The sequence below is a fragment of the Oreochromis aureus genome, linkage group 16, assembly GCF_013358895.1.
Source record: "Oreochromis aureus strain Israel breed Guangdong linkage group 16, ZZ_aureus, whole genome shotgun sequence".
In the NCBI taxonomy this organism is placed as follows: Eukaryota; Metazoa; Chordata; class Actinopteri; order Cichliformes; family Cichlidae; genus Oreochromis; species Oreochromis aureus.
In genome coordinates this window covers 29,828,148-29,950,043 of record NC_052957.1, presented here as the reverse complement: position 1 = coordinate 29,950,043, position 121,896 = coordinate 29,828,148, and the positions used below count along the sequence as shown (strand labels likewise).

Genomic DNA, 121,896 nt, shown 5'->3' with positions numbered 1-121,896 from the left:
TTTTATACAGGCAGTGATCAACGGATGTTGCAGGTGTGCCAGCGAGAAGCCAGACTGGTTAGAGAGCACGCCCTCCTGGAGGACATCACACAGCTGGAAAGACCTGTCTGTATTCACACATGCTCACAAAAAATGGGTAAAAGGGGGAGAGAAAGAGAAGACGAGAAAGAGGAACAAAATGAAGAAGAAGAAAGGAGAAGGATAGTCCTGTTAGAGGAGGATAAAAGGGGGAAATCTAGGAGCTGACAGGCACTGATTGACAGCCCAGCTGTAATAAATATCTACTCCCTTTTCAGAGCACAATCAGGTGAGGAGAGTGTGAATCATGCAGAACCCAGATGTTCAGAGGCTACCTTCTGGTCCTGAACACAGGTACTTTCACGCAACAGAGCACAAAAGCAATGTTGGAGGGGAGTGAAACTTGTCCATTACAAGTCATGGTTGTACATAAGGCATTGTAAAAGGTACCTTTTAAAGTGAGCTGAATGGTTCCCAGCATTCCTGGGTTTTAGTCAGACTTCTAAACAGAGATCAGTCCAGAAAAGCAAAACTGCAGAGAGCACAAAAGCCTGTGTGTGTATTTACTGCAACATCACAAATCATGCTCATGACTTTTTTTTGTTAAACTTCCTACTAGTATTAGATATTTAACACAAGGTATTAAAATCTAGGTCGATATGTAATCATTGATGTCACTCATGTATCTGAAATGAATTTAAAAAATATCTGAATTGTCTGAGTCATGTCTCATAACTAATGTGTTCCTGTACAATCTAACAGGTCCAATCGTACACATAAGTGGATCTGTATGGCAGACTTTTGTTGTAATGAAGGATTCCTTCTCTGTGCTCCACCTGTGCTTTCAGATGTATCCAGAGAACAGCTGCCTTTCCTCCAAGACCCCACAGAGTGCCCATCAATTTCTAACAGAAGAGTTTGCCCTGATGTCACAACATCGGTTTTCCTTAAGCTCTCTCTCTTTGATCTAAACTGCCATGTTGCTCCCAGAAACAAACACTTGAATAATACCTGCATTTTTATATTGGATTATGTTGGTTAGTATGTTACCCACTACCTCAAGAGGTGTGCTCATTTTTGATCACCTAATTTGCACTGCTTATGGTGGATGTCTTGCATTCATACATTTATGGATTTTTTAAAATTTTAGCATCCCAATAGCAGTGTGCTTGTGGCCTCTGTAATATGTACACGGCTGAAAAAAATGTGGACAGTTTAAACACAGCCTTTCTGTAGATTACAAAGCACTATGAGCTGCTTCCAGATATGAATCTACTTTTTAGATGAATGCCTAATGTGTTTGGAAATGTGAGATTGCTTGTAATGTATTTATATGAGTTAGACTACAGTCTCCTCAGTGCTCCTGCTTAATATGAAGCTTTGTGTCTTCATTTAGAGTAGACTAGAGGATGGAAACCTGCAGTAAATCTGTAATTGACTACAGATATGCATTTCAGGCTTTAGCACTCTTGGCTCAGCATTAATTTTTTTGATGAGTTGACGTCATCCATTGACCAATTGAAATTGTGAATGCTTTGCTTTACTTGTGACTATGAGCTGAGTGTTCAAACACCAGCACAGATGGCAGCAAACTAAAATGCATCTGTTCAAATGTATCTGCACTTTCCGCCAGCCAACCAAATCATGTTGTGAAAATATTGGGCAATATTGGCAGCCATCAAAAATCTTCTCGTATAATTCTGGGTGGATGTTTGACCATTTTTCTTGTCAGAGTTCCTTTAAATTGCTTTGTTTCCTGTCATTTACCCAGCTTTTCAGTGTAGTCCACATATTTTCAACATGGTTAAAATCAGGGCTTTGGGAAAGCCTTTCAAGAAGCCTATGTCTGTGAAGGTTCTCAGTCATCCAGGTCATCGTAGTCTAAGGAGCTTGGAAAGAAAAGCGTCTGGACTTCATTAAGTTTCCTTGAAGATGTTTCACCTCTCATCTGAGAAGCTTCTTTAGTTCTAAGAGCAATTGGTGGAGAGTCCCAGATTTTAAGCCCTATGGAAGTGTCCCCAAGAGGGTCATGGACCCCCTATTGATCCTCTACCTAATCACACGAGCCAAGGTGTGAAAAAGGGTGTGGGTCACAATCAGCCATGGTTTCGGGTGAACCCATTGTGAAGCCTAGCCCCACCCTATCATGTGATTCCCTGAGGTCAAATGGCCCAGGATGTGAGTGGGAGTTAAGGCGTCTGGGAAGGGATTTCAAAACTGGATTATAGATGGCAGATAGTTGGTGTCGTAAACCACCACCTCTGTTTAAAGATGGTCGCTCACAGTGGACATACATCGCTTCTTTCACTGCTCTTTCAAACCATTTGTCTTCTTTGTCCAAAATGTGAACACTGGCATCCTCGAAAGAGTGACCTTTGTTCTTTAGGTGCTTTTCTTTCCAAGTCCTTAGACCTTTCCAGAAGCCTAATGTTAGCCTGCTTTATCCACTTCAAACATAGTTTTGATGTGTGTTTGGGATAACCGTCCTGTTTGAAAACTGAGCTGTGTCAAGCTTCAACCGTCTAGCTGTAGATTTGAGGGTAAGTTGAATCATTTGTAAGTACTCATTATTTCATCCACTTTATGCAGTACTATTAGCAGCAAAACAGCCCTAGAGGCTTGATGCTATGATGATTGACAGCTGGCAAAATGGCCATAAAGCTCAATCTTTGTCTCATGTGACCAAAATTTTTCTCCAGAAGGCATTTAGCTTGTCCATGTAAACGGTTGGAGCAGGTCCTTCTTTGTTGGTTGGCACCTTCTCAATTCATAAAAATGTAAAACACCACCTGGACAATGATGCTGGTGTTCCAGTGGTTTCCAGGCTTGAGTCCTGGTGGTTCCTGGGTTGATCCTGAATAATTCTCTCATCTGAGGGTGACAACTGAGGTCTTCTCCCAAACCTTGGCAGTGTGGTGGCGACATATCTAAATAATTTGAACTTATATACAGTTGTTTAAACTGATGCTCCTGGAATCTGCAGTTGTTTAGAAATGACCCAAAAAGCTCTGACCTCAACCCTATTGAGAATGTGTGTTCTACACTTAAAAGCCCGCTCTGCGCCAGGAAGTAAACTCATTTAAATGAAGTCTACTAATTTTGCCAAGAGGAATGGTCAAATAGCCAGGCAAGGTTGTTGATGGCTACAGCAAGTTTGACCAGTTGCACCTATATATATTTGTTTTTTTTAATATATATATGTATAAAACACCCAGCACGCCCCTGCGGGCGGTTTATCCTTCAAGCTCGGGTCCCCTACCAGAGGCCTGGGAGCTTGAGGGTCCTGCGCAGTATCTTAGCTGTTCCCAGGACTGCGCTCTTCTGGACAGAGATCTCCGATGTTGTTCCCGGGATCTGCTGGAGCCACTCGCCTAGCTTGGGAGTCACCGCACCTAGTGCTCCGATTACCACGGGGACCACCGTTACCTTCACCCTCCACATCCTCTCGAGCTCTGGATAGCGTAGTGGTTAGACTGCACACCTTTGGAGCAGAGGATCACAAGTTCGATTCCTGCCTGGGGCGTCTGTATCCAGTAAGGGTCCTAAAGCTAGACCCCCTATGCTAAGCGAGCCTACCACAGACATGAGCGAGAAAAATATATATATATATATATATGTATGTATGTGTATATATGTGAGAGAGAGGGCTTTGGCATATTGCTGAATATGGTAATGCTAGTAAAGCCATTTGAAGTGAAGTGAATTGAGAGAGATGCAGGTTTAACTTGAGTGAGAGAAACACAGAGAGAGTGTGAGAGAGGAGGGAGAACAGGACTTCGAGATTCAGCAATAAGAAGAGGAAAGAGAAAGCGGCACAATAAATAGAAGAGAGAACGCTTGAGAAAGCGAGAGAGGGAGCATACCAATATGGTATGCGGGGGAGAGACCCTGGGTAAAAAGGGAGAGAGAGCGAGAGCAGGAGATCCCAGTGAGAGAGCTGCAGAGAGAGAGGGAGGGAGAGAGAGGCTGCATGTGAGAAGCAGCGTGAGCGAGTAGAAGCAGAATAGCATTCAGCTCCTGTTCACCACAGAAGACGACTCAACAACTTAACGACACTCTCCTGGAAAGCTGAAAACACACGGAGCCTCTTCAGTCTGCTGATGGGAGAGAGAAAAGAAGTTTGCTTTCCTCCTCCTTTTCCTTCTGCTTCTTTTTTAGTTTTTTCCTTTTTGGAAAGTGACAAGATGTGGAAATGTGCAGAGTGAATGATCAAGGTCTGTGAAGGAAGGAGATCTGTGTTTATTCATGAAGGATTTGAAGAGTGACTGACATTTTCCACTGAGGGCTTATGCAAGCACAAGGAGGAAAAATGTAAGGAATATTTAATTCTCTGGAGGTCTGACATTGTTCTTAGTTACAGCGAACAAAGAATACTTTCTTACTATGAGTCAAGAAATGCAAGTGAAGGAAGGAAGGAGACTGGAAAGTTAGTGACACATACTCACACATGTCAGATATCATCATGTTCATCATCCATGTCTGTCGGCTGCCGACGCACTCTCACAGGTGCAGGGATGAGTTGAGACGAGAGAGCGAGGACGCTTGAAGATTTCCACACACATTAGGAAACACACACGTGCAGCATAATGACATCTGTGCAGGAGTGTCAGTTAGGATAAACAAACTCTGAACATTCACACGTCAGTCAGGGTTTGTGTCAAACTGATAACACCAGTATTCCAAGGCTGGAGGTTTTTTTTATTTGTTTGTCTCCTTAAAGATCATACATTAAAGACTGAAAAGAAACAAAGTTACTGAATAACTGCTTCAACCAGGCAATGAAATTCTGATTTGTAACATTCCCGACTTCACATGGACCTGATATTTTTAACATGAACACAGCCTTGACTTCAAACTCTAAACAGGAGAAACCTGCAACTGCCATCGCACCAGCTTTGAGTGGATTCTATAATAAGAAGAGAAGTTATTTTTTTCTAAATCACTGAAGATATGGGAGTCAAAACAACTCCGTTCTGTTTGGGATATTTTGGGCAACGGAATACTTTTGTTTCTTTGTTTTCACAGAGCCAGATGACGGACTGTGGGCACAGGGAGGTTATTAACCAAGCGAGATATCATTTTTAAGCGTTCGGCATTGTCCTGTGAGATCAAACAGCTGCTCTTCTGGTTGCGCTGAATTCAGCAGAATGCTATTTTTGTTTCCCCGTTGTGGAGATGATTTGTTGATCCTCTGACAGTCAATTCAGGGATTTTTCTTCTTTTTTTTATTTGACATGATGGAGCAAAGAAGTGGTAAACCATATTGAATTACAGGTTAATTGCTAGAGTGATGAACGGTGTTGTATTTATAATATTCAGAGCAACGGGAATGGAAAACAAGTGAGCGATGAACAGACTTTCCTCTTTTCTCCGCCACTCTGACCCACTTTCCAGGCAGCGGTCCTGAGCATTTATCGAGCTGACACCATGAACCTGCATGGTGGCAATGTGTCACAGTTGATCTCTAACACTGTCACAGCCGTTACCACTCTGGGGTCTAACCCCTGGCCTCCACACGAGGAAGGTGGCCTCCAAAGTGGCAATGCCACGAACCTGGGCTGCCAGAGGAACAATGTGGTTCATAATGGCAATGACGCACAGCTGGGGAACTGGTCTCACCATAACGTGGCGGGAGTCTACGGGTCTCAGTGCCCTCCCTTGGAGCAGCTGATGCAGAAAAACTGGGCAGCCCTGCTGATTTTAGTGGTCATCGCTGTCACGGTCATGGGCAACATCCTGGTGATCCTGGCCGTCTCCCTGGAGAAGAAGCTGCAGAACGCCACAAACTATTTCTTGATGTCACTGGCAGTAGCTGACATGCTTCTCGGCATCTTGGTCATGCCGGTTTCCATGGTGACCATTCTCTATGGTAAGCATTGAGTGACACTCATATTGGGCTTCATTAAGTTGACATTTGGTGTGTTGCTGACTCGAGTCCAGCAGGCACAGTGCTTTGTTGTTGTTGGTGTGGGTTTTTTTCTCCTCAAATGAATGAATGGTTACATGACTAATGACTAAACAAACTCCACCTGCCTGCATGTGTAAGGCTTTGTTAAACTGCAAATCATTTCTGAGACATTGGTGAGAAAAGGAAGTGAAGAAATCATATTAAATCTGATGTTTTTCTTTGCATTTTGAAAAACGTATGTTTGCTTTTTAGAGAACTGCTCTTGAAAATATGTCTTATGAGGCAATCCCAGTCTGTGCATGTTAGAATTCATGCATGGCTGTAGCTTGAGGACAGATGGAGAGCAGCAGTGATGGAGGTGTTCGGTGCTGTTGTTGTGAGTGAAGTGTTTACTCCAAGTGCTACTTCAGCATGACAAGAAAGGGGCACACAGAGGTGGTGCAGAGACCAAGTTACTGCAGTCCTTGAAATCACTGTTGCACAAAAATACGGCAGCATGCAAAAGTTTGGACGTCTTCAGATTTCTGTTGCTGTGATGAACAGAGGGTGAAGTGGTCTTTAAAAGGCATAAAGTTATAGATAAATACTTTCTTTTCAACATTTTTAGAAAAAAAGGGAGAGTGACAGTAAATACGAGGAATGTGATTCAGAAGTTTGGGAGACTCTTTAAGAGAAATGACCTACTATTACCAAGTTGTGTCAGATTTGTTTGTTGTGCTTGGTCACACAGTAGGCATCAGGAAAGTATTGCAGTTTTCAAATCTAACGGATCCCCATTTTCCAAGAGAATGCTATAAGAACAAAGCAACAAGTAGCTGGTCTAAGGAGCTTGGAAAGAAAAGTGTCTGGACTTCTTTAAGTTTCTTGAGACGTTTCACCTCTCATCCAAGAAGCTTCTTGAACTGAAGAAGCTTCTTGGATGAGAGGTGAAACTGCTTGCAGTTCTAATCCTTCCATTTAAGTGCAAAAGATGTTTAGGTGTCACACATGCACAAATATGACCTTCATGGAGGAGGCATCAGAGAAAAAAATACTTTGTTCATCACCATCAGAAATTTCCATGCATTTTGAAAACAAATATTGTGGACTAATATAGTTAAAACAGAACTTATTGAAGGCAATGAGAAAAAATGTGGGAGAAAAATGATGCAGAATTGTTAAATATAGGGCTGATCAGTCACACTCATATATCTGTTCCAACCAGTAACACTATGAGCGAGCAAGAATGAATTTCATTAAATATCAGTGAACAGTAAAATAAATAATAAATAAAAGCAAAGATTAAATTAAAATGTTTTCTATAATCCATAGGTGGAAGCTGAAGGTTTTACTATGGCCCTCATAGTCACCCTGATCAAAATATCAAAAATCTTTTACTTCAAGACAGCTGCACATGCAAAGCAGCCAAGAATTTTCAAAGAACTACAAACCTTTTGCACAAAGGAAGAAAAGGCAAAAATCCTCCCAAACAAGAACTGAACAAATCTTAGCTGCTACAAAAGCTGCGATAATTACTGAAGGGTGAGCTTCTAAGTTCCCAAAGCTTTTCTTCAGACTCCTTTACTCATTTGCTACTTTAAATCTGTTCTGGAAACAGAAAGTTGTTTTTTCTTTAAATCAGGTATAACATTATGATCACTGACAGGTGCAGTAGATAACACTTATTATCTCTTCACCATGGCACCTGTTAGTGGCTGAGATATATTACAGAGCAAGTGAACATTGATGGTGAGGGATGATGTGTTAGAAGCAGGAGAAATGGGCCACATTGTGATAGTTAGATGACTGGGTCAGAGCATCTTCAAAACTGCAGCTCTTGTGGGGGGTTCCTGGTCTGCAGTGGTCCAAGGAAGGAACAGTGATAACCAGTGGGTCATGGCCTGCTAAGGCTCAGTGATGCACACTAACTGGTCTGCATTGCTGCAGAACAGTCAGGGTGCCCATGCTGACACTTGTCCACCACAATGGAGAGCATCAGAACTGGACCATGAAGGAATGGAAAAAGGTGGGTCTGATGAATCACGTTTTCCTTTATATTATGTGGATGGCTGGGTGCATGCGCATCACTTATTTGGAGGACACCTGGCACCATTATGTACTATGGGAGGAAAGGAAGCAGGTGGAGGCAGTGTGAGGCTTTGGGCAATGCTCTACTGGGAAACTTTGGGTTCTGCCATCCGTGTGGATGTTATTTGACATCCACCACCATCCATTTGAGATCTCAAATCTAATTTAAGCATCTGTGGGATGTGCTTGACAAATAATTCCGATCCTTGGAAGCAACAACTCACAACTTTTTCAATGGAACAAGCAACATGGGGACCAACACAATATTAGGCAGGTGGTTATAATTTTGTGCCTGAACAATGTATATATTACCAGCAATCACATAAAGCCATAGTATTGTTAGGTCACATTTAGTTCAATTTAATTCAGTTCAGTTTTATTAATATAGCACCAAATCACTGTGGCACAGCCAAATAAAGATGTCGAGATGTGAAATGACCACAGGGAAACTCACAGTGGATGCATGCCTGTTGTTTGCTCCCAGCTCCTATTGTCTCATAACCCAAAATGAGGTTATTCAGAATTCAGAGACTGCCATTTAGCACAGCCTCTGGGTGTCTCTGGAAGTGCCTTTAAAGAAAAATGGAGACCACATAAAGGATGAGAGAGGGATGATTATCACAAAAAAAGAAGTCCAATGACCCAATCAAACTTTCATATTTGGGGTGAGTAGAGATGGCCTCTCTCTCCATTGTATGTAAGCACTGCTGTCATTTCTGGTGGTTCAGGTGCTGCTGATTAATGCCGCAGGAAGCTGAGAGTTTCCTCTGCCCTCCTTCATTTTCTTTGTTGATTTGCCTCTCACTGTCCCACCATACTCAGATAACCTCACCAAGACATACACACATACACCCACCTTCCACCGTCCTTCACTGTTGCCCATTTCCTGCTGATCCATTCTCATCTTCCTTGAGCTTCCCTGTGTCTCTGTAAATGTCACGAGCTGCTGCTCACATAAGAAGCTTTAAGCCCTAAGTAGCAAATTCATTTGCATGAGAAGAAGTGCAGCAAATTAGTCAAAAGGAAGAGTGCTTCCAAAAGAACGACCTCCAGTGCCTATTACTCGCCTTCCCTGGTCTTTAATGAGAAGACAAAGGAACTCATTAGCCACACCGATGCAAAACAAACACACCAAAAGCAATTATTTTCTCATGTTGTTACACCGTCGCAGTGATTCTGATTTGTTTACTGATTCACTGAACAAACGCAGCTTTGTTTCAGGGTGAGAAGGCATAATGATGATATTACAAGTGATCTTATGAAATGTGATAGTGGCCATGAGTGGGATTGTAAGAGGTTATTATTGATGTCAAAAGGAAGATTATAGGCGAAATCAAGTGGCGCGGTTATGGATGGTTATTAACAAGGTCACAGATGAGTTTGTGCTGCTGAACTTGTCAAGATTATATTTGTAATGGGGTCAATAATGAGGCTAGGAGAGCCCACATTTTATGCATAATAATAAGTGAGATCACTGATAAAGCTGAACCAGTTGAGAGGCCCTTGGGCAAAAATTTATTGCGCAAGTGCCAAATTACCATTCCAGCCAAACCTCCTGTGCTGAGTCATAAAATTCTAACAGCTAAAACGGTGCAATTAATTAGAGAAAGTGTAGAAGTGAAAGAAGCCAGCTCAAGTTAAAAATGTGGGCTATTTAATTACTTTTGGCAAGTTAGACCTTTCATCAACTAATTGTGTTGCAGAAAACTCATCTAGCTAGCACCTGCTCCACCTGACTTTCAGTCTACAATCTGAGAAGTTTTCTATCCATACACTGGGATAAATTGCTAGCTATAATTTAATAAACTTGTTCATTTTGTTGGCACTCAATTAGAGTTTGGCTATGACTTGAATCACCTGATAACTCTCTTGGGAGAATCATCGGAGCATCATCTACCACAGTTAGCATAACTTGCCTGTTTTGCTTGTTCAAATGTTCACTAATTAAGCAATATGGAACAGGGTGCTGCACCAAAAACCAAGTTGTGATTACTTTGATTGCTAGCAAGTTGCAGCTGTGTTTACACGAAAGACATGAATTTCTCCTTGAATACTCTACATTTATTCTCTGAGATGTGCTAAAACTTGAATAAGTGGAATACAAATGGAGATGGAGAACATTCACCTATAAAGTTGCAGCAAGTGAACGGATCAGTTTCACTTTTCACAGCTTACTACCATTTGGCAGGTATTCAGGATCTTCCATGCAAACTATAGGTGACTGTGACAACCTGCCAGACACAAAAGTAATCGCAAGGAAGTTTTTGGTACAGCGATGTATACCTCATTACAACGCTAGCAACTGCCAGCAACCATTCACAACCCCTAGCGTACTGGTTGCGGACACTGTACTTTGCTCTAGTGACTGGTAGTTACCAAGATATCACTGACCAGTGTCTAGGGCTGTGCAAATGTGGCTTTAGCAATCACTTCATATTGACTTCCACCAACGATTTGTGGCCAACTGGGGAATAAAGTTACCAGGGTTCACCAATTGGTCCCTAGGCCCGTGTGACAGTGGCTTAGGATGGTAAGCATGGTAAATAGTATACTGGCCAAGTCAGCTACTATGAGACAGAAAATGACAACAATTAGACACTTCAGAACGATGCATAATAGCAATAAAAAGTCAACACGACTACAGAGAGATACGTCAAAAGACACACAAACAAAAGTGATTACAGAGGTGTAAAACCACTACAAAGAGACGTAACATGACAAGTACAAAGACACAAAACAGCAACATTCAAATTGCTAGAGCAGGGATAATGCAACCACAGAAGCATATGAGACAGAGCAAGCTGGAACGTAACTACAAAGAGACTAAAGGTAACTTTAAATCACTCTCCATTGTTTTATTTTTGTTTTTTAAATCCTGCTGTCCTGCTGCGTAGAGGAGTTTGGGCCTTTTTCTTGCCTGTGCTCAGGGACTCAGTCCATGGCAGCCTAGGCATGCTCACACTGTCACTGTATATGTGTTGAAACTCATAGCATGGTGTCTCACAGAGATGCCAGCATAGCTGTTATTTGCCTTGATTTTGGGAGAATCGGATGTACCCAACATGAAAATGCTTTGTCTTTAAAAAGGCCTCCGGAAGCTTTGTGGAGCAAAAATACGTTTCTTCACTTTTCACACTGTTTTGAAATTGCATTCCTTGAACGAGCCTTGCTGAAGCAGTCAGGTTTATTCTCTTCAAATTCCCTGTTATGTTACTCAGGCAGGAAGCATAGCCATATATCTTATTAGGGAGTATGTTAAACATGCCACGTGCATATCAGCTTACCAGCCAAATGCTAATACTTTGTGGTGTTGGCTGGTGTGCCTGTCTTGTCTGGCCATGTTGGCAAGTGGCCAGGTGATGATTTAGAGATCCAGTTCTGCTCTAAAAATCTATTTGGCTAAAACAAACACCCCAAGTGTCTTGGGAAATTGAGGATTAACATAACATTGTGGCTGTGTGAACACTGTGGACACAGAGCTTGTTTCTCATCCATTTTACATAAAACCACAGGGGGCAAATACAGTTCTTACTGTGCAGTGCTGGTTTGCTTCTCCCCTCTTCCATGCCTTGTTTTTGTCACGCGGTCCCTGGAGATGAGCTGTCAAAATATACTTGACAGACTGAAGTGCTCTCACACCTTATAAAACCCTCCTGACACTCCTCTTTAGTGCTTTAAAGAGCTTGAATAACTTGGGTTTCACTTGACTAGAATTTGCACCCATGATAGTTGAAGATGTACAGTCATACATCACCTAAAACAGAAAAATAACTGTTTCCTTTTAACAGATGTTTCCACCAAGTTTTAGAGATTTCTTTGGAGACATTCAGGGACTGTTTACTCTCCCTTCAGAGATTGACTGTGTTTTGTAATATAACTTTATTTCAAGGGGAAGGTGAAAGTGTGGTTTGTTAGACTGCATTGGAACTCTTTTGCTGTTCTTCACTACAAAAAGAAGCATTGGAAAACTTGCCATCGGAAAATGCCAATATTTCGAAGTGACCGAGTGTTAAAAGTTTAGGAAGCACAGAACTGGCAGCATCCTCGAGAGAGAAACTTGCCTAATTGGCAAGCCTGAACACTAGACAAGGAACTTATATAAATAGAAGTAGTTGTCATGTTATTCTTTGGCCATTGTGTTCAAAGGCCAGTTTGCTCAGTTAGCAGCAGTAAAGTGCAATTCCTCCGAGACCTAATGTGGGTTAGCTAGAAGTTACATTATTTTTTCACTTTGACATCACTTGGACTTGCAAAAAGAGCGTAACTAGTGTTGTTTGACCGCGTATACTTTAAGTAGGGACATTGCAGTCTGTCGTTATGTCCAGACTGAGATCTCTTGACAGCTACTGGATAGATTATAAAGATCTAAATACTAATCAGTGTGAGTTTCTAGCTGTTAATCTACAAACTGCATTCATTTCTCCAGCATGCTGCCATATACTTGAATTTTCATTCTGAGCTTATATTCATATTTCATTATGTTTTGAGACTGTGTGCAACTGCCAGGAATTTGAAAACATGATACAGAAAAAATGAGCAGTTACTAAGAAACACATGACGAATGAATACGAAACAACCTGATAATTAATGAATTCATATTAAGTGGTTCCTGAGCAACACAAAATTGCAGGGAACTACAGATAATGATGAGTTACCATGGCCCCAATTTTGAAATACTTTAACAATCATGAGGTAGCCTTACTTCTGTAAAACAAAGACAAAAAAGTCAGTTTTGTGTGGCACAAACCACAATCCCTCATTCATTAACTAACAGTTAAATTACTTGTTGTGAGTTCCCCAGAAAGAACTCAGTGGCTGTTTGCCATATTCAAGTAATGAAAGACTACATAGTAACTACCCTGTAGAGAAGGGAAACAAGGCTTTCCTGAAGAAACTAGGCCTTATGGGAAAGTTCTCAGAGGATTCACTAATTCATTCATTAAACAGCATTCAATGGCCGCTGTCATTACACAAATGCCTAACCGTTGGCTTTGCCGCTGACATTCAATAAGGGTGTCTTCATGCATTTTCATAATCATTATTAAGTGCCACCGACTTCATCTGCTGTGACATTCGTAAATAAAGGAAAAAGGACAGATGGCATCAGGAAGAAGATATAACATGAGAACAACGAAGGAAAAAGTTGCTAATACAGAAGGTGAATGGTTAGTAGGGAAATTAAATAATTACTTTTGGCTGAGTAAAACCAAAGCTTATCTGTAACATTACCTCACATGTAAAGCATTATTATAAAACATGTATTTGGACTGCAGTAAATAGATTACATACTGTGGTCCTGCCGTGGTAGTCAAAACACAAGTTCATTCAGAGGATTAGGATAGAGATATAACTGTGCAAGGCAGTTGCACATGAAGACCACATGAAGCATACCATCAGTCTGATATCATTAAGATTTGATTCATGAACAGTTTATTGAAAGTAAAGATTATGGTTTACATCTGAAGTCGTTTGTTTTTGGTGGTATGGCTCTGTTCTGGCACCTGAGCAAGCAGCAAGACCACAGATATGACATTCACTAAGTCAAATACAGCATGAACAGAGGAGCTGTGGTGAAGGTGGGTTCCAAAGTGGTTTGCAGATGTGCAGAAGCGTAGGCAACACAAATAGTGCATTCACTGAAGAGTATCAGCTGATGTGGGTTGGCACTGAGATCAGCTGATCTCCTGGGATTGTGGCTGAGTGTCACTATATAGAGTGCCAGAGATAAGGATAGGCTTGATTAGAGAAATTATGAGTTATTATTAGAAATTATTAATTATTAGTTATTAGTTGTATTGTACACTAAGGTAAAATCAAAATAATTATGAGCTTGCTAAGAGTTAAATTGGGCTGCAGCCCTGGATCAACCTCTCTTGCTGAACTTAAATCCACTCCTGATGGACTTTTAGAAAACTTAGTGTAACTTCTCCTGGTTCTAAATCCTGCAAAGGAGGAATTAGCCATACCATCTGTTCATCAGGAAAACTAATGAATGCAAATAAGAGGGAAATATCCAAGCATTTACTCTTGCCTTATGACCCCAATTCCAAAAAGAAGAGATTCAGTGTAATAAATAAAAACAGAATGCAATAATTTGCAGATCTCATTGACACATGTTTTATTTACTATAGAACAAAGACAATTAATAAAAAATTAAGAAAGAGGTAAAGAGAATATGTACTGAAGATCACGTTTACCAGCATGAGGATCCTGTTTTCTTTTAATATCAGTCTGTAAACATCTGGGGACTGAGGAGTGCAGCTGCTGGACTTCTGGGAGAGAAATGTTGTCCCGTTCTTATCCGACAGGATTCTAGCTGCTCAGCAGTCCTGGGTCGTATTTATCTGTGGATACATTTGACACTGTCTTGCTGCAATAGGCAAGGCTTTCCCTGAGGTACGATCTGGATGGGAGCACTTGCTCTAAAACCTGAATATACCTTTTATCAGATGTGTAAGCTGCCAGTTCTATAGGCACTGATGATGCACTGCCATACCATCAGAGATGCAGGCTGATAATAAGTTGGATATCCCTTCTCCTCTTTAGTCTGGAGGATGCACTCAGTTCAAGTTTTCCAAGTTCAATCATCCGACCACAGAACAGTTTTCCATTTTGCTTCAGTCCATTTTAAATGACCTTAGGCCCAGAGAGGAATGCAGGATTTCTGGATTATGTTCCGGTATGGCTTCTTCTTCAGAACTGTAACCTGCATTTGTGGACCGCACAGTGAACTGAGCCCACGCTGTGATTTCAATGACAGAATCATACCTGTTTTTAATCCAGTGCCTTCTGAGTGCCTAAAGATCACAGGTATCCAATACTGTTTTTTGGCTTTGTCAGGATTGGATGATATTATGTATGTGATATTCAAAGTTTTAGGATTTTATGTTGAGCAACATTATTCTGAAACTCTAGCTCTCTAAGTTGCTCTTTTTAATATCCAGTCGTGTTGCTCACATGTCGCCAGTGAATGTAATTATTTGCAAAATGTTTCATTTTAGCAATTCTTATTTTCCAGCCTTTTGTTGCTGCATGTTGTTCAAAATGAGCTAATATTTTTTTTATGAAATAGTGAAATGTCTCCTTTTAAACATCCGATATGCTTTCTAGGTTCCATTGTGAATAAAATCTGGGTTTATGAGATTTTCAAATGATTGCTTTCTCTGTATTCTTTGTCTTCATTTTTAAATCACATTTCCCAGATACTGTTTCCTACCTCATAATGAATCAGAATTTATGGAACAAACTGATCACCCCAGGGCAAGTACATATCATTCTTCACTCAGCCTGTGCTGACTGATATCAAAAGACGTTGTCTGTAGAAGCATGTGTGTTTAAGTGATTTAGGTGTATTCTGTTCAGTGTGGACTAACAAAGCTGTCCACACACTCAAACAACTTCTCAAATGGAAGCAGTGTCTCTTCGTAGCATAAAAGGCCAGCCTTCTTTCCAATTCAGTTGGTTAGTCAGTGCTTGTTGGTGCTAAAACACTAGTCACTGGTCATTTGGTCAATAGAGACAATAGTGAAAAACAGGCTCTGTGGGAACAGAATTTTCCAGCTTCAATGAATGCTTGCCAGGTTCTCCAGTTTGCCAACTTCTTCTCCTGCTCCTGTCTCAGTCCGACCTCTGCTGTCTAGATAATTTAATATCATATAGATTTTTTTTTTTTACATTTTAGCTTCAAATGCTCATTTTCTCCCTCTCATCCCTCCCTCACTCTGGGCTTTTGGGCTTGTTAGTGTCTTTCCTCTCGCAGTGCATCATTTGCTGCTTTTGGTTCCTGTGTTTCTGATTTGAAAAGTTCACCTCTTAGAAGGTGTCTGGTAGAAAGAAAAACAAGCACTTCTGTATCAAAGCCACTGGATTTTGCCCGCTTGTCTTGGATGGGCAGCTGTGTAGAATGAGATTTACTTAAAAGATTAGGCTGTGTTTCTCCTGTGGATTCCCCTGTGATTCTCTGCCAAACCAAGCACTGACTCCAGATCTTGTGCATGTTACATAATTCAATGATGGAAAAACTATAAAGCCAAAAAAGGGAATTCTTTTTTTATTTACTGTCTAGATTTATTAATAGAAGTTAACTCTGATTTATATCAAATGTCAGTAATATTTTTTTATTTATTTTTTGTTAATATGTATTAACCATTCCCACTCATGCTAACTATTAGGGGTGTTATTATATGCTAATTCTGATACAGCTCAATGTGCTGATTATGAAGGACAGGGAGGTAGCAATTCAAAAATAAAACCATGCTTAAGAATTACAAGTAAACATATAAATAAATAAATAAATAAATAAAAGGTTAGCTATAAAGCATTAAAATGCAAGTGAGAATGGAGCGTGAAATTCTCCGGGTAGATTTGCGTTCGCTGTAATGTGAGAAAGCTAGCAGAATGTTGAACAGGAAGCAGAGGCAAAGGCAAACCTTTGATCTTCTTTCCAATGCTCCCCTGTGTTCATGAACTTTGAGGAGCAAACTAAAAGAATGAGAGTGTGAATACAAGAAATGAATTTCTTCTTTAGGATGTCCAGGTTCAGCCTTCAAGACAAGGTGAAAAGCTCAAACATTAAGTTCAGAGTCAAGCTCGTGCTTCTTTAGATTGGAAGGATGCGGTTGGAGACCCAGGGGTAGATCCCGAATGGGATAAAAAGATTATGTAATTCATCCAGCCTGACAATTCCCAGGATCTCCAAGGAGGAGCTGCAAGATCTGGAATCTGGACTGGCTTTCTTTTCCGATAGCGACCCAATGTTTAGGTCTTAATTAAGTCCTAATGTGAAGCCTCGAGCTGCGCATTGACTGAGAAATCATGGGGTACTTCACACTGAAACAGTAGCAATGGTACTCTTGTGCTTTTTTTCTTTCTTTCTGACTCAAATGAATTCCAAAAAACATGTTTTGTAAAATAAGACTTAAAACTTGTGACTCAAATAATAAACTCATGAGCAAAGTATTGTCTGCAATCCCAGTGAAATGAAGCTGGTGTCCATTTTCGCAATGACTCTTTAAGGTCATATTGCGATCACAGGTATCGCCCCCTGTGTGCCATTAGAAAGAATGCAGGTTTAAAGTACTTCAGTTTCAGATTCGTAGGAATCCGTAGGAATACAGCTAGAAAACAGCTAGCTTAAAAACAGGCCTAAGTAAAGAATGAGCCTTTGATGCATAATATTTTGTAACATAGAATTTTCCTTTTTTCACTGCTACTGTGCTTAATAAAAGAACAAACACATTAATGAACCTAATGCAGGTTTTTTTTCTTGGCTATAAACCAGTTTACAGACTTTTTAGTCCATGCAGAATTGAATCATTTGACTGAACATTCACTCTTCTGCAGTAAATTGTAGCTCCCCACATTATCCTTTGTTCCTGTGTTTAAAAAACACAAACCTTATAAAAATTCACAGGTTTCCTAGAACCTTGAACTTAACCCTGTCCAGCTTCTCTAGGATGTACTAAAACACAGACCGTGAGCCAGACCTAATTGGATGTTACATTTAATAGCTACTGAAAAGGGTGTAACTGCATGTCTTTACAGCAGCAGCGTAGTGATAATATTGTGATTTCTAATGATTCCCATTCAGGGAAATTTATGGCTGTTGTCTTTCTTGCCTGTGTTTTCGGTCCTGACTGTGTGATTTTATTTCAGCAGCCTCCATGTTTTTGTTCAGTTCATTGTTTTATACTTCAGCAGAGTGAGTTCATGATTCATGTGGTAAACAGCCTTATCAAGCAACAGATGAAAATACAGCTGAAGTCATTACAGGCCGGGCTGTTTGTTCTTTCACCTCATCAGGTTTTGTACCATCTACTGAAATAACACTGCAAGAGCAGCTGGGTTCTACACCATCCCGGTCCCCACACATTCAGAATCAAATGGTCCCCAAGTGTAAAAATTGAGCAGTGTTATATTCTAAAAATTCTAAATCATAATAGAGGCCTCTAAAGGCTGCGTTGTTTATTACATTTGTGTAATGTGCAAGTGACATAAAGAACAACATTGTAATTATGAGACTTAAAATTTAAAAAATCACATTGGTCCACATTAATCTCCATGGGAAGTGTTGTGCTGCCCTCATAATCCATCATTTTATGCCAACCAAGGGACACTTTCAGCACTTTAGTGTTGAAAGGATTACTTGATTAACTGCTTAGTTGATTCACCATCTTCGTTTTACTCACTTTTTAGGCACAAATGCCCTAAAAATATGCTTATTCCAGCCTCTCATTATAAATATTTACTTTCGGTGCAACCAGGGTAGAAAAAGCTGAAAGTGGCTTTTTCTACCCTCACACAACCCTGAAGAGATTTGTGTCTCCTTCTGGGCTCAAACCTGGCACAAGTGTAAATCACTACACTACACTGAAAGTCCAAATACAAATAAAGTTAACAGTTACAACCAACATGATCATATCAACACATTATGCATTATACATAAAATTATAAAATATCCTTGCTATATAAAAAAAATCTGCTATGCAGATGATACCCAGCTTTATCTGTCCATGACGCTAGATGATACAAATCAATAGTTAAACTGCAGGATTGTCTTAAAGACAAAGTCCTGGACTTACTCTAATTTCCTGCTTCTAAATTCAGACAAAACTGAGGTTATTGCTCTCCACCCTAAATATCTTATAAAGATGGTGTCTAGCGATAATCTAAACATGTACTGGACAAAAGAACAAAATGGAATACAGGTGTACGAGAACAATGAGCAAGGGATAGATAAAGTAACATGCAAGACAGTGGTGACAAGGTAGCAAAAAGAATGGTTTGTTAGCGTGCAGGAACATGTCTCAATTTTACTGTGTGGCTAACTATCCACTAATCATGAGAGAGAGCACAATGAAAACATTTTGTAAAGCAAATCAATACATGAACATGGATTAAAGTTTACCAGTGGTTGTTATCCCAATGCCCAGTTATGTGTGTGCACTTACCAGTCTGTAAAAAGAAGCAGTTCCAATAACAATCTGCTGCCAAGGCGGGAAAGAGTGGAGTCTTAAGTGAGGCAGGTAAAAGGAAACTGTATTTGCTATATGTTGTTTCTGCTGCTTGCACAGTTACTTGGTGGACCTTGTGCCTGCTGAAGCTGCATACACAAGCCTAGGCTTCATGAATATATTTTGTAATAAATGCTAAATAACTGCTTTAACACACCACTTGTAGCCCTTGTAGTATTCATATCTCTACACTTTAAGACCATGCACAAACATTAGCCAAACATTTCAGAAGAGGCATTTAAAGAATAGTAGAAGAGATGCGCCAGTCTTTGTGAGAACAGGTGGTAGGTCAAAAGCAGAGCAGGCAGCAATATATGGACAGATATCTCTGAAAAGCCGTAATAATAATTCAGCTGCAAATGTCGTTATCATCACACAACTACAGTACTGATAACAACATGTAAGCACAGCATTTGTGAATTTCTCTTGTTGAGTAAACTTTTCTCTTTTGGTCAGATACCTGCAGATGAGCTGACTTAGATGTATGTAGCCTTCTTTTACAAAATTACAGTCTTGCAGGTGTGGCGGCGCAGGGGTGAGCCTTCAACATAAAGCATTCATGTAGAAAACTAATTCAAATGCCTTTTTTTAAGGAATTTCTCAAAAGCTATTAATATATAGCACTACAGCATCTTCCAGCATCCCTTTATGTCAACTTCTTAAATGCCGAGACCAAATAAAAACCAACTAAGAACAAAAGGTGGAAAAGGTTAAACAGATCAAACATGGCTGAGGAAATTCTGTTTTATGGTGCTCTGGGGTGCTTTCCTTTTAGAGATAAGGACTTCTGACAGGCTGTGGACACAGTTTGAGCTTTAATATCCTGAGCTCACATTTTACACTGTGAAGTAGGGCGGGTGTAACAAGACTTATGCAAGAGCTAAAAAGTCTTCAGACGCTGGTTTTGTGGTAGCATTGATGAGGCGTTGACCGCTCTACGCAAAAATACTCTCTAATTCCTCTCTTGATAGAAGTGGGGATAAGGAAGGGATGTAAGCAGAATGTGACTGAAAGTCAGCTGAGATACAACGTCCCATGTGGAAAATATCCTTTGTTGTGCTCATCCATTTGTGCTCAACTGCTCGAGATGGAGGAGATTTTTCTTTTTGTGTGTCTCTGAGCCGTAGAGCGAAGCACAAAGCAGCCGGAACAAAAACAGAGCAGCAGGCAAGCGTTCAAATCATCCAACATCCTCCTTCTCCTGTTCGCTCGCATGACCAGATGGAACAAAGTGAAACAGATGCAAACAAAAGGGCAGACCCATTATAAGGTTCTGCTTCCCAGATGTGAAACCACCAGGCAAAAGGTCAAGATGTGAAAAACAAAAACAAAAATATGATCATGGGTGGAGGGTAGTGAATAGGTTAACAGATAAATAGAGATACTGTATAGCAAGATGAGAGGAGAGGGGGCATGAGATGAATGCAGCCTCTGAAGTCATTTAGGGCAAATACAATGGCTGATATCTTATATAACACACTTTATTTACATAGAAAAGCCAGAGGCAAAATTCTGCCAAAAAAGATGAGATAACGTTTCATTGTCTGTTAACACGAGAATCTGCCGTGGATCATATGTTCCAACAATCACCAGAATAATGATGGTAGAATATAAAAGAAGCTCTAAAAATACTGTATAAGAACATAAGCCAAGTGAGCAGAGCAGTCTGCAAGTGCCATAAACAAAGTCACGAAGAAAGAGAGACAAGTATGTTTACAAAATTATCTCAATTTCAAATTTTATTCTACATGAAAAAAAATCTCCCCACCAAGCCAAATTTCTGAGATGAATTCAAATACAAAAAACCTCAATGATTTTATTATTGATAAAAATGTCAAAAAAGGTTTCAGGAAAAACAAACAAAAACACTGAAAACTTGTATAAAATGTTAAAATGCAAGAATAAAATGTCAATTCATCCCTCTCTAAAAATGTTGGGACAGAAGCAGCACAGGTTGGAAAAGTGAGTGATGCTAAAAAGAGAAAGCTAAAATAACATTTAACTAGTTAGTTTTACTGATTCAAAAAAAAAGCATCTTAGAAAGACAGAGTTTTTTCTGCAAAAACCCCCCCCAAAAATGCTAAAGAAAAAAGTGGAATAACATTAGAATAATGTTACTCAATAAAAATAGACATAATTCTGTCATTGAAATCACTGCATGGGCTCAGGAATACTTCACTATGAGCATAGTTTACTATGCTAGGCACAAATGCAGGTTAAACCTCTATCAAATGAAGAAAACACTACATGTAAACATGATACAGAATAAGCTCTCATTTATGTGTATGAGATGTGCAAATTGGGGTTGCACTGCAGGACTGACACAGAGAGACAGACAACTATTGACAATCACACGAGAAACAATTTGGAATCAATCAGGCCTAAGAAACAGGTCTTTGGGAGAAACCCGGAGTACCCAAAGAGAGGCGATGCAGGCACAGAGAGAACACGCAAACTCCACAAAGAAAGGTCCCGGCTGGCCGGCCGGTGGATTCACTGGCCAGCCACAGTGATTAGCACTGTCACATTCTTCCTGTGAGGTAACAATGTTATTTACCTCAAAAAATGCTAATTTTGTCAATATTGCAACATAACTGGAAGGGTCTTGTGAATTGATCCCAGTGTCTATACTACCTTTTAATTTCAATAATAATCTCTATAACAACAGATACTCAAAGAAAGGCACGTCTTTTAAAGTGGTGAACCAAACCTTACATTATTGCAACTTATTGCAAAATAATCAAGAGAGAAATCAAACACTCTTATTTCAGCTAGTCGATAGTTGTGGACATTCACTTCTAAACACTTTTCTCCTGAGTCCTGAGAGCAGCATATAATTAATGTTGAGTAATTAGGGCTTATGATGACACACTGAGTCAGAATGTTGTAATTTGGACTGAGCACGTTCGTTTCATTCTCAGGGGAGGAAAACTCACGTTTCTGTCCAAGTCCACTGAAGATGAAACTCATCAGCTGCCTTCTCACACGTGTAGCCATCTCAGTGCTGTTATGTCACATACCCGTTATAGAGTACATGTACTCTATAACGGGTAAGTGACACAATCTATAATCAGACACATATATGCATATGTGTCTGAGTTATGGCTGACCTTTAACTTAAATTTCTGTCTTGTTGTTGATTCTAATGAAATGTGAACATAACCAGTGTTGCACCTGCCATAGCTGCCCTCTTTACCTCTTCACCTTACTCTTCCTTTAAATAACTTCAAATTATATTTTGAACTTATATATTGAAACTATATTTTTACATTGTATTGTGAAAAAGCTCTGTCTCCAGCACAGACATAATTTCCTTCATTGACTTAAAAACATCTTTTCAGCTGTTATTGGTACCAAAGCTAAAGCCCCACTGTTCATTGTTAACAGTTTTTGTCATATGGTGCATGAGGGCTAAGCCAGCTGATGTAATGTGCATTAAATAAAAGAATTCACTGCTCACATCCACTGGAAACTGTTACTGCTTTCATGATATTGCATTAGACAATGTTGCATCTTGGAGCTTATAGATGTGTTAGCTGGTCTAAACTGTGGATGGAAAAATCCATTCACATAACAGTATCGATTCTTATTTTCTAAGATTCACTGCTTATAGAAAAAAACCCCACATTTTTGTAACACCTGAATATAGGCCTTGAGAAAATTACTGCTATATTGACTGGGATCAGCTTTGCTTTAGAGCACAAAGCCTCACAATTCAAACAATGAAACCGTTTAAAATAACCAGCACCACAACAACATCAAATATGGTCTCCTAAGAATGTGTCCAACACAAAAATCTACTGTTTAGTCTGTTGAGGTAAATATGTGGAATGTGGGTGATCTTGACCCAAAGAAAACTTTCATTGTGGCTCATGTTCACAATTAAACACAAACATGAGGAGCAACGGTATCTTCTGGACAACAGAGCAGCACAACACAGTGTTCATACTGTATATACGGGCGGCTGATTGGGGATAAGAAATGGAAACGTGAAAGTAATCATACACGGGTGAGGACAATCAGAGAAAAATGAAGGGAGACAGGAATTAAAAACAAAAACAAATCACATAAGGAAAGAAACTGTCAAAGTAAAGTAGGGAACAAACCAAAAAGGCAGATGATTAACAGGAAGAACATGATTAAAAGGAAGACCATAGTCTGGATTTGGTAACGTAATAATTAGCTTCATAAAGTTTTGAAAACTTTGTGCTCCGTTGACACAGATTAATGTCTGCATCCAACTTCAGAACATCTGACCACACTGAAGCAATTTGCAAGTATTTAGCTGATATCTGCTATCATTAAATATATCCACCATATAAACAGATTTCTTAATGGCAGCGCTGCATTTGGTCATAATTTGGTTGCATAATTTTGTAGCAAAATTACCAAATGCTAAGCAAACTACACAGAGGCTTTTCTATAGATGTGGATGTGTTTTACTAATCTAAGTATGATGTTACATGAAACTAGTGGTAATGCTATTATAATGCTATTATCAGCATGTTGGGTCCCTGCCTGATTGCTGGTCACATCAATGTGGGCAGAAACTCTGAGGCAAAACCAGAACATGCTAGAGGGATTATATCCCATCTGGCTTCAGTGTCCTGCGCAATGGGGGCAGGGGGCTTATCCTGATGTCACCCTGAGCTTGGCCTAGTTGGATGGATGGACTTGCCATTCTTTGTCAGAATAAGAAAATGAAAAGAATGAAACCTGGACACTTAGGGATCTGTGTCCCGAGGTTTCACAGGCCGACATCCACATTTGTGGAAATGAGATCACGCCTGAGAGATTTACTCAACTTCAGTCTCATCAGACGCTGCTTTTCAAAGTAGCCGTGTACCATGAGTTAAGCATTGAGAGTTTTAAATTTATTTTCTGTTATTATCAGGTCAATGAAACAGGATGTTTGAACGGTAATTATCCCTTTTTTGATTTACCTCTGTTTTCATGTGGTAGTGTTTAACTGTGTACATGTGCACTCTGTCTGATCTCACCATGTGCTCATTGCAAAAGCTTTTCATGTGCAAAACAGAGTCTGTCCCAGCTAATTAAATGTCTGTTTAATTCTTTACTCTTTTGCTCTGAACAGTTCGACAGAAAAGACAATTAAGATGCTGACAAAGTTCCCTGCAGCAACAGAAACACACGAACACAGATAAACTCAGACACACACAGGAAGGTGGTCGATGAGGATTAAATAAATCGCGGCAGGGGTCCTGTTGGTTTATTTACATGCTTTATCTTGTTAGCTCGCAAGCTAGTCACTAGCTAATTAACTGTGTGTTGACAGTAATAAAGCATGGCAAGGTGTGTTGTCAGAGCCCATTCATAAACGGAGATAATTTCCAACACGAGGGGAGTATTGAATGGGTCTACCTAGCAACTCCCCAAGGGGCCTAAACGTTTAGAGAAAAATGTCTTCAAACCAGTTTCACAAAAGCTCTTCAAAGAAGTCATATTTAATGTTTGCATAAAATGATGCAAAAAAAAGAAAAGAAATCATCAAGAGTGTTTTAATTTAAACTCTTCACAAAAATATGCGGCAGCAGCCCTGCTGTTTAAACTTTGCTAATATTTCATCCCTTCTAGTGGAATCTTCACTAATCGTTCAAGTAAAGCAGAGGTTAAGTCAAGTCAAATTTTATTTCTACAGCACAATTTTAAACAATGTCAGGTGCTAAACAAATAACTGTTCAGGTTGTACAGAGCTGTCAACAAATCAATAATACATACAATGCAAATAAAATAAATAAGACTGCATGCTAAAGACAGAGAAATCTGCCCAACTAAACCTGAGAGCAAGCATGCGACTGACACACTTAAGAACAAGTAATACAATTTTAAACTGGATCCTGAAGTGGACTGGAAGCCAGTATAAGGAGGTCAATATGGGTGCAATGAGACCATGCTGTTTCTTTCCTGTCAATAGGCGAGCTACTGCATTTTGAACAGTTTGCAGTCAACAAAGTAATGACTGATCAGAGCCAACATATACAGAGCTAATCTGTTTATCAAGAGTCACACCAAGGTTCCTTGTAACTGGATGATAGTAAGAGGCTAAGAGACCAATGACACTGTCATACCAATCTAACAGGCTAGGTTGCCCAAATAAAATTTCTGACTTGCTTTTGTTCACACTGAAGATGCTTATATCTACAATCATGACATCTCTAAGTACATCTCTAAGACAGTTCACCAGTACCTGAATAAAAACATGGATGCTGCTTTATCAGGGCAAATATATCTGTAGGTCATCCAAAAAAGCAATGAAAATAAAAAATGGACCTTAATGGAAGCATATATAAGGAAAAGAGAACAGGGCCCAAAAGAGAACCTTGAGGTACCCCACAACAAACAGATGACAAATACTACCCTAAATTCCCATCTGACAAATATGACTGGAACTAATTAAAAGCTGTACCTTTAATATCTACATTCAGTTCAAGCTGTGACAGAGACAAGCTCTGATCTATATTGTCAAATGCTGCAGTCAGGTCCAAGACCACGAGGACAGCAGAATTACTGGCAACAAAACTTAAAAGAAAGTCATTAAAGACTCTAGAAAGGATGGTTTCTGTGCTATGAGTTCAACCCCTGGTGTGCCACAGATGGCAACAACGAAACAAAAAAGGCACACATGCAAACAAACAAGAAGGACCACAGGCCTTTGTCACAGGCCATCGTCAGCTTGCGATAACTGTCTGACTTTCTCTTTCAGATTACCTGAAAACAATCACTATCGACATTCTTGGTTTACAGGGACAAACGTTAATCTCACGCTCTTTCTTTTCTCACTTTCTCACTTACACATATGACACAAGTCTATGTAAATGTATGTGAATCCGTTTTTTTAGACAGAACAGAAGTTACATGGCCACTGCAGCTGTGTGACTCATGGACGCAGGGATGAGGGCTGTGCGCACACGTCTCATGTCAATGCCGTTACCATGGGTGATTGTAAAGCCCATCATGTTGCTGAGTGGAAATGCAGGTTTTAGTCGTCAGACACACAAAGAAAGAACAAAAATATATTTTAAAAAACCCTTGATTGTAGCCCACACAAAAGACCTATCCATATACAACTGCAGGTTTGTGAGCAGCACATCAAAAATCACATAATCATGTGTTTACCATGATAGATACATTTCAAATTTATGTTTAACGTTATATTTCTTTAAGTAACAAGAACATGACTAATTTCTAGTAAACTTTTTTTTGTTTTCCAAAAACTGCTAGAATGTTTCAGGGTGCTTCACTTACTGACTGATTTTAAACAATATCTAAACATGGGGCCTTACAGTACTGCAGCAGTTTGGACTGTTTCACAGCAAGACATTTCTGGATTCAAGTCCACCGTCCAGCTGTGTGGAGTTTGCTTCTTCTTTTGTCAGCATGGACATGAACTCAGTCAGATTCCTCAGTCCAAAAACATGCATAGGGTAAATCGCTGATTCTAAATTGGCAGTAGGTGTGAATGTGAGCATGAATGGTTGTGTGTTTTTCTGTGATAGACTGGCATCTCTCCAGGTGGTATCATACTTTTTGGACTGGACTGGATAAGCACAAGACGTTACACGGATGGAATATGAACTTAAAATTCGACTGTAGTTGGAAACTCCAATAAAATTGCATTTCATACAGCATTCTGAATCGAGATCATTTTAAATTTTAATTCTGTTATTTATATGGTGCCAAATTACTACACGAGATACCTCAAGGCACTTTATATTGTAAGTCAACGATCAACAATCAAACAACGGAAATGGTGATTGTGGGGCACTTTGCATATTTTGACCAGCCCAAAAACAAAAGTCAGTTTTAAGCTATTATTTGGAGCTAGAGCTTATCTTTGCATCAGTATATTTAAACTCTGTAATGATAATCTAAGCATATACATTAATTAATAAGTGAAGGCTTAAAATGAATGTAGTTTTCTAAATGCTGTACCCTCCTTTAGACATGCTGCAGGTATTGCTGCTAGAAAGAGAGGGAGTACTGTTTCTGTCAACCTCAAATAAAATTCACAGAATTTTAATGGCAAATTTGAAGCTTTTTTTTAACAAAGGTAGGACTTTGGCTGTATTTAGACAACTTTTTGGGTTTTTTGTGGTGGTGGAGGGAGGGGGGGAGGTAAAAAGACAACATTTTCTATGTTTAGGCTTATTGAACAATTGGTTTGATAATGGGTATTTAGTAGCCCATGTTTGCTTTGGTTGCACTCAGAATAACGTGTGGTCACTTCTGAGTCATCGAGTCCCCGGTTCTTTTGAACACCAGAGTAATAAAGATACGTTGTTGAGCATCTTTAGACTTAAGCGACTTTGAAATTGTCTTTTGGCTCCTTTGTCAACACTCAACAAAGCCAGAGGAAACTGATGTGATTAGATGAGACAGCTCCTTGACAGACAAATGACTTGGCCTTTTATCAAGGCAGTATAATGTAATCAAAAGAGCAGATTATATGCTGTCAGAACGTCTCAGAGACTAGAACAAAGGTGTGGAAGCAAAAGAGAAAAGAAGTCCAGTTCATCAGAAGATTAGTGTGTGAATTAGCTGGTGAATCAACTTCCTTTCTCTCACACACCTGATTAACGGTCACAGAGTATCGCTGAGTTTGAGATCATTTAAAATTTAAGATTTGCAATGTACTGCTCAAGACTTCATATTTCAAATGAGTATTTTCTGACTTGGTACTCTAATGGTGAAAGTCTGCTACAGTATTTTACATTTCGTGCATGTTGTGAGAGAGGGGAACTCTTTAGTGTGACAAGATGAAACCACACGTGCATGTCGGCTCTGGTTTATATAGACTGCAAGGCCATTGATATAATGAGTTACTCTCTTGATCTTAATTTGAAATAATTTCACTTAATGTCAAAGATTTATTGTTTTTGCCTAAGGTTTCAGTGCGTGCTACCATAATGTTCCACTCTCCTGCTAAATGTGTACATTAAGGTCATTGTGGGAGGAAAACATTAATCACAGAAGCTCACAGCTCTCATTGTAGAGTTGCTACCAAGTCTTTGTTGTGGCTGCACTGACAGCTCACTGTTTACTGATTACAGTGATCAGAGCTGTTATTTGTGCAATTACATTAACACCGAGAGAGTGCGCAGTGAACTTTGAACACGAGAAGCTTGAACTTCAAATACGGAACGAAAAAAGGGGCAAAATACTAAATTGCAAGTGTTTGACACATGACTAATCGCTGTATGTAGCTTCCAAACACATCCACTGGAAATTATGTAGATAAAACACATATTCAAAGAGCTAGTTCATCAGTATAAGGACAGATCATTTGCCACTGCTCTTGTTTCGAAAACTGTAAACATGCTCTCTTTATCTTAAAGCTGTGTTTCCTGAATGATCATGATTAACAGAAGGAAAGAGAAAAACAAACAAGAAAACTAGATTTAAAAAAAATATATTTTGTGAAACTATGCAATGCAACGGCCTGGGATTCATGCTCCAGGTGAGGCTGCTGGATACTTTATGGTGTTTTGACAGAAATCTTTTGAACTGTACTTGGGGCAGACTGGAGCAGGAGATTGACGGAGGAATTTTTACAATCTCTACAGCACTTGTTGTCAAACATATGGCCCAAAAGCCACATCCAGCCCGTGATACAATTATATCCAGACTGTGAGATAATTTAATACGTCAATTATTAATGGCCCATTGGTATGTTGGAGTCAAATCTTCAGTCCTTCCAAGAATCCATGCAGGCAGGGGTGGGACTTTATTTTGATGGGCACACCATGCGGCCAATCACATGCAAAAGCAGACTGGGATCATACCATTAGGTCAAAGAAGGAAGGAGGGAGTGAGGGACTGAGTGAGGTCAAAACTCAGAACACTAGGTCAAAACTAGGACCATAACCAATGATATTGGAGACTGTAAAGCTGAGTGTGTGGAAATTATAAAATTAGGAGCTGGCTAAAGTGATACCTGTTTTTATTTTCAGCCATTTTCCATTGTGGAGGACAAAAGGTTTCTAACTTGTCCAGGCTTTAAACCTGATGTATGTTCTCCCTAGTAAGTAAGTGCACAAAAATAAGGCTTTTATGAAAACACTAAATACTGAAATTACACTTATATAACAATAATAATAATAATAATAATAATTATTATAATTATTATTATTATCATTATCATTATTATTATTATTATTATTATTAATCATTATTATTATTATTACCTTGTTTGATCTGCTGCTCACCACAAACAAGCGCAAGTAGAAATGTTGGACTTTTTACTGTGTTTTTACAGCTTTACATACTACTAATGATATGGTCGTTCACACTGCACAAAATAACTAAGCAAATGACAAAAAAGTTTCTGTTTTTCACTTTCTACTGTAGAAATTTCAGTTTTTTACTACTGCAGTCCTAATATAAAATTATTATAATTATATATATATAATTATATATGTATATTATAATTATAATTTAACTCCAAAGAGCTGTACTGACAGATTTCTTTCTTTGTCACTACAGTTTTTCTTTATGCGGTACAAAAACAGTTAAGTATGTAACTTCTTTACACTGACAGGAAGGGGAGTTTCACTGGTCTGGTATGTAAAATGAGTTTGACACCCCTGTTCTACAGTGATGCTATGGCAAAGAGAGAGCTGAGCAGTAAGTAAGTTGATCTGGGTAGTGATTGATAAAATAAGTCTTCAAGAACAAAAATGAGCTTCCTCCCAAGGGTGTCTTTGGTCAGCTTTAAAGATATGATGAGTTCAGTCATTCAGAAGGGCTTCAGAGTAGACACGCAGTCTTACACATTGTAAGGAGTCTCTTGAGGTAGGTTAAGCATCTGTCGAAGATATGTCCTGGATGCATCCTAGGAGGGTATTTTTATTTTTTTGTGATATATTTAACCAAGTGGAAGCACACACTCAAGAGTTTAAATCCCTTGTCTGGCTTGGGAATGCCTCAGTATCCCCTTAGAAGTGACATCGGAGTAATCAATTTAGTAATTTTGGGACGTACAGTTTTGGTCCACTAAAAGGGTTGTTTTGTAACGCCAGGGTGCCTCTTTTTTTCTGCATCTACTGAACGTCCAGTGTTGACGTCTGTAGGACCTCCATGTACGGGCTATTTATAATCCAAATGTGGCCATTGTGGATGTCTTTTCAATGTCAAACTCAAGACTCATTTAAATGTTGTTTTTTATAATGCTTCTATAGGCTCTGTAGTCCCATGTTTTCAGAGGGTGGAGGGAATGTTTTCTATACAGAAACAGTTACGTGTGAAGGAATGCAGAGTGATCAGCAGACATCTGCAAGATGGAGCAAGCTGTTGATGCTAAAACAAAAAGGAGCAGCTGCACAGTGGATTTGGAGCAGAAATGTCCCCACCCTCTCTCAGTCAGATAGTCCAGTTCATACATACACACTTGTGCAAACTTCTTGTATTTTCTGTCACAACTTCTCTCAATCTTGCTACCGATCCCAACCACATTCACTTCCTCTTACAATCAGCTCTCAGTAAAACAGGTTACTTGTAAAAATGAACCATATATAATGCAAATTCTGAATTTTTTCTAAATAATTTAGCCATAATTATTTTACATTTTAACATGAATTTCAATGTTTTTACTATTTCAACACATTTTACTAAATGACAGTTTTAACCCAGGTACAAACAATTAAGTTGACTAATTAAAATAAATAAGACAGTTAAAGAAAAGCATGAAAATGTAAATGTTAGTTCTGACGTTAGTGTCTTCTATCTCTGCTTTGGACAATAGATTATCTGAGCAGGCTGTCTGGCAACCAGCAAGGTCAAGTTTATTTATATAGCACATTTCCAAAAAGTCCATGCTGCACAAAGTGCTTAACAATGTAAAATGCCACTAAAATAAATAAAATGCAAAACAATGATGTGTTGAAATATAGAAAAACAAATAAGTCAATAAAAACAACTAAGGCTGTTAAAACCACAGTGTTTAGGTCAAAGTGTGTTAAAAGCCACACCATAAAAATGTGCCTTTAGTAACAATTTTAAATGTTCGAGTGTTTGTGCAGATCTAATATTAAGAGGAAGACTATTCCAGAGTCTGGACCTGCCATAGAGAAGGCTCTGTCACCACGAGACTTAAGTTTAGTCCATGGAATAGTTAAGGATAGTTTTGACATGGACCTCACAGTTCTTTCTGGAGCATAAATAAATAGGAGCTCAGACAGGTACAAAGGGGCTCGGCCGTTAAGTGATTTAAAAACAAAAAGTACGGTTTTAAATTGGATCCTGTAATGAACTGGGGTTACACGCTCCTTCCGTTTAGTGCCGGTTAGTAGATGAGCAGCTGCATTTTGGACCAATTGGAGATGATGAAGAGAGGCATGGTCCAAACCAAAGTCAGAGAATTGCAGTAGTCCAGTCTGCAAGTAATGAACAGATGTATAACACGTTCAAAGATATTAGCTGGATGGTATGGCTTAACCATGGCAAGCTATCTTAAATGAAAAAAGCTGGATTTGACTAATGCGTTCACCTGCCTACACAGTTAAAAGGAACCACCAAGGTACACACTGAGGTTTTTAACATTTAACTTACAATCAGAAGATAAGGGGCCCAGAGGTGTCAGTGTGTTTATTAACAAAGTTGCCAAAAATGACAACTTCTGTTTTGTTTTCATTTAATTTAAAACAATGTCAAACAAAAAAACGTAATCAAGGCAGTGTAATAATGAAGTGAGTCTGTCCCTGCTTTTAAAGGCAGATAGTTGCAAGTCATCTGCAAAACAGGGAAATCAAATCAAATCACTTTTATTGTCACGTCACATGTGCAGGTACACTGGTACAGTACATGCAGTGACATTCAAAATGAACTTCACAAGCAACAGAGTTGTGCAAAAATACAATAACATAAAACAAGCAAAATATAAGAATGGCTAAATCTGAAAGTAATAAATATATGTACAATATAAGAGTAATGCATTACTGGATGTGTATACTAAATATGTTTTTCACGTGTGTGTGTGTGTCTGTGTGTGTGTGTGTATGTATACATATTTTACAAATTAAATAGAGTAAACAAAATATATAAAATATACAGAGGTTGGTAGTTGACATGTGCAAAACAGTGGCATTAATGTACAGTGTGGAGTGCATAATGTTGAAGTTCCCATGTTCAGCAGTCTGATGGCCTGGTGAAAAAGCTGTCTCTCAACGGGACCGGATGCTGCAGAACCTCCTTCCTGATGGAAGTAGTCTGAACAGTTTATGGCTGGGGTGACTGGAGTCCTTGATGATCCTCCCCGCTTTCCTCAGGCACCGCTTCCTGTAGATGTCTTGGAGGGAGGGAAGCTCACCTCCAATGAAATGAAAGGTTGTACCGTGAGAAAATAGATCCCAGTGGCAACATATACAGTGCAAACAAAGCAGCAAGGTGTTGATTGCCCAGATCTTCTTCTTCCCATTCAGCTGACTGCTCAAGACATGCATTACTGTTGCCTTCTGATAACGCAATCGCCTTATGAAAATAAACTTTAAAAAAATACCCCTCTCGCCCCTGTGGGCGGTCAATCCTTCAGGCTTCAGAGGCCTGGGAGCTTAGCACTGCACTTTTTCAGACAGAGATCTCGGATGTTGTTCCTGGGATCTGCTGGAGCCACTCGCCTGGCTTTGGAGGTCACTGCACTGAGTGCTCTGATTACCACTGGGACCACTGTTACCTTCACCCTCCACATATTCTCGAGCTCTTCTCTGAGCCCTTGGTACTTCTCCAGCTTCTCATGTTCCTTCCTCCTCATGTTGCCTTCATTCTGTATTGCTACATCTATCACTGCGGGTGCCCTGCTCTGCTTGTCTACCACTACTATGTCCGGTGCTGTCCTTCACCATTTTGTCCGTCTGTATCTGGAAGTCCCACAGGGACTTGGCTCTGTTATTCTTGACCATCCTAGGGGGCATCTCCCATTTTGACCTCAGGATTTCCAGGCCATACTTGGCACAGATGTTTCTGTGTAGTATGGCGACCACTTGTTTATGGCGTTCCATGTATGCCCTGCCCTGCCACTGCTATTATGTGCTGGACTGTCTCAGGGGCATCTTTACACTTGCACCTGGGGTCTTCCCTGTTGTGGTAGACCCCGAACTCTATGCATCTTGTGCTCAGAGCTTGTTCCTGTGCAGCCATGATTAACCAATTCACTCTTCAGAAGTAAGTTGGGAAAAAAAACAAATATTTATAACTTATAATATAATTTATAACTCCTAAAATCAGTACCTTATCACTAATGGAGTCAAATCTGAGAATGGGGAATGAGAACTTCCAAAAAAGTTTTGGGACAGGAGTTGAGGAAATATAGTGCATGCTAAAAAGGAAAACTTTTCTCTCAATGACTTAGAGCAGAAAGTTTGAAAGCTTAATATGTGATGGAGATGTAGTGCTTACTCAGTTGCTTGTGTGATTTTCTTCAATTACCAGGAATTCTGTAAAAGTATGGGTGCGTCTTGCTGCCTTTATAGATTTATTCAGTCACTTCAAACACAATTGTGCTCAGTTTGTCCTTCATCTATTAAATCTTGCCGCTTTCTCATGAGACCTTATGTTTAGTATTCAGGAACTGGTTTTATCTCAAGCTGTAAGTCAGAGAGAACCCTCCCGCTGACCTCTTCAGTCTCTCCTGACTTCATATTCACATTGACCTCCTGTCTGCACACTGAAACACAGACAGCTGCTGTGATGCATTAATGTCAGCTCCTGCAACATAATTCAGTTCCTCAGATATCAAAAGGCACTAAAAACAAGGGAAGTAGTTAAACCATTTTACGAAGGACAGTGTTCAATATGTGTGAAGGATAAATCTCTTTAACATACAGTGGAGTACAAAAGCCTGAGACCACTTGTGAACAGACTTCTCTTTTACATTCATTTCCAATTAAAATCTTAAAATATTAAATTACAAGTGATCATTTTCAATTCAATTTTATTTATATAAATAAAATTACAACAACAACAACAGGTCCCTCAGGGAGCTTTATATTATAACCCTACAAGAGACATGAAGGACTTTGACAACTTACTTTTTTCTTTCTTTTGTTTCTATATTTGCTGAATATACAGCTCTTTAGCCCCTGGGGCAGCAGAAGGAGCACAACAAATACTACCCAGAACCAGGCAGAATGTAGGTTTTGATGCACCTAATAAAACACCCAACTGTCATCAGAATCCACCCACTATCCATCTTCTGCTCAAATTGAGGGTTGCAGGGGGGCTGGAGCCTTTCCCAGCTGTCACAGGGCAAGAAACACTGCACACCTTAGACAGTTTGCCCGTCTGCTGCAGGGCAAAGTGAATGCAGCAGTTCACACTATCCTTGTTTGATTCATGCTTGACATAAATAATGCAAATATCCCTATATAAAAATATTTTAACTTCTAACAGCTGATTAGTCTGAACAAATGTGTGGGGATTTTGATCCTTAGTTTAAGACAACTTATCTACAGTTTCTGGTCAAACAGCTACCATGGAACAAGTTCGGTATTACAGAATTAACTGAAATTTGCACCACTGCAGTTTGTTAAAGTCAACTTTGAAAAAGCTGTACGAGATGTTCAGCCAGCACTTTCTCAAAATCAAGGGGCTTTTATTGCAGCAGCACTGCTTCGCTTTAAAGAAATTTGCATACTGGAATTCATTAGCATTCAGCTACAACACATCCCACGAGTGTCAATCAATGGTGCACTGTCACAGCTGCTGAGGTCAAGAGCAAGGAAATACATATTGTGCTTTGGGCACAAAGAGATTTTCCAGCAGCTTCACGCAAACGAAAATAGATAAAAAGTTGAGCTGACAAGCGAAAACGCCGGGTCACAGAAATGAAAAGACCATCAACACCCATCACTGAGGAAAATGAAAGGAAAACACAATGAAGAAGTGACAAAAGCCTGACAGCCTCATCTGGATGTACTGTGGGATTCATATTGTAAAGGAGCAGCACAGCAGTGATTTGCCTGACCAGCTCTGGCTGTTTTTGATTTCCAGTGGCAACCTTTCACTTTCAACGATGACTCAAGGCGCAGGAGTCAATTTTGTTTGTTCTGGCTTTTTCTTCAATGTTATGGTCTATTTCTGCACTCAGTCTGATTCTAATGCTGTAGTGACCCAGGTATGGGATGGTCCTAAGTACCATTTGACCCATTTTCCAATATCTGTTTTTCACAGTGAGGAAACACTATGAACCTCACTCAGAAAGTTTTGCAGAGGTACTATTAATTCAAGAAGTGAGTCCTTTATTTTCTAACTGAGACACGAAATGGTAAAAGCCAAGCTAGTGTATATTTTCTATAATATATACACTCTCCTTGTATTCTATTATACTCTTGAAGCTCAGTGAAAGGAGAGCGTGTGAAAGACATAATATGAAAAGGTTTAAATGAGTAACTTCCAGTGCAATCAGCGCTTTCATTTTGAGGGCTTTCACATCTTGGAGTTTTGTTTATACTAGTGGGAATAATGATGCTGTCTGTGGATTTAACAGAGTGTGATGAATATTTTTCAGCCAGTGATGAACACACAAAAAGAATACCACCACATTTTGCATGATATCATGATGTTTGCGTTGCTTTGTTCTCAGCTTTCCTTTTTTATCGTACACTGAGTCACACAAAGTTTGAGCTGCTGGAACCCATAATCCTTAATTCCCACCTGCTGCACCATCTCAGGGTTTTATATTAATGTTTTTTCCCACTTTTTCTTGTTTTTCGTCTCCTTGTAATTGTTGGTTTGAAGATTTAGAGTTTGATAATACAGGAAAAGTAGTAAGCTGGTATTTAACCTCAACATTGTCCTGAAGGGTAACTGAGATCATCATTACAGTTTAAACATAAAAGCAGAGAAATACTGAATTTTGAATGACAGGTATTACAGTCTTTGTTACACACTGAGCATATACCCGTTACATTACTCAGTACCACATCTGTAGCACTATGTGCTGTGAGATGTTTGATCTTTGTAGTTATCTCCATGACTCCTGCTGCTTCCATGATTAATAATCCTCTCAGAGTCACCTGCAGATGAATGTGTTGCTGATTATAGCAGCTCATGGTATAGCTGCAGAAAAAAAGTCAGCCAGTTGGAGTTTTCTATATTTTTGCATAGATATGACCTACTTGCATAACATCATCTTACTATCACAGAGCTCTTCAAAGTAGAAAAAAGGAACCCAGTAATCCAAACGAAATGAAAATATTGAACCTGGTCATCTTTTTAATGAGGGAAATTTTTATATATGATCTTATATGTCTGATCTCATATTGTGATCGCCTTACCGAGCAGTAAATGCAAGCAGGTGCTCTCAGTAACTGACAGCTAGTTGTAGGTATTAGCTTGGAGAGGCTTCAGGCAATTCCTCCATCCAGAACTGGTGGTTTCCTCACAATTAAGGTTTATATTTAAGATATTTCAAGATACTTGCGTTGTATCTTTCTACAGTGATACTTTGTCATTGTAGAAAGATACAACGCAATTTCATCTGGACTCTATCAACCAACAGAAGACACAAAAATGGAAATAATAAAAAAATATTTAAAAAATAGACATAAAAAGCAGCCTTTTCATATTTGTGTCTCTGCAAACACAACTTAGAGGACTTGTGAATATGGTTCAGTGTGAAGTTAAGGCCTTTACATACCAGACACATAAAATTGGTGTGAACATTTCGTGCATTAAAAATACTTCTTGACTCACCTGTTCTTAATCAGCCATTCACACCAGATGCGTAATTTAATCTCGATTTTTCCAATTTTTTTCATGCAGATAAACAGATCTGACCAATCACACGGTCATTTAGTGATGATACAATCAAAACATTGTAAACATTCATTTATTCTAGACACAATACTGATGTTACACGATGCCCCTTGGTCACTCACCTCTCTGAAATAATTTCTCTGCCTCCTCAGATGTCCTAACTGTCGTAATCATCACCAACATCCTGAAATCTGCATGAAAGCAGTCATGACACAACTTTAACTCCTGGATCAAACCATGTAACTCTCCCTGCTGCTGCCTTCTGACCCAGAATCTCCATTTCTTTAACTTCTTGTTTAGAAACATCAGCACTGACTCATCATTGCTTGATGTCAACTCCATTTTCTTTTTTGTAGTACATCTGCTGTGTATGTACGTACGTTAAAAAAAGAAAGAAAGAAAGAAACATCCTGAATTTGATGACATTCTTTCGTAACACTTTTGATGTGTAATAACCTGAAATCCTGAGTTGTTTTGAGCCCAGGCAGCTGGTCTTTGTTAGTGACCACTACTGGTTTTCAGTTTCCTTCATATGCATGAAGTTAATATTTTTTAATCTCATATGCATTAACAACCAGTTTTTAGGTCCTCTGGAATCTCTCTCGCACTCTTTAAGGTTTTTTCTGAATATTATTTTTTAATTTTTTTTTCCATGACTCACTTCTTGGAACATACTTTGAAAATCAGATGTAGAGCCCTCTTCATCTTCTTCTTCTTGTGGTTGCTCTGTGTAGGGACCTTCAACTCCTCTTCATGTCTTTGTGACATAGATCCCTGTTGAATTGAAAAATACCTTGTTGTTGATATTTGTACATATTTGCCCCTTTTTGTTATGTAGTATTTACCTGGGTGCTCTTCTTCTACTTTTAGGACTTCAGTGAAAATCTGATACAGCAGTAAAACCAGACAAAAGTCAGTAATGAAAATAAAATTTAAGGCCTCAGTGGAAAAAATAGAAATCTCAAATGGTTCACCGTCTTTTACTACAAGTGTAGCTAATTTTGTGCTTTATTTCTTTTTATACATTTGTGAGCATTTTCATCTCTCTGCCTCACTCACTTCATTTTGGTTAATCATCAACATTGTCTCTTCCTTTTTTTGGCTGTTGTCATCATTATGTTATTTGGGTTTTGACTCCTTTGTGCCTGCATGTGAACCTCCGGCCTCTGTGCCTGCATGCTTGGCACTAGTGTCTCTGCTCTCTGTTGTTCAGCTGCTGGCTTTCCTCCTGTTTCGTCTCCCGTGCTGTCATTCTGCTCTTCAAAACTAGCACAATCAACTTATTTTATCACCACAAACATGCTTTAGATGGAGCACTGGAATAATTACTGGCTGAGGCTTTATTTCAGGGTGCTGTGGTTCTCTGGGGGAACAATTGCATTTGCAGCTGAGCATTTTCCACCCTGATTTCTGGAATAAAAAAGCAGCATCTGAATATACAGCTCTTTAAACCCCGAGGCAGCAGGAGGGCTGAGTAGAAACCCAGAATTAATGGTTTATTTATAGTCCCAATTTGGGAATTTAACATGATTGTCATTATAATTCTCTCCACATTTTCCAGGAGAGTACACATTTCACCTGTTGATGTCAAACCCCTCCAGTGCCGAAGAAAATGATACTTAATCTTTAACCATTGAGTTGATGTTTCCCTAGGTTTGGCATTAAACGTTTCAGTGTTGACAGCATGTTTGTCACTAATAAACAACACGTGAGAGTCCTTTTCTAGTTTGAGAAAGAATATATTGTTGTTTTTTAGACATTGAAAGCTGTTCTAGTGGAAGGACATGGCCACTTTACTTGGCATGGATGGGGAGTTGTAAATTCTTCAAGGTTGCAAGACCTTGAAGAATTTGCCTGTGAGAATGTAGCCTGTCAGGACATGAACTCAAAGCCTGTCGCATTAATATATTTTTATATATGTTCTAATGGTGATGATTAACTGTTCCATGGATCAAGAGTTTTGACAGCGGGGCAGTTCACTGCAGAAGGTCCAGGTCACAAGCCTAGAAACCAATGGCAGCCATATGAGCTTGCTCGTAGAGGTTCGTCTGAGTGTTGGGTTACCTTACAGCAGGTTTTCCAGAGGGCGGTGTCCCTGCAGGTTTTAGATGTGTCCTTGATCCATCACAGCTGATTTAAATGGATAAATTACCTTCTCAACATGTCTTGAAGTTCTCCAGAGGCCTGGTAATGAACTAATCATGTGATTCAGGTGTGTTGACCCAGGGTGAGATCTAAAACCTGCAGGGACACCGGCCCTCGTGGACTGGGATTGGGGACCCCTGCCTTACAGAATAAAATGCCCTGAAGTGACTGTTGTTGTAATTTGGAGCTATAAAAATAAAATTGAATTGAATATGATTGAATATGACAACCACTGGTCATGAAAAATCCGTATTCCCAGACCATTTGCAAGAGGTTGTTGGAGATTGCAAGCTGCTTTTAAATTTTTTTTTGCCAAAGCATCATTAAGACAGGCCTAGAGACCGGTCAGTTACAAACTGCCAATCGGCAGCCAGAAAAGGTTATCTGTGATAAGTTGAAGGGTGGTGGCAGCTGCTTGCAGGAAATTGATCACAAAGAAGTATGTAGTGCTTTGTGATTACTTTGGTCGCTCACAGGTTCCCTGTATGAAAGATGCTGACTGGTCTGCAAACACATGCAGGCTGCAGAGAAACTGGAAACAGAGACTGTTCACCTTCAAAGTAAAAGTTTTGCCTTTTGAAATGTTTGCAGTAGTGAGATACAACTTCCACTCTCTGCTTTCAGTTTGTGTTGCACTTTTTCCAGGCTTCACTGCTGCTCAGAGAGTTAATGACAACTGTTTGCAGTCAAGTCAGCATCTTCTAAACTACAGCAGACTGTAGCAGCCAGCTAGCAACCAAAGCAATCACAAAATGGACGGGGCAGTACCGTCTTTTGTGACCAGTTTCAACAAAACAACAACCAGCCAACTTCAGCAACCATTGACCAACTGCTTAGGGAATGAACTTTTTTCCCTAATGATGGGAGATTGCCAGGGGGTCACCAACTGGTTAGGCCTTAAAACAGAGAACCAAACTGTGAGTCGACGTACAGGACACAGGCACACTAAGTAGATGAAACACTCTGAAAGCAGACAAAAGAGGAGGAGCAGCAGCATAAAAAGCAGCAATTACATTAAAAATTAAGCTTTTCTAGCATGTGTGTGAGTGACTCAGTCTAACTTGAGTGAGTTGCAGCAGTCACAGAAAAGTGAAGCTGTCACCTTACTTCAGTCAGCCATAAAACATGTAGATAAACTGAGGCTGAAGTATAGAGGGAAGACAGTCGTGAATAGTGGAAGAGTTGGTGTATGAATGACTGTGTGTATGTGTGTTTTTGACATGATGGAAATTATTCATTTTTTAAAAATGACAGCAATTGTTATGACTTATTTATCACAATACCCCTTGTAGAGACAGCTCTTTTTAAAACGTTCTGTGTTTTCCTGCACTGAAATGTTACTACATTATTCATTTTTTATTAATAAAAATTTTATACATGTTTTGGTGAGTAATGTTAATTAGATGCGATATTGATGCTACAGCCAGTTTCTGGCCACTTATGGAAAACTCTATTAGTCAAAAGGGAGATTTTCCACTATATTGAAATATGGTGGGAGAACATGGCAGCTTCCACAAACTGGTGCCCTCTCCTATATATTTTAAAAGATTATTCATACATTTATGAAAATTTAACCATTTGTTGTAAGGCGGATTTACAATAGCCTCAAAACATTACTGACTGTATCTTTAACTCTTTACTAACATCATTATGTTTAAGTCTTCAGGAATTTAATGTAGATGAGTGTGAAGCTTTCTAAAATCAAAGACTGTGTGTGTGTGTGTGTGTGTGTGTGTGTGTGTGTGTGTGTGTGTGTGTGTGTGTGTGTGTGTGTGTGTGTGTGTGTTAGAGAGAGAGAGTCTTCTTGGCTTCATCTTCTTACATCTGGCAAATATTCACATGAAGTAAACACATCGGATTTGGGGGAGACGGGAGATCCGGCTTCAAGAGTTTGGATATCTAAAGCGTTGTGATTCAGGTGTGTGTGTGTGTGAGAGAGAGAGAACATGAGTCAGTGTGTAGAATTCACGCTGAGTGTGTTTGTGCGTGATCATCTGTCTTCATCTTTCCTGCGCAAACTCTCCTCCTTCCTCTCCTCCTCTTTCTTTTCAGCAGATTTCTGTATCTGTCTTTTCTCTCTGCTCCTCTTTCATCAAATCAACCTTTCTGTTTGCGACTCTGCCCTTGTGGGAGCTCATTTTCCCGCTCTCCATTTCCTGTCGCTCTCCTTCTATCAATTATTTTCATATTGCTTTGCTTTTGAAAGCACGCAAACTTGGCCAAGAACAAGGTCGTGTCTGAGCCTTTGCACTGTTCTTCACTGTTTGCTCTCGCTGTTGAGATGAAATCCCACCCTCTTAATGATGACAATATTCTGTTTCTTCTCATCTGCGATCCTTTTCTAATCAAAAACCAGACAACCTTGCGCCCTGCCTCTCCAAGCCTCTTCTTTGTCTTTACTTTAAAAATCTGCATCTGTTTGCAAATGTTGGCTCTGGACAGAGAAAGTCTGAAAGCGTGTTTGTCTCTTTTCTTCATCTGCACTGATCCAGTTTTATGAGTTACATCACAAATCTCTAAGCTTCAGCTTCTGGCTCCATCTCGTTCTGAGTACTTCGGATTCATTCATTTTCTAGCCAGGGTTTAGATTCAAAACTCAGTAACTGAGTTTGAAAAGAGAGCATGCATATATACTGTATAAGTAGCCACATATTGCGAGGTTAGGTTAAAGTGCTGCAGTTTTTTTCATGTAATTTGCATTTGAATTCCAAAAATGATACCTTTCAAAGGAGAGTGATGCAAGAACAGCCAGATCTGTCACGAAGACTTCTGAATACAATTTAACTCCATCCATAATGGAGTCGACTCAAAAAAAACCCCTTAGACACAAAACTCTAACAGCAGCAGTGTCAGGATGGACTAGCCATTATCTCTCCATTCTGTATACCCATTTGATTATTTAACCCTTGTATGGTGTTCGTATTTTTGTTACTCAGCCAGTGTTCATGGGTCTGGTGGACCCGCTAGAGTTTTGGCTTTCCAATTAACACTATCAAACAATTTTATGTTAAATTACTCAACAGATGTTTACTTTATCCCAATTACGAGCCATGTGAACAGCAAACATGGTTAATTTTTTCCTTTTACCTTTGTTCGATCACATTTATGAATTAATGTGCTTCTCGTTTTTTGTCAATAAAATGTTATAAAAAAAAATAAAATCAGTTCTAATCAAGTGTACATATCCTTATACCATATTTTGCAGGTTTTGATGGTATATACTGCCTAAAGGGGAACTACGGCCTCTAAATGGCATGGGTCTCACAACCCGAACACCATACAAGGGTTAATAGGCAACTGCAGAGGTAAAGAACAGGTGTGAAATAATAACATGTAAATAATAAATGTGCATGTAACACAATGGTAATAAAATAATGTCCCTATCTAGTGAGATAATAGTGCTCAAGATCAGGCCTATTTGAGACCATTTGACCCAAGGACACAACTAGTACAACCAGTACTTTTTCAAGTACTGGAACTTCTGAAGACTTCATCTCTGGTGCTTACAGTTTTTTCTGATGGCTTGAGCACATTTTTTGTAACTATTGGCTATTTTTGCAAAACTCTACACACAAATAAGAAAACTCTTCACCCAATCAGCAAAACATTGTAGTTTTCTTGTAAAAGCGAATAACCCTTGCTTAACTCTCCACACCTTTGTAAAAATGGTATTTTCGTATCCAACAGTTAACACAAGCCAAGTAACAATTTCAGTATTTTTACATCTATGGTATTGTTGTGTTTCTCATTGGCATATGGCAGTGCTACAAATCTTAGTGCAAAGTGACTGTACTAACCGATTCTCATTTCAAAATGTCCTTATGATGCTTGCTACAGTGTAGCGGCTCGAGTTAGGCTGAACCCGTTGGCCAGCTTCCCTCAGGGTCATTCCATGGTTGATTGCATGGTCCACTATTGTAGCTCTGATGTCATCAGCAATTCTATTTCTTACTCTTCTTACCCTTCCTCTCCCCCCTCCTCGTCCTCCTCTTGCTCCTCCTTGTCCTTGTCGTCCTCTTCATCCTACTTCTTCACCTCCACATCCTCTTCCTCGGCCTCCTCTACTTCTCACTCTTCCTGCTCCTTCCATTGTACTCCACACCCAGAGCTTACCTCTATTATAGTGCATAGGCTGATTGCAAAGTCAACTAATTATCTAAAAAAGTTTTCACATGTGACAGTGTGCCAGACAGTTGGCAAAATAGTGTAAATAATGGCCTTAAATGTGTATAGTTTTGCTAGGAGTGTGTTGATCATTTGGAAATTGAGTGTAAAGCAGTGAGTTGTGTTCACAGTTCTGCAAAAAGAGTGCTGTGCAGTTGATTGTAACTACAGGTTTGCAAAGTGTGTGTTACAAAATGGCAAACTGAGTGCAAAGCAGTGTTTGTGCTTTTAGTTTTGCAAACTCAGTGAGTGGTTTTGCTATAAGTTTTAATAGTTTTAGAAATTGTGCAATAAGAATCACAGTTAGGGTTTAAGCATTCAGAAAAAACTGTAACTGTGAACTGAGGCCTTTGTTGGTAGCTTTTAAGTTGGTTCCTATTCTAAAACAGCACAAAGTCTGGGGGAAAATGTTGACTTAAAGTGGACTTACTATGTTTTTTGCCCTATTTTCTGTTGTATTATTACTGTTAATTCTACTAAGGTCTATAAAACATCACTGCCATAAATGATGTTTTCTACCCTAATGCTGAACTGAACTGTGAATCAGAACATGGAAGAAAGAAAACAGCCATTCTGGATTTCACACAGCAAAAAACCATTTACATATTTATCTTCTTTGATACCCCAGAGGCTCAGGTCCATCCTAGATCATGCATGACCCAAACAAATATGATTGCAATCTCCTCAAGTAGCCAGGACCTGTGATAGTAAATATAATGGTTCTTAAATAACGTCAAAGGAGTTTGCAAAGAAAAGCGTCTGGACTTCTTTGAGTTGCTTGAAGACGTTTCACCTCTCATCCGAGAAGCTTCTTCAGTTCTAAGGTCAAATGGCCGAGAGTCCCAGATTTAAACCCAGTGGGAGTATCCCCCAAGGAGGGACAAAGGACCCCTGGTGATCCTCTAATCACTTGCGCCAAGGTGTGAAAGTGGGTGTGGGACCTAATCAGCCAGGGTTTCGGGTGAGCTCATTGTGAAACCTGGCCCCACCCTAATCCTGGCCTTCCAGGGGAAGAAGATCAAGTTTGGTGATGATGATGATGACTGAAAGTTGTTGGCTGTTTGTGTAAAGTTTAAATTTCACTCATTGTGAAACATGGCCCCACCTTATCATGCGATTTCCTGAGGTCAGATGGCCCAGGATGTGAGTGGGCGTTAAGGCGTCTGGGGAGGGAACTCAAAACTGGATTATAGATGGCAGAGAGTTGGTGTCGTAAACCACCGCCTCTGTTCAAAGATGGTCGCTCACAGTGGACATAGATGGCCTCTTTCACTCCTCTTTCAAACCATCTGTCCTCTCTGTCCAATATGTGAACATTGGCATCCTCGAAAGAGTGACCTTTATCCTTAAGATGCAGATGGACTGCTGAGTCTTGTCCTGTGGAGGTGGCTCTTCTATGTTGTGCCATGCGCTTGTGAAGTGGCTGTTTGGTCTCTCCAATGTAGAGGTCTGGGCATTCCTCACTGCACTGTACCGCATACACCACGTTGTTCAGTCTGTGTTTTGGAGTTTTGTCTTTCGGGTGAACCAGTTTCTGTCTGAGTGTGTTGCTGGGTCTGAAGTACACTTGGGTGTCATGCTTGGAGAAAACTCTCCTGAGTTTCTCTGATACACCGGCTACATAGGGGATGACAACGTTGTTGCGTCTGTCTTTCTTATCCTCCCTCGCTGGTGTCTGATCTTCTTTTCTGTGCCTTTTTGCTGACTTTATGAACGCCCAGTTAGGATAACCGCATGTTTTCAGTGCTTCCTTTACATGTGTGTATTCCTTCTTTTTCCCTTCAGGCTTAGAGGGAACATGTTCTGCCCGGTGGTGTAGGGTCCTAATTACTCCAAGTTTGTGTTCCAGAGGGTGATGGGAGTCAAAGAGGAGATACTGGTCCCTCCTTGGGGGGATTCTCCCACTGGGTTTAAATCTGGGACTCTCGGCCATTTGACCTTAGAACTGAAGAAGCTTCTCGGATGAGAGGTGAAACGTCTTCAAGCAACTCAAAGAAGTCCAGACGCTTTTCTTTGCAAACTCCTTTGACTACGATGACCTGGATGACTGAGAACCTTCACAGACTTCTTAAATAACGCTTTTCTAACTGATGTGAGAACTTGAGGCACTTTATTCAGCATGTCGCTTTCTTACAAGCACTTTTTTTTTTCCTCCTACATGTAAGTGCTTTCTATCTAACATTCTCGCTTCATTGAACACATCTGGAGCAACCAGGGAACTAACCATCAACCTTCTGATTAGTAGATGACCTGCTCTACCTGCTGAGCCACATCCATTTGTGGTGCTGTATGGTGCAGACTTTTGTACCCTGACTACAATCTTAAAACTCAAATTGCCTTACAATATATCACACCATGGGGTCACTGCTGTGAGCTGGCGCTATATAAATAAAACTAAACTGAAATAAATAGAAATGTCTGGGGAGAAGCAAGCAAATGTCCCACATCCTGGTGCACATCAACCTGCAAGCTTCATATCTCACAGTTACAGTTACAGAGGCACACATCAGTGCATCTGTAAAATTTTTCCTAAAAAAAAAGCATGTCTGCCTACACTGGGATTACTGCGCGCTATGGGGCGAGTTTCCACATAATGTCAGAATCACACTAGCAGACACAGAAGGGCATGTTTAAGTGGCAGAGGAAGCAATAAATTATTAAATATCGGCTTGATTATTTCATTTAGAACAGTGAAGGATCAAATGTTTAATAATTTATCTTCTGGTTTCCCATTTTCACTTTTAATATTCTTTCCTGGTGGATTTATTCCCATGAAGATTACACCGCTGCGAGCTACGAGTCAGACTCCATCATTTTTGTTTTGTCGTTCAAGTCTAAAATTTAACAAGCTTAAAAATGCATGAGTTCTGCTTTTGTGTGTGTATGAAAAAGGCATCTGTTAACCAGCAGTTGGCAGATGTTACACATAAAATTCCCTGTAACTCGGGCAGTGCACTTAAACAAAAACCTCAAATGAAACACACACAAAAAAACCCTCCAGAAACATCTGAGACCTGCAGTTAACACAGAGCTAAAGAAATAAAAAATAAAATCTTTCACTTATGTTTGTTGTGCTTCCTCAGGGCTCCGACCTGCTGAAGACCTCCAGCTTGACAGCTTAACTGTAGGTTATGTCACATTAAAGCGTGCGCTGTGCTTAACAGTCTGAAGCATTCACGCAGCGCAGTCACCCAGATTTAACCTCCCTGAGAGACGACTGAAGTGATCCAATCTATTTACGTCTGTGTCCATCGGCAAATCGATACTTTGCGCTCAGTTCTCCTGCTGTTCAGCTCTCCAGACAAACCACATCAAAACCCCAAAGAAGATTTAAAAGCCTGACCCACTGTTCACCCTAATGGTTGCACAATGAAAACACCCCAACTCATCCCTCTATACCTGCTGGCTCTCCAGCTCCACGGTCTCACCCTGTAACCGCAGTAAATGTGTCACAAAAGCTTTCGTCAAAGTAAAACAAAGGCTTGCTGATATTTCTGTCATAAATCTCATTACACTGTGGGTTTTTTTGGTGGTCACAGTGGAGAGAGGCAGGAAATATGAGGAAAGATAAGGAGCAAGGTCCCACAATTAAACTGGAGACTCACTGCCGGATGCGTTTGAACCCATGTGGTATGTGCCCTAACCACTGAGCTGGGGGATCTTTTTTGAAAGATACAGTTCTGTACATGCAAAAGTTTCAAGCCACCGTCATTTCTTTATACTTCCAAGGAGACAGATTTTCTTCTTTTTTTTTTTTTACGTGCTCTTGAGTGATAGTTATCCAGGGTTTCTGAACCTCTGTCTTTGGACATTGGCTGCTTTTTCACTTATTTTCCATTCAGTCCTTCTACCTGACCTTTTTTTGTCTGCACATTACAGACAGGTGAACAAAGAACCATCTTTAAATTACATCTTTTGGCACTTTCTTACAAGCAGCATGTCAAAAAAAGACATCACTTGTTCCAATTTCTTTAGTCTAATCAATAAAATATTGCCAACGATAATGAATGTGTGACATTCATAACATTGTATTTTGCACCAACAAGCCATTCTCAAAGAACTCTTGAAAACTTGGCAAATCTAGTGTCCTTAAAAATTGCGATGATTTTCCAATTTCCCATGATCCCTACAGCCCCCCTTTTTTCAGGATTGTCACAAAGTTAATGTGCTGTAAGCCTGAAGTTACAAACAAACAGTGAATCTGAGCAGTGGACGCTGCACATTGATATGGTAGTGGTTTTTAGCGAGCCAAGTAGGCTTTCCCCAAAGCACACCCTGTTTTATCCTACTTTGTGACTCCAACAGGGGATCATAATTTACAATATGAACAACATGTTTTATTCTATAGGAAACTGGGGATGACAAAGCCCGAAGAACACAACGGTTCTTTGGTCTTTGAACTGTGCTGTGTCACCTGAACAGGCAGAAAATCCATTGTTTTCCCACTGATTGAACCGTGGTACAGAGCTGACTGGGTCTAATTGGTGTCAGGTGCTGAGAAATAATGTCACAGTCTCCTGCGGTCTGACACCTCTGAAGCTGTTGAGGCTTTACAAGCTGGGGAAACAGCAACATCAAACTACTGGTGGCTCTTTGAGAAAAGGAAGGGTGAGGTGACAATGCTGGAACATGTTGGGTATAACGCGACAGCAGCAGTTTCATGAGGACAGCTCTCTGTGCATCAGCAGGAGTGGGAGCAAACAGCTGCATCTTGGTGGGTCCTAAGAGATTTTTTTTGCTTATCCTCTTTTTTTTAGGTACATGTGGGGAAATCTCTCAGAGAGGGATAATTCAATGTGGTTCCAGGTCATTGCTATCAGAAGTTATGGAGCCGGTAATAATGTGATACTTTGTCGATCCCTGAGGGGGATTGTCTTTGTGTTGCTCTGTGGGAAAGTGAGAATGGAGGATAAGCCACAGCCCAACATCCTTGTTTAAACACAAGATCCAGCAAGCGTTAATGCAGGTTTTTCTTCAGTGTATGCAACCCCTTAATTTCAGCTGATCTCATGCACATCTATGTGCACAGGACAAGGAAAATCACTTGGTCATCAGAAAAAACTTTAATTTGAATGAAACTTGCCTTTATTACCCACTGAGTCTATTTCAGCACAGCTGCCATTTAAAGTTTCATTATCTCATTCAGAAATTAGAAAACAGTTGACTAAATGTTCAATGAATCATCAAATTAAGTTATTAGGAAACACTGTTAGCTTATTCAGCCACACAAATGCTCTGCAATACAGGAAAAATTCACCTTGTGAAAACATTTCAAGACATGATAGAGGCCTTTTTCATATTTCTGTAGTCGTAATGTGTTAAAAAAAAAAAAAAGCTCTGTCTCATCAAAATGAAAGCAGTGCATACCAGCTGTGTAGAACGACAGCAGGTTTCCACACTGACTTATTTCAAGCTGATGTTCATTACTTGGGTGCCAAGGGCCAAGTAAGGGCCATTTAGGAATGTTTTGTCAGAGTCTCCAGCAACTCATAGGAACAGAAGGTGTCCTGGGGTGATGGAACTGGTTTCCAACTCTTCCCATGTCAAAGCCTGGAATCACACTGAAATACACCCTTAAGCCCAATTTTTCAGCGTGCATAGTTAATGTTGTGAATTGACAAAGCAAAGCAATGTACAAAATGCAGACCTGCTAAATACAAAACAAATGAAGTCTACTAATTGTAGGTCTTGTTAACACTACCCTGGATTTTATTTCCCTACACATGAGTGTAAAAAATTACTTGATTACACACTGATCTGGCGCCCAGTTTGAAATATGCGTAAAGCCAGAGTACAAATGCTCCTCAGTTTAGCAGTATTGATCTTTTAAAATGACAAATGTCACCAATGGCAGCTCATAAAATCTGTAATGTGTGTGTCTATTCTGATTGTTTAAAAGAGGCATCACTCTGTGTAACAATGGTAAAAGTTCACATTGTTGCTGTTAAATGCTGTTTTTCGACTCTGTCGATCGACTTTGGATCAAATAACTGACGTACAATTTGGGAAGATGTGCTATTCTAATGGGGTGAAAAAAAGGTGACAGTCTGAAATAACAGGGTGCTGAAAATTATTTGATCAGCTGATCGGTCAGTCTGAGATAAGAAAAAAAATCCAAATTCTCCACGGCCCTTGGGGTAGTACCAGGACATTAGACTGAAAGGAAATACATTCAGCAGAAACTGAAGTTTTTAATGAACGATAACATATATTTCTATTGAAATATATGTTTACATCAAAAGCTTACAGCTTTTCATTTAGTGTTTTGTTTTCTTTACATGCCATTCATTTATTTTATTTATATTTTTTGACTAATCCAGATTTGGAAAACTGTATATAATAAGCAAACGGAATTAGTATTATTATTTGTTATTACTATAATAAATTAAATATATTATAACAATCGCAGCATACATATGTATATATACTATACTGTCAAAAGCATTTGCTCGTCTGCCTTCACACACATATGAACTTGAGTGAGATCACATTCTTAATACATAGGCTTTAATATGCTTCTTACAAGGTTTAGGAGTGTGTTTATGTAAACGTTTTAAAATTCTTCCAGAAGACTGGCTCGCAGTCTTCACTCTAATTCATCACAAAGTTGTTCTGTTGGGTTGAAGTCAGGACCCTACGCAGGCCAGTCAAGTTCTTCCACATCAAACTCACTCATCCATGTCTTTGATGTAAGATTTGGATGGAGCTGCTCAGGCATGGAAACTCATTCTACGAAGCTCACTATGCACTGTTCTTGAGCTAATATTAAGGCCACGTGAAGTTTGGAGGTCTGTAACGATTGACTATGCAGAAAATTGACGATCTCTGTGCATTATGCCCCCGAGTTTCTGCTGGAACAGCTCTGTGATTTTACGTGGTCTACCGCTTCATGGCTGAGATGATGTCATTCTTATATCACTTCCACTTTGTTATAATACCACCAACAGCTGACTGTAGAAAAGCGAGGAAATTTCATGACTGGACTTGTTACACAGGTGGCATCCTATTACGACACAGCACTGGAATTGACTGAGCTCCTGAGAGTGACCCATTCTTTTGTAGAAGCAGTCGACATGCCACGCATAAGTGCTTGATGTTATACACTTGTGGCCATGGACTAACTGGACCAAATGAAATAAATAATTTGGGTGGTTGAGGGAATACTTTTGGCAACACAGTGTAGGTCTGTAGGTACTCCGTCGCCTCCTTAAAAGGTGGGCCAGTCTGAACTGTTGCGCCTGTGAATTTGCAAAGACATTTGTTTATATCATTTCATTAACTTGGCTGTGTGTGGGAATGATTGTATAAAAAGTACAGGAGAGACAGATAGATATATTTTTAAAAACTGGAACATATAATTGAACTGTAGGTCTAATGTAAATAAGCAAATAACCAGCAAGTGCTATTAAGAAATATTTCACAATTTCTAACCATCCAACTGATATCCACTTACTGTATGTTGGTTAATTAAAGTCAGTTAGACAGAAGATTTGTTTAGGCTTAAAGTGAGAAGTAAACTCCCAGTGTGTGTTGTGCGTGTTTTCTGCATTTGAGTGACATGTTGTGCAATATCAAGAGTTTGCAGATAACCACCCCTGCCACCAAGCTGCAATGTTATTGGCCATCAGTAACGCAACAAGGGGAGAATAGGAAAACTATTACCCAGTGGTTATTAGAATTTCATTGATCAAAACTGATGCTAAATCATTTTCATACAGTTGCCACGAATAGGAAAATAAATAGACACTAAAATTGAATAAGACACAAGGCTGTAAATATGCTTTTTCATCCCCTGAGAGTTCTCCTCAAATCTAATACAGCACGAATTATACACATTCAATATTAATACTGATAATATCAGTAACTTCAAGCATTTATGGTATTTAGAGGACAAAGTTGAAAGATTTTGGCAAGCTGCTAACTTTTCATGTTGTCATGTTGCCTCATTAGGTGGCTCTTTAAATCTAATTTGGAAAGTGTTTTCATTTATTTAAAATCTCATATGAAAACAAGCAGAATCTGCCCCCCTGGAACACAGGACAGCACAAGTGCAGGCCATAAAAGAGAGAAAAGAAAGTGGTTTGTGATCAGTGCTGGAGTATAATGGGCCTGATTGAAAGAGAGAGAGAGCAAAAGAGATTCACAAATGTAAAACAAGGTCGGAGAGACAGAAAAGGACATATAGGCAGACAGAGGACAGAAATAACTGTTCAACATGACCATCAGACAGAGACGATGACATAAGCAACGCAATTAGAATAAAAATCTACAGGAAAAGAGGAAAGCAGTGAAGTGATGAAGTGATGATGACGGTGAGGAGAAGGCGGTAGAAGAGAGTCTGGCGGTGACCATGGCGACATCGAGCAACGTGGATGAGTCATCTCCTTCCAAATAATAAAAGCCTGGATCATGTTGTCTCTCACCTGTCGCATGGTGGGAACAACAGAGAACGGAGGTGGATGAGGAGGAGGGTGCGTAAACACTCCATCATGATCTGGAATATGATGGTGCTCATGATGATCTGGCTCTAATCCCCTCAGCTATGGATCTATTTTTGTCAACACCCTTGGGATGAGATCCTGGGGGAGGTGGTGACAACTTGGCCACAAAAATCTCCCAGATACTGACAGGGACTTTTTGTCTACATATTCTATATGGGCTGATGTTAAATTCACATGGATGAGCTGATTTATTCAATCAAGGGCTGGTTTCTGTATGCTTACATTCGGTTTTTCATGATTATGCAAAATTAAGGTGTCAATTGTCCTTAAAGATCTGCATCAAATCCTCAATGCAATTGTTGAAATCTCTTAAAAAAGCAGACATGGTAGATGCATTTATTCTTGCTTTTCTTATGGTCTTTACAAAGAGCAGGAGGGGGCCTGGTTGCAGATGCATGGAGGATTACATTTTGTGAGGACTGTAACTCACCATAATGCCAGCTATTGAGCTGTGAAATTCAGTTTTAAGCAAGCACTTGGCAACAGTGGGAAAGAAAAACTCACATTTAACAGAAAGAAGTCTCATGGTTTACAGAGGGGCAGCCATCTGCCATGAGTGGTTGAGGTTTAGGCAGAGCCAAAAGACAGGACAAAAGGCACACATGAGAAGAATGACTAATGGTTAAATGCATTAACCATGCATTTAACGCCCCAAGATTCCGGAATGTTCGGCATTCAAGAATGCGCCAAGGATCCGGAATGTTCCCTAACGCCCCAAGGTTCCGGAATGTTCCGGAACGCATTCGAATTCGAAATTCCCGAACATTCCGGAAACCTAGGCGGATTCAGAATTCGAATGTTGAACGGATTCCGGAACATTCTGGAACCTAGGTGAATTCTGGAATTCTGAACATTCCGGAAAGTTGAGGCATTCCGGAATGCCGAACATTCCGGAACCTTGGAACATTCCGGAACCTTGGGGCATTCTGGAATGCCGAATATTCCGGAACCTTGGCGCGTTCCGGAATTCCGAACATTCCGGAACCTCGGCGCATTCCAGAATTCCAAACATTCCGGAACCTTGGTGCGTTCCGGAACACAGAGTGAAAAAGAACTGAGTTAAGAAGAAACACTCATCATGGGAGGCCCCAAGTCTCCCAGGGCTATGGCAGCGTAATTAAGGGAGGATTCAGAGTAATCTGATCCAGCCTTATATAAGCTTGGTCAAAACGGAAAGTTTCAAGCCTATTCTTAAAACTAGAGACGGTGTCATTATAGTTCCACAGAAGAGGGCCCTTTCACCCACATTCAGTTTATTAAGACTCCTATTGTGATAATATGGTTCTATGAGGTCTTTAACACGAGAAGGAGAAGTTGAGGAGAAGGATATTGAATTCAGTTCTTCATTTAACAGCAACCAACAAAGAGAAGGCAATATGGGAGAAATATGGTTGCTTGTTCTATTCTCTGTCAGCATTCTCACTGGAGTGCTCTGGATCGACGAAGTCTTTTTAAAGAACTTTTACAACCTGATGATGATGAAATAATCCAGACTAGAAGTAAAAACTGCAGTATTTTTAGTTTTTCAGTGTCACTCTGAAAATATTTTTTCTAATTTTAGAGATATTGCACAATATCATATTAGGATATATGATATTGTGGACTTGCTACCTTTGCTCGCAGAGGCTACTTGGGCCGGGCTATCTACACAGGGTTGTTTTTTTTATGGTGTGGATTCAGTTATCCAGATAAATGAGTGTGATCTATAAAACTACAACTCAACAACATTTATTTCAAGTGCCATTAATGCTAAAGGAGGGCAAAGAGTGAATAAACATTTGACAAATTGAGCAGGAAAGTGCTGCTGCTAATGGTGCAAGCGTATTGATCTAAGCTAGCAGAAGCTAACCTAGCGAATCACTAAAGACACAAGAGTGAGTACCATTCAAAAATGGTTGAGATCTCCATTACCACATTTTTATCTACATATGCCATTTATAGATTTATATGTCTATAAATCTCCTGATGTATTGGGATTGGTGCAATGGAACTAGAGACCTGTTTGGGGTGGGCAATGACTATCACCTGATGTCAGGTCTAGTGACACACCCAAAGCGGCAAATGACAAAGAACTATGATTACGTTTGCAACTTCAAAGTTTTTTAACCCTTTCAGTGACGAAGTCTCAGTAGTAATCTTCACTGTTTGTTTTTAACTTTCCGTGTCTCCCATGTAATAGCTACTGCTGAATTTGCTTTGTAAAGCAAATGTATGTTTTTTATTATATTAATCTGCACTCAAATTGGGAGGCTTTTATTTGTTTTTCAGTTTTTCACTATTTCTCATTTCATTCCATTTTGATTTTATAGTTTTAATTTTCACTGCTCTGTTTCTGTGTTATGCAGTTTTGAACTGCCCTGTGCAGAAACAACCTCTATAAATAAACTCACCTTGATCTATAGCACATAAAAAGCATATCTGCTTCCATTCATGATAATATTCATAATATAATATAATTTACATCAGCAGTTGAGTAGTTTCAGGACCAATTTAGAGGGCTATATTTAGAAATGACTGCTGCAGGAGCAGCACGACAGCCATGAGGGAGACATGCTGTGGTTGTGTCTGTGTGATCTGAAGATACGTGCATGTGTGTAGAAACATATAGTTCCAGCCTGTGCACCTGCAGTTTAGTCAGTGGTGGATGTATCTGGAGCGCATTCTCAGTTCGGGGCGGGTCTAAAAGCCTTCGGCCTTGTTCCATCTGTATGACTCATTCCATTTATTACTCTGCAGTCACTGTGTGATCAGCCTTTTAGAGGCTAACAACACACGAGTCCATGAAAACCACCATTGTAGCACAGCTAATGTTCTTTAACACAGACACAAGTTAAATTAAAGCAAATCTGCAGTCTGGGACAAAAACAAATATTGTCCCTGTGTGTCATTACTATTCATATTAGAAAGACCAGCTGCAAAGACCTACGAAATAAGCCACTGGTTATCATGAAGCCACCTCCCTTCATGGGAAAATTTCCTGGAGATATAAAAGGAGAAGAGAGACTTCTCTGCTTTTAAGTGAACTATGAAATACATTGCTAAGTTTTGAGGGACATAGATGTAACCCGTTCATGTGTTACGCCTGTTGTTGTTGCGTTGTGTTCTGGCGTGAAAGTAAGAGGCTGGAGACAGCACTTGGGTCTTTGGCTCTTTACTGCACATCTGCAGGGTCTGATCTGTGTGTGTCACGCGCCTGCCAGTACACCTCTCCTCCAGCCATGCTGAAAGGAGCTGTGACTGCAGCTTCATTAACACTATAAGAATATAATAAATCAAATACAACAAATTGTTTTAAAACATTAACTTAAGCTCTCAAAAACAAAAAGCACAAAATAAATAATATGTCACTGAAAAATCATCAAAACAACTTATAAAAACAATAAGCAAAATAATTCAAAAACAAATAAACAATTCAATAACCAGGACCCAATATTCTAGTGCTTATAGTTTAAACATTATACTTCAGTACAATCATATTAATAACTGCCATCCATCAGGCATTACAACACTGTACTTATAAAAACAATGAATGAAAGATTGCATCTTCAAAACATAAGAACATCTCCATACCTGCAACACAGAAATACGAGTCTGATCTGTGTGTGTCACGCGCCTGCCAGTACACCTCTCCTGACGAAGGAAAAAAAAGAGTGCACGCTGTTAAAAAAACTGCAGCGAATATGCTCACAAGCCGCTAGTGATCAGGCTAACTTAGCATGCTAGCATTTCAGCTGCGTTCTCGGCTAAAACTCATTAAAAACGTATATTAGCAAACTCCACAAAACTTATCCCGAACGAGTCTCTTAATGACAAACAAAAACGCGGCGGTTCGGCTGTATTCACATTGCAGCTTGGTGTCTGGACAAACTTTAATTCACAGAGAGCAACGTGGCAGTGTCTCACCTCCGGCCATGCTGAAAGGAGCTGTGACCGGGGCACACATGCACGTGCCTACGTCACCACGCAGCGCACACACACACGAGCGCACACAGACTCAGATCACACAGGTAGGAGATTGAGATGCAAAGTGAAGTATATAATAAAAAAAAGGGGGTCTTTTGGGTGAAATTCACAAGTATTTAACACATATGTTACATTCACCCCCCCTGAATTTCACCAAAATCACTACACATCTGAATGGTACTGCAATACCGAGAGGCACAACGATGCTGAACTACCATCACCTCCGGACCAGGCAACCCAAGGATCTTATCCCATAGTTCAGTTAAAAAACTATCCGTAAATGGATTAAAAGAAGTTGGATAGGTTGATCAGGCCTCCAACCCTTTCAGAACACAAAGGTGCAGCCTACACCTCATCAAACGGGGTCCCATTAAAGACGCACAGGGCAGGTGTCATGATGCCTCAAGCAAATACACATTCATAATACGCAATGGGATGACCAAAAAACAGTCTATGTCAGAGGCCGAGCCTCCCATGGCGGTAACAGGCCCCATGTAATAGGTTTCTGGACCATGTTTTCTATCAGCCTGTTGACTGACTTTACCACCCGACCTGCTCTGGTAACCACTCTGCCTTGAACATTGGCACGGTCAGGGTCATGTCTTGGCACGTTGGATGGCTGCCCAGGATACGGCTGACCAGAGGTCTGATTCATGTCTGAGCCAGAAACAGGAATAGTCTGCGGAACAACAGTGTCCCCATGGCAGGCACCCGGAGCAGAAACTGCACGAGACTGTGTCACATCAGAGGTGGCGGAACAGTCAATCGGAGTAGGAAGAGCAAAGTGCTGGGCCTGACCAGAAGGACTTGCTGAAGTGTGAGTTGTGCAAGTCTGAGAGTCAGGTAAGGCATTGTCCAAGTCCGCACCATCACATGAACCGTGCTGACGATCCGTGGACTGTGAGGCATGCTCTCCCGCCACAGAATCCACATCCACCCCATGGCTCAAATCCGAAAGGACCCACAAGGAAGTCCTTGCTGCGGTAGACTCTGTCTCTAGACTGCCAAGGTCCTCCAGATCCCCACAAGCACTGAGATCCCCCTCACTGGAGAAAAGGTCCAGGGACTGACTTCCCAATGAATCCTGAACAGGAAGGAAACTCACGTCCAACAGAAGGTTTCTGTGTACAACCTTACTCTGGCCTAAAGAGTCACTGATCCTGTAAATGTGGGTCCTGGGATACCTCTCCACAACAGTATAAACCTGAGGCTCCCACTTGTCTTTCAAGTTTCTTCTTGCCCCGCTCGCCTTTATTGGCAAGCAGGACGCGATCCCCAACATTCAGAGACACACCTTTGATTGTCTTATTGTATTGACGAGCCTGATGCTCCTGCTTATTGCTGGTGTACTCCTGGGCGATCTTGGCAGCCTCAGACAAGTATGACAGAAGAAGCTTGGAGTAGCTGTTAAAGTCCACCACAATGGGATCATGCAAAACAGACTTGAACGTCGACCAGTAGTCGTGGGACATGGCCGAACATCAAGTAGAATGGGGCATATCCTGTAGTCTCGTGAACAGTTGCATTATAAGCAAAGGTCAATGTCTGAATCTGCTGCGGCCATTCCTGTTTGGCTCTGAGAGGGAGAGCTCGCAGCATATTGCCAAGTTTGCAGTTGAACCGCTCCGTGCTACCATTGCCCATAGGGTGATGAGCAGAAGTCTGCAGAAGCTCAGAAAACAATTCACTCTCAAAGCTGGGACCTTGGTCTGAGTGAATACGCTCAGGGAAACCATATACACAAAAAACCAAGTCCCACAACTTTCTGGCAACCTGCCTGGCAGTCTGATTCTTGCACGGGAAAGCAAAGGCCATTTTCGTGACATGGTCAGTCGCCACAAGCACATCAACAGAACGCTTCTTTTTGTCCTCTGCTGACCAAAAGTCAATGCAGATGAGCTCCATGGGAGCAGAGGTCTTAATGCTCTCTGATGGGGCTCATGCTGCAGGCTCTGGAGTCTTGGCAAGTATGCACCTTCCACAACACCGAACATGCTCCTTCACATCCCTCTCCATATTGTGCCAGAAAAAACGTTGCCTTGCTAGGTGGAGGGTCCAAACTTGACCCTGGTGCCCTGCCAAATCGTGGACACCTTTCAAGGCCTGCGCCCGTAAATTTGCTGGCAACACCAACTGGAGTCTCTTTGTTTTGCTCACAGGGTCTCTCGTCTCCCTGTAGAGAATGCCATCCCGAACCTTGAGCCTCTCCCAGTGCTTCAATAAGGCCAGTGCCCTGGAGTCCATATCATGTCTCTCACGCCTGGAAGGGCGCCTCCTGTGGGTTACGAGTGGCAGGACGGCGGAGATGATAGGATCTGGAAGTGGTCCTCCAGCTCATGCAAGGTAAGTGATGGCAGTATATCATTGCCAACTGGTTGCAACTGCTGAACAAGGTGGAGAAGGGAGGCAGCTCTATTCTCCGCAGCGGTTTCCCAGTAATCATGGTGAACCAAGGTAGCCTTGACTTCCGACGAACTGTAGGAATCTTCTGAGGACAGAGCTGGAGCAGGTTGTTGGGCAGCCTGAAGATTTTGGACACCAAACCTGAAAGCGTCCTGCACCTCATGAGCCGCCGCACCTTCTGCATTCCACACCAAGTGCTCGTAGGGCTCCTGAAGCAAGCGCCCACCAAGGGGTCACGACTGAGTGCATCTGCTACAACATTCTTTCGACCTGGGATGTACCTCAAATCAAAGTTGTAGGATGACAGCTTGGCCACCCACCTTTGTTCATAAGCGTCCAGCTTGGGCTTGGTCAATATATGAACAAGCGGGTTGTTGTCAGTCCACACTGTGAACTTGTGCCCCTTCAACCAGTGGCTGAACTTTTCAGAGATGCTCCACTTCAGGGCCATGAACTCAAGGCAATGAGCTGGGTATCTGCTGTGACCTGCTTAGCGCTCTGCTCGCGAAAGCAATAGGGCATGCCTTATCCCCGTCGATAGGTAATTGTGATAAAACCGCTCCCAGTCCATCCAGAGAAGCATCCACAGACAAAATGAACGGTCGTGAAAAGTCAGGATAAGCCAACACGGCACAGTTAAGGAGGTCGTCGTTCAGTTTATGAAAGGCCTTGTCACACGCAGGGCTCCAATCTGCAGCAGTCAACTTCCTGAACATGCCAGCACCCCTCCCAGCCTGACTAGTCCGTCCCTTCCTCGTCTAGCAAACAGAGGCTTGGAAATGGCTGAGCAACCAGGAATGAAGGTACACGAGGTATAGTGACTGTATTTTTTCAGTTAGTCCTCACGTTTCATCTAGGGATGCCACTGAGACATGAGGATTTACTCCACAATCACTAAAGTTAGATTTATTCTGTGGCGTCATGCCTCCTGCTTTTTCTCATTCTTGTAGTTATGCACCATGGTTCCATACTTCCCGTGATGTGGCCTAAGCCACATCAGCAGAGCTCCGCTCGCTCTGTGGTATAGTATCACTTCCTGTTCCTGCTCAAACACAGTGGTGTTTCTGAGTAGCTTTTCTGCTTAGCAATTTAATTTAAATCTTTTGATACATCCCTTTTTCATAGTATAATCTTAACGTGCTTCATTTGAATCACCCTTTCTGTGTGCTCACTGCCCAATTTATAGCCAAAGTATTCACTCACTGTCTCTGTACTGTTTCGCTAGCTTAGCTTAGCTCGTAGCCGACTCGTTAGCACCATGGCTACTTCACCTGTCCCTCCTGCACTTTCCTGCTCATTGTGTCAGATGTTTAGTTACTCCTCGGCCTCCTTTAGCAGTAATGATACCTGTAACAAATGTAGCATATTTGCAGCTCTGAGGCCAGGATTACTGAATTGGAGACTCGGCCGCACCCTTCATTCACCCGTAGCTAGCCAGGCCCCTGTAGCTGGTGCAGCCGAAGATAGCATAGGCCCCGCTAGCTGTTCCCGGCAGACCCCAAGCAGCTGGGGAAAGAGGGCGGCTGGGTGACGGTGAGGAGGAAGCATAGTCTTAAACTGAAGCCCCAGGTACACCACCAACCTGTTCATGTGTCAACTGTTTTCCCCCACTCGGCGACACACCCGCCGGGGTCAAACTCTGGTAATTGGCGATTCTGTTCTCAGACATGTGAAGCTAGAGACACCGGCAACCATAGTCAATTGCCATCCAGGGGCCAGAGCAGGCGACATTGAAGGAAATTTAAAACTGCTGGCTAAGGGTAAACGTAAATACAGTAAGATCATAATTCACGTCGGCAGTAATGACACCGGTTACGCCAATCGGAGGTCACTAAAATCAATATTGAATCAGTGTGTAACTTTGCCAAAACAATGTCGGACTCTGTAGTTTTCTCTGGTCCCTCCCCAATCAGACCAGGAGGGACATGTTTAGCCGCATGTTCTCCTTAAATTGCTGGCTGTCTGAGTGGTGTCCCAGAAACGATGTGGGCTTCATAGATAATTGGCAAACCTTCTGAGAAACCTGGTCTTGTTAGGAGAGACGGCATCCATCCCACTTTGGATGGAGCAGCTCTCATTTCTAGAAATATTAAACTCCCAAAATATGACTATCCAGAGTTGGGACCAGGAAGCAGAGTTGCAGTCTTACACGCCTCTGCAGCTTCTCTCCTCCTGCTACCCCCAAAACCCATCTCCATTGAGACTGTGTCAGCTCCCAAAATGACAAAAACAAACCAAAAACCAGCAACAAACAACTTAAACATAGAAAATCACAAAGAAAGAACAATACAGAATCCACATCTGAACCAAAGAGTAAAACAATGAAATGTGGATTATTAAATATTAGGTCTCTCCTCCAAGTCTCTGTTAGTACATGACTTAATAATTGATCAACAAATCGATTTACTCTGCCTTACAGAAACCTGGTTGCAGCAGGATGATTATGTTAGTTTAAATGAATCAACACCCCGAGTCATTCTAACTACCAGAAACCTCGAAGCACAGGCCGAGGGGCGGTGTGGCAGCAATTTTTCACACCAGCCTATTAATTAACCAAAGACCAAGACAGACTTTTAATTCATTTGAAAGCCTGATGCTTAGCCTTGTCCACCCCAGCTGTAAAACTCAGAAACCAGTCTTACTTGTTATCATATATCGTCCACCTGGGCCTTACACAGAGTTTCTCTCTGATTTCTCAGACTTTTTATCTGATTTAGTGCTCAGCTCAGATAAAATAATTATTGTGGGTGATTTTAACATCCATGTAGATGCTAAAAATGACAGCCTCAACATCGCATTTAATCTGTTATTAGACTCAATTGGCTTCTCTCAAAATGTAAAAGAACCCACCCACCACTTTAATCACACTCTAGATCTTGTTTTAACATATAACATAGAAACTGAACATTTAACAGTGTTTCCTGAAAACCCTCTGCTGTCTGATCATTTCCTGATAACATTTACATTTACAATAATTGATTACACAGCAATGGAGAGTAGACTTTATCAAAGTAGATGTCTTTCTGAAAGTGCTGTAACTAAGTTTAAGAATATAATCCACCCACTGTTATCATCTTCAATGCCCTGTACCAACATAGAGCAGAGCAGCTATCTGAACACTACTCCAACAGAGGTTGATTATCTTGTTAATAATTTTACCTTCTCCTACGCACGACTCTGGATACTGTAGCTCCTGTGAAAACTAAGGCCTCAAATCCAAAGTCCCTGACTCCGTGGTATAATTCTCAAACACGTAGCCTAAAGCAGATAACTCGTAAGCTGGAGAGGAAATGGCGTGTCACAAATTTAGAGGATCATCATTTAGCCTGGAGAAATAGTTTGCTGCTTTATAAGAAAGCCCTCCGCAAAGCCAGAACATCTTACTATTCGTCACTGATTGAAGAAAATAAGAACAACCCCAGGTTTCTCTTCAGCACTGTAGCCAGGCTGACAAACAGTCAGAGCTCTACTGAGCCAACCATCCCTTTAACGTTAACTAGTAATGACTTCATGAACTTCTTCACAAATAAAATTTTTATCATTAGAGAAAAAATTACCAATAATCATCCCACAGATGTAATATCGTCTACAGCTACTTTTAGTACCATCGATGTTAAGTTAGACTCTTTTCTCCAATTGATCTTTCTGAGTTAACTTCAATAATTAATTCCTCCAAACCATCAATGTGTCTTTTAGACCCCATTTCTACAAAACTGCTCAAAGAAGTCCTGCCATTAATTAATTCTTCGATCTTAAGTATGATCAACCTATCTCTAATAATCGGCTATGTACCACAGGCCTTCAAGCTGGCTGTAGTTAAACCTTTACTCAAAAAGCCATCTCTAGACCCAGCAGTCTTAGCTAATTATAGGCCAATCTCCAACCTTCCTTTTATATCAAAAATCCTTGAAAGAGTAGTTGTCAAACAGCTAACAGATCATCTGCAGAGGAATGGCTTATTTGAAGCATTTCAGTCAGGTTTCAGAGCTCATCACAGCACAGAAACAGCTTTAGTGAAGGTTACAAATGATCTTCTTATGGCCTCTGACAGTGGACTCATCTCTGTGCTTGTCCTGCTAGACCTTAGTGCTGCGTTTGATACTGTTGACCATAATATCCTATTAGAGCGATTAGAACATGCTGTAGGTATTACAGGTACTGCGCTGCAGTGGTTTGTATCATATCTATCTAATAGACTCCAATTTGTTCAAGTAAATGGAGAGTCCTCTTCACCCACTAAGGTCAATTATGGTGTTCCACAGGGTTCTGCTAGGACCAATTCTGTTTACATTATACATGCTTCCCTTAGGCAGCATCATTAGAAGACATAGCATACATTTTCACTGCTATGCAGATGACACGCAGCTCTATCTATCCATGAAGCCAGGTAACACACACCAATTAGTTAAACTGCAGGAATGCCTTAAAGACATAAAGACCTGGATGGCCGCTAACTTTCTGCTTCTTAATTCAGATAAAACTGAGGTTATTGTACTCGGCCCTGAAAATCTTAGAAATATGGTATCTAACCAGATTCTTACTCTGGATGGCATTACCTTGGCCTCCAGTAATGCTGTGAGGAACCTTGAGTCATTTTTGACCAGGACATGTCCTTCAATGCACATATTAAACAAATATGTAAGACTGCTTTCTTCCATTTGCGCAACATCTCTAAAATTAGAAATATCCTGTCTCAGAGTGATGCTGAAAAACTAGTTCATGCCTTCATTACTTCCAGGCTGGACTACTGTAATTCTTTATTATCGGGATGTCCTAAAACTCCCTGAAAAGTCTTCAGCTAATCCAAAATGCTGCAGCAAGAGTACTGACAGGGACTAGGAAGAGAGAACATATTTCTCCTGTTTTGGCTTCCCTTCATTGGCTTCCTGTTAAATCCAGAATTGAATTCAAAATCCTGCTCCTCACATACAAGGTCTTAAATAATCAGGCCCCATCTTATCTTAATGACCTTGTGGTACCATATCACCCTTTTAGAGCACTTCGGCTCGCTCTGCAGGCTTACTTGTTGTTCCTAAAGTATTTAAAAGTAGAATGGGAGGAGAGCCTTCAGTTTTCAGGCCCTCTTCTGTGGAACCAGCTTCCAGTTTGGATTCGGGAGACAGACACTATCTCTACTTTCAAGATTAGGCTTCAAACTTTCCTTTTGCTAAAGCATATAGTTAGGGCTGGACCAGGTGACCCTGAATCCTCCCTTAGTTATGATGCAATAGCGTGAGGCTGCCGGGGATTCCCATGATGCATTGAGTTTTTCCTTCCAGTCACCTTTCTCACTCACTATGTGTTAATAGACCCTCTGCATCGAATCATATCTGTTATTAATCTCTGTCTCTCTTCCACAGCATGTCTGTCATCCTTTTTCCTTCTTCACCCCAACCGGTCGCAGCAGATGGCCGCCCCTCCTGACCCTGGTTCTGCCGGAGGTTTCTTCCTGTTAAAGGGAGTTTTCCTTCCTACTGTCGCCAAAGTGCTTGCTCATAGGGGTCATATGATATGATTGTTGGGTTTTCTCTGTATTTATTATTGTGCGATCTATTGTACAATATAAAGCCTTGAGGCGACTTTTGTTGTGATTTGGCGCTATATAAATAAAATTGAATTGAATTGAATTGAATCCATTTCCTCGCCCATGTCTCTGAGTCCTGTATGATACAGTAGGAAACAAATTTTATGCCTCCTCTATCCTCGGTCTGATTCTTTCAAACAGTACATAAAGCTTGTAAAGATGAGAATGCAAACATACCGTTCACTCAGGCTCAGCTAATTCTTCAAAGCAGCATACTGTTAAAGCAGTCACATTACTTCACTTGGGACAGCAAATTAAATATATCAACAAGAAGCAAAAAAAATACCCAAGCATGAGGTCATTTTACATATATTACAATTGTATATTATTCTTAAGATTCCACTGCAGCAGTTGAGGTTTAAACTACCTCCATTTCCAACCTGGATTCAGCCATGAAGAAGTAAAACAGTGAGGTCATGACCAGGTTAGGCTTTGTTCCACTAGCTTAAATGCAAGCTCTTGTGGGAATTTCAATGGTCTTTGTGAAAAAGGATAAGCATTCTCTTGAGTGTTACTTTGTACTGCTGCTCAGACACATTTTATAACAAAATTAAACCTGGATTCTTGTTTGAGAATAATCCAAGAAAAATATACAAGTTTAATTTCATATCATGATCTCTTCTAATGTCAGTTCTGTGAGGACCTTTCAGAGTAAATAAAATAGGATTGTTATTCAGTGACAATAATTTATGTTTGGAAGTGGGACTCTGTTCTGAGACCTTCCTGGCCCGCCACGCACAAATATGGAAAGTCAAAAGGCAGCGAGAGCAGCTGCAGATTTGTCTTATCAGTAACAATGACATGACTTTAATTAAGTGAGAAAGAACATGAATAGCATGATATGGAAGAAATGAGGGTGGAGGTGGCTTTGTGAAGGAGCTTGAGGGGTAGCTGTCACTGTATGCAGGCTGAAGCAGGTTACAGAGTGCACTGCATGTGAGATTTGCCAATAGGATGTTCATCAGAGTATCCGCAGAGCCATCAGCTGATGATTTTGAAAACAACTGATCTGCCAAGATTGCTGGCTGAGCTTCAGGCTACGGCCTGCCAGAAACAATGCTATGCAAAGATTTTTCAACATTTTCAGCAGCTCACACAGTGTTTTTTCCCTCTGTGATTTTGTTATTTCAGAATTTTGTGCACCCAAACTCATTCATGGATTCACCTCACTGGTCAAGCGCTGACAGTTAAGATCAATTTTTTTCATTGAAAGTTGCTAAAAACATCAGTATTTGAAAAAGTACAAATTCTGAGTATTTTGAAACACTTTTTTAAGTGACATGTTATCAATAAATGGCCTGTACTGATTTTTAATTTTAAGTCTGTGAATATCAGTCAGGTGTAAATAAAGCTTACCTTTGGGAAAAACTGAAAAATGCAGTTTTAAATTATTGAAACAAAGACATTTATTAGCCAAGAAGCAGAAGATGTAATATTGACACCACACAGCACTAAAATGCATCACTTTGTTATTGAATTATAGCCAGAACTAGCAAAAAAACAGATGGATTAGTCTTTAACTTAATGTTCAGATTCGATACATTGCAGTGAAATTACCTTTTGGAGGATATCATCCGGAACACTGAGACTAAAGCACCATTGTTCATCCAGGCAAAGCTATTTTCACAGATTCAACAAATATGTACTCTCTGCCCTTCTGCAGATTACGGCTGGCCCCTGCCCTCTGATCTTTGCCCCATCTGGATCTATCTGGACGTCCTGTTCTCCACAGCATCCATCATGCACCTTTGTGCCATCTCTCTGGATAGATACATCGCCATACGCAACCCAATCCACCACAGCCGCTTCAATTCTCACACCAAGGCCCGCATCAAGATCATGGCAGTGTGGACCATTTCAGTGGGTAAGTACACACATGCAAACCTAAACACCAACTATTTACAGTCTATGTATCTGTCAGTAAATTGTGGGATACTGAGGTCTTCACAGGCCAAAAATGCTGCATTAGATTGAATTTGAGATGCCTTCAACACTAATAGGGAGAAAACACCAACTGGCAGCAGCATGCAATATGTCAGTGAACAGAGCAACAAGGATATGATGGGAGATGTGTGGGACATTTTCAGTCTTGGCAGAAGAAGCTACGAGAAGCAATGAGAAGGGACAAGAAATGATGGACGTGCAGGCGGATCAAGACTGGATATTGCACTTCACACTGATTTAAAACTGGGAGAATACAACTTTGAAATCTAACCAAAAATAAAATGATTCAGAAAACTGTTATGAATCAAATAACACTAGAAAAAAATCAAAGCACATTCTTCTGAAACACAGCTTGAAAAGCCTTTAATTTCCTCCAGTATTCATTATTCCCCGGTGAATAAAAAGCCTTCATGTCAGGGTCCAAATACTTAGATTATGATTTTATGGTTCTCATTTTCAAGCAAGTCAACAAAACCTGGAGGTGTCCATATTTTATTTTTTAAGTTTCTTATAGAAAAACCTGTCTTGTACTGTAGGTATTAAGCATCAGACAGAGAAATGCAAAATCAGTACAAAATGGCAGCGTGGAATAAAAATCAAAACAAAAGACATGTCATGTGACAAGATCTTGGACCATGTTTGCTTATGTGTCCTTAAGACCTGAAAAGATGTTAAGCGAATCTTTAAGGTCGTGATGCTCGACTTATGATACAATTTTCTTATTTACAGAGAGGGGACCCTTCTTACCCATGGTCCTAAGTATGTGATAGAGTTAAGACACCAGTTAACAATCCATAAGTAACTCAAAAAGCAAACCTTGTGGGACACAAGAATTAGTGAAACACAGATTATTTAAAGATTGCTGATTTGTAAATTTAAGCTGCCAAACATCATCCTGGGTAATGCTAGCTTGCCAGGTACAATAAGGCCTCAGTCACGCAGGCCTATGTGACCCCCCTGACAGCCTCCGGTTGCAAGAGAAAAATGTGTATTCCCTGAAGAGGAGCTGCTGGATGCTCCTGGCTATTGCTAAGTGAAATCGGTCAGAAAGCACCCAAAATCTCTTTATGATTGCTTTGGTTGCTAGCACATTGGAGTTTTCACTATCAGTTTGCATGAAAGACACTGACTTGTCTGTAAATACTTGCCAATTATTATTTGAGCTGTAGTAAAACTAAAAAAAAAATAATCTGTGATGCAACAAAGAAAGAGAGACTGTTTACAAGTAAACATTTTGTCTTACTACTGCAATTAACTCATTTGCAAAGGAACATCTTACTTTGAAGTTTCTGATTTGAATCACACATTTAACAGTTTCAATACAGCTCTTGAGTAGTTTGTTAGTGTTTTCAGGGAAACATGAAAACTACTGGCAACCACAGCAACCTGCTACAGACCAAATTGATTGCAAGAAGGTTGTCAGTGCAGCACTGTGTATTTCTTTGTAACCAGTTTCTCATTAGGGACTGACAGCAACTACTCACCTCGCCTCTGTCAGTGCGCCCCAGGGGAGCTGTGGCTACAATGTAGCTTGCCATCACTAGTGTGTGAATGTGTGTGTGAATGGGTGAATGACTGAATGTAGTGTAAAGCGCTTTGGGGTCCTTAGGGACTAAGTAAAGCGCTATACAAATACAGGCCATTTTACCATTTCCTTGCCAGCACGTTGTAGAATTTACACTTTTCCTTTCCAACTGGTAGTATATGACTGGGGTCTAACCATGTATATAGCCATCTACTAGGTCATCAAGGTGTGGTCCTTACCAGTATCAACAGAGGATTCAGGCCCGGCTCCTTTCAGAGCGAGAGAGGGTTTTTGAAACCTCTGCTTTGTGCTTGATTTGAAAGGCAATTATTTGAACATTTAAGTTCACTTTGTATCTTATTCTGTTTTTATAGACAGTGGGCTAGCGGTCTTGTGTGTCTTGCCTAAAGCGGCATTCATACAAGGAGTCATTTTTATTGACTACATTAAAGTACAGAAAAGGTGAAATGAGGATAATGTGCTTCTTGAGGCTAAGAGACATTTTCCCCAAAGTTTCCCAGCCACACTGTCGAAACAGTAATGGGAATGAGTCAGTACACTGAGGTTTTAAAACAGTGGAAGTACAGCAAACCTAAATCACTCTCAGAAGCCTTGGTCTACATATTTTACATTTATTATTTAAGTTCAGGATTCTTTTCATTTTATTGTTTATTCTGCTGAAATAAAAAAAAAAAAAGCAACTCTGTAAAAATGTAGCCATGTACATGTAAAATGTTGCCTCTCCTAATTCTAAGGTGTTATGTGCCAGAGCATCATGGAAATGACCTTATATTTAGCAGGTCTTAAAACTACTTACATAAAAATGAACAGCAAAGCAAGAATGTATTTTTTTATTTAACAAAAATGAAGTCAAAATGCAGAAGCAATGTTTGAAAAACGAATTCCATCCTTACTACTTCCACAGGAAATAAGAGGGTAAGTAGCAGCCATCAAATTACTGGATTAACTAATTATCAGCAAATGTGAGCACCTCTATAAAAATATGGTTTTCGCTGTTAAAAACATGTCAAAGAGGAAAGACATCACTAATCTTAGAAAAGCAACTGTTGCTGCCCATCAGTCTAGGAAGTCTACAAAATATGTGATTTCTTTATCATGTGACTATACTATATATTAACAACACTGTCTTCACCAGATTTACATAAAAAATTAAATATTCACACAAATATTTGCTAATTTTTCAATAATTTACTGTTGAACTCATTATGTAAACTAGCCTTAGAGGACATTTTGGTGATTGATTTGACACAAAGGTTAAGGCAGTACATCAGTGCTGTATTTTATTTAACGTATGCTCTTTGTAAATATCAGACCTCTAGTAAAGACCAGGATTTTTTTTGCTATGATTTACTTAGATAAAACAGCACAAATTCAAGTTCTCTGAGTTCATAAACAGCTAAACTGAAGTTACTTAAGAGAGAATATAGTGAATGCACAATAATGTGAAGAGGAATAAAAAGAGTACAAACCTATTCATCAAAAATGTTGCAGCCAGCTCCTCATAAGATGCAATTTTCCACAAGAAGTTTATAGCTTCATATAATTTTTTATAAAGGACAGGGAACAATCAAGTCTTGATAATTGGTTTCTGCTAGTCTGGCTGGCCTCCAGCTGTTCAGTTCAATGGACATAGATGAGCAGGAAATGTAATGATGGGACAGTAGTCAAAGACCTGCAGCCATAGTGGTGGGATGGGAGTGCATATTAGCTTTAATTATTTAATCAGAAAAACAAGAAACATAAAGATGAAATCAAAGATCTCAGCTTACCTTTTACTTGCTGTAAGTGCCTCCTCATTTGGCTCTTTTGGTTTCCTGCCTGACTTTCCAAACGTGTGGTGTTGTGTGTTTGGGGTCTGTGATCTATGAAATACCTAAATACTGATGTGTTGGCATAGTGTCAGACCAATAGCAGCACAAAAAAACAACAACTCAGATTCACCTACATAATGTAGTCAATTTGCATGTGAAAAAAAGAAAGAAATTACATACAAGAGTCAACATAGCCACAAAATAACATCTACAACATAAAATGACTGCAGACAGAACCCAATTACCGTAAAAAGAGGCAAACTTACTATAAAATGATGCACAACAATCAAAGGAGAAAAAACTGACTAAACGAGAAACAAAATTAGTACAACGATAAAGCTGCAGAGAGATAACAACAACCAGAAACACAATACTCACAAGACCCCAAATCAAGATTAACAAAAACAAATTTAACCCAAATTGTGTCCAGTCACTTACGTGAAAAACCGAGTTATTTAATGTGATTGTTCATTAACTCTATAAACATACTGCAATTGATGCCCTTTAAAAATGTCTAATTTTACAGGGAATAAATTCTAAAGTATTAAATATAAAAGATAACTTTAAAAATGATTAAAAAGAGTTTAACGTGATGGATGGCGCTTGGTCTGGTGCAGGCAATGGTTCAGTATGTGGGGACTATGTGGAGACAATTGGCAGCTAAGACTTGCCCATCTACCTGCAGCTGACATCTGTTGTCAGATGGAGGCTTCTCTTGCTTGTGCTGTTGTAGATCCATCAGCTGCCTGCAGAGAAGCTTACAGGTGGGTGGATCGATCCAGATATTGCTAGTATCGATACCAGCGCTAGTATTCGGATTTATGCTGTCATACCTCAAACATTAGCTATGACAAATGTCTGAACTTTTCTGTGTTGACTGTCACCTCTCTTTTAATAATAGCCCACAGCAAATTTAACCAACAGAAATGAACCCAAAGTGCTTTAGAGACAGGCACATTCATGTTCCCAGTTTCAAAAATATATGAGAAAGCTGAAAGGTGTGTTTTGTTCTGTTGGCTAATTATTTTCGCACTGCTGTCCCCTACATAAGCTGTCTTTACAGGTTAAAACTATCAGTATTTGTGTCAGCAATACTGGCTCTTTATTTACTTGGTATCGGAATAATACCAACATTTGGAGTATTATATAGCACTAGAGAAGAACAAAGTTATAGCACAGAAAGAGCTATAATAAAATGAGTGTTGAAGATAGTTACTGCAGTCACTGTCTGTGTTTTTTCTTTTATCTTTGGTTGCTTTTTTTGGGCTTCTCCAATTCCCAGAGAACTTCGATGTCTCTCACTTCCCTGTTCCAGCCAATGATTTAACCAACGGGCATTAGACCGCTGTTTGTGCTCATCCACATTGGGCAACAGTCAGTTTGGATTTTGGAGGACTTCTTCAGAGCAGATTGGCATTGGTTTTAAACCCCTGTCTATAAGCCCTCTACACGTAAATACATACACAAACCGACACAACCATGGTGGCAAAATCTATGCGTAAGGCCCATCCTCAAAGGCAACTGCTTCTGGTATGCAGCCTCAACCATGATATATCCACAAGTGCACACAAGGACAACAAGAAAGTCCAATGACAGTGGACTTTTGGGTCTTGAAAAACCATCAGTTTTAGCTGCAAAAAGAGCAACGGAGAGCTGAAACTGCCAACCAGCTGACTCCTTGGGCGCTTGCTGCCAAACGCAAGCCGTGTGGTAAATCATTGGAGATGTGGAGACAAACACAGTTGGTAACCCTAACCCTAACCTTATATACAGGAGAAAGGCAAAACAAAATGTCTTTGGAAAAAAACATGTCTATTGGGAAGATTTTTTTTCCTTTTATTTCCTACTGATTGCAAATACTTTGGGGTGATCAGAACAAGAAGAACCAGAAGATCCCAAAGAGTTAGTGACGTTTCCACAGAGTTACTTACAGAAACCTTTTGCATCTTATTGAACTTGTTTACTAAATAAACTCAATTATAATAAATTCATTATGTTGCCTTCAGCCAAATTAATCTGTGAGTGAGTTTGGACCTTTAGGGAGGGTTAGAATTGCAACACCGAGACAAACCAGTGAAAAAAGTTTTCCCTGAAAAAAGTTCTGATTATTAATGAAATAATGATTAAGTCTAAAAATCAAGATTAAAAATCAGCATGATGCTTAGCTAAAAAGAAGATAATGTCCGACCTTTGTTACCCTCTTGTGCTTTTATGTTAGTTATGAAAATGGAAATTACTCATTGTGTTCTTTAAATAGGGGGATGATTTAGACAAAGTTAATATTTCATCAACTGGAGAAACTGTCAGGTTAGCTCTGACCAATTTCTGACCTTGTAGCTGTGACAGATGCAGCAAAAATCACTGATCTGATCTTTGTTCAACAAAATACTGCTGTCAGTAAACACAACATTCACAAATAAATCTGACATACCTGAAAATCTTCAGCTCTATATAAACACATCAGTCCAATCTTCAACACACACTTAAACAAAAAAGGTAAGAGGAAAGATCTCGATGAGCTTTAATGAAGCATCTCAGCCTCAAATAAGCACAATACAAGCATCAGCGTGAAAGACATTAGACTTTCTAATGGTAGAGGTAAAGCGCACTGGAGGAAACCGCACTACGAATGCATTAATGTTTTTGGTTATTATCCCGCTTTTTATACAAAAAGCATGATGTAAAGAATAACAAAAAGACCATTTTTATCTTCTTCTAATTTATTTCAGTGATCTCAGGGTCTAGTCTGCTGCATCTATACCACAGTCTGTATATAAAGAAAAAACTTCATCACAACAAGAACTTGAAATCAAAATATTGTAGATACAGATGTGTTATTAAGGTCCCGCCTAATTTACAGTGTAAAAAGTGTTGTTTTTAGCACATGCTGTAACTCTGTGGAATTCCAGCTCCAGGTGTCAGGAAGAGTCAGTGAAAAAACTGCATTCTGTGTAATATGTTTTAATCATTGCTTTAATGCCAACAGCATTATCCAGCCTCTCTAATAACATGTTGGGACCAGAGGGGACAAATGCAGCACTGACATCTAGCAGGACAAGCATGAAGAAGAATCTACTATCTCACGACTTTCCCCAGTGCTGTTTCTGTGAATCTTTCAAATAAAAACATAGTTACATAGTTTGAAGGATTATGAACACTAGTTTGGCCACAGGTCTGCAATTTGTTAAATCACCTGGATCAGTAGAGGGGTTTCTAATCAACTTCAATCACAAGCTTAGAAAGACTGGTGCATAGCCATTTAATAAAGGTCAGATCTAATGTAGGTGTGTTAATTAGTGCTTCAGTATCCTTGAACACTTTAACTTGGATGGTGTCTAAAAGACATTTGATGTTCTAGATAAAGGCATTTCCTGTAGTTAACTCCTTAATAGTTAACTCCTTAACTCCTAACAGCCTTAATATGAATGAATCGGGTCTTACAAATGATTTCAAAGATGCTGCTCTGGATGGTAAAACATGCAACTTAGAGAGTCCACAAATTTGGACTCTGGACCTTCAGGGGAAAAAAGGTGAAGATATACAAAGTAAATGGTCACTTAAACACTAACTCAACAGCCACAAGCCGATGATTCTGTGATGATCTAAACCTAAACACCAAAAAAAAATCAGTGGCGAGACCTTAAAAGAAAAGTGCAAGCAAACCAAAGCATCCTAAAAGCATCCTATGGGATTCTATGATGAAAGACGTCAGTTTTCTGATGCTGCAGTGTGGATGAACTGAAGGGTGCTGATGCTTACAGGCCCAGGCGATAAAAGCACTCCTGCTAGCTAAAGGATAAAACAAAACTGTAACTGTGATCATAAAAGCTACTGTTGGGTGCGATTTAAAATCTGACAAACTTCCTTTTTCTAACTTTTTCTTGAGGTTTCCTTTTGCTGTCTTTTATTTAAATACATTTAATTTGATATTTGTACATTTTCAAATAAGTCTTAGGTGTCCAGATATTTGTTTCCAAGCCAGTGAAGAGATCTAAAGGGAATCTGTGCATCTTTATGCTCATCTATAAAAGAACCTTCCTTGCAGTTTGATTCATTGTTGGTCAAGTAGTTGCAATCAAATTCAATAAGTGATTTATTTTGGTGTAAGGAACTAGCCACAGTTGTCTGTATAATAGCAGATCTAAAGGTCTTAAAGGGCTCACAACATTTACAGATAAAGAAAAAATGAGAAAGGAGTTCAAAGGAGGGAACGTCCTTCGTTTGATGGCTGAGGAGGCAATAAGAGCTGTAAGGAGGGAAAAGGTGGATTACAACAATTTAATATTGTTACAGTGTGTTGTTTAGAAATACACAATTCAGCACTGAAATTATAATAAATTGACAAAGTCTGTTGCTAGGACCATCATAATGAGTCAAATTAAACAGTTCAAAGAAATGATTGTGAAAGAATGAATTCAATAGCAGTCTTCACATTTGATGAAGGAGGTGGGGTGGAGAAAAGAATTAAAGAAGAATTAAAAAAGCAAAAACAACCATAAAAAACATTTATTTATTGGAAAAACTGAAACAAGAGACAACTTCCCTCCAAATGCTTTGTCCATTAAACCAAATAACATTTTGTCAAGTCATTATATTGTCTCCAAACTTTATTGACCAAAAGCAAAGACACTGATTTATGTAGAGCTGTCAGCCTCCCCTAATGCCGCCGAACTCCCGAATGACCCTGAGTTCCGTGTTTGCTTCCTGTTGGCTCCACTTCATTAACTCTGTCCTTCTGCACCGTGGCTGCTAATGACTGACTCATGCCACAGTAGCTGACTAATAATTTAGCCTTCCATCCTAGCCCAGATCCACGGCACGATAGCTAGGATTCACTCATCATTTACTGTATACTCCAAATAAACTGACGCAGGTAAGTAATTGCCATGAGATCCAGTTTCAGGCGGAGATAAGTTTGACTGCTATAATTGTGCTGTTATACATTTAATGGTAGTGATGTGCAATACCACTGATGCCCTTTCCAATCTGATACCACACATGACTCTGCTTACAATCAGCCATTACTGTCAACTGATTCAGTGAGCAGATGTGTGTGTTTTATTGCAATAAAAATAAAATAAATGTTCATATCTCCACTCCTCAGAAATTGTAGCTGCACCACCAGTTTTGTGAATGTGAATTAAAATCAGCTGACTGAAGCTCAGTAGCTCGGTTTGAAAAGTAAAAGCTAAGTAGATGTTGACCGGTCAGTTAGTGGATGGCTCACTCTTCTTCCTGTGTCGCATCTCCCCAGTAGTTATTTTGTGTATATTGTTCATCTTTCTTAAGCCTACACATTGTCAGTGTAATTTAGTAGCGCAATGTAACTCAGTAATAACAAATGCCAAAAAATGCAAAAACACAAAACCAACCAAAGAAGAAGAAAAAAAAGCTAATTGCTAAAAAGAAATAGTGTTATTTAAAAAAAAAAAAAACATAAAACAAAGAAGCAGTGTACAAATGTGGCTCAGGAGGTACACCTGATTGTCCACTAATGAAGACTTTGTCCACATATTCACATTCTTTGTTGTGTGAGTGTGTGTGCGACATCACTGTATGAACATGCAAGCAGAAAAATACCATAAAGAGACAATTTAAGTAAAACATTACAGCAGAAAAAACCTAAATAAAGGACTAAATCTACTTAAAATGGACAGATATAATTACAAAACAGATCAAGTGTGAACACAAGATGCAAAAAAGACCACAGACACACAAACAACTAAAAATAAATGTAACCAAAAAACTGAGATGTAAAATCAACAGAAACACATAGAGAATGACTTTAAAATCACCCTGAAAAATCAGAAAGGGGTTCAAAGAAAGAGCCACTAATAACGAGAAAGAGGTTAAACTGAAAGCTAAAAGGATAATACACACATATGTGCAAAATGACCAGAGAGATATAATCAAAATGAAAGAATGAGTGACAAATCAGCCACAAAGAAATTCCCAACACATCTCAGTGTCTCGTGTCTATGAGGGGAGAGTGGGGGGGCTTTTTCACATCTGTGTCCAGGGGCTTTTTTCTGATTTTGATCATTTCACCCGTCCTGCTCAGTTTCAGTTCCACACTGTTTCCCCAAAGCATCTCTTGTGCTTCGTTTCTGACAGGAGACATGTTTTCTGTCCTCCAGACTTGAGGGGCTACATGACTCACAGACATTAAAGTTTGTTTTGGTGATGCAGCCTCAGACTGGTTAATGTTCGGCTGAGAACTTTTCTTCATTACTCTCGGTTATTTCACGCATGCAGGAACATTTCTGCCCGTGATTAGTTTTAGCTGGAGAACAAACTTGTCTTTCCAAACATCCTCATTTAAACTATCACATCACATCTCTTCAGGCCACTGGTTATTTTCATTAGTTGTATTTCCTGGCTAAAGCAGTTCTCCTCTTACTGGGCTTCAGCCTTGTGACCTCTTATTATCCACCAGTGGGCATGATGGTGGTTAGCACTGTTGCATGGGCTAAATTTACTGGTCACCCGGGGTCTTTCTGTGTGGAGTTTTCTCCTGTTCCCGCGTTGATGCCCCCCGGGTGCACTGGCTAAAGCCTTAATTATAGTTTACTCGTTTGTCCACATGCTAGGGTCTGCTTCGGTCCAACTAACATAAAGTTCATCATCAGACCATGAACGGAAGAGTCCACGCCAATGTTTGAGTGCCTCCCTGTTTTTTGTGACTGCACAGACTCAAAACAAGACTGCAGGCGATCGTGGCTCAAGAGTTGGGAGTTCGCCTTGTAATCGGAAGGTTGCCGGTTCGAGCCCTGGCTTGGACAGTCTCGGTCGTTGTGTCCTTGGGCAAGACACTTCACCCTACTGGTGGTGGTCAGAGGACCCGGTAGCGCCAGTGTCCGGCAGCCTCGCCTCTGTCAGTGCGCCTCAGGGTGGCTGTGGCTACAACGTAGCTTGCCATCACCAGTGTGTGAATGGGTGGATGACTGGATGTGTAAAGCGCTATATAAATACAGGCCATTTACAATATACCATGCGCTCCTGGCAGCAGACTTCAAAGTATAACAGGAATAACTACTCATTATGTTGCTAGCACCAGAGTACAATCAAATATAATATATTCAAAGCTTAACTCAACAGTCCAACAGTCCAAAAGCAAGCCTGAAAGGTTAAATAGTCACTCTAAACACAGCATAGGTGTGGATGGGAGAGTTTGTGGCTCTGCGTCTCTCTGTTTGCCCTGTGGTTGGAGTGCTCTCTCCTTCACTCTATGGTGGCAAAGCAATTGAGAGTATTAATGGACACCCATCAGGTTACCTACAACACTCTAAGAGGAATTATGCCAAAGCTGCATTTTCAGCACATAGTAATCAAGAATCATTACAGGAGCTAGAACACGTTCCGGTTCAAAAGAATTCCCTTACATTTCTTCGGTATTCTAGTATAAATTCACTTTGGGTAAACCATTAAGATGGAAAGTCCATAGAAGGTGGATGTTAACAGGTTAAGGTCTCTAAATAGTTAATATAATCTGCTCCTGGGACTCTGGGAAGCATTAATCCCCTGCAGCAGAGGGAACTCTTGCTCTTTCTTGGGGCCATCCTCATGTGAGAGTTTCATCACAGTGTTTGATGGTCTTTGCACTTTAAACTTTCAAAGTTGTTAAAAACTTTCCAGATGTGTTGGTGTTATTTCTTTTTTTCTTATTTTGGTCTTCATTATTCTTCCACACTGTAAACTGTAAAGCAAAGGGGAAAAAAATAAGCCTTTGGCTGACTGGAAGGTTCGATATCAGTCTAAAAGCTGAAGGTATTTTTTTAAATTGCTGAGTGGTGAAGTGCTGGTAAAGTGCACTGCTGCATATAATGGATAAAACCAGCAGTATGTTCTTTAATAGCGCTCAGTTTTGATGTTCTTGGTTCCTTTTAAGAGACCGACCCAAGTCTCCCTGACATTTTCGTTTTATTTTCTTCCTTCCTTACTCTCGTCTTTCTTTCAAAACATTACTACATTGCATTGACATAACACTGACTCTTTCTTCAACATGATTTTTCTAATTAACATTTTAAACTGCACTGACACTGAGTTAAGAACTCAACTCCCTGATATTCAACGAACTTTTCAGTTTAACTAAAATGAAGCTGCTGTTGATGAATCAGTCAGTATGTGAAAATGTCGAGATGCAGGGAAACAATCAACATGTGACTAAAGATTATGGCTACGCTAATAATATATAGTTTGTTTAGAATGACGCCTGCTACAGTGGAAAAATGTTGCCACAAAATGCTGGAAATGCCATTGCTATACAGAAAAACAGGAACAGGAACGCCCTTTGCATTAAGTTTGTTCTAAAAGCCAAGGACACGTGACTAGCAGGCAGTATGCAAGACAAAATGTGAAATGCACTAAAAATATTTCTATAAATTGTTTAAACAAATCGGTTTAATTACACAAGTGCAGCCAGCAATCCAACATATGTAACAGTGTGAGGAAAGAGATCACAGCATTTAAGTATTATTTGATAAATAGAAATTGTTCCCTGCAATATTTTTGAAAGCCTCCTGTAAGTGCTTAGAACTTTTATGTGTAGTACACTATGCATGCAAAAACCTCAGGGCTAAAACCTACCAACACTGTGACGCAACTAAGCGGAGGCTCCAAAGAGTCAACATCAGGATGAGTTGAATAATGTGATGTCAGCTGGGCAGGCAGCCAGTGCTGCCTTCAGGCACATTGGAGCACCCCGAACACGCCTCAGTGGCACACCACCCCGCCTCCTAGGGATTGAGTTTGTCTGGGAAAGGAGGAGAGCGGAGCCCCGTGGCTTCCTTGTCGGAGTGTCGTGGTTGTTGTTAACTCACACCTGCTCAGGCTCCTGCGGTGAGCTCAGGTTATAGTCTGCTCCGATTGGACCTAGCATCAGGACTTACACATTCCTGCACAGAGGAGGATAGGAGGGTGTAGATGCTCACACTGACATGCATGAATGCATGCTGATGATGTGCTAGTGTGTGAGATAGTGAGAACATCTCTAGAGTTACATAACCAGTCTGAAATGTTCGTGTATTTCATTACAGATGCGTTACAAACCACACACACACACACACACACACACACACAGGCCTCAAAAGCACCCAGAAAAGGATTTTAGAATGCGGCAAATGATAAACTAAAAATTGTAAACATCCTTCAAGTGTTCTCTGAAAACATTGTAGATAAATTTTGCCATTGTTATAAAAATGAGGACCTGAATTTTTACAGTTTTTAGATTTTTTAGATAGGTTATTTTGACGTTGACCCCTGCATGTGCTGAGGTCGCTGTGCTGACTTAATCCTGAGAGCAGACATTGAATTAGGCATGAACAGTTTTTTTGAAGAGTAAATGTTAAAACTGAATGACCACATAATCTTTCCTGCTTGATGTAAAAGACCTTAATAATAAATGCATCAGTATTATGTACAGAGGACAGAGGAGGAGAGAGGTACAACACTGAGCATCTACAGCCATCTGTAAAACACCTCGAGGCTCTGTCATGATTTTGGACTGACTTTCAGCCAGTGGTGTTGGACATCTTGTTAAAATTGATAGAATTACAAGTGCAGAGAAGTACTGCCAGATCCACCATGCAATACTGTCTGCAAAGTGTCTGATTGGAGTTGGCTTCATTTTTCACCATGACAATAATCCCAAACGCGCTGCCAATCCAATAAAAGCATCACCTGGTTAGAAAAACACACAGTGGGACACTCAGTCATGGCCTAAATCAGAGGTGGTTTAAAACATTTGTACAGCACTGCATATATTTTGCTTGGGAAATTCCTTATATAAGGTAAAATTATTCAAGCTCTATTTTATGAGTGCATAGTTATCTATTTATACCAGAGAGTATCTTGAAGTGGAATCAGAACCTTTTAGAAAGAAGTGCCTACTGTTCTAATTTATGTTTGTCTAACTTACAGCATTTTCTGTCTGTGAATGGCTACCCAAGCAATATGGGCTATGTGGGTCAGCTGCTAAGCTTGCCAGGGAGAAGGGGAAGCTTCCCTTTATGTGTCACTTACATGGTTCACGTGCATCATAATATATTTACTCAGTCTGATTTCCTGTACTTTGTCAAAACACTGTATTTAACCAAGCCTGAAAGATTATTAGATTTTGAAATGAAAATACTTTCAGAATCTCAGCATCAGGGTTTGAACTCAAAATGCACCTGAAAACTGGATAGAAAGAGTATTGATATGATGTATAAGCAGGTTACCTTATGCAGATGAGCTACTGCATAACAATCAGCACATCGTTTGTGCAATAACAAACAATTTAGGTGTCACAATCTGTAACATGGCTATAATAATGAAAGTGGAGATTATATCAAAGAGGAGAAATGTTTAGAAGAAAGTGTTAGGTGACAAAAAAAGAAATGAGAAATGAGACAGGGATGTTGGAAACGGGCCAGATGTATCTCCTTGTAACAGCAGTTGATGTGTGAGACATTCGTAAAAGTGAGACTCCATCTGCTTGTGTGGGACAAACATCTTTAAAGACTCATGAATTTCTAGCATTGCCTGTTAAGCATGAACACCACAAATATTGATTCACTGGAGTGGAAACATATTTTGACACAAACCACATTTATTACAGACCATTTCCTGAGAGGCTTGTTTTCACTTTTCCGCTCAGTGAAGTCCGAGAGAAGACATCTGCGTCACTCAGCACTGAAGTCCTCTTTTGTTTTTGCTGCTTTACTTCCTGCTGAGGCGCTTACCTGATATTATGTGAATAAATGATCACGAGGCAGAAAGCTTCAGAGTAAGCGGAAGGGACTGCATTTCAAGTAAACACAACGTACAGTTAAATGCATAACATTTACATCACTTATAAACAGTTGCTAGTGTCCAAGTGCTTAGCAACTTGGCAGAAACTATTTGCATATAGATGGTTAAGATCAGGCAGAGCATCAGAATAGGGGAACAGAGGGGATTTAGGTGACTCTGATTGTGGAATTCAGAGTTACTTAAGAATGTCATAAATTATTTCAGAAACTGTTGAGCTACTGAAATTTTCCCGCACATTCATCCATAGGGTTTACACAGACTGGCCTAATAAAGAAAGTATCCAGTGAGAGGCAGTTGTCTTGGCACAAATGCCCTATTGTTACCAGACCTCAGAGGAGAATTTGGGCTGACAGGAAGGCAAAAGTAATTCAAATAACCACTTGTTGTATGCAGAAGAGCATCTCTCAATGCACAACAGCAGAAGACCACACCAGGTCCTTCTCTTTTTATCTAAGAACAAAAAACTGAGCCTACATTTTGCATAATTTTACCAAAATAGGACATATGCATCTTGTTTGTTTACGCAGTGACCTTTACTCATGTTAAATTTCATCAAATTTCAAAACCTGTTGCAAAAGAACTGGGACAAAGCAATCCCTGAACTGTGGAGAAGCTGAAAACCTTTCATCTGTTAAAAAGAAAACAATAGAATTTTCAAATTTTTGACTGGACGTTTTGTTTTTGTAACATTCAGGAAAACATTACCCAAGAACTTAGACTTACACTAAGCTCAAATAACTGACGTTTATCTCATTCTCAGTTTGAAAGGGAAAAGCCTCAGTATGCTTCCATCATACCCTTCAACTTTTCCTTTAAGTGCAGTTTACTGCTGTCTTCGTCATATTGCAGCTCGCTGTACCAATAGTAAAATTAATTTCATTAAAAAGAGATTATGATCCAGGGCGCTGCAGAAAGATCCAAAATAAACATTCACGTCTGGAGACATGAATGGCACAGTACCGTGCATGAAGATAGAAAACAGGCCCATTCAAAGGTCAGAATTAAAATGGATTTAACAGAAGAATAACATGACTTGGATGCTGCCAGCTCTTTGCTGTTGGCTTTAATTAGTCAATTTTTCACAAAGACCAGAGTCTTTGTCACCACAACATGTTTGCCAATTTTGTAGCCACTTGTCATCCTGGTGTGTTCCAGTACTGAATGTCAACATATTTACAGCAGGAAATAAGACTCTAATCCATCTAGAGCTGCTGCTGTGATATGAACAAACCCTCATCTAACTAACACAGTCTGCTGGCTACAACACAGAGCTGAAGGCTGGTAGGAAGAAAAAAAACCTCATGTGGTTGTGGTTGTATTATTTTTCAGTCTCAAGATAATATATATTCGTATAGGTTTACAATCTATTTCCTCTGCTCCTCTTTTCTATGATTGAGAACCTGATCTTCTTCTTTGGCCCGGAAACAGCATTTATTGAACTGGTTGGTTCTGGGTTAACTTCAAGATCACAACTTTCCTGAAATTTCTCAAACTGAAGAAAGTTTCTTAAGAAGTCCTTATGGACTCTGCAAAATAAGAAACGAAAAAAATGTCACGTGCTTTTGATTTGAATGTGTGTGTGAGTGTACGTTCATGAGATGCCTACAGTAGAACTACACATCAAAGTGCTTTTGACTCTATTGTGGACAGTGTGATCAAAATGTATTTTAACTGTGTATTTCAGACCAAAATTAAGGCCAAGTATAAAGATGGGTGAGGTCTGGCCCATGAGTACTCTTGTAATAATGTGGTAATGACTACTGATACTACTCATGGGCTTGACTATCACCAGTGATTCTAGATGAATCACTGATTTCATATTCATCACTATATCCTCAGTGGCTCGGATAGGGCTGAGCGCTGGATTTTCTCCATTTGAATCATCTCATAGCAGCAATTTAGCCAAAAACAGACACAAACAGCTCAAATGGATGACACATCTGCAAACCTCTATGGCAAACAAAATCAAGAGTCACAGATCAAACAAACCAGCAGTAAAAAGGTTGGCCAAACCTCTATGTGTGTCATGTCTTATATACTGTAGATGAGGAAAACAGAAAAGAAAAGAAAGGCACTGAGGCCTAGGCAGAGCAAAAATGTTCTTTATTGAAAGCTTCTGTGTGTGCATGCAAAAGCCTTGACCAGTTTTGTGTTTATCTTTATACAAAAAGTACTGCTAAAAAATTAAAGGAGCATTTTTATCAGAGTATAGCATAGAGTCAATTAAACATCTGGTCAGTTAAGTAGCAGAGGGGGTTGTCATTCATTGGTTGCATTGGTAGTCCTCCAGTATCTGCAGTTACCAGGTTTGTCATGTCTCTCAGCACAGTCTCACGAGCATTGAGGAGCAAGCCACTGCTGTGAATGTCTCACTATCAGAAAAAGATTTCATGAGGGTGGCACTGCCCTGCACCTTGTAACTCAGTTGGTATTCACCACAGAGTACCAGAATTGGAAGGTCTTAAACCTTTATTTTAGTACAGATAAGAGCAGATTCATCCTAAGACAATGTGACAGACATAAAAGAGTACAGAGAAGCTGTGGAGAACGTTATGCTGTCTGTAACATGGTTGAGCATGGTTTGGTGGTGGGTCAGTCCATGGAGGGACACACAGACCTCTACAGGCTATGCAACGGCACCCTGACTGCCAGTAGTTATCGGGATGAAATCCACTGTCAAGCCTACACTGGTGCAGTGGGTCCTGGGTTCCTCCTTGTCCATGACAATGCCCATCCTCATGTGGAGACAGTATGTAGGCAGTTCCTAGAGGATGAAAGAACTGATATCAGTGACGGCCAACGCTGCCAGGTTACACCTCAGACTGTCCATGTGCTCAGTGATGCCTTTGTCCAGATCTGGGAGTAGATCCTCCAGGTAAATGTCCTTCATCCCATTAGGAGCATGCCTCAGCATTGCCAGGCATGCATACGAGTGTTAGTCATACAAACAACTGAGTACCATTTTGAGTTGCTGCAATGACATTTCAGCTGAATGGACTAGCCTGTTGCATCATTTTTTCACTTTCATTTTCGGAGTGTGTTTGAATTCAGCTGTCTGTAGGTTGATCATTTTCATTTCCATCAAAGGATGTGCCATTCTTTCATTCCTAACACATTAACCAGCCCACATCAGTATAAATATTCAGCATGATAGTGTTTTGCCATTGGGATCTGATATGTTTTCAAAGTGTTCCTTTAATTATTTTTTTTTTGAGGAGTGCACAAATGGCTATCACCTTGAAGCACAATGTTATTCACTCTAATTGACTTTTCACTTTTTCCAACTCTTTATACCCAGTGGCACAAAGAAAATGAAAGAGGGCACCTTAAACATACATTTCAAATGTTAGACAGGTAAAACAAAGACAAATAACTGAAAAACCACAATTTTACACTTCTCAATCACTGTATTACCATCACCCCCCATCATTCGGTAACAATAGTGTCAAACCATGGTAGGTAATAAGTGCTAAACAGGTGCATAAACCAACAGAAGTAGTTTAAATGTTAGGTTAGGTTCATGAATTAATGAAATTGTTTCCAAACTGTGAGCCTCCCATTTGCAGCCACAGTGGAATTACATGATTACATTTACCTGATTACATTTCTTCCAATCTTTAACTGTTTTGCTGTGTTTTAGCTGACCAGCCTCAAATTACTGTTCTATGCTCAGACAAGAGAAACCCAATATCTTCCTTAGTAGTCCATTTGCCTCGAGGCTGAATCTGTGCTACAGTAGCCTTTCTTTCAGCTCCAGACAGAAAACAAATCTAAACAAAAGTTTTTCCATCTGTAGAACTGCAGCTGTATGGACTCTTTTGTAAACACACAAAAACAGTAGAAAATCCACCGAGTTCACTGAGATCACATTCTCTACATTCTTATGTTTGATATGAACATAAACTGCAGCTCCTGACCTGCATCTGCAGGATTGTATGCACTGCACTTATTTCATTTTTCAACGCAAAAATTTCCCCATCGTAGGATCAATAAAGTCTTATCTTATCTTATGATTCCCTATTTAGATGAAGAAGCAGGTGTTTCAAAAAAAGCTGCATGTTGACTGGAGTTAGAGTTTTGCTTACCCAAGCATTGAGTGAAGATAAATATGCTATCATAATTCAAAATATATTATCCTACAATACAAGTTTGTGGAACATCTGGTATCAAATAATAGAGATAAAATGAATACAAGTTATTAAATGGTTATAAATCTGCTACATTTCTTCAGCTCTTTCAGTTCTGATTGTAGTATTCCTGTAGTTTTATCAGTGGTCCTTTTGACGTCTCATCAACAATAGATACAGCCACTCAAAGTTGCCGGGTTTAACCAGAGGTCAGGCAGCAGTCAGCCAACAGGAAGTCCCTCCTTCTTTCCTTGGGGCGTATCTGCTTTCCACTATAAACACGCCCCTTTCACTCAATTGCAGAGTGTAACCAAGAGATGCCGCTTTCTTCAAAAAACCTTTGACTTGGATTGTTAGCTACAGATGGTTTTCTCTGTATTATTGTTAGGTCTTTGCCTAATAACATAAAGCATTGAGGCCACTGTTTTGATTTGATGCTTTGATGCACCCATTAAAATATTTAAAAAAAAAAAACCCTTAAAATTAAGTTTTGAAAATTTAAATCAAATGGATAAAACTTTACAGTCAGTTTGACCATTCAAACATTTACTCTGCAAATCACCATCCGTTCCAATCTACTCTAATAAATAGATACAATTTAAAAGTAAATTAAATACAGAAAAATAATATTCTTGCACACAAGCGTCCTCATAGATCCCAAACCAGATGTGGAGTTTATTTCTGAGACTGGTCAGAACTGCATCAGGCATCCATCATTGTCCTGTCAGGGATGAGCCATTTTAAGCGGCTGCATCTGTTAATTCATATAATGATATTCATATTATGTAAGCAGTTATTAATGGGAATAATTCAAGCAATGAAAAAACACTATTATTTTGTGCTATTTTGTCCTTTCTGTATTTGCAGCCTGTTCACTGTGTTCCTAAATGCCTCTTCTTCGTTGGTAAATTGATGATGTTGTTAACCTAATTTTCCTTTTTTGTGTATTTGCACCAAACAGATATTATACAATATAACAACAGGTAAGAAAGTGCCCCAAGCAAGATTCCTGTAAGCTTCTTTGTGTCTTTCTATTTCTACAGAGCTCAGTTTCCTAATCCCCAGTGACAAATTTCTTTTAAAATCTTTTTATCAGCTATGTTGGCCCATATAAATCCTAATGCACATCTAAGCAAAGTTATTTCTTGGCAGGAAAAATAGTCCCCTGTTCCTTAATCTAACAGCTCATTCCACCTCCACACCTCGCAGTTAAAGCAGGTACAGAGAACTAAAAGAAATCACTGCTTTTATCAGATGAATGCAGTACAATAAAAAGCACTTATAGTCATCTTTTTTTTGCTTTCAGAGTTCTAAGCACAAACCAGCTGTTTGAAGCATTTTCCAATCAGATTTCAGGCTGCACTGATTCTCCTAAATTTCTTGATTTATACTTCCAGAATGAAGCATTCTCCATCATCTCTCTCTTCTTCTTCATCTCCTTTGTGTCTCCCTCCCCTCTGTTTTCTCCCACTTGATCGTCTTTCATCTTCTTTTCCACCTCTGATAACTTATTTCCTGTCCGATTTGTTTCATGTGCTCAGTGTTGAGTTTGCCATCAGGGACAAGTGAAGGAGGCCAAAAAACAGACAAAAAAAACAACTAGCTTTTGATTTCTGTGATTCTGTGTGATGGATGCTTGAGGGACTTATCTGAAGAACAAAATTAATCCAGGGACTTGTATCACCGTCACCTCGACAAATAATGTTTGATCGGCTGGATATGAAGCAGACAGCAATTTAAAGTTACTAATGATTTTTCCTTTCTCTTTGAATCCAGCTCTGTTTTCCTGTGTTTCTTTTTCTCTGACACCTTCAGTCCGTCAGCTGCCTAACCGCTCCACAGTAATGATGAAAAATACGTCTGTGCCTAATCACCTGCTTTTTAAAAAACATACAAAGCCACATATCCACAGCAGACAGCCTCTACTCACCTACAAAATGTAATTTTGTAATGAGGAGCCTGATAGCACATCGACATTTAGCCTGAATGTTATCACCATGGAGTTTAATAACAGCACAGCAGATGCCATATCATGCTTGTCTGTGAGCCTCAGGGTCTAAAAGCACTCTTCAGCTCTCAATCAAACATTGTGAGCGTGTCTGAGTTTGCATTTGTCACGGAGGGACAGGCCTGCCACATAAGAGTCTTGGGCCCAAAGTGTCAGGGTGGCTCTGGGTAAAATCCATCTTTAATGTTTCTCATTAGAAAGTTAATCAAGCAATAAGACATGCAAGAAATGACAAAAAGTTAAAGACTCTGACAAACTCAACCTAAACTACATAAAAATTATATAAAGATGTTAAATGGCAAAGAGATCAAATCCAACCACAATAAGACTGAAGACATCCAAAACTCCTATATGAGAACAGTATCATATTTTATATAGATATTCTTTATTCTTTTTAAACCTACTTTAAGAAGTTTGTAGCAAAGTCAAAGTGAGATAATGGAAGCAAGACAGATGTTTACTTTCATTAACCAAACTTTTATGGGAGCAGGTAATGGATAATGGGTATTGATTTGTGAATACCTGGACATGAATAACTTTATTTGATTATATAATACTAAACCACAGCATATTTCCAAATAACTGGTCAGCTTTTGTTTTTTAGTGAGTTTGCAAGAATTTCAACTTTACATTGTAACAAGTTCAAAAGTTCAAAACAAACATTCAAAAGCATTATATTAAAATCCAGGCAGAAGAGACAAAAAGGCTGCAAAGTGGCAAAAAGTGCCGTTGTATTATTATCATAATCATACACAGGTTATCACAACCTCTAAAGTTGCCTATTAGACTGCACACTAAAGATCTTCAAAGCTGTTGACATTTCTCCCAATCAAAAAAAAACAACTATAGTATCTGAAGCAGCTGTAAAACCAGATTATCTTTTTTTTTTCATTTTCAGATTTTGCACAAATAAAGCATAAACACTCATGAAATATGTACAGCTCTTTGGACTCTCACAAAAGCTTCTACAGTCCTTTTGTGTTTTCCAGAGGACCAACAGAGCCAGCAACAGCTCAAAGTTACTACAACTGCTTTAGTACAATTCCCAGATGATGTATCTTATTGATTTTGTTGATGTCATTGTTGTGTTTTGTGATGCAGAGCACCTTCTGAAACTGTACTACAGCATTTGCAGCTTTAATTACAATACCATCGATCCTTTTAAAGTTGAAGGATGACAGTCCGCCCACCCACGCTCCCTGAAGCAGGCAGCTGTATGTCCCTCTATGTTCCAGAAACACTGTTGTCATGGTGTTTCTGTTTCAGGTTTCAAAATTATACATGCATAACTGTTGTCAATAAACTGATTAAGTGGCTGATCATTTCTGCACCATCTTTCTCTTGAGAATAAAGCAAGACGAAGGCCGACTGGGAGGGGAGTAAACATCTCTTTTATGAGGCCTGCAAAGCTTCACAGTGAAGCACTGAAACCAGTTTTCTGTCAAACCAGCCAAACTTAATGAGAATTATCCATATTTGACCCTCCTGCTCCTAATGTGCAGCAACAATTTCGGTCTGCCTTCGCTGCGCCCGTCCATCTCCAACCATCTCGCCCTCCTCCTCTCCCCGCTCTATCTCTGTCTCTTTCTGTCACTTTCCTTCTATTTGTTATGAGCCGGTAATGAGAACATGGCGTGAGGGAGATTGCTCAGTTTATCTCCTTCTACCCAGTTCCTGCTAGTATCATCCAAAACCTTTTTTTAGACATTTTCTTATTACATTTATCATAACGTGTGACTGCCAAAGCCCCTGCAGACAATTAAAAAGAACAAATAACCCAAAACAATAAAGGAAGTTCACCATCATGAATAACGTTTTAAAGCGGGTGCTTTTCCTGCCGATGTATATCGGGTAATAAAATGGGCAAGTATACAAGGTGAACTGCTACTGTCAGCCACAGAGAGAGAAGGAAACACTGTCAAACCTCAGATTCAGCCCACGGGAGTAAGGTGGAGGCAAACCTGCACTTTCCTCCCACACTGTGACAGACAGAAAAATTGAAAAAATAGTTTTAGCTTCAAACTTAATGGAAAATTTGACACCTTTAGTTGGGAACAGATACGGTCCAATTGTTGTGCTTGTGTGGTGAAATAGAGCAGACTGGTGAGCTCCACTCAAAATAAATATTTGTGCTCAAAGATCTGACTTAAAGTCATTTGATTACATTTAAATGTAATCCATGTAATTTTGTTACATAATTACAACGTGAAATGTTAAAGTTAATGGAATCTGGTCAAATAAGTGCGTTTGAGTGGTATACATTGTCTATACCAGGTATATTTTACTTAACAAATAAGTATTTGACTACATAAACCTTTGATTTAATAAATGTGGGCTGTGGGATGTGAACTTTTTTCAGCTTCTGCATGCCAAAAAATGTTGTTGTTTACACAGATAAAGCCTGAAAATCAGTATGCTCCTATAATAGTTTTGATTTATGACTACACAACTTAAACTCATGTGAAAATCCTTCCACTGCTGCACAAAGCCAGGTTTCCTCTCACCGGCCGACCCTAATCTCCTCTGTTACAGACACAAACACTAATATCTACATGAATCACAGAGGTTGTTATCTGTTTAATGTTCTCCTCATCTCTCTGCTGTTGTCTTTCTCTCTGTAGGGATCTCAATGCCGGTTCCTGTGTTCGGTCTCAGAGACCACTCCAAGGTCTTCAAAGATGGCAGCTGTCAGCTGACAGATAACAATTTCGTGCTGGTCGGCTCCTTCGTGGCCTTCTTCATCCCCCTCACCATCATGGTCGTCACCTATTTCCTGACCATCAACGCCCTGCAGAACGAAGCCACCCTCTGCTTGGACCAGCTGGTCCCACGGCCCAAATGGAGCACTACCTTCACCTTGAGCTTCTTTCCACAAACGTCTTTGTCCTCCGAGAAACTCCTCAGGCGATCGATCAGCCGTGACACCACAGGCAGAGGGAGCACCGGCGGGCTGGGTGGCGCCCGTGGGAGCATATCTGGCTCTCTCTTTGGGCGCCGCACCATGCAGTCGATCAGCAACGAGCAGAAGGCTTCAAAGGTCCTTGGGGTGGTGTTTTTTCTCTTTGTGGTTATGTGGTGCCCGTTTTTCATCACCAACGTGCTGGTGGTGGTGTGTGAACCTGACGTTTGCGACCCGGGAGTCATGGGAGGTCTGCTGAATGTTTTCGTCTGGGTAGGCTACTTGTCCTCTGCAGTCAACCCACTGGTCTACACGTTGTTCAATAAGACGTACCGCGCCGCGTTCCTGCGATACGTTCGCTGCCAGTACCAGCCAGAGAAGAAACCTCTTCAGCTGATACTGGTGAACACCATCCCCCCACTGGCTTACAGCTCCACCCAGCTACCTTTGGGAGACATCGGGAAGTTAGGCAATGGAGTGGCGCACTGTAGCAGCGGAGCGAAGGAGTTCTCTTCTCCTGGGCAGGAGACGGAAAAATCCAGGCAGGACAAAAGCCACGGAGACAAAGACGAGAGCTGTGTGTGAGACTCCAATACAAAATCCTGGTTAAAGGGCAATCCAGTGCAAGCAATTTCAGTTTCCCCCTCTGTGGTTACAGTGTACTCTGTAGGAAAGGGTCTGAGATTTTAAGTGCCAAAGACAATGTGCCTCAAAGTCAGAAGTTCAGAAATACAGAGGTCACTGAAAAAGCAGAAGAAGCCTTTAAATGCTCAACATTTCCACAACAGTTTCCTCAGATTCACACAGCTTCATCAACAGAGTCTGGATCAGGTGAACGAGGTCTGTGATTGCTCCTCAAAAATGTTGTAAACGAGCACGTGCATCATGGATCATCATCCCCATTTTCAGTCTCGCTGCTCTTTCAGAATCTTTTGTACACTGCCACAAAAGACAAAATTACTCTTGAAAACCATATCAATTTATTTTTTTTCACCAAACAATCTTTGAACGCTATCTTCCAGTCTGAGAGCCAAATCAGAGAGATGAAAAGACGGTACCGTCCGTGTGAATGATGTGAAACACAGTTGGGCACATCCCAACATAACAGTTCTATTTTGTTACAACACTTTGGACAACAAGGGTGAAAAAGTCAGACATTGTTAACATAACTACATTTTCCACGGATGCTCAGCTGCTCTGACCTCAGCTGCCCCTTCTTTTTGCCAGCTCCTTGGCATCGGTCATGTGGTGTCTACCTTCCATCATACCTTTGGGTGGATCAGTGGGGATTAGACTGGATTTCCTGCCACCTTATCAGATGATAGTGGTGGGAGGAGGGAGATCCAGGATGAGCCTAATACACCAGAACTCCAGACACTTGCAGAGGTCAGATGAAGCTGCCAAAAAGGGATGAAAAAAAACTTCTGCTGCTTCTGTATTTTATGTTGAAAACAACAACAGGAAGAATATGCCTGAGGCAGACATTCACTAATTAGAGAGAATCCATAAATGAATCTATATTTGTATTTTGTGCACATTTGTGAATAAATGTATATGACTGTTGAGGTTAAATAGATTTTATTTGCAAATGAGAGGATGATTACTGAAGCTGACATGGTGCAGTATGAGTACAGCAGAGTAGAAGACATTTGATTGGCAGGAAAAAGTGTATTTAAGTGCAGTTGTATCCACTGTAAAGGTCATAGTTTATATTATGTTCAAGCCAAACTATCCGTGCACACTGGCATTTTCATGATGACATTTCCAAAAAATAATGCTCATATACTGTCCAGTGTTTTATTTGGGGTTTTTTTTGCTAATATGAGGAGAGGGATGTGAATGGAGGAAAGTAGCTGAATCAGTGCATGAAGGTGAGCTTGTACCATGGATTTATTGCCAGGAAATATTCGGAGCGGCATTTCAGACTTGAATTTGGTGGTCTCAGTGCCTGAGACTTGCATGGGCTTGGTCTAAAATTGTGAAAATCACTGTCTGCACTATGAATGCACACACCAACCTTGTCTCACCCCTAGCTCATCACATAGTGATGTTTGGTCAGGAGCACGTGGATTCAGATTTTGACACCCTGGATATCCCTTTAATGTTGCTTTTACAAAGTGCCGTCTGGTAAGGTTTACCCGGAGTCCATCATGTATGGATCAGGCAATGATGAGCCTGAAGGCAAAAGTAATCCTGTGGTCTTTAGTCCATTTAAATCCAACTAAAAAATGGACATAAGAGGATACACCCATTATTAGAATTAGAGCAGAAGAAGTTTCTGACCAAGCATCACTATGTAAGGAGTAAGGAATCAATTTAAGGTGCCCTGTGGAGTTGTGTTTAAAACAAACACCAGTTATGTTCAGCAGTTCTTACCAAACCCACTCTGTTTATGAGGTTGTTTCAAAGAGGTCAGAATGACACAGTGTTAGCAGAACCCCAATTTTCAGTTAGGTCCCAGTTAGGTTTCAGCAGGTCCCAATGAGCCTCAGCAGCAGTCACTGTGAGAGCTAAAACATTTCACCTACTGGTTACAAACCTAGAATATGTGAACTCCCACTGATAGCACAGCCATCAGTGTCATATTACATGGTTATGTATTACTTTACCATGAATCTTTGCAGGGTACCTTTAAGTGAGTCACTGTCTTTTAATACTGCACCCAACATCCCACCAAAAGTTAACCAAGTTCAATTCAATTCACCCAACATCCCACAACAAAAAAGTCACGCTTTATATTAACCAAGATAGTATAAATAAGGACATATGAATGTGGGGGAAAGTAAACAAATGGTGTTGCATATGTTATGCAGTTGAAACACACACCTACTCAATAATTTAAATTAGATTAGATGAAACAGATGGCATCGTCATGGCAAAGATTCAATGAATAATGAGAGCAAAAAGAATGCACCTTTTTTTAACACGCTGCTGTTTCAGTGGTTTTATACACTGAGAGGATGTTGAAAAAACAGCTGTTTAACAAAAATTAAGTCCTTGGAGTTGAGAAGTCATGATCCAAGTAATGAATCAGTTGCAGTTTAACATGTCAGGTGTTTTGTGGACACCTATCTATGCCTCATATGAAAAGCATTATTTTAACCCCTTTGTGGAGCAGATCTTCTGCATCAGACAGCTTCTCTGGTTCTGCTCTGCATTGTGACTAAACAGCCAGTGATTTTTAAAGTGTTAGAAAACCATCAATACCTTCTCATAGGAAAACGGCATCATTATACTCAGTGGCTGAAATTTAATTTTAAAGATTGCTATATCTCTATGAAGATAGAGGATATTGAATTTTTTTAGAAGCTGTACAATTCACTAGGTTGTAATAAAATGAAATATGGTGTTGGATGATGTTTTTCTGTGGTACAAAGCCACCGTGAAACAATAAATTTGTTATTAGCCTAAACATGCTGAGCATTGTGGGACCTGTGTGAGACCTTAATATTATCAGCATTCATAAGCAACAACTCTTTTCCTTGTAGACAAACTGTTGAGACCAATCAAATAACAGGAGAAGCTGGAGAACGGGTAAACATAAGTACTGGAAAGCAAAGACAACCCGAAGCAGAGATGGGAGTAAAAGCTGAATGTATCTGTATCTGTTTAATATTAATAGTTCCTCCAAATATTAGCTTGGCTTTTGTAAGTGGAATGTAATAGAAAGTTACAAAATGGTATTGGCTTGTAATTTTACAAGCTAATACGTTTTGTTTGTTGGTTGGTTCGTTTACATTTTCTTCTCTAAGTCATTCCATTCTGAAGAACTGGCAATATCATTGCTGAAGTAGAATTCTTCACATCCACCAGAAAGTTAAAGGGAGCTCAGAGAAAGAAAAAAAGGTTAAAGAGGTGATAGCTGTTGCTCTACATATGGCACAGAGTGACTGTCAGGTCTGCTATTTGAAGGAGGGAAAGGATTTTTCTGCTAGAGGATAATGTAGCCGGGTTAGTTACTGAGTGCCTCACATGTTTTTCCAACAGCAGGTGTAAGAGAACCGATAAAAGATTTAGGATTAGACCAGTGAGGCTGCTTGTAAACAACAGTAATGAAATAAGAGAAGTATGAGCTCTGGAACTGTCAGTTTTTTATTCAACATCAACATTAAGGGCTGACTCAATGAGTGTGGGCCCGATGGGAGAGAATAGCTAAGTGGCTAATAAATCCTACAATGATACAGAAACAATGAATTCCTGACTAAATTCAGTTTATTTGAAACCCAGGTCTTAATTTAAATCGTTTTGTGGATTCTATCCCAATCATTGTGAAATTATGTTTTCTTTTTATTTGCTAAAGTCAAAGTGCAAAATCAACTGTAGGTACTCAGATGCTAATTATGGTTTAAAAAAGAAAGGTTGGGTAATAATTTCAATATTTTCTTTTCTTTTGGTTTAGTGAAAACCTGTTTTAACATTGCAAGATTTAATGTAATTTTAATTTGGAAAGACTCTGTAGTATTTTACAAAATTATGTCCCTCCCTACAGTGTATCTAACTAGGTTATGTTTAGCAGGTTTGGTTGATGATTTAGGCACAAGAAACGAAGCAGAGCTGCAGTAAGGCTAGAGCCACTGACTAAGTAACTTTTCCTTTTGTTCCATTTTAATTTCATGTGAAGGAATAATTTTGTATTCTGTTGTATTTCATTGTTTTATACATGCAACACATATCATCCATCTCTCTCTATACACAGAGTTGATTGCTAGGTGGAATATAACAGTCATTTAGTTTATCAGGCCAAATTTATTTAAAAAAAAACTTGATTTAATTTTGTGATAATAATTATTAAAGTTTTCTCTGTGTACTTATTTGGTCAGATTGGTCAGGCTACTGCTGTATGTGATGTTGTGATCATTCACTTTGCAAAAAATCCCAATAAAGTTTTAGGAATTTTGGACAAAAGTATCAAAAATAAAAGCCAGGATATATATAAAGAGAATTTTCCTAAAATGCCAAAGTTTTCAGAATCAACTGTCTTTGTATTTTTGTAAGTGCAGCCATGGTGTGTAAAGGACTCTGTGGTTTGACCATATTGTTTGCCTATTGTGTTACACATTGTGGTAGCAATCCTGGTTTTGACTTTTTTCAAATCTGGACTCACTGAAGTAGCTGCTGTCTGTGTAATTCTGTTACTGTTGCAGTGATGTAAAGACCATCGACAAACTTATGCAGACAAATCTGGATCCAGATGTAACTCTGATTTTGAGGCGTTTTTATGTTTTATAAACTAGTGTCAGTTTTGGAATTCGATGTTTGACGGTAATGATCACATTTCTTTGATATGTCAACTGTATGGATCTATTTTGTTTGTTTGCTCTTGTTTTTAATTCAAAGTAAAGAGAATTATTGGAGATAATGTAAGAGAGTCATTTTTTTCTTTAAGACTACAGTGGGTGAGATAAAGGGGGAACAAGTCCATCCATCTATCTGTTACCTATTCTTGACCCACCCGGGCTCAGTGGCCATCAACAGGAAGTAATACAAAAGTATTATATATAATTACCACAGAAATAGTTAATAAAGATTATTTCTTTAAGCAGCAGGTGTCCTGAGGCCTGGTTCTGGTCTACAGCCTGGTGCCTATGAACATTTGCTGCCTATAGTTTCTGAATCCAAAAACCCTCACAGCACATCTCCCCTGACACAGCTCACTGCGATACGATACAGCATCACATACCAACAGCCAAAGACGCTCCACATTTACATTCACAGAATAAACTGGGTCAGGAAAGAAATGGGGCTAAGGTAAAAAAACTAAAAACCATGTTTACATGTGATGCTGGAACATGAATACTATAAAAACCCAGGAAAGGGAATACGCTGCAAACCTCCATGCTTCACTTTTATTTAAACTAAAACTAGCATATTCACGGGATATTAATAATGTATGATGCATCAGCCATAAAAGTATTTTTCTTTCATCTCTCTTGTTTGTTTTTTATATATCTTGGATGGCTCGACAGCTTGGTGAGAGAAAAACTTTAATGTCATTCAAACATTAAAAAAACAAAAACAAAAACTTTTTATGGTTCAAATTTGAAATAACTGACTTAACCAATACATGACCAAGTGAGAGGGGGGGGCCTTCTGCAGTGATGTGCATGCTATACCAGCCTATTGTGGGTCTAACTGTGGGTGGTGACCACAAGAACAAGACCGGCAGAAAAAAACTTCCTGTTGTTGGAAGGAACTTAGTTATTTGGTAGCTGTACGAGTTTTTTCCTCAATAGTTTCGCCACGTTAGCGCTAGCAAGCACTCTCTGCTTATGAGCAAAAAAACAAAACAAAACAGGGGAAGTTTTAGGAGTGACATCGAGAGAGAGAGAGAGAGAGAGAGAGAGCAGAAAAAGAGAGAGAGCGAGTTTTGAGATGTGAGATTTGTGACGTTTAGCGTTTGGAGTGTGTAGTTAATGTGTTGTCTTGTGTAGTTAGTGTGTAGTGTTGTGGATAGTTTTGTGTTGTGTGTCAGAACAATGAGGCGACTGCTGTCTCCAGGTAGAAACAGCAGTGATACACCTGCTGCTGTCAGACCTGCAGGTATCAGGCTGTGATGTTCTCCTTTATAGTGGACACAAAATATTTTTTGGGAGTGGCACAAATAATTTGTGTGGCATCTTATTGAAGAACAGCTGATTGTTCTGTAAATAGTTTGAAATGGTTATTTAAAAAATCAAGGTAAATGGATGCAAATAAATTTGTTGTTTGCAAAACTTGTGCATAGGATTTTAAAATTGACAATTTATATTTGCATTTAAAGTTATGAAATATGATTCATTAAACATGTTTGTGGTTGTTACAGTAAAAATATAACTTTTTCTACTCTGATTTTATGGTTTTGTCTGATTTTAGATCAATTCTGGTTATACAGTATGACAAAATGAGAACATAACTGTAAATTCAGGCACGTGAGGTTGTGCTAAAAAAGGATGATACCAAACAAGGCAAAGTAAATAGTTTTTAAAGGGAAAATGTGGAGAGAAAATCAAGAGTAGTAAAAAATGGCCAATTATACCCTGGACCCCAGAGGGTTAAACGTTCTTTGTTTTTTTAAGTAACATAATAGTTACTTTTCCAAGTAATTAATTACTTTTAGAATATTGTAACTCAGTTACTAACTCAGTTACTTTTTTGAAGAAGTAACTAGTAACTATAATTGAATTACTTTTTCAAAGTAACTTGCCCAACACTGGTGGTTGGTAACAAAACAGTATGTTTCATCCATCCATCCATCCATCCATCCATCCATTCGCTTCCGCTTATCCTTTCTCGCGGGCGCTGAGCCTATCCCAGCTGTCACCGGGGTACTCCTCTGTCAGTCTGTGAGCCTCAGTCTGTAAACAAATTTCTCTCTTCTGAAGGTCTCCTCTGATTGAGGACAGAGGAATTAAGATTGAGGAGCTATAATCATGCAGGTACTAGCGTCTCCTGGACCTACAAGAAGAGCTATGGCACACTGCCAATTTACAAACCTGAGCAAACATCTACAAATAATCGTTCCTTAGCATTACTAGGTTTTGTTAGTAATTTAAGATGATCATCTGTGTGATTAAACTTTTTGGTTTTCACTCTTTATGTCTGATGAATTCAAAACTGACATCTATGCATTCTTGTCACGTTGTGGCAATGCCATCTCAGATCATAAAATAAAGCAACAGGCTGTAACATAACAATGACCACACAATGCAACCGTGCCACATATTTAAACGACTTCCTAATAAAATGAAGGCTACAAATCAAGGATGTTTCATTTTACCAAATACTCGTCGTCTGCACTGCTGGAACATCGCTTCTGCTGAATAGATCCACTTGCCTTGCCTTCATTATAATATAATTCAGCACCTAATTATAATGATCACAGTGTACGGATGTATAGATGTCTGTATGTACCCTATTTTCTGCGTAATGAGTGGGGCAATCTGAACGAAGCTTTGCATGAATATCATCATGCATGCCGCACTTATTCACATCCATATCTTTTTGAAAAAGACGTCTATTTCATTTTTTCCCTCCAAATGAGACGTTATGTTCTACATTTGTGCTTGTTTCACGTGTCATGTCCATCGTACATCGCCTGTACATAATCGGCTTGTCTCCAAATTTTGGATCTGGGACGAAATTTAGTCAGACTCACCACTAAATACGACATTAAGAATGGGAAAGAGTGCTGAAAGACTGGCAGAACCTCAAATAAAATTATTGATAGTCAAAACACCGCCCTGCGTCAGATTGGCGGAACCCTGGACAGGGTAGCTGGGACAGGCTCCCCCTGCGACCCTGAAAGGATATATGGAAGAGAATGATTGGACAGACAAATACTTACCAAAATAATCTTCTCAAAGGATTGGTTTAAAAGGAGCATCAGATTTTTACAGTTTGTACTCAACCAGACATTTCCCATCATAAGCCAAATACATGGAAAGAAGATTTGGAAACTGAGATCCCATCAGAGGATTGGAGCCAGCAGATCTGGAGCTCAAACTATACCCTCCTCAGTTTAACAGACTTTTGTTGGTTAATCTGAACATATATAACTCCTGCCAAGGTAAACTGTTTTAATAAAAATATACCAGAGGCTACAAAAACACTTTCACTGAGTCTGGTAGAACCATAAAAATATTTTAGTAAGAGCTCAGAGAGAAGCTCACACAAGAAAATTAACAAAAAACAAAATTAAAAAAAGAACATCAGTCTTCTAAATTTCAAAACACACAGGTCTCTCTTCTTGTGAATTCTTTTTTTAAAGTATGTTAGTTGCCGTGTTTTGAGCTGGAGCAGAGACGTGAAAGTCATTTTACATCATCGTAAACAAACCGTCCACTTTGAACTTAAGTGGGTTGGACCAGAACAATGAAACTGCTCTTAAACTGCTCTTAATTCTCTAAACCAGCGGTCCCCAACCTTTTTTGCAGCATGGACCGGTCTTTAAGGTGTTGCGTATAAATACAACAAAATAAAATCAGTACCGGTACCAAAAAAAAGAAAATGTATTCATAACACACGGGAAAAGACCGAGGGAAACCGAGTTAACGATAAAAAAGATTTTTTTAAAAACGATAAAAACCCTGAAAACCATAAATAAACCATAAAAACCATAAAAAAAAATCACTCGAGCCTTAACTCTCGTGGCCCGGTACCAAACGACTCACAGACTGGTACCGGTCTGTGGCCCGGGGGTTGGGAACCACTGCTCTAAACTCTTTTAATAGTAGATAGTGGACAAACAGGGACTGTTTTTACATTTGTTTATTTCTTGTCTAATTGCTTTGGTGTCTAAACGAATGTGTGTGAATGTATGTATGAAAGGCCACGGTGGCCAGCTTATCAACAGGAAAAGCTGCAAAATTTACAAGTAAAAAATCAATGCACTCCTTCACATTTATAAAGCTGTCCAGTGGGCCGGACTGGAGTCTTTGCCGGGCACACTCTGGCCCCTGGGACATGTGTTTGACAATCCTGAGCTATAAAAACATTTTTTTGTGTTTTTTTGTTGAAGAAATAAAATATTGTTGAGCAGTAGGTTACACAATGATTAATTGTCAGTTTTGTTGATTATTTGTTATTTGCATTAACAGTTTGTTTTTGCAGTATCTCCTTTACTTTAATGAACAATGCTTCAGTGCTTTCTGTGCTGAAGGATGCGATACAGTGAGCACTGAAGCACCTTTCCGTAGTGTTTAGAGAATTTGAATGTCTTATTATGGCTGCCAGATATTTCAAGGTAACTTCACTCAGTTAAAGACTTTCTTAACAAAACGGACTATTCAACCACAATTTGAGTGTATGTGTGTGTCTCAGTGTCTATCTGACTACAGCAGTGGTGTCAGATCTTGGGCAAAGCCTGCCAGCTGCACCACATTTCAATAACAACACTCTCTGCAAACACCCAGTTCTGCCCCAGCCATGCCGCTGTAATCTGCACTCCACAAACACTCACTGCTGCAATGTTTCTAGCATTTTAGTTTTTCTGTGCAGCTTTGGGTAACTCTGCTTGTTCCTTACCCACCAGTAGACGTCTTCTCCAACTCCCGTGCAGCTTTGTTGGCGCTGTTTCTGATCCTCAGTCCTCTGCAACCTGTCAGCTAAACCTGCATACCTCTGTCAAGCCAGCATACTCAAGATTCTCTAAACTCTCCTTGTCTCTTTCAGAGACAAGTAGCTTTCCTCGCCAGCTGTACAGACTTTTTTCAGTAAATATTCTTTATTCTGTCACCTGCCTCTGAGTGTTTCTCTGTGCTTGGGATCACTGCTGTGTAACACCCTGTCCAAACAAAGTATTGCAGCCATATTATTCTTGTGTCCTCTTCCTGCATGTCTGATTCAACAAATCCTTTATATATGTTTCTATATATATAGTTGTAAAAGGGGTTTTGTCTGATGGCATTACAGCTCAAAAATAAAAGCACATGTTTACACATAAATGTGCTTTTTGCAATTGTAGTCAGTGCTTTTTGAGCCACTAGGAGTTTCTTGGTTGCTTATTATTGTCCAAACACGTGAAGAATCAATTCTATATTTGATGTTTTCTGGATTTCATATAGATTTTAAATGGTACAAACAGCTGCAACTATAATTAAGACAACTGTAGTCATTATTCAAATTAAAGGATCATTTCCAATTTTAGCATTTCACTGTCAGGCAAATCAAAGATCACAGAGGGAGCGCCACTCCTTCCACTTCAATGCTTTTACTAAAATAAGCTACTCTTCCATTTGATTCAGTACTAATGATTCAATTTCAGAGTGAAATAAATGTGGAGCACTACTGGAGCGCAAGGTGGAACTTCTGATTTGCAAGCGGAGAGAGAGCGAGAGAGAGAGTGTCTCATATTGTACTAATCTGATTCGCCCACAGCAAGTACGGTTCAACCATCCAATTTGTCTTTGTGAAGAATTTATCTCTGCCCCATCTGTCTTCTGCTGTTTAAAATAGTACAAGCCAAGAGCAGTTCAAACACACATGCACGGGCACGCACACACAAACACACACGCAGGCAAAGTACGTCTAATTTTAAAAAGTGTTTCTATCCGAGCATGAATGACACAATCTGCTCTTTGTAATGCTTTCCTTTTTTCTCCCCAGTTTGCAACATCAATCAAAATGAACCACATGAAAAATGGAAAAATGGGATTAAAACTTTCAGTTTCTATCAAACAGTCCCAGATGTCCTGAATTGAGAGACAGGATGCAACCTGTACAGGTCACCAGTCCGACACAAGGCGAGACAAAAAACTAAATAAAAAATATAATTTAGACTCAACACTTAAGCCATGACCATGTCTTTGGACTGTGGGAGGAAACGTAAGCACCTGGAGAAATCCCTCCCGGGAACAAAGACAAACCATAAACCCCATAAAGAAAAACACGAGGTTTGAAAGTGGAAACTTTGTGCTGTTTCATTAAAAAAAATTCAAGTTTCTTGTGAAAACAATAACTGTATGTTTGATTTTTTACTTTTCACTTTAGGTTGTTGCAAAGGACCACAGTAATAATCATTTACTGAAAGATGATCTCCAGATTCTCAGTTGAGAGGATACATTATTACATTATGTAAAGTATGGTTACATTAGTAATGCCTCAAGATGTGTGTAGTTGTGCTATAGGAATTTACATTGTCAGTTAGTTTGTAGAAAATGCACAAACACACGTTTCTATTTTGTTCTGATTTGGTTTGTTTTTTGATATAGTGCTGGAATTTTATCTCACCAAACACAGATTAAATATGGACTAACGTCTTCTCCTATTTCATACAAAGAATATTCAATGGACAAAAATAATCTCACTTTGACGGGCCCAAAGACTAAAATGATTTTCAAATTGTACTTCTTATGCATCACATTGCACACTTTTCGAATATCATATTAAAATTGATCAATTTTGAAATATTGGTGATATTAGAAACAGACATGAGATCATACTGAATGTTTTAACTCGTGTGACCTTAAATTCATTATTTATTGTTGCCTGCTTCACATCAGCTGTATTTTAGGGTTTTGTTTTGTGTTTTTAAATCATTTTTAATAATTAACAGACAAACGCGAAAGCGTGAAATTAGAGGTGCAACCACCAGTTTAAGTCAGGATTTTGGGCTGAAATTTTCTTTGGCTGTACGTGATGGTGGAAGCACCACAATAGTCACTCCATGAAGTGCAGCTTTTACTTTATTACATCTCCTTGTTTGCTGTTTGATTATTTAAAAATCTTCAGATTCATCTTCATGCCATGTGTAAATAATCAGCCAATTATAATTTTATATATGAAATTGTAAGTATTGATGGTTTGAACCTTCAATCTCTGTCATGGGCATCTCACTAAAATAATAAACCTGATCTGCGAGGTCAAACTCTGAGTAGAAAAAAGAAAATGAAGTGACATAACATTAAGTCTGTATCATTGATTTTTTTTAATCAACAAAAGTCAACATTAATTATACAAAATAATTACAATGGCAATTTTTTTTAAATATGCTACCCACAATCTCCACCCCAACACCCACTCACGAGGCCACGCTTCCCTGCAGTCTCAGATAATGATGTTGTGTGTCTGTGCTGTGGAGATCGTAAAGGGTGTGATATCATAATCCTCTGGGAGGGTCACAATCTATCACCTTTCTGTTTGTGCAAGTAGTAGTCGTGAAATGTCAGTCAGCATGACTGCTCTGATTGGTGCACCTGCTGTTCCGCACACACATCATTACCCTTTAAATACATACTTATAGCCTCTTTTTAGGCTTGTTCCAGTTGAGCCATAAATTATTCAAACACTCCCTGGCTTACAAAAACACTGAGATGAGGCAGAGTCAGCCACAGAGAAGAATTTTTAAGGGCATAAGTAATACCTTACTTCCTGGGCAAACTTTGAAGCCTACAAATATTAACTACAGTAATGACTGCTAATCGAAATGAAGAAGTACTAGTTGGTGTCCAAAGTGCAGAAATCAAAATGTCCTTCTAGGCGTTTCCTCTGAGCTTCAACCATCGTTGAAAAGGTTGTTATCGGGTGTAGAAGTTTAGTTTTTAAGTGGTTTTAGTAAGCACAGGGTAATTAAAGGATTCCTCACAAATCCCTCCGGAGATAGGCGTAGGCAGAAGAGGGGATTAATTACAAATCAGAGCAGGGATGAGGGAGAACACAGGAGGAGAGATGTGGCAAGGATGAAACCAGAGAGGTTTGAAAAAAAAGGCAAACTGCACCCAAAAAATAAACAAACAAAAAAACACAAATATCAAATGTAGAAACTTTTTCAGGGAAAATGTAGTGGATGGATGAGAAAATGTGATGACAGGAAAGAGATGAGCGTTGGAAAATGTGAAGGAAAAGAGCGGAGAAATGGGAACAGGGAGAGCTGGTGAAGAAAGAAGAGGAGGAAAGGAGACGGAACAAAACCAAAGTAGGAGGAGGTGAGAAAAAGAAGTAAAGATGATTAAGAGAGCACAGGAAAAAAGTCAAACAAAGACAGAAAGAAAGAGAAGTGGGGAAGAACAACACTGTGTTAATATTAGACAAAAGTTTGGAGTGAGGGTTGCTTTGCCTCTTTCCATTTTTACTAAATCGATCTTCTCGTTTTTCCCTCGTTCATGCTCGTGTCCTTCCAACCCTCCTCACTCCCACATGATGAACAGACTGTGACAGAGATGAGACACAAACAAGATGGTTTTTTTTCTTTCTTTTTTTGTTTTTTACATTTCTGTAAATATTCTTTCCCTGCAGGAGACTGATGAAACTGATTTCTCAATAAAAAAAAATAATAGTAACAATAAAGATATTTTCAGTCCCAGTCAGACAGGATTACATATCAGATAAAATATTCACTGTGGTGCCTGTTAAATAATAGCATATGGTCTGTAATAGACATTCTGCATGGCTTATAAAGAGGAAGTATGAATGAAAGAAAAAAGTATTTCAGAACTTTTAAGTTTTCTTCAGTTATGCGGCGATATAGCAAGTCTGAATGTCCACTGATACATTTTAACAAGGTACTTCCAATTGCTTAATAACAACAACAATATATAACATTTTTAACACGTGCATATGTATGTAAAACTGGAAGCAAAAGAGAATAGCAGCAACTACCTGCAAAATATCAAGCACATTCCTGACCCCTTAATCATTGTTTAATACACCCTTGATTCCCTTTTTATTCATATAACTGTCACCTATCCTCACAGCACAATATTTTATGCATTTAGATTTGTTAACTATTTATAGTCTACACCTACAGTCGGTTTAGAACCACCAAATGACATCGTTTTTTGGACCCCATTCAGACAGCTAGCAATTTAAAGACAATATGCAACTAAACATGTCACTCCTGGTCCGATGCTGACATTGTTTTGGTAAAGTTACACACCGACTCAATATCTGTTTTAGTGATCTCTGACTAATGTAACCAGGTGTCATTACCGCTGATGTGAATGTCATGATTTTATGGGCTCTGTGCCCTGGAAGACAATTCACTATGGCTGCTGGTGTCTCTAATTCACATGTCTCAAAGCTAACCACTGTATCGCCATGCCACACATTTGTACACAAATGAAATCTTAATAATCAGAAGACTCCTAGGTAAGATTCCCTCTTTGTTTATCAACTCAATGTGAAATTCATTGTGAGTATCCAAGCAGTCCAGTGAATAGATGTCAGTGCACCCAGCAGAACAGAGCAAACAGGGAACTGTTAAAAGTTCATAAGGTCTTTTTGCTAAATCCAACACATTACAAAACAAATTTTGCTGCCACACCATAAGTCATTGTAAAATAGTTCACTGAAACTGTCAATCAAGGAGGTTATGCAAATGTAAGTGAATGCCAAAGAGAATAGTCACTCCCTTTGAGTCTACTCCCAGACTGTCAAAAATCAGGTTGGTTGAGCAGAGTTCAACTCTAGGAGATATCTGGGAAAGCGGGTACACCATAGATCTGTGTACTTCCCTCTTAGTTCTACATTCACAAGGATTTATTCGGTCCAAGTGGCAATGAAAATCTGTGTTTGTGAACTAATATTAGCATGTGTTTCATCTCACTCACAACATTTGACAGCAATGGGGCTGTGTAACGTTTGGCATAAATCTCTTCAGTCCACACTGAAATTGGCCTTCATTCCGCCGTCTATCATCCAAACCACCCACCAAGCGGTCTTCACTGAGCTGTTGAAGACGGCTATCCATGAGGAAATACGATTAGAATATGACAAGACTACACAGAACAAACAACACTATACCTTCATTTATTTTATTTTCCCCTTCCACCTGTAGCATATGAGGAAAATCAGTCTTTGCAGATGTTATACACAAGTTCCAAAGACAAGTGTGACATTTTTTAAAAAGATTATGACGATATCATTTGAAAAGAGCTGGACTTGGATTAGCAAAAAGTGGGAACCAGGAGGGGTTTCATACATTTCATAACAAACTTCTGACTGATGACTCAGGGAGTGACAGATGTCTTGTTTTCTCTGAAAATCGTAGTTTTCAGCAAAAACATGTCAAATGAAACTGTAAAACACAAAATATGCGTTAGGAAGGCCTGATTCTTTCAATTTTTAGAGGCCCTCCCATTAAAATCCATAGTTTTGCTGTCACTCTTCCAACGCTGGCACAGTGGCACTTTGTGTCCACTGATTACCCCTCTCCTTATGCTCTGTGACAGGCCTCTATTACATCCTGAAACCACACAGTTGGTAATCAAATGTGTATAATTACAGTCTTTCGATTTACTTTTTTTTCCTCCCCTCACACTATTTTACATCTTGTTTTCTTTATTTCAGGCAACTTCTTCTTAGCTCTGTTCTCAGAGCCTGCTAAACAAAACAAACAGCACTTTAACAGCTTTTGCACCAATGACATTAGTTTGAACCACTTATGGCGCTTTTGTTTCCATTTCAATCCCAGGCGTCAAATAAAACTCGTGAATTTGACTTCGCTGAACACAGTAGATAAGAGACAAGTCAGTATTGTACCTAGGATTATAACTTTATCTAGCTTTTTTTTAGGTTAAATATTGACTTTGAGGATCTTTCGCGTACTTTCAAAGATTCCCCCGAGGCCGTGATTTCAGAGTAAACAATATAACAAGAGCAGCAGATATCAAAATAAACCAGAGGGAATGTTGGCAGGAGAAGATACCACAAAATTGATCCCAAACATTTCACTCATTTACCGCCTCCTGATCCTTCCATCACTGCCATTTCCCCAAGGAGATCTAACAGGGATTATAGTTTATCTCTGCCTCAGCCTTCAGGCCCTGCAGGTTTATTGATCATCATCATCTGCATGTGTGGTTTCCCTCAATTCTTCACAGTGTTTAGATGCTGCAGCCGCTCTCCTCTGGAGTTTTCTTATTCAATTTAAAGTATTTTTCCTTAGTGGTTGTTCATCATCTGGCTGACAGATTGAGCTCCTTCATTGCTCACAAAGGAAGGCAGATTGATCCCTGACTGTCATTAATTCATTCACTGATGGTCGTACTTTGAACTGAAAAGGAAACAAAAAGAGAATTCAGGTATGAGTGAACAAAATGTTTCTGGTTCAGTCAGATTTCAAGTCAAAGTTGAATAAAATGTTAAAAATAACTTTGGTGTCAAAATTATAATCAAAACGTTAAACCCTCAAAATTCCTGTAAATGTAAGACAAGATACAAAGGTAAAAAATTAAAGGTTTGGTCAGACTTGTGAGATCAAAAGTGAACAAGGTCAACATTTTCAGGTAAATGTGAAAAAAGGCTATGTGTGTCTAATAAAACAAGTACCAAAGTCAGAATGTAGCGTGTAATGTAGTAAATAGAAGACTCAGAAATCTGTATAATAATAAAAAAATCCTTGGACCCATGGACAATTAATGAAGTTAATCAGGAAGATGACTGGATATAAAAAGAGCTTGTTAGAGAGTTTTTCATAGAGGAGACTTTCACTGGTTTGTGAGCAATCACTTAAATTAAATAGCTGAACTTAATATTTCTCAATATAAAATTGCAGTGAATTTTGAAATTTGGTCATCCACAGTAAATAACTATAATTCATAGAGTCCAAAGAAATCTCTGTATGTAAAGGGCAAAAGGGTGATAACTGAACAGCTGTGATTGCTGAACACTCCTGCACCAATGCATTAAATACATTCTGCAGTTAGAAATGCAACATAGCTCTGGAACACTTGTTCATCTCTGAATTCCTAATATCATTTTAATACTTTACCATTCAAAAACATGCAGTCACTGAAGTCATTGAAGTGGACATGATACAATACATGTATGATGGCTAATTTACACCATGGAGGCTTTAAAAAAAAAACTGTCAAAGATTTAACATTAGTGTAAAGGTCACTTTATAACAAAAAAAGGTTTAGGCCATATGTAGTAGCAATCTTGTGAATACAGTATGTGACGTCAGTGGGTTGGTTTAACCCCCAGTTATCTCATAGTTAAGTCTTTCTTTTCCCAAGCACATCTAAACAGTAACATGCATTAAAGGTTACTGCATGTGCATGTGAAGCCACAACCACAAATACATTTCTTACTGAAGCATTATCAGGAATCTTAACATCCATCAACATGTCGTATGGGTTAATGTGTGTGACTTACCAAAACAACAGGAGTCTGCAAAACAGAGGCGGTACATTTTGGAAACCTTATTACGTTATTTTGGTTTGCATTGCTGGCTAAATGTAAATGAAGGAGACAGTAATGTGCCAGTTTTGTTTACCTGCAGAGATGCTGATGGATGTTAGGATTCCCATTCATGCCTTGGGAAGAAACTTTAGTATTTGTGTGGTGTGATGTGCATATAGCCACCTGTTGCTACATGTTCTACAGGCTGTAAACTGTTTGGGTGAAATACTTAACCCCAAGATGACTGGGGGTTCCATGATCGCATCTTGTGAACATCTGCTCTGCCAGCTGATTGCACCACTTAGTCTGTACACCCAACCCAATGAGGAAAAATCAACACACACAGTGCTTATTTATAAAGTGATCTATAAACCTGAACATTACCGCTAACAGATGGATTTTCCAGTTGTAGTGCAGCTAGCCAAACAACAAGGAACCACTTACTACTTAAGAGACAGAGTAAAATATATCCTTGGTTTTATAGCATAAAACTCGTTATTGCAGCCGGGGCAGCACAAAAGTCACCCCCTTAGATCGCTTTTTAGTTTTAGAGTCTTTGTTTTCCACTTTGTTATTGGTCCTGTTTATTAGCAGTGATGTTGCAGTGTGTACTGGTACAAGATGGCGTGACACATGCTCTTAAAAAATTTCATTTCTTAAATTCACCCAGGTGTTAAATCTCAGGTTTTAGAGAACTGACCAATTTAAGATGCCTGTACAAGTTTGGAAAGACATTCATTCAAAGACATGATTAAAAGCTCAAAATTACTGTGACATTCATGCCCACATGTTGAATGTATGCAAACCTCTGGCCACAACGTACTATTAAGTAACATTAGATGCCATCCAGGTTAGAGGCTCTTATTTCAGCAAGACTAATCCTAATTCTGCATATATTCCATCAGAACAGCTCTACAGTAAGAGCCCAGGTGCTCAACTGACCAGCCTACAGTTTAGTTCTGTTACCTACTGAAAATATGCAGCATATTATGACACAAAAATACAACAAAATGTAACAAATTTTATAACTGCATTGTTAATTTAGAACATTTTTGTAGACATTTGGCATTGCACAAGTCAAAAATAATCATCACATGCAAAACTCTCCTACTTGTAGGTGCCAGTTTTTTCCTTGTCTGAATGTTTCTTAGTGCAGACAAATATTTAGTATTTTGTGTTCATCCTGTCTTATCTTGCAAATAGTCTGCTGTACTGATTAATGAGTTATATCAGTCAGCTCATTAATCACAATAATCTGCTCATGGCTACTGCAGCCACGCAGTGCACACCGCTCCATTCTTGCATGACCACACATCAATTGATAGCTCAGGCATCGCCACTGTTTTCCCACAAGTTCTTCAGCTAAAGTGGTTCTCAGCAAACTAAAAAAGTTTTTGAGCTTCAATCTGTTTTTGGAGGCTACGACACCTGTTTTTCTCATCATTCCTGTCCTGCTTTTAAACGATCTGTTAAATAACAATCATTAGCATCTGAGGTACATGTGGAGCCTCCAGTCTAATGTTAGAAATTCCATTATTTCAACATACACTCATTTAAAATTTTTAATATCAGAATCAAAATTGAGAAATGGTGTACAGTGAACTGTGATGGAAGGAGCCCAAGGACATTTTAAAGTGTTGATTATCACATTTTTATATCAGAACATCTCTTCATTTGAACACGCTTCCCCGGAGAGACCTCCTCTTCACACAGCCCAACTTTTTATTATCCGAGGAGAGAGAACGCCGAGCAGGACGAGGTGGGAGGAGAAGGAGGAGGAGAAGGACAGACTGACATGTGCTTTAATAAAACAACTCATAAACACGAGAAGAAAAAAGAAAGAACTTGCTTCGCTAAACTGAATCTCTCACGCCCACATCCACAAACCCACAGGCAAACACGAGATTCACTCTGTATGTGTGTGTATGTGTGTGTGTATGTCCCTAAAAATAAGGACATTTTAGTCATTTTCTTTTAGTTGACTTTGATTTCAGCTCTACCCAGCAGTGCAAGAACATTTCTGTTTCTTTGTTCCCACAGCTGGTAAAGATTTTTGATTCACAATGTATAGGCTTTAATCTTTATTGATGTAATTATAATGTCATTTATGTTTCAATCAAATGAACGCAGAGTTCCAGCTTTACAACATTAAACATTCAGAGAATGATTTAGTCACTGAATCAACATAATTATGTTAGCTCACCTGCTCAAACATCTTCTATGACAGTTTTCATTTCATTAGCGGAAAACAAATTAGTACTAATTTGACCAAAAATGACTTTCATGTATCAGGTATGTGTGTGCATAAGTAGAAAAACCAATGAGGCATAACATTATGACTGCCTGCCTAACATTGCATTGGTCCTCCTTTTGCTGCCAAAACAACCCTGACCCTGAGCCATGGACTGCACTATACCCCTCTTGTCCATGAGAACAATTGCAAATCTCAGTCACACTTGTGTTGTGTTGGGGATTCTTTCTTGGTCAGCACTCTTTCATGGACCCACTCAGTGCATGTAAAACTCGCTTAACTCTGGGCAGTGACGCTGATTCCAGGAGTTTCCGGTACATGACAGGATTGGGCCTTGGTGGTTCCTGGGTTGTTCTTGAACATCCTAACCAGGTTCTTCTAATCTGACAGTGACAGTCTGGGTCTTCTTCCAGGCCTCAGTAAAGAAATGACACATCCAAATAACTTGCACTTATGTCCAGTTGATTAAACTGATGATCTTGGAATCTGCAGTTGTTTGGAAATGGCTCCAAGAGACCTTCCCAACTTGTGTAAATCTTCTAACAGTTTTTGTTAGATCTTGACTGAGTTCCTTGAACTTTTCCATTGTTCTGAGTATTGGTCAATCTGTCAAAAAAATCTGCTGACAAAGAGACACTACCAGTTGTAGTCAGGCATCGTCACTGACAACAAGGTAATAAGCCATGCCACTGTCATATTACAGCATTCAAATGCATATTGAAGGGTTTGACTTTAAAAGATTTTAGTGAGTGCATGTATATATTTGGTCTGATTTCATACACCAGTGGTAATAGGAGTGGAAAAAACCCAAATTCAAAGATGAGGAGGTGCGGTCAGTACTTCTGTCCATATAGTGCATGCTTTTCTCCCAATTTTACCCACATAGCTAACACATAATGCAGATTCAGTGTCAAAGCCTGCCAACTTCTGGACTCCTTAGACTAGACTGATCTGATCAGGTGTCAGGTGCTAGTCTCACTTTGGTGGACTGACGTAGTTCGTCTTCAGCCACTAATACTAGAGGAACAGTTGATGTGTCACTGCAAGTACATTTACACCTGAAAACAGCCACTGATAAAATCTGGTTATTTTAATATTGTTACTTTTAAAGTTATTGTTGACCAAACAACCAAGCTGCCTCCTTCACGATCATCAGTCTCTGTTTAGTAAAAAGTGCAGCTCCTGATTTAAATGGTCGTCAGTCTCTTTAGATTCCTGCTGGGTTTTCACTTCACTGTCCAGAGGCATACTGAGTCTCTTTATTCTCTTGCCTGCCAAGCCCCCGCTGTGACTTACCACCGATTACATTAATCCAACCATCTTTACTCCCTATTTACCCACAATTCATAGCATTACTGCATCCCCGTGCCTTTTCAGCACTGTCCACGTGAATAATGCCCTGCAGAATCCAACAGGCCCCCATGCTGACTGACAGAGCGTAGCAATGTTTCATGCTCGCAGACACAATGTACTGTAATTTTCGATAAACAAAGAATGAAAGAAAAGTTCAATCAGATGACAAAGAACTCAAAAAGCAGGAAAACCATTAAGCAAAATTTTAATACTGAGATAATATAAACTTTGTATCTGTAAATACTGATGTCATAGTCTCATAGAAGAGAGAGAGAGAGGTTGCCATGGTGACTCTTTGTTCCGTATCTCAGTGTGCTGCTTGGAGATGCAGAGATAATTGGATCATAAATAAAAGGGAATCAAAACAATGCATCAGGTGAGAATTTAGAGCAGACCTGCATACAAACAGGTGAAAAAGTGGTGGAAAAATGAGGGCTGGGTGCTCTAGTATAAATGATTTGGTTTAACAAATATACTTGTGTGCTGTCATGAGCCACTTTCAGTTTAAATGGTGCCACGCTGGTGACACCACCTTTAGACTGAGATTTATTCTACACCCTGAAAAATAAGATGTTTTTTTTATAGCATGTATGTTGTATAAAGTTTCTATTAACCCTAACTATGATCTTTTCTTTGTTATTTCTTTTTATTTCTTCCCTTAACCTTTACCAAGTAGATTTGTTGAATCTAACCCAGTGGCCACAGATACTGTAATTACTTTTGAAGTGAATTACTCCAATATTTTAGAAATATTTACATGGACATTTCCAATGCTAGGAACTGTAGTGAAGCGGAAAAAAAGAGAGAGAGAGAGAGAGAGAGAGAGAGAGTGAGAGACAGAGGAAAAAACCACAGCTCCCAATAATGAGCCGGCTCGCGTCGTTCACTTCAAAGAGTCGGCTCTAAGAACCGTTTCATTCGCGACCGACACATCACTAAACTGTAGCTATCACAATATCATGGCTTCATTGTTTTCCTATAAAAATTCACAATATATTATTATGTCTATAGAAAATACAAATAAGACAAATTAGTTTCGCCATTACAAATGCTTCTTATAGAATGTACAAAACAATAGTACAGTTTTACAAATAGCCAATAGTGGACAGTTAGTAGTTTTCACCTGTCTCAAACCAAGACTGCTTGGATCATCTGTCATGGGAGAAAAACAAAAGTATGAATTTTGGGGACTTGTGATTCATATTCTACCTCGGCAGCTTTATTTAAATCCCTGAATGTGGTGAAGAATATTAAATTGTTCATCCTTAAAGTTCAGTGCTACATAGCTAGTGCAAACTAACCACCACATGTAAATCATACGTTTTTCTGACTTGGACTTTTACAGTTTAGAGCCATGAAGATAATTAAGCCAACGTGGCTGAAAAAAAAAATCACACGAGGACAAAAACAGACCAGAGAGAGAGCAGTACCAAAGTAATGCTGACGTAACAGGACATTATTGAGCTCATGATGCTGAGTGATGATTCCTAAAAAGGTCTTTTCTGTATGCTGGCTGGAGGATGTGGCTCTGAGGGATCAATTTAAATTACAGGAGGACAAGCAAGTTTGCTGAAAATTCCCAGTTTAGTAATTACTGGAGAGAAGGTGAAAAATAACATGCACTCCAGACTGGATTATAACCACTGACATGAAAAGGTCATATTAAAATACCCTCTAGAGAAATAAATCTCATCCAAATTGGGGTTAAGACTAAAACAAAAAGACAAAAGAGAGGGAAAGTGGGTGCTGTTATGAGAACTGAGATGTTCCCATTAACTACAGCTGACCCAATGACCTGCTGACCCAGCTGCTGTCATCAGCAATCAGTATTCTACTACAGAGGGACGCTCACTGCTGTACCAGACTGTGTGCTATGACTGTGGTTAGCCATTTCTTGCTGCCTTTTTTACCTGTGTCCCCATCTGATTCTGCCTTCCTGTCCTGACCTGTGTCATTAATCACTTGCTCATTTGCACATTACTGAACACTCAAACCAAAAAGAGGCTCAGTGCTGTAATGAGCCAGAGCAAAATTGTTGCTGTGCCTTCCACTTTTGTATTTAGCATCAAAGTATTTTATTTTAGAGCTATCTGAAGATAAGATGTAAGACACTGTTAGCATTTTTTCAAACATTCTTCCTCAGTCTCACTCTGCTCTCTTCTTTTCGTGTCGCCCCCAGTTGGTTGCAGCAAATGCTCCTCCCTGAGCCTGGTTTCTTCCTGTTAAAAGTGAGCTTTTCCTTGCCACTGTCGCCAAGTATTTGCTCATATGGGGTCATCTGATTATTCAGGTTTTCTCTGCATTATTGTAGGGTCTTTAAATTACAACAAGGTCCTTAAGGTGACTGCTGTGTTTTTGTTACATTCGCTTTGATTTACTCCCTGCCAGTCTGCATCTGTTGTGTCCTGCATTCAGGACAGCATTAAGAACTTCTCTGGCAAAGATCCTCTCCTCTGGCTGGAAATGATAAATAAGGTGATGAGTGTCATGTTTTTTCCTACAATTTTCTAAACCAAAGTCAGCATTTTGCCCTCGAGCTGAACTATTTTAAAGAGTACCAGCATTTCATGAAAATTACAGAATTATTAAATAATGGAAATACTGTCAATTTGTACCATTACATTTTTTCCACAAGGATATTTGGGGATGATAGGAGTAATTTTATTAAATCCTCATTTGTAAAGCCGGTTAAAGATGACTTTTAAAGTTTTGTTGTTGAACGGGTCACCGGCAGCAAGATTCAAGGTTCAAGATTCAATATTGTTTATTTGTCACGTGCAAGGTTATACAAGTACAACACGCAGTGACATGTGACCTGATATGCTCCTCGACTGTGCAAGAACAGAGAGAGAACATTATATACAGTGAGTCAATATATAGAAAGAGGACATTATGAGCAGTAAGTGAGTGAGTTATATGCATTATATAAATAAAATGAAATTAGAAGATTTTGGAGTGTGTAACAAAGAAATAAATAGGTAAACAACTAAAAGGGTGCATAGTCTGTGCGGAGCGGTCAGGAAGGCATCTGGACGTGGCCGCGCCATCTTAACATCTACCTATCTATCTAGAGTTAGAGAAGAGAAAAGACCTAAATCCGGCACACTGTAGGCACAATTAACACGAGGTGAACATTGGTTTGGCTGTTGCATTCACAAAACAAGAAACCAAAAAAAGTAGGAAAAGCAAAAAAAAAAAAAAAAAATAGAAAACAAAGTGTGAGAAGCATGAGGAGCATGAGGGGAGAAGACAGAGGGCAAACGAATGACAGATACAAGCGAGGAGGCGCTGTAACTGGACTCTGACAGAGGGGAGCCTAATTTTTCAGACTGACAGGGAACAGGAACTGTGTATTCCATCACACTTGAGCAGTGCAGTGATGCTGGAAGGCAGAGCAGCGGAGGTGAAGATGTGGAGAGATGAACAGCTGCAAAGGATGGTGACAGCAACAACCAACAGTGGACCAAACATTAAAAGGGCCACATGAGAATCTGACGGTGGCGTAGGGGGCCATGCTAATAAGCTTATAAAATGGGAAGATTAACACTGTGTGGGCCTGCACCCTTTTAACCATCATTTGCTGTATGCTTCCTCACGTGACATATTCATTGCAGACTTCATGTACTCGTAATGTGGCTTATAGCACCACACCAGGCAGTAAAATAATTATATCCTTCCTCAGAACCAGCGCCTGCACCACTTTATTTCGGCTTATGGTGACTTGCCTTTACTTTCCTCAAGTATTGAAGATAATTGGCATTTTCTAATTAATTATTTTTGATAAGTATAATAAGTTGTATTTGGTACAAATGATTAGTTCCAACTACATTTAAGCTAATTAAACTCATTGTTTTTGGCATCAGATACGAGCTTCCTGCCTTGTTACTGGTGGCCACCAGTGCTACCCCTCAGCCTCCCTAGTAGAAGCACCTATGGTTTAAGTTTGAACATCTTAAGTGATTTTGTTCTTCAGTTATCATTCACAAGATTTTCAGAAAACCTTGTCCTCTGACATTGACCTCATGGTCACTGAGATTTGACCTCATTAGATTTCTAATAGTACCTATGGTATCCGTTTAAAAACCTTACACCACCTTGTTCTTGAGTTATTGTGTTCAAAACGTTGGGTATCTATGCTGCCTGCCCGCATGCTGCGGTGACAACAGTAGCTTATTTAAGGGATAAAAACAATTAATTTCTTAATATGCATTTATTGTGAAAAATTACAGCTAGTGTCACTACTGTATCCAAACTATAACTGATTAGATCATCAAAAAGTCACTGCATCCAGGTTTCCAGTAGGCTAAAAATGGGTTAGACATACCAGCAGCTGACATGAGGAAGACTGCACCAAATTTGACATTTATCTAAATGACATCTAGAATAAGTATTAGTGTCTGATCATGTCTGATATTGCATTTTCAAGTGCAAACTCAAAAAGAGTCCCAAGATCTGTAGTACAGTTATGAACATGATGCCATACTGCTAATCCTAATGAAAATATTAAAATCACATTTGTCAACATCATAGTCAACATGAATAAAAGTCATTTATACTGTAGGAATCAACAACTGTGCAAAATGTGTCAGTCCATCAGCAGGACTTCATTCCCATCTGGACCAAAGAGGTGGATGAAGAAATAAAACTGTTTTAAAAGCTGCATTTTAAAAAAAGAAGCTGTGATGAAGCCAGGGAAAAGATGATTTTCCTGGTTACTGAGACCTTGTGGAGATGCTACAAAACTTCTAGAGAAGCAAAATTGTGTTTCAGTCAAATCCTCTTAACTCATACAATTTTTCATGATACTCAGGATCACATAAATCAAGCTTGGCTTACTTTCTGGGTGCCCAGATTTCCATAATAATAGATGCAGTGTGAGGAGAGACATCAGATTCTATGTTTGTGGGGAAAATGTGAAAGTGTGGAAATCTTCAGCAGCAGCAGATTTAGATGCAGATTTAGATGCAGATAAGATTAATGCATAGAGAGTCTGAATAGAAAATCAAAGCCAAAAGAGCGTGAAGAGGCCACCGGGAGATAAGGCAGTAAAAAAATAAATAAAACAAAGACATGGCATCTTTATCAAGATCAAAAGTCCATGTAGTGTGTTTGCATACAAATTGATGCTGCATCATCCACTGGCTGATTCACTGACATTGCAGAGCATTTCCAGTTTGCACTACTTTATATTTCTACTCCACTAAATTTCAGAGGGATGTGCTCAAGAAAGAAAGAAAGAAAGAAAGAAAGAAAAACACTTTTTAATCAGAATACATCATTGATTCAGTTAAACCTCTGGGATATTGGTCTGGACAGTTAAGTAGCAGAGGGGATTATTGATAAGTTTTTAAAATAGGTGAACTAGAGTGACAGCAGTGAGACAACCCCCAAAACATCAGTGGTTTTACAGGTGGAGGTTCCCTCATCATCTTTTCTGACTGATTTATTTAACTAGTTTTGCGTTTGACTAGGGTCGGTGTTACTCCTGGCAGCATGAGCCGATACCAGGACCCTAAAGATGTTCCACAGGTACTTGAATTCCTCCAGGGTGGAACTTCAAAATCTGTCATTGCCGAGAGGTTTCTTGTGTCTCCCAGCACAGAATCAATAGCATGAAGGAGATTCCAGGAGACAGACTGTTACTCTAGGAGAGCTGGACAAACTGGAACTGATCAAGGAAGCTTTATGTCAGGAAAAAGGGCTCCATACAGGTAAAATACTAATGAAGGTGTCAGGTTTTGTGTTTGCTGAGGTGCTGAAAAATAGTTTGTCTGTATGAACAGAATAAAACATTTCTGGCAGGATGTCAGGATCTGTGTGACTTCATAGTACTAAACTAACACAATAACACACTCTGCAGGGGTTGTTGACCCACTATTGATCATGTGCTGCATCACATGAGCCAAGGTGTAAAAAAAAAAAAAAGGTGTCACCAGAGATTTCAGGTGAAACAATTGTGAGACCTTGCCTCACCCTTTCATGTGACCTGTTTAAGGATTTAAATGCTGTAATGCTAACATGATAGCAGCGGTGGAGATATTAACAATATCAATGTTTTAACACAGGCCACAGATCTGTAGGGATTATGACAGCAACAGGCTGCCAAAAACTCTATGATATAAAAGTAGCACTGCATGGCTGTTTCTTTGAATCCAAGATCACTTAAGGTTGTATAACAGTTTACATTGAGAAATAAACTCAATTTGCCCATCTACAGTGTGCGATTCAGAAGAATTGCACACTGTAACGCTCGTAAGGAAGCCATTAATCTTTCAGGAGATAAACACAGCGTCCCACTCCATTGTCAAAAAAAGCCGACTGAGATCATTTCCATTGCATGCATCGTGTTATGCAATGTTAAGAAAGAGACTGGTGAACAAAAACCATCTACAGTCCAGTGAGAACTGCATGTAAAGCAGCAACAAAACAGCTGTAACAAACTAGGAAAACATGGAGGCAGTTTTCTGGCATTTTTTAAAAGACCATTTTTAAAACTATGTCTAGTGAAAAACTACTAAAATTAATTCACAAATTTAATCAAAAAACAAAAAAATCAACACTACAGCTGCAGTATGTTGCCAATTAAGCTTCTCTGTTTGGAGCTTTACAACACTGTGCTGAGATTTACATGAGGTCACCATGTAATTCAAGATTAAGTTGTAATTGGTCTCATTAAGCTCCTGAACGATAGTTTCTTTTGTAACATCTTGTAATGCAAGATGTAAAATACTATTATCTTGCATGAGACCTCAGGGCCTTTTGGGGGGAAAGGCTACTCTTAATCTGTTATGTAATGAGCGCTATTTGCTTTGTAATATTATTAAACTTAAACGTGTTAAATATCTGACTTGCTAATGGAACTTCACAAATGATTTTTCTATAATTTGCAGACAAAAAGGTCACAGACATTTAAAAATTGTTGTTAGGAGTAAAACAAATAGAAAGAGATGACATCATCACAAACATATTTCTGAATCTTTGACTCTTGTTGCTTATGTAGGATTAGGTTCAGGGTTTCATATGAAATCTAAATCTTTTTCTAAATGAAAAAGTTGTAAAGCAAAAGGTAAAAGTGTCACGGTCCTGGGTTGGTGTTTTGATTTTTGTATTATTGTTATTAATCTTTGGTTTCATCTTGGTTCATGACTACCAGGTTTTTGGTTTCCTCTGCACTGTAAAATGTAATTCTAGATGTTTGTTATTTCAACATATTATTCTATATCAGTTTGACGATAGATGACTGAAGTTGTTGTTATAACATAGAATTACAAGTTAAAACGTCCCAATTACACCAAAAAAAAGCTAACTTGAAAACTCATGTCCAGCTAAATCAAAAACTTATGTGAACTTGACAATGTGGGTAAGTTGAGCACAGCAGGATTCAAAACTGCCTCACGTGACTGCTACCGAGGTGCATCATGGGGAATTGGCGGTTAACGACATGCTCACTTTACTTGGACGTTTTCTAATCGTCTTCTTTGGAATATGCTTTCAAGGTGAGTAACATTGGTTATAACTATAAGGAAAGAGAGCTACAAAAGTTGGAACATGTTTTGAATCTATGGCATGATGTGTGTTTTCTCTTTTACCGAAATGTTTGCTTTAGCTAATGTAACTTTAGCCGACAAGGTCCAGCTTGTGTGTCATGACCAAACTTGACCTAATAAACTGACATATGGCCTTTTTATGGGTTTAATGTGGCGCTGACCAAATCACAAGTATTGTGCCGCTAGCTTTAAGGTTGTGCACTCAACCACTGTTGCGATATTAGCAAGCTAACTCAGCTAATTAATAAAGCTTATTTCATATTGTCTCTGTGCTTGTAAATTTCTTTCAAGTTCACAGGCTGTTGTATTTTGGTGGAAGTTCATTTTGGCAATATTTCCAATAACTGACTGGGTTCAAAAATAACTTTTGGCAGGACTCAATGCTTGTTGTCATCTGTTTACCCCTATGTAATCACTTAAGTTGTTATTAACTGCTGCATGCTAAGCTGCAAGAGTGCACTGAGGACTGAGACAAAATATGGTCTACAAACCAGCATTATATTAGTTTTTATCAGATAGTCCTCCAGTGTGTTTATTTTTTGCTTTAATTCTATTGTGCAGTTATTTGTTACCCTGAAATGCTTTATGCTTAACAACAGCTCACTATTTTGACTTATTTTTGAACTCTTGTGATCAGTATGACTAGTTTGTGTGAGTTTCCATACTAAAAGAGCTGTAGTGATAAAATAACTGGCATCAGAGACACTGATTTTTGGCATGGTATACTGCAGAAGTTTATTTTTTGCATAATTTACCTTTTAATTAAACTGCATTCTCTGTATTGTAACAAAACTAACATTGTTTATATGTCAGAAAATTAGCAAACATGAATAAATGGCGAAAACAATATAATTATAACATATATTTTTATTTTACTCATTTTAGGTCTGTGAAGCCAAACTTGATGCTGGGGATTTATTTTTGTCAATGGAGTCAAATGGTAAGTTACAATTTGTGCATTTTGTCATACAGGAAACACCACAGATTATATTGTAACTTAATAGCTCTGTAGAACAAATGATATAAAGATTGTAGTGTCAGGGTACTTCTAAGAAGTAATATGGCACTATTGATGATCACATGCAGGTGGCATAAACTAAATATTCAGACGTGTTACCAACAAATGATTCATTAACAAAAGCAATGGAGCAGACTGTTTAGGTTCTTGTGGTTGTAATAACATCCATAACTGCAGGTTTGTCATTAATTTATTTTCGCAGGTCTAGATGATCACATCTGACTTTGTCATTTAAATGAGGTGGACTTGCAAACTTTGCGCTCTTTTGGGTAAATTGCTGTCCACTACATATACACAGAATGTGCACAGTATTTCAGATCTAAAAGGGAGTATGTAATGGACTTGCTGGCTTTAATGTAAAAAGCCTGTTGTGTAACTTTAATGAGGCAGTTGGACTAAAACAGTATTGCTCATCAAGGTAAACATCTGAGGAATAAGGAAACTGTTACTTGTCCTTTTACTCAGTGTTCTTTTAATTGCACGTTTACTAAAGTTTTACATCACATAAGTCATTTTCACAATCATTCTACTTTAAAAGATTTCGAGACAGAGCTTATTGTTCTCTGAACTTCCTTGTTTGCTGAGCGGCAGGTAAAGTGCATCTTTTGTTTGTTTGCTTTTGTGTGTTTGTGTTTTCTCTAATGGGCCTCAGATGACTGTTTGCTTAAATTTGGGTCTCAAAGAATCTTTTTTTTATTCTGCCTGTACTCTCCACCCCTCTTCTTCTATTGCTCAGGTTGAAGCAGAATTTGCCCGTCTTACATCTGTTGACCTGAAAGGGTTCCTTTTGCTGTGCTTGACCATTATGGAGAGGTTCGTGGAGCTGTACAAAATCAAGAGCAGCATAGGAGGGCTAACTAGGCTCATAAAATGCTTCGGAGATGATGTAAGTGTTCAACTGCGAAATCTAATCCTTTGTTTAAGTTTTAGGTTATCCAGTTCAACTGATGAACTCATTGAAAGAAAGCTGATAAGTAAAGTCTGTCATCATATTTCACAACTGGACATTTAGTGTGGTAACTTTTACAGAATCTGTGTATATTGGTGGTAGGTTGGATATCATATTCTACTTGAATGTCCTGATAAGCCTGATTCAAAATCTCAATGATAATCATATATTGATGGAATTATGTATCAAAAAGCTGTGAATTTGGAGCTGTCTACATGCTTCATAAACACTGTTTAAAAAGTGTTTTTGTTTTCTTTTTGACTTCTTTGACCAGAGCCCTACACAAAGGAAGAGGACAGAGGACCTCATTTTCTAAAGGAAGATCCTCACACACTTTCAAGACTGTGAAGGTTAGCATTGTTTCTTTTAGTAAATTTAATAATGACAGCACCACAGTGGATTTTAAATTAAAAAGTACATGTGTACTTTTTCCTCACCAAATGTATTATTACAAGATCTTTGACACTGGATTTGGTCTGGGTTTCAGAGAAACTAACTGGCAAGCTAGCATTGATATTATTAGTGTCTTGTATTTATTCATGTCTTCACCAGGGTCTTTGACATTTCGCTGCTGTACTGTTCACTTCAGCTTTACGTTTGATTTCTCACATTGTATATTGTAATGGCAGATATATTAGGATATTTAAGGGGCTGCAGTGGCTGCTACAGCTGTGGGGGCAATACTTTGGTGAAATGTCCTGGACCCTGGAAAAGAGACTGTGTAGACTGGGTAAGCAATTAAAGGTTACTGGCCGAGAGTCATTGGGCAGCTGGGTAAAGGTGGATGTTGATATTCAGTGCCAATTATGCAACCTGTTCAGCCATGTCTATATGCTCTTTTTCATGCTGTTAATATAGGGGAAAAATAAACTTTAATCAATAAACTGATTAAAGAAGCATTGTCTATGGAGCCACAATCTGATCCTGTAGTGTAGCTGCAGTTTGCACATTTCATGTATTCTCAGCCAGATTTGGTTTAGAGCACAGCCAATATTTAGCATAAGTAGATTTAAATTCACACACTGGTGATGGCAAGCTACATTGTAGCCACAGCCGCCCTGGGCGCACTGACAGAGGCGAGGCTGCGGACACTGGCACCACGGGCCCTCTGACCACCACCAGTAGGCAACAGGTGAAGTGTCTTGCCCAAGGACACAACGACTGAAACTGTCGGGGCAGGGGCTCGAACCGGCAACCTTCCAATTATAAGACGAACTGTCAACTCTTGAGTCACGATTCAGTCATCCACCCATGTGTGTGAATGACTGAATGTAAAGCGCTTTGGAGTCCTTAGGGGACTAGTAAGCGCTATACAAATCTGAGCCATTTACCATTTAAATTGAAAATTTTGTTTGAATTCTGCAATTGAAGACATGCTCAGTTATTTATGAACATGGTCTTTGTTTAAAGCAAGAAATGGATTTGTAACATGGGGTGCATATCTCATTCTGAAAAACTTTAACAACTAATAAGTGTTACCCAAAGCCAATCACCATCATCCAAAGCATCAGTATGGCTCTTCTTTGGAAAGACATGAATTCTTAAGCACAAGGGATATTGTGTAATTGTAATTGTGTAATTTTTTTTTTTTTTTTTTGTCTTTGAACCCTTTTATAGCCGACAGGTATTGAAGACACGTTTTCTAAGAGGATGAAAGTTGGCATTGCGATGGTGAAAGAAGAAGACATCATCGATGTGTTGGTTGTCCTTGGTGGCAGTAATCCTGTCTAATCTGAGGATGTCTCAAGTGCCATTTCCATGCTGATGGGCCTTCTTTTGCCCTCAACATAGACTATCCAAAGGAACTTAAGGACATCTTTGAAGTCATTCAGAACATCCTAATGAACATTGGTGGAAGGCAGTGCATCTCACTACTGCATGGTCTAAGAAACAGACTCTTGCAGAAAGCCATGCAGAACTGTAATTGTATGCTCCTTAGTGTTAAGGACAGTTTTTATTTTACTGTTTGTTTTTTTATTCTTGCAAGTTCTCATTCTCACTTTTGTATGTCACTAAATGACTACACTTTACATTCCAGATTAGACAATTACTCATTTGTTCATGGTTTAAGAAACTTATGTGAACAACAATATAATGGTGGACTCTGCAGATGCTTATCTCATGCAAGTCAGTAGTTTTTCCTTTGTTTTGCAATTGAGCAGACTCAAACTGATGTTTCTGAAATATCCATCTTATCAAATGTTTCAGAAGCATGCACTCATTTTCAGAGATATTGGTTCTGTGGAATTTGTTGCAATTGTAAAGCGAAGACAAATACAAGAGTTTGATGTCTTACTTGTTATAAACTGATCTTTACTGTCACTTATTAAAGATTTTGTACTATTTTAATATTTCAAGTTTTATGCTAACAGGTGTGACTGAGCACAATGAAGTTTAAAAATTTTGTAAATGTAAAGAATAACTTTTCTAAAATAGCAAGTGTCCCGTTGATACATTACATTAATGCAGACTTTATGTTGTTACTTCACAAGAATCACTACTGCTCCTAGAGTATTGGTC

General features: G+C 39.4%; 2 protein-coding genes and 1 long non-coding RNA gene across 3 annotated transcripts in view; 1 reads left to right on the top strand and 2 right to left on the bottom strand.

Annotated features, from left to right (window-relative positions):
• Nucleotides 1–3,926: 3,926 nt before the first annotated feature.
• On the top strand, nt 3,927–91,344 carry htr2aa (5-hydroxytryptamine (serotonin) receptor 2A, genome duplicate a). The gene is made up of 3 exons (XM_031746637.2): nt 3,927–5,887; nt 65,198–65,398; nt 88,383–91,344. The coding sequence occupies exons 1-3, from the start codon at nt 5,446–5,448 to the stop codon at nt 89,243–89,245; spliced, it is 1,506 nt and encodes a 501-aa protein (XP_031602497.1). The 5' UTR covers nt 3,927–5,445; the 3' UTR covers nt 89,246–91,344.
• Nucleotides 54,720–55,509, bottom strand: LOC120433460. Its single transcript, XR_005608576.1, has 3 exons — nt 55,488–55,509; nt 55,155–55,214; nt 54,720–54,746 (listed from the first exon to the last, which is right to left on the bottom strand). It is a non-coding gene; the product is annotated as an uncharacterized LOC120433460 (long non-coding RNA).
• Nucleotides 91,345–103,729: 12,385 nt separating the features above from the next.
• Nucleotides 103,730–121,896, bottom strand: part of LOC120433522 — a 23,849-nt gene continuing 5,682 nt past the window's right edge. Inside the window, exon 7 of the mRNA XM_039599801.1 lies at nt 103,730–103,815. Coding sequence (XP_039455735.1) covers nt 103,730–103,815 — 86 coding nt within the window. The remainder of the gene's footprint in view (nt 103,816–121,896) is intronic.

What these genes read in the sequence shown, in the direction of transcription:
- htr2aa (XM_031746637.2), top strand. Translation starts at nt 5,446, where the DNA reads ATGAACCTGCATGGTGGCAATGTGTCACAGTTGATCTCTAACACTGTC. An exon ending in CATGGTGACCATTCTCTATG is followed by an intron (nt 5,888 to 65,197) that starts GTAAGCATTGAG and finishes GCCCTTCTGCAG; the next exon opens with ATTACGGCTGGCCCCTGCCC. An exon ending in AGTGTGGACCATTTCAGTGG is followed by an intron (nt 65,399 to 88,382) that starts GTAAGTACACAC and finishes TTCTCTCTGTAG; the next exon opens with GGATCTCAATGCCGGTTCCT.